At 48.3% G+C, this 125,382-nt stretch overlaps 2 protein-coding genes, 1 non-coding gene and 1 pseudogene across 3 annotated transcripts; 3 read left to right on the forward strand and 1 right to left on the reverse strand.

Annotated features, from left to right (window-relative positions):
* Positions 1–12,544: 12,544 nt before the first annotated feature.
* LOC126548142 (uncharacterized) lies at positions 12,545–71,838 on the forward strand. The gene is made up of 3 exons (XM_050196260.3): positions 12,545–14,540; positions 50,120–50,334; positions 70,554–71,838. The coding sequence occupies exons 1-3, from the start codon at positions 13,672–13,674 to the stop codon at positions 71,204–71,206; spliced, it is 1,737 nt and encodes a 578-aa protein (XP_050052217.1). The 5' UTR covers positions 12,545–13,671; the 3' UTR covers positions 71,207–71,838.
* Positions 60,297–60,368, forward strand: TRNAH-GUG (transfer RNA histidin (anticodon GUG)). Its single transcript has one exon. It is a non-coding gene; the product is annotated as a tRNA-His (tRNA).
* A 15,521-nt stretch (positions 71,839–87,359) lies between the features above and the next one.
* On the forward strand, positions 87,360–89,141 carry LOC140215318 (uncharacterized; annotated as a pseudogene).
* A 404-nt stretch (positions 89,142–89,545) lies between these two features.
* On the reverse strand, positions 89,546–91,799 carry LOC126548143 (uncharacterized). The gene is made up of 4 exons (XM_050196261.3): positions 91,451–91,799; positions 90,673–90,856; positions 89,998–90,074; positions 89,546–89,915 (listed from the first exon to the last, which is right to left on the reverse strand). The coding sequence occupies exons 1-4, from the start codon at positions 91,611–91,613 to the stop codon at positions 89,560–89,562; spliced, it is 780 nt and encodes a 259-aa protein (XP_050052218.1). The 5' UTR covers positions 91,614–91,799; the 3' UTR covers positions 89,546–89,559.
* Between the last annotated feature and the right edge of the window lie 33,583 nt (positions 91,800–125,382).

Below are 125,382 nucleotides of genomic sequence, written 5' to 3' on the forward strand. Positions count from 1 at the left end.
TCTAATACGTACTACAGTGCCCGGAAGTTCCACGTCGTACTAACCGAAGATTTTAGCTCCAATGCCGTACACAAAATTTTCGCAGAAGTTCTTGCTACACACGCGATAATGAATGGTGGGCTGCTTCCTCATTCTCAGTTTTATCAACCATGCATCCTGCTGCTGCTTGGTTTTTGGGTACGCATGAAAACTCGCACTGGGCTCCGTCGAATACGTTCGGCACAGCAGCACCGAGTAGTAAAGCATGCCGAAACAATGAACGAAATTACTGCCTTCGGGATGAAAGACAGCGACCAGCACTGGCCTGGCTGGCGGCGGCGAAAGCGAGTCACGTGATGTCGTTAACTACGTCACAGCAATAGCAGCGCCGGTCTCTGCTGTGGTGGCCCTCGAGGCCAATACTATAGCAGCGACGGTTGTGGTTATGTGTGTCACATTTAAGAACAGCGAACACAAAGTTCTCATTGTGCACAAGTACAAAGTTCTCATTGTGCTTTTATGCCTTGGTTGGCTAGACGTTGTAGACTCGTGGACAACAGTAGGTAGGCAGCACTAAATCGCAATACCATAATAAGCCACAGATGACAGTGAGATAGGAGAGATATATGTTTTTGTTGACAACAGTACTTGTTTCAACCGTGGCCACATGCATCGCGAGCCCCGAAAACGACATGTGCACTACTGCAGTTCCTGAAGTCGACAGACCTCAGTGAAGGAGGGTGTAGTCTCTATGTGTACCTCCGGACGAAGCGATACCCTCTCTATGCTTCATTTCCTCCTTTTCGTCCTTTAACCCCCTTCCCCCTGCGCCGGGCGCGCGTCTGGATGACCTTTCCTGCCCTTTTCGCTCTCTCTCCCCGACAATAAATTATCACGATTGCGCAATCACGCACAATGCACGCAAAAGTGCCGCGTGACTGGCCGCTAGAGGCAGTTTGCGTGTATTCGCGGGCTTCTTTCACGCTCGAAAAAACATTTTTCTGTACCACGTATTGCGCAATATTTATTTATTTATTTACAATACTGCTACTCTCATTTGAGAGCGTGGCAGTTGGGCGTTACAGTAGACATGTATATGAATACGCATTTAGGCAGTACAGTTAAAAAATGGAAGAAAAAAGAAAACAATTGCCCGAGGATGGTAATATAAGAAGCTGAGTTTAGAAACAAAAATGCAAGTTTTCACATGACAGTTCATTAACATGATACTGGCAGTTAAGAATACGTAATTAACTAGTTTATACATAAAATAGGAGCGAACTGAAAGATAACACTTAACGCGTGAAGAAATTTTAAAGTTGTTTGAAGGGATACGCTTTAAAGCATACACTTTGAGAGCGAGAAGACACGAATGGAAAAAGAAAGAACAATCTAGGCAAGCAATCAGCAGGAAATGGCAGTTACAACAATTATCTTAGGACTAGCAGTAGTACAGTAATGAAAATTCATTTTGGGAACACAGTGTACCATATGTCCACATAACGACAATCAAACAAAAATGGAAAAAGAAAGTGGGAAGTCGAAAGCAACACAATGCGAAATTTGTGACGATGACACGTGCGATGATAAATTGTTTTATTTACGCACTGCAGCTTCCAGTTGTGAAGTAAATTCGGACAACGATTCAATGGCGGTTATAGCAGGATCAAGTCGGTTCCATTCAGCAATTGTAAGGGGGAAGAATGAATACTTAAACGTGTCATTGTTGCATGTGTATTCTGTTAAAGTGTGCGCATGTTTGTTACGTGTTTTTCGAGTCTCAGAAAATGAAATGTACCTGGACACATCTATCTTATAGTTATTTTTTAGAAGCTGAAACAAGAACTTCAGGCGAGCGTGTTTTGCCCTGGTAGATAGCATTTGCAATCCAGACTGCGTTAGAAGATTAGTCGGTGAGTCAGTGCGTTTATATTTGTTGTGAATGAACCTTATAGCCTTTCTTTGTACTGCCTCTAATTTTGTTATGTTAGTTGTTGTATGAGGAAACCAGACTGTGTTTGCATATTCGAGAACCGGCCTAACGAACGTTGTGTAGGCCAGTAACTTCGTTGATGTTGTAGAGAGCGCAAGGCTTCTTTTGAGGAAGAATAGTTTGCGTAATGCTCCTGCCGTGATATTAGAAATGTGTTTATCCCACCTGAGGTCTGAGGTTAATGTAACTCCCAGGTATTTGTGTTGTTCAACTTTAGTTAGTGGTATGCCGTTAATCTCATATGTAAAGTTAGATGGGCTTGTTTTCCTTGTTACGGTCATGACCACAGACTTTTTTACGTTAATTGACATCTGCCAATTAGAGCACCAAGTAGCTAGAGTGTTGAGGGATGTATTAAGTGCGATGTTATCGTTATAATTAGTGATTTCCCTATAGATAACGCAGTCGTCGGCGAACAGTTTTATATTACAACCAATGTTAGCTATGATGTCATTAATATAGATTCGGAAGAGTAATGGCCCAAGAACGGAGCCTTGGGGAACTCCGGAAGTAAAGCTATATCGGGAGTTTCTCATATTGCTCTACAATTTTCTCATCGATACTTTTCACCTAATTATAACATTTGAGAAGTTGATTAATTAATTAAGACTAATTATCTAATTATCCTGAATAAAAAATAATTTTAATATCTCCAAGCGACGACAAACAACATTACCGTTGTTCTGTCCAGCTACGTGGCATCTGAATATTCTTTAATGTTTGGCTAAAGTTGGCTGGGACACCCTGTATATGTATGTATGTATGTATGTATGTATGTATGTGTGTATGTATGTGTATGTATGTATGTCCTCCATCACCGGTTGTTCAGCCGTTTCTTTATAAGCAACGAAGTTTCAGCCCTCCAGGTGAGTACTGCTAGAAGAACACATTGATATATTTTCAAAGATGTCGGCACACTGGGCTTCATAAGCTTGGAACGGCCAGTCAAACAGATTGCCCCTAGATAAACGCACTATCTCTAGATATTTCCGAGTCATGGTTCAGATACGCCGGCACTACTTTTTGAAGATAACTGTGGTTGTCATTAATTCCAGGAGCTTGTCATAAATCGTAAACTATTGCCACCCTCGCCGTACACACGCACAATACATTGATCTCTTTTTAATGCGTTAGCATTCTTAGGGTGCTTCACAAAATTTCCGGGGGCTACCTATCGATGTATGTATCTAACCGTTTTCCCGCCTACCTGGGCCACTCGGTAGTAAGTGATGCAATGGGTAGCTCATCGGGCTGCTGTGCGGAACTAACATGGCTCAAACTAACTATCGGACCAACTTGGGTCACTAAGTATGTGGCAATATACTGTATGCATACGTGCCGCTCTTCAACGAACCTCTTTGACGCCGACATGGGTCACTGTAGATACGAGTATGGGTCGGCACCGCTGTTCCCATAAACGCCGACTTAGAGAACTGGGTATTTGCCACTCGGTCTGCGCTGGTTTCCAATGAATCTCGTTGATGACAGCTTGAGTCATTGGGTGCGTGCCAGTAGGTGCGTGCCGCTCTTCAGTGAACGCCTTTGACACCAACGTGGCTAACTATAGGTATGTGCCGCTGGAAATGTGTCAGCCTACAATGAGGAAAACGATATCTTAAATTACTCCGATGCTGGGTGGAATCGAACCCACGTCACAGGGGTTCCTCAAGAACAGCAACCCGATGCATTAGAAGGCTGCACCATAAATGTCCTGTGTAAGTGCCGCTTTTCAATTAACGCCTTTCACGCCAACGCTTCAGCAAGCTTTAGCGCTATGAATGTACTAGGTATGTGCCGCTCTTCAATGAACCTCTCACGAGCCTGGGTTACTGAGTATGTGCCACTGAGTGTGCGGCAAGTGAAGGAACAATTCTTCGCGTTCGCAGGCACCAGGGCGCCACGCTCCTCGTTTTGGAGGCCACGCGCGGCCTTTTCGGCAGTGCCACTAGATGGCGCGGTGTGTCTAGAAAGAAGTGCGAGAGAGGAGCCGTTTGTCGAATGACGCATTTCTCAGCGTTCGTACGCAGCGACGCGCCATGCATTTCGGAGGCCACGCGCATGCTTCGCGGCGGCGGCGCTAGATGGAATGTGCTCATAGAAGCGCGAAAGAGGACTCCCGCTGCAATACACGCTTAATACATACCTCGTTTCGACGGTGGCAATACGTTGTGTCACTGTATAGATTCAACGCTATCCCATTACCGCCAACAGTCATGGTGAGATGGGTTCTGCCGCCATATTTTCTATTGGTCTTCAGTACCGAAACTTTCCCGAAAAATTCCAGTCAGCAGTCACAATCGTTTGACGTCGTCTGCCGAGTTAGGGCCGATTTACGCTCGAGCCGCCCATCGCCGCAAGCCGCACCGCACGCATGCGGTCGCGCGAAAGATTGCACGTATCAAACACTTGTGCACAAATTTCGGTTTACAATGTGTAAGGTATACACTGTGCACACTGTGTAAATAGTAATTTGTGCACAAGTGCTGGATACGTGCAATTTTTCGCGCGACCGCAAGCGTGCGGTGCGGCTTGCGGCGATGGGCGGCTCGAGCGTAAATCGGCCCTTACTCGTGCTTCAGATGACACTGATGCCTTCAACAACCATGTTGACGTGTTCTCCGTTAATGACATACCCAATCATCACAAACAACACTTCTTGCATGGATGCTGTGAATAACAAGTTATATATAGATTGCGTCTCCTTCTCTGACTCTCTTTTCGATTAGTATATTACACCTTTCTGAGAAAAAGCTACTATTGCTGTGTAGGGTCCACACAAGGCTGGGACTATCGTCAAAGGGCCTTCGCCCACTACCAGAGGGATAGATTTCGACAGTGCTGTGTGTCGTCTTCTGGTTGAGTGTGCGATTTACATTCTTACATTTTTTTTTCTTCCAATGCTTCTCTATTATTTCCATTTCCAGTACGCTCACTGCAGGTTAGAAAACCGCCTCCTCCTTTTCTTAACCGGGAGTAGCAAGCCAGAGGCACGCTATAACGGCCAATCTCTCCATCTTTTCTTTCATTAAACCTTTTAAAGCGAAGCTTTCTTTGCCTCTTCCTTAGACTTTCCCATTGGTGCTGCTGTGAGCTGCTGTCGCGCACACCGCCACGTGGGTGGTTCAGAGCGTGAATATACACCGTTTTTTCATGGGCGCCGCCATATTGCTACGCAGTGGCGCCATCTATGGGCAGTCGGCATGCTGGCTTGGGCGAGCGCTCCGTCTTGCATGGCAGGTATACGCTCGGCGGTAGTTTCTGGTGCTCGTTTTCGTGCTCACGCGGTCTACTTAGTGTGAAGTGGCGTCTTCTACATGGGAGACGGTTCTGTGAGACGTACTGAAGTGGTTTAAGTCTGTATGGCCGGGCTTTCTGCTGGTGTTGAGGCGGACGGAGCACTTAGCGCGATATGTGCGCGAGTGTTTGAGCCAACAATCAGCCTCGGAGATCATTGTGCATTTCTGAATATTCCATTCACAAATGTGACCTTATTGCAGTATTATCCTCTACTTCTAAGCTGCGGTTTAGGAGCAATGAAATGTATGCGACGATCGTAACAGCGTGGGCACCGTTCTGCTACGATAGGAGCTGTGCTGTTATACTTTTACAAGCGTTCAAACTGTTAGCTGCAGATTGCATTGCGTGGCTACTTGGTTCGGTGGACGAGGTTTCCACCCATGAATAAAATAGTTTTCGTTAGTAATAACAGCATACCTTACAGTGCGAATTAAGCTTGTCCAGCAAAGCGACTGTTTACGAACTGTGCCAGCGTTCTAAGCAGTGGTAGGTGCTGGATTACAGATATCTCAGTTCTACATAGCGCATGGTCCAAGCATACGGCATAAACATTTATATATCTATAAACTTTGTGCGGTGTGACTATGCGAGATCGTATTGCGGCGTTAGCCAGTTTTCTCTTTCTTTTTTGAGAAAGAGGATGATACCCGATGTTCTTTGTTTTTTGTTTTTTCGGTTGTGTTCGTTCCGTTCCGTACGATGCACTCACACGTATTACGGAAATTTTGTCCTCAAAAATAGCCATCGCATTCTTATTATGCGATTCCTCTCATGTATTATGGCTTTACAGGGCAAAAAGGCAATGCCGCAGCACATAGCTTTTATATGTATCATGCTCGTTCAGCAACCTCAGTGATCGCTGTGTTGAGCTGTGCCATCGGCCTCATGCAGGAAGGCTAGCGTAGACATATAGTGATGTCAAGCCTACTAGACTTGAAATGCGTGAGAACGATGCCGGTGTATCACAAATATTTGATAGCGCCTGCCGCTTAAATGTTCCGTGGTTGCCTTAGGTTGGCCGTACACGAGCATGCGTTCTTATGTTTTATGTTGTAGTCCCTACCCCAAGCGCTCAGATAGTGAGCATATTTACCATTTCATGCTGGTAATGCAGTGACACCGGTTCTCTTCGTTGAATTAAAACCGATATACGCGAAATAGTTCATAAGACATACACACACCGCGGCTGATAATGAGCGTCACATGTTGGCGCCCTCAAGAGATATTTCCGCGTACTGTAGTTACCGATGCACCGAAGGGCTACACATTGGTTCCCTGACGGCTTTATATGAACGGACAATGCGTAAATTTGACAAAGTACGTTCTAAAATATCTCGAAATCGTTCCGCAGCACGCGACAGCAATATTTTCAATCGCACAAGCCAGAGAGGAGGAAAGGCTCGCCGCGCGCCCTTTCTTCCTCACCAGATGAAAACGTCTATAGATGACAAGCGCGAGTAAGAGATGAAAGGCGACGGGAGAAACTCATCACCCCACCGCGTCGAATGTGCACAATCCGCCTTTTGCGATGCATTATTGCGCCATCGTGCGTTGGCCACGAGAAACAATTTGGCAGGCGCTGCTGCGCGCCGCGACAGCCGCCCCACGCGGCTGCTTGTGGGGGGGCGCTTGTTTGTGGGGCGCCTGTCTTCCTCTTAGAACGCGCCGCGGAACGAACCGCGTCTTTTTTTTTTTTTTTTTTTAACTGGTGCGTGTACACAAACAGCGTCGGTATTGTCACGTAGTAGATATGGCAAAGAACACAGTAGCAATACCATAGGCAAAGAAATACGACAAGAGCGGACACTCCCATAGAGTCCAGCGGCCGAATTGACTGCAGCGCACCAGGCGGCCGGCGTTAATGCCTGAACCACACTTCCGGTTTCGGTTTTCCGCGCGCGTGTTTTGAATACTAGCTGGAACGCGTCACGTCGAGAGGGGGGGGGGATAAACTTTTATTATGGAATCAGCACTTTATGATGGCCGGGCCGAAGCCTCCCATGAGAGAAGGCTTCGGCGGCGAGGGCTTGCCTCGCCGCCGCCTCACGGGCGAGCTGGGTCGCCCAGGTTTGGTCGTCGAGGGCGGGGCTCCGTAGATCCTGGTGCAACCTCGACGAGAGGGTCGTTGTGTTAGTGTGTGTGTACTGTGCTGGGCACTCCCACAGCATATGCAGAAGCGTAGCCAGGTGAACGCCACATCAGCGGCAGTTGGGGGTAGAGTATACGTCTGGAAATATAAGGTGGAGGCGGGCGGGTGAAGGGTATACGTGTTTGTAGCAGACGGTCCGGGTTCTAGCTTTGGTGTCCCCGCTGCCGCTTTGGTGTCATGGAGGCACCACCAATAATGCGAAATAATGACACGTTGTTTCAATTAGTAAAAAAAACACGATTGAATAAATATAATTACGCCCAGCCGCCAACTTGCGAAGCTATGTTCAGCACTACCGTGCCCCGCGACTTCTGCCGGCACGCCTAGGGACAAACGCATACAACGCGCGCTAAGAAACTCCTCCGTAATGTCTAGGCAGAGTCATATATTAAAGGAGCAAAAGTCCCTACATTTCCTCTCTCGATCGCACCCGCTCTTACCCGCGCATGCGCGCAAACGTCCGGCGTCAGCGCAAATGCAACGCCTCGCTGTACCTACTAGCAATTGTAAATACGCAACCCGGGCTGGTCCGTGGGTTGGGGCTCGCAGAGGCCTGCTCGTGCCAGGAGTGTATAAGATGGGCTGTCCGCTATCGCGGACAGCCAACTTTTTATGCGAACACCCCCTGGCACGCTTCGGCCTCCGCGGCCCCAACCCACGGGCCACCCTGCTTCCAGCTTTGGTACCCCCGCTACCCCTTGGGCGCCCCGGAGATCCTGCGCCGCCTACTTTATTATAACCTCAGGTGCTCTCCTGAGGCCCCCGCTTGCCGGTTGCATGTGCCCTCCTGGATCAGTGCTTTTAGAAAATCGAATCGATCGTCGCGACGAAAAAAAGCGACCCGCGACTTTTACAACACCAGTCAGAACCTTGCCCCTTCAGACATAGCGATCACCAATTGAGGCGTCGGTGCCCACTGCCTCACCGCGCGGGCAGCCTGCGTCGGAGCATCAACAGTCTAGACCGCACTCCGCAATGCCGGCATGTCTAGGGGACAAGCGCATGCAACACGCGCTAAGAAAACTCCTCCGTAGTGCCTAGGCAGAGTCACATATTCAAAGTGTAAAGGCCCCAAGATTTTCTCTCTCGCACCCGTACATACTCGCGCCTGAGCAGAAACGTCGAGCGCCGCGAAAAACGCCCCACCCCGCTGTACCTACTAGCAATTGTAAATATGCGGCCCGGTCACGGGCATCCCGGACAGCCAGGATTCGCTTGTCTAGAGCGGGGCTACGCAAACGCGAGTCCCACTCCTCCTTGCTGAACTTGGGGTATCTCGAACCGCACTCCGCGAGCATGTGTGCTAGAGTGGAGGTCTGCCCGCAGGAGGGGCACGCGTCGTTGCGATATACGTCGGGGTAAAGCGTGTAGAACGGCAAGTCACGGATATGTGCTGGTCTGTAACAGTAAGAGAAACGGCTGGCGCCCTATTCCACTGACATGTGCAGCGCCTGCCACGGCCGTCCTGCACTCACTCGGAGGAGGGAGTTGAGTCCGGCCGTGCGCTTGCCAAATTCCTTCTGTCCTCAGCCGCTAGAGCGCTGCGCATGCGCAGTTCGGTGTCGCAAAAGGCGGACGCCCTCTGGAGATCCCTGGCCGTCGTCATATCAGCCGCTTGACAGCTGTAATTATCCGTGACTCCCCTCAGAAGCATTGCAGAAACTGCAGCGATTCCCTTTCTACTAACCTGCGAGGCCAGAGGGGACGCAGATAAAACTGTAGAGAGGAGAAGAAGGAGAGGGAGTAGAAGAGGCAGTTCCCACATTATGGCGTTTTTCACAGGTCGATCTGGAGCGGTACCGTGAGAAGACGAGGAAACCCCACTACTATACGACAGTGGTTGCGGGGAAACAGGACAGGCTTAAGTTCAAGGTATAGTACAGTACGTTGCTGCTATTTCTGAAAGATCAACGCCATGCAAGTATCTCAAGCGGGCAACTTACGCAGGGTGTGCAGAAGTAGAGCCGCATCAATTAAAGCGCACCGCAGGGTCCAGGAGACACTACGGAAGCGGTCGACCATCAAATCAACACTTCTGTGCCTGCCGCGTGAGCTTTGCGGCTATGGCATTGGTAGAGGCCATGGGTTTGATCCCAACCGAGTCAGCCGCATTTCGACAGGGGGGAAATAGAAAACGCGCGAGTACTTAGATTTTGGGGGACGTTACAGAACAGCATGGTGTCAAAATTAATCCGGAGCCCGCCACTACGGCTTGTCTCATAATCTGAGTGTGGTTTTGGCACGTACAGCCCCATAATCCAATTCCAGTAAAAAACAGCCATCCGAACACTGCCTGCGTTTTGCCTGGCTTCAGTAACTCTTGACTAAATCTCACTGATACAAGCAGTCTACGCAAGTTCGGTGCCAAAGATGACGTGCGAACTGACGCTTGAAAATAAGAGGGCGAGATTATAGAAAGTTTCAGTACTGCGTACGTAGCGCACCAATGGCGTTGCGTACGTAAGATCGCTACGTTCTGCAATGTGCACATGTGCAGAACGCAACACGAACGGTACGTGATGCCTACGCGGCCGCTGCGTACGCACGCATCCGATTCTTGCGTGCGTACGTAGGGAGCCTTGCGTGCTGCTCTCGTGGTTCTCGTTTGTTAGGGAGACCGCAAGACAAGAGTTTCCCAATACGGAAGCGTCAAAGGCGACCAGCGGAAGGCTGTACTTTTCAATGGCCAACGGTTTAATTTTGCTGCCTGAAGTGAACGCGCAGAAGCCATTCCGGCTCCTGCACAGTCGGAATGCATAGCAAAAATAGGAACTTTCCTTTTGAGAAAGTGTTTAGTGTGTGCTGTTTGCACGAAAGGCTCAGCCTGCTTTTGGCAGAGTTCGTCGCAAATGACCGTACCAGTCTCAGAGAGCAAGTAATCGGTTTTTATTTTTCTCGATATGATTCGTGTATTTCATCCGTATTAAAGGTAATCTCTCTTAAAGGCCTAAATATTAGACAGTTTTAGTTACACGTACGTAGAGGCTTTGCGTACGTAGAGCCTCTACGTGTCAGCAGTGCGCATGCGTAAAACGTAGCGGGCGCGCGCGCGTCTCACGGACGTACGTGAGATTCAATTCTTTGCGTGCGTTTCTTGCGCACGTAGACAGCTTCGCGTGGGAGTTCCGCGAGATCACGAACAAGCGATAGCGGGCCGCGCGCGCGCAGACGGCTTGCATTGAAACACGGCGACAGGATCGAATTGGCTACCGCCGTGTTCACATTTCCCGATAGATGTGGCTACGGGGTCCCTATTGGCGTGCGTCGCGTACGTGTAGCTAAAAGCGTTTCAGATGGCGTGCACGTAAGGTACGTAGGCTTTTCACGTTTGCGTACGTGAAGCCTCTACGTACTATCGCGCTCAGTATGAGCTACACCACGCGAGCGCGTGGCCGAGCGCTCTGCAAGGTTGTACAGTGTTGCCGATTGTGCCGTGTTTTCGAGCTATCTGGAGAGGGTGTCGCTGTTCCAGCAAGCGCGCTGGAACCCCTCGTCCCCGTTTATCTGAAGGACACCTTATCTGTTTCTTGTTCACTTTGATTTCGCTAAAGCAGAAACTGCAAGATCATGCAGCACTTTTGCCACCGACCAGACGTGGCGTGCGAAGGTTATCAAAGACAGCGCTTTCTTCGTCCAAGAAGGGCTGTGCGTTTAGACATGATTTTAGCACTGATAATGCACCTCAGCGTCCAGCGTAAAGGCGGAAGTAGCCACGACGTGGGCCATGCATTGTTTTCGACAGAGTGTTAGCATAGCCCCGGTGCTAATGCGGCAATGCGTTGCCATTGCTGCCACCGCCGTTCTCCGTACTATAGCAACATTTCACATTTGGCCGGAGCAGCCTACTTTGTTCATTTGCCGCAACTCCTGGGGCCATGCGTCGTCTTCACAAACTTTCCACCGTGCGTGATGGCTCCAGAACACACCACGCCTTCTTAAGATGCATTAAACGGTTCCGAAATTTTAGAGTGCACTATCACTAAGGCCCCAAACCCCGATTTCGCCGATCATTACCGGTATTCCAGAATACACTAAATTCCAGTCAGCTCATCCAGAGGATACTTTTCCTAGATACATAAACGCAAGGTCATGTGTAGGTTCTTTTTGTTTAGGGTACTTAACTGCCATTCCGAACAGTCGTGTGGTTTGGTTTGGTTTATGGGGTTTAACCTCCCAAAGCGACTCGGGCTGAGAGATGCCGTAGTCGAGAGCTCCGGAAATTTCGACCACCTGGCGTTCTTTAACGTGCACTGACATGAAAGAGTCGTATGATCAGTCAAAGATATATTCAGCCCGAATAAAAAAAAAATGGTTCGCACTAAGACAGCTTGCGTGCTGTAAATGCTAAAACCTGAGATAAATTAAGAAGTCGATCACTGTTGGACACCCGTGACGTTTTGCGAGCTGACGAATGCATTCCTTTTTCTTAATCCGACACACCAGATAACACCCACTGTGCGGACCGACGCGGGCCCGATTACGAAGTTTGGGCGTCGACCTACGGCTACAGTTATCATTTTCGAAACAGATATCAAAACCAGTCTAAACGTGGGTGAAGGGAAAGCAAGCAAGTGGAGGTGATGCGAGCTTGCTGGAACAGCTACACCCTCTCCAGATAGCTCGAAAACACGCCACTATCGGGGGCCACTGTACAACCATACCGAGCGCACGGCCACGCGCTCGCGCGGTGTAGCTCATACTGAGCGCGATAGTACGTGTAACTAAAACTGTCTACTAAAAGCCCTAACGCGACACGCGCTCCTACGTTCCGCAAAGCACTTGCGTGCTGCGTACGTATCGTCATGGCGCAGTACTAAAACTGCCTTATCTTTATGTCGATACCGCATCCGTTACAGACTGCGCCTCTCGTGCCTGTAGACACGTGCACGTCCAGCGCTCCAAAACAGTTTACGTACTCGTTGATACTACTTCACATGATGACACGAGTGCCTGTTGGCAGAACAGATAAGCTCGCGACGACCGAATCTTGCAGACTCGACGTCACCAGCTCCAGTGTTCCGAACGTGTCCGACGTAAGACACAGCGAAGGGCAGGACGGTGCTCAAACGTGATAAGCGCGCCGCACACACGCCGCGTTCGAAAGTTTTAAATCTGGCGTGCCGCCGCTTACTGCATTGAACAGGCAAGGCCGCAAGAGAATGGGCCAGATGGACCTTTCGAACCCAACGGGTCAAACTGCACGCCTTGTTTTTATCGACAGTCGTGGAGCTGAAACAGAGGCTTCCGTTCCCTAGTAGGAGAGGTAAGTAAAACAGATATAACATTCGATAAGAGGGCGCGTTAACGCCGGCTGAAAGCTAAGCTCATAAAGAAAGGGAGACGCTCTCGGTCCCAGACGTACAGCTGTGACGACAATGTTGTTCCTTGTGGAATGGGCGGAAAACGGCAATTTACGAATGACATCTAGAAGAAAAAAAAATCAGGGGCATAAAATAAAAAAAGTAGCGAGAATACAGTGGAAAGAGAGCGTGGCGGGACGGGGAAGAAGTGGCAAGACCACACAAGACAAATAATAAGCCAAGAAAAAGTATTCCGCGTTATCAGCCACAGGCGGGCGGTGAGCAGAGGAGAGGCGATAGTGCGTCGTCGTTGCGAGCTCCTTTGCGGCTCTCCTGGATAAGGCGATTCTATATCGTTCCTTCTGAGCCCTCGATAGAAGCGGAACGATCTCAACAAGGCGGCCGCCGCACACGGGCACTGCCCGTGCGTCAGTCGAGACGGTCGAGTGCCCCGCGCCACGGGGAAGGACGCATCACTACTGCGTAACGCAAGCGTGCACGCGCCGGGGACCCGGGATAGCCCCTGCGCGCGGCCGTGTGGCTCGCCCCGGCAGGGCAGCTGGCCCACGTGACATCGAAGGAAGACCACATCAGTTAACGCTGCGGTGATTCGCCACCCGGTAGATTGCGCGCCACATGGAAGCTGCAATGATCGTTGTGATGAACATACCCGACTACCCCCTATTACCAGTGTGCGCAAGTTGATAACAGTCCGTGCTTTCCGGTGCAAGGCCAAGCTACATCATGAAAAGGACTACCAACTGGTTGCACTAATCGAAATCGAGAAAAAGGACGACGTAGCCTTGTAAGGGAGATCACCGCTTCATGTGCCAAGCAGCCGAGGCAAGTTTCCATGCACCGCAGATTTGGACGACAACGCTGCCTCGACGGCTCACAGATGACTGTGTAGCGTCGCCGACGGGCCGTCTGTGTCCGGCGGGTGCCTCGGCTACATGAGCTACGGGTCACCCTGTCGCTGCACGTGCGGCGCTCTCGGTAATGCGGGCTCACACTCCCGTCCACCCCCGCGGCAACAGCGGTACAGCAGGATCAGAATCTCGTGTGCACCAGGAGAACAGCCGACGCGAGTCGCTGCTTCAAGTCCATTAGACAGTCGTAGCCTCGCAGAAGGCGTGTCTGTCAACGACGTGGACGCTCTCATCGAACTTCTAAGCTCGCCTCCGTCCCACGACAGTGTCACGTACGGCGGGTCCGACCGCCAGCAGCAGCACCAACTGACACAGGCGACGTCCATTGGCTGCTCGCCATCAAGCAGCAACGTTATCGGCAGGAGCAGCGGCACACCGGTTCTGACACCACGATCAACATCCAACGAGCTGACCACCTCGGAGCAGCTCGTCGTGCAGCTCTTCATGGACGAAGTCGACATCAAGGAGAGGGAGATTGCCGCCGCAGCCTTGGTGGCGGCGGCCAAGGAGCAAGAGGAAGGAAACAGCGACGTCGTAGTGACCACGGCCGAGGACGACTCGCCGTGGCCCAGCTACTGCAACACAGAGGCCGGGCACCGCGGAGCCAGAAGTATTGGATGCGGGGCACTGGCAGCGCCGTCGACGCTGGCCTTGCTGCTGCTGGCGGCCGTTCTCGTGTCGAACGCGCTGCTCGCCGTAGCGTACTACGAAAAGCGGACGTGGCTGTGTGTGACCACGGTAGGCCTAATGCATTCACCGTCACTGCTGTTCTTCGTGGCCCGCGTCTACTCGGTGGCCGTCCTGGCGAGCATCAAGGAGCACTTCATGAGGGCTCTGGCGCTCATCTGGTACTCGGTCACACTGCCGCTGCTCCACGTTCTGCCACTTCTCACGTGAGTGCGCCTTTCTCCGCATCGAGGAATTGCGTGTTTCATTCACTGAAACAATGCGTGTTCGCTGATCATATCGCGTAATCTTGTCCTTGCGACGTTGCTGAGGCGTGATCACGACTCCGCAAGGTCTCAGCGGTAAGGTCGCGCCGCTGTTGGGCCGATATGTTTGACCGGTGTGCGTCTCTGATCGATAAATCGATTATCGATCACCGAATTCATTGGTGACATCTAAATGTATAGAAAAAAAGCCTTACGTAAGATTCCTGAGACACTTTTGGAGAGCGGCTTTGTAAACAAAAGGAATCTGAAGCTTTCATGTAAGGGGTGACCCTATAGTGTTGGTACCGCTAATGACAGCGTTTGTTAACTCGTTTGTTCTTGCAGCGAGTAGCGCAGCTGCATATTTTTGTCGCTAGCAGGTAAGAGTGTGGTAGGACATGTTCTGGAAATATCGCCAGAAATTTGTTCCCCACTTCCGTGATAATCTTAATTTAAATTCATGTCAACTGGAATCTTAGCAGTTGCAAAATCATTCTCATCATTGATGGGAACGGAATCTCCGAAAAATGTCCTAGGTACTGATTTGGATAAACGCGGTGTTATTCACAGGGGCAAAACGGGACGAAGCACACACCACCCAGAGCGTGAACTAGTAGCTGCTTATTTCAGATGATTTGTTGATACATATCTTTACAGATGTCTTCATAAGATGACTGCGCAAGAAAAGCACAGTACAAATGCGCATTCGCTTCTTTTTTTCATTCCCAACCGCAGTCGGAAGAATTATGAACATTTGTTTTTCTTACATTTCCTGCATGAATTAAATTTCTTGAGCGGATAAAACTATTGATGGCACGTTTACCCAAACATGTACAAAAATCTGACCCCAATTGCAGTTTTACTCAGAAATGGGTTAAAAAGAGAGCACACCCATTTTACTTGGTGTGTTTGATATTTTTTTCCACAATTCAGCCTGGTATGTATGCGGAATACTATCGAAACAATTTTTTTGCTACAATTTTGATGTATTTTAATGCTTACGCACGAGAAAATTCAAAGCAATGAATACGTTCTTGATTAACGTACTACAGCCGGGAAACTTAGTTTGCTCTGTAGTGCAAAATACAGTCCGTTATCATTTTGCCATCGATACGAAACTGCAATGTCAACTTTCCTTGCAACATTTGTCCACCCTAATTCCATATTTTTTTTTTTTACCAGCAGTACTTTTTTTTTTACAACGAATCTTTCAACACGTACTATTCAGCGTGGTTTTAACTCAGAATAAAACACCTGTTTTTTTTAGATGTATGAACATGTAAAACACCTATTGTCGCAATTTGTCTGAATAAATAGTCATGCCAAGCACGCTTCAAGAAGAGTTTACGCTTCGCAATGATTCTTTATTGTCGTGATAATAGTAACAGCTAGCAGCTCATCATTGAGGCTGCACCTGTCGTCTGTCACCACTGAACGCCTTTCTTTATCATCACTTGTGGCAGAAGCACCGGAATTGGGAAGCGAAATTAGTTGGCGGCGTTTCTGCGTTCTTTAAGGGACGTCTAGGCGCGTAAGCGTTGTGATGCTGTGACAGTACGCTGCATATACAGGGTGCCCCACGTAACTTTAGTCAAACATTGAAGTATGCAAATGGCACGTCGCTGGACAGAACCAAGATAATGTTGTTTGCTGTCGCTTCGAGATGCTCAGATTTTGTTCATCGCGCCTCATTAGATAACCAGCCTTAATTACTTAATCAACTTCTCTAATATTATAACTAGGTGAAGTGTCAATGAGAAAATTGTAGAGCGACTCGAAGGACTCCCGTTACAGCTTTCTGTTGCTCAATACGTGCTACATAAGTGTTTTTCCGAGCGTGAAAAAAGCTCGCAAATACACGCAAAATTGCTGCGCGAATGGCCGCACGAGGCACTTTACGTGTATTCGCGGGCTTCTTTCATGCACGTAAAACACTTTTATGTAGCATGTAGAGAGCAACAGAAAGCTGTAACGGGAATTTTTCATGTGGCACTACAATTTTCTCTTTTACACTTTTCATCTAATCATAATATTTGAGAAGTTAGGACTAATTAGGACTAATTATCTAATTAGACGGGAAGGAAAAAATAGTCCGAGTATCTCCAAGCGACAGCAAACAGTACATTGGTTTTGTCCGGCTACGTGGCATTTGCATATGTTTAATGTTTCGCTCAAGTTACGTGAGACACCCTGCAGACGTCGGCGGCGGCATCATAGCAATGCCGTAGTCGTGTAGCCTTATTGCGATAGCAATTTTATGGACACTCCACGCGCATATCTGACGTCGCCGTGATGTTCTGTATAGAGTCCAAGGGTGAGAACATCGTCCCTGCGCGCCGTATGCTGTATATGCGAGTGTAAGCTTGTGAGCGTGAGTCGAAGATGGCGGCTCAATCGCGCGCACAAGGGAGGAAAGTGTGGAGGAAGCGCGCCGTCTTCTGTCGCACACAAGGCACCGGGGGGAGAGTGGAGGGAGGGCGTTCTACTCCGGCAGCTGTTGTGTATATCGCGGCCGCGGAGGCTCTATCTTGAAAGCGATCTGCGATGGGGACAAGAGCCTAGGACCAACGAGGTCCGATGGCTTGGTGTGCGCTGTGTTCTCGCCGCTTAGCTCGCGTTGAAGCGAGGCAGCACGAAGGTCAATTCGCTCTCTCCTGCTACCACGCTTCATCACTCCAGCGTTTTGACAGCGAGTTTCTGCGGTCATCGAGTGAGATGTTTTTTTGCTTGTGCGCGCGTGCATGCTCGTTAATTTAGTTGGTAAGAGAATGTTTAGAAGTTTATACGGCCAATAACACTAGTGTCCCTACTTCATATAGCTGTCTACTAATTTGCTATTGCAATCAATTCTTCGCCTTTCGGGCGAAACTGCGACTTTTTTTGGTTATGTACTGCAGGCGACCACTTTCGCAGCATGACCATTTCATGTTCCTGAACACGTGGCTGGAATTTAAAAAAAAATTGTTGCACGTCTTTTAGGTCGGTGTTGTAAGTCCAGACTGTTACATTGATAAGCGTGTCTACTCGACAAAAATTAATTCTTAAAAAGTAAGTTGTGGGGTTTTAGTTGCCAAAAGCACTTCCTGATTATGAGGCACGCCGTAGTGGAGGACTCCTGAAATTTAGACCACCTGGGGTTCTTTAACGTGCACCTAAATCTAAGTACACGGGTGTTTTCGCATTTCGCCCCCATCGAAATGCGGCCGCCGCGGCCGGGATTCGATCCCGCGACCTCGTGCTCAGCAGCCCAACACCATAGCCACTGAGCAACCACGGCGGGTAATAAATTCTCGACTGGTCAAAAACAGCGTCTGCATTGGTCTGCTAAGGGCATGGTGTGCACTATTAGCCCCGATGATGAAGATGATGATTATTTATTGGCATCCCCTTCGAAACGGACCGGTGACAAATAGTCACCTAGCTTGCTTTATTTAATCAGGTATGCTATACATATTTGTCATTTTAGCAAATTTGTATAGATCTTCTTAATCTTGTTCTTGTTTCTCAAAATTTCTCTCTACCTTGTACCGCTACCTATGCCTGTAAAGGCTCCGGTCATATCCATCTCTTCCCTGCTTTTTTTTTTTTCACCAATACTCTAAACGTCTCTTGCTCAGCGTCCCCGAGATCTTTGAGTGGCGCCCTCTCGCGTGTGACGTCGCTGACGCTGTCGAGCGACCTGCCGTGCTCTTGTTTTTGAAATGCGAGTCTACAGGTTTGTAGAACATTATGTACGGAATATTCCAGAACACTAATCCCTGCGTAATCTAGCAGAGTCGCCACCGTTCCCATATTAGGATTGCTCCTCGTGTCGTCTGGTCGCCATGAGCGCGTATACGTACTACGTATACGTTCGTGTTCGGCGTTGGTTTCTCGTCACTGCTGTTCTGTTGTCGCTGTGACATTGTAGCAAAATGCCGTATTTAGTTACAATGTGGCATGCGTGCGAAATTTGGCATTACGTAGGTAAGTGATGAATCAGCAGGCTTAAATGGTCCGGCACAATGCAAGCCGAACCTGCCCGCAAAGAACGAACAAATTGTGAAAACAGAAATTGTGCCGCTGATTGTGACATCCCACACGAATCGTGCATTTTTCACTTTCAACAGAAAATTTCCGCACATTCCGCACAAAGGCTCAATAAAATGTTGACAGGTTCTCCTGCGTTTCTTTAACTATTTTTATTAAGTTGATAAAGGTGATGTTCATCGACTATTTTTCGGTAGTCTGAGAGTGCGCTGAACAGAAAGTCTAATGCTAACCTAAATAAAGAAGTTGGTCACATTGTAAAGTGATGAGATTTATTTGCAAGAAAATATTATGAAGCGCGATTGACGAATGCGAAGTATACTGGAGCGTGGTGCAACATGTTCTTGTCATTGGATTTATGTGATTTTTTTGTCCGCAATATTTTTATGCATGCATCAAAAGTGACTAGAATTATGAGGAATATGTAAAATTTGCATTCAACTACAATGCCTCTTCGTCAACGATAAATCTTGCGAATGAGCCCTCCGATGGTGCTTCGTTTACAAAGCTACGTAGATTGTCGTTTACACGCTAGGCGTTATTTTTATATTCAACGATTTATAGTCGACACATCCGTGTGCAAACATTTCTCGCGCTGCCGACTGTGCTAGCCTCAGTGAGCTGGTATTTAACCGAAGAGCCGTGTCGGTGACCGCATCTTTGTTCATCGTAATCTAACAATAAATAACGACATAATAGATGTATATAAAGCCGGCTCATAAGTATAAAGTGCGCACACCTGTTAATCTAAGACCTAGTAATATGCACTGGTTTCATTAAGAGGCGTAGCACTTACGTTGCTGCAACGCAGTAGGTGTTACAAGCTCGGAAGAACGCGCGGAGGGTGTTCGAATAACCACTTATTATAATTAGAGTTATAGCTGAGCGGGTTTACGCGCCAGCGGGTCCAGCGGACGAGCGGAGACGGCAACGGAGTGCCACACAAAAGGAATAGCTTAGCTCACCGATCCCTCGCTCTGTCGAGCGGAGTGCTTTGCTGCGCTAGCTGTCGAACAAGGTAGGAGTTACTGTGAAAAGGTCAGTACACCCGCTTCAGGTTCTCGATCGGGGTCATCTACTTCAAATCGTCGCCAAACGACCTCGTTGCTGAAACCTCTCGCATGTTACGTAGGTCCTCGTCAGAAGCTTTTTCGCCTGCAGGCGAGCCAGCGCCGCGTTTTAAGACGCCGCCGACGACGTGCCGCTGTTCGAGCGGGGGGGGGGCCGCCATGTTTGTTTCGCAAAAATGCTGGTCCGCTACTCGCGCTCCGTGGGAAGAGGATACCAGCGAGTGAGCGATCCGCTCCGTAAACCCATCGTACGCACATGCGCAGTGGTGTCTCCACTCAACCGCTGGGCCCGCTATAGCCCGTAAACCCGCTGAGCTATAACTCTAATGTGTACACTATAACTGTAGGCTCTGTAACTGTGCTCGTATTTGTCGCCAAGGTTCCAACTTTAGTGGGCACGTATCACACGAAACATTTTAACACCGGTAGGTGTGTTCGAATCGTGTTTTCCAACTTTACGCCCTTCATCACAACCGGTTAGCGCCTATTTTACACAAAACGCCGTACACTCTTAAAAAGCTTTACACACTTTGGGTCGTATCTTGTCACACAACTATAAACGTTATCTGTCTTGTCCGCATTTCCTTTCTTTAACACTGCGAGCCCAGTACTACCCAGTAACTAGCGGCATGCGCGTTATCAGCATGACATAGCATTGCCGACAGGAAAATAGCGAGCGCAGCGTTTTCAAGAAAGGAAACTCAAGCAAGACAGATGACCGTTATGGTTGTCTGGCAAATATACACCCCAAAGGGTGTACATTTGTTTAAGAGTGTATAGCAAGGTGTGTGTGCGAGAAAATTCGAACACAATAAAAAAAGAATAACACCATAAGGAAAATTAACACCTTATACGAAAGGTGTTCGTACACGTACTAGCATTTTCGCTGCCGTTGAAAACTGTCGTTGCAGCTATAAGAATATAGCTTTCAAGCGTAATGAATACACTTTCAGCGAGCAAGGTATGACTCTATGTAAGGTTTCTCATGAAATGGAAGTTTGAGTTTCTGGAGAATCGATACATATAGAAACCAGTGCTTGAAGAGCTGAAGCATTGATCTTGTGTGGCGCAGTGGATAACGTTTCTGGCTTCCACGTTAAGTTCCCCGGTTTGAATCCATCTGCATGCATTTATTTCGTAACGTATTTAAGGATGAATTGCTTCTTATTTGATTCTGTTAGCGTAGTAATGCTAATAAGCAACTCATAACTAGTGGAAAGCGTAGCAAGCTGCTGGCGACATTTTTCGTTCACTTCACTGTCTAACCTTTGTGAGAAATGAACATGAACCAACCAGGCCTCACGTCGCAAACTCGAGTGCGTCGGGAGAGCTTCCTGCTCTTACGGAGGCGACGGCCGCAATTAGCGTGAGCGGCATCTTCTGGTTGCCTCACAGATCGGGAGGCTTCGTCCGGGGAATTACTGATATCTCGGTGGTGATGTTACGGTGGTCGCGCTGAGGATAGTGCCTTTCGCTGCTTGCCGTAAGGTTGAACTTGACTTCCAGCCGCATTCAGATGCGACCGCAATTGGCAAAAGCGCTTGTACTGTACTGAAATTCAAGTGCATGTCAAATAACTGGAAGTGGTCGCAATCTATTCGACCCCATCCATCTGCACAGTGACCACCGTGACGCACATAGAGTAAGATCCGTTAATTCGACCATTTTTATGCATCACGTTTCAATATCGGATACCTGTTTCGTTACTGACGTCCTAAAGCGCAAAAATGTTTTACTTCCGAAAAATATTGCAGTGCTTTACACTATTTATCAATTGCGCTAGACAAATAATGTCACGCTGTGATAAAGTGAAGGTGTCCAATAAGCAAACTTACATTGTCGTCGTCTACGTATAAACTGATATGCGACTATAGGAAGCCTTTCCAGACGCTCCTGCATTTGGTATTTAGATACATATATAGCACATGCATAGGTAAGCTCGGATAACAGGCCACAAAGCAATCTTTATCAGCGTATGAATACAAGGAATCGCTTTATCGCGGTTAAAAGCACCGAATAGAAACGGTATCTTTCCGCATCGGCGATACCCCCCCCCCCCTTTTTTTTGTACATAGCGTTATCGCTGCCCTCCTACTACGAACTACCAACTGTGAGCAACAATAATGGGTCAGTGGCGTGGACGAATAGGCCTCTGAACATCAATGGCAATATTTAAGCGTAGCGCTTCTTTAACTGCGATAGGTATACATACAAGCAAATAGGAGGGCTATTTGGCCCGAGCGCAGCACGGAAATTTATGCCATCTAATTTCTGTCCAAGCCGCCAAGTTGGAGCGCGTGTTCTTCCGCTTCAATAAATGCGCGTCTATGCTAAAACGCTACGACAGAAGTAGCACCAATACACAATTTACAAATAAATTCTGGGCACAATGTGTTACTAGCGTCTTGCTTGAACCGCTCAGACCCGCCACGGTAGCCCAGTGGCTGTGTCGATGGACTGCTGAGCCCTAGGTCACGGGTTCGATCCCAGCTGCGGCAGCCGCATTTCGATGCGGACGAAATGCAAAAGCGCACGTGTACTTAGATTTAGGTGCACGTTAAGGAACCTTAGGATCCAGAGGCCCCCACTATGCAGCGTGCATCATAACCAGGTCATGGTTTCGTCCCGTAAAAACATAGAATTGGAACCATTTGGCCGGTTCACCACTCCCAAATAATTTTTTGCAGCCATCATTCATGCTGAATGTATAAGGCTTGCACACGCAACTACCCGCCGTGGTTGCTCAGTGGCTATGATGTTGGGCTGCTGAGCACGAGGTCGCGGGATCGAATCCCGGCCATGGCGGCCGCATTTCGATGGCGGCGAAATGCGATAACATCCGTGTACTTATATTTAGGTGCACGTTAAAGAACCCCAGGTGGTCGAAATTTCCGGAGTCCTCCACTACGGCGTGCCTCATAATTAGAAAGTGGTTTTGGCACGTAAAACCCCATAATTTAATTTAATTTTTTGCACACGTAACATTTGTCTATGGTCTGGCTGCCATTCGTGAAGCCGGGGTGCTCTACCTCAGACTATCTGGCGGGGTAGTGTATTAAGCAATCAGTGTGCAACGGCTTTAGTATCACCCTTCTTCACGTATTTAGTACGATATTCTGCTGTTTTTTGAAACGGCGCTTTAGTATTGTGAAATCATTATATGGCTCATGAAGCGGAAAGTCCGAGATGATACGAAATCAGATGATACGAAAGGTCACGTGGTGAGTGAATGAGTACAACTTTATTAGTCCAGTGCAGACCCGGAGGTTGCCCAGCGCCACAAGGCTGCTCCCACGTGGGGACCGGTAGGTCTAGCCTACCCGCCCTGTCGCGGGCGCGCTGGACAGCCAGGATTTGGTCTTGAAGGCTTGTGCTATGCAAAAGTGCATCCCACTCGGTCTTGCTGTAAGTCGCAGAGACGCGCTCGTGTCACTGCTCACGCGTTCGTATTATCCACAGCTGGCTCCGATGCCGCTAATCAGTCACGTGATCAGAGACGCACTCGAGTCACTGCACGCGCGTTCTTCGTCGTCTTCCACAGCTGGCTCCGATGCTGCTCATCATGCCGGCGTTCCCATACTGTCCCTCCCTCTGTGAAGGCGCCGACGGCACTGGCCCACTGCCAGTGGGCGCTGTGATTTCGGTGAGTTCTGTCGTGCGCTTCGACCGACGAACCTTCGACGGAAATCGTACAAAAAGTAGCGTGGTCACAGAAGCAGACCGCGCCGCTAACCGGTCTATATGTAGCGCCACGCGTCGTGGCGCTGCCAGTCGGTGCGGTGATTTCAATGAGTTCTGTCGTGCGCTCCGATGGACGAACCATCGACTTCTCAGTCAGTAGGTGCGCCCGGCTCCTTTGGACATCCACGCAAGTATGCGAACGAGGCCGAAGCACGTGATGCGATAAATTATACAAGGCAACGGGAAAACAATACCATTACGTTTCGTAAAATGAGTTATCGGGAAGACGTCGCAATGCTTTCACATTCGTCCACGTTGGGATATCTAAGGGCCCCTGACTATTTGCTGCTTCCCCTCGGTTTTGGCCTGTCTGCGTGCCTCGCATGGTTGGCTTCGTGTGGGGCCTCTTTAGTAAAATGAAATGTGTCAGGTAATTGGCTGCCAGCCTGTGTAACGCTCTACGAAAAAAAAAATTCAGTGACGATTACGAGATCCCCTAATGCGAAATCTGAGCGCAGCTCTACACGGGTTTTCATTTCGCTGTATATTGGCTCGTGGACAATCTGTCTCCTGCAAATGGAGCGAAGTTTGGGGCCACTGCCTCGCTAATCGAGATATTGCGAGAGGCAAGCGTTGGTGACGGGTAGTCGCGATTCACAGCAGCCACCGCACACACACCTCTGCTCATGCAGCATTTAGTTTCCATATATGATATCGGTGGCGTCATCGGTGAACAAACGACGTGCGCTACTCTGGCACCATCTCGTGGCCATCGTCGCCGCAGAGAGAGAGAAAGGACAGGAAAGGCAGGGAGGTCAACCAGATGAACACCCGGTTTGCTACTACCCTAAACTGGGGGTCGGGGAAAGGGGAATAGAAAGAAGAAAAGAGGGAGAGAGTGAGCACTGAGTGCGTGTGGGAAGATACCCAGTGACACTATAAACGGTCTCTTAAGCCGGTGCACTTCAAGTATTGTACTAGTGCACGAATCGCTTTTCGTGCCAGTGACGGGTGTGTGGCCACGGTCTAAGTACCTTTGACTCGGAGAATGGTCTTGAGTCCAGTTGCTTTAACGTTGTCCTCAGAGAGAGACGTTGTACGTCGTAGTGAGGGCAGGTACACAATAGGTGCTCGATGGTTTCTTCGCACCTACAGGAGTCGCACATCGGGATCTCGGCCATTCCCAAACGATAGGAGTATGCGTTCGTGCACGCCACGGCAAGCCACAAGTGACACAGCAAGGTTGTTTCGCCGCAGGAAAGGCTAGATGGCAGTTGTAGCATGGGGTCTGGTTTATGCAATCGGCAATTGAAGGCACTTGCACTCAAGAAATCTTACGACTTTTTGAGGGCAAGCAGCCGAAGTTTCCTGGCAGCGCCCAACCTCGCCAAAAGTATTGGACGCGTCTGGGTGTCTTCGTGGGCAGACCAGGCAGCCCTGCCAGCAACGTTGTTGCCGACGATGCCACAGTGAGCAGGAATCCATTGAAGTATAATGCTGTGCCCTGTTTCCAGAGCATAGTCGTGTACTTGATGTCGGATATCATCTGCTCGTAAGTTCTGTGATGTAATGCAGACTTAATGCTATGAAGACCTGCCTTCAAGTCACAAACTACAACCGAATACACAATTCTCTTTGGTGACGTACGTCATAGCGGCAAGGAGAGCTGCAAGTTCTGCCGACGTAGATGTAGTCATGTGTGACAATTCGCATTTAACTGTAACCTGCTTAGCTGGAACGGCGAATGCGGCAGTTGAGCTGGTAGGTAAGGTCGAACCGCCGGTATACATATGTAATATGTATGTATGCGGTCATGATACGTCTGGTGCAGTAATAGGAGCGTCAGTTGCTTCAGAGTCGGCAATGGATGATTGCCTTTGTAATTCCTAGAATAGAAAAATTCACGTGAGGCTGTCGCAGGCACCACATGGGAGATGAAGACTTCGCCACCGGTGTATAAGACGACGGTATGCACTCTTGATGAGCGCTAATCACTTTTGAAACGGTCGCTTGAGGTCTCTCGGCTGGTAGGGAGACTAAGTGGTGGTCGGGGATCCCTTACAGTTGGCGAATGTGCGCTCTGAGAGAGTCGACAGCTAGGTATGTCTGGATTATATCATCATCATCATCATCATCATCATCATCATCATTTATTGGACCCTTAAGGACAATTTACGGGGTATTACATAAGGGGGTGGGAGTCATCATAGACGTACACAAGTCAAAGATGTTACAACAAGAATGAATTGAAATAACGCAGGTTAAGTAATACAGTTCTCTGCGGCAACCTGCGCTACGCGTAGCGATCCCGCAGGACCGCCAGCAGCCATTAAGGTGGGTGCAGTGAAGGCTGCCTCACCCTCCCCGGCCCCTGCTGGCGCTGGCAACCGCCGGCGCAGCTCAGGCGTCTTGTTCTCCTAGGCGAGGCTCGCTCGCAAGACCGCGTGTCCGGCGCCTCGCAAGAGGCAATGGACACTACACCTATCCTGACGGCACACCAAGCGCCTACGAAGTGGTGAGGCTCCCTCGACCGCTCCAGAAAGGGTAAACCCCGCGTTAGAGGGCCTCAAAAGAGCTCTGTAATCTAAGGTAACACTTGACCCGCCGTGGTTTCTCAGTGGCTATGGCGTTTGGCTGCTGAGCACGAAGTCGCGGGATCGAATCCCGGCCACGGTGGCCGCATTTCGATGGGGGCGAAATGCGGAAACACCCGTGTACTTAGATTTAGGTGCACGTTAAAGAACCCTAGGTGGTCGAAATTTCCCGAGTCCTCCACATAAGGCATGCCTCATAATCAGAAAGTGGTTTTGGCACGTAAAACCACATAAAAAAATAAGGCACCACTTCCGTTTTTGCACACACAGCACCAATTTACTTTCAGTATGGATACACAAATTACACGATGGATCGTCAGAAACATCGATGATGTGCAAGAATATATCCATGAACGCAATCCAAAAGTGCTGTTTGTACAGGAAACGCACTTAAATTCGAAACACACAAACTTTCTCCGACAGTATGTTACGTTTTGTAAAGATCGCGATGATGCTCTCGCATCATATTCACTCCCTTTGGTAAACACACAGGGTGATAGGTTGGAAGACCAAGTGAACTTCCTGGGCGCGCATTTTGAACATGTGTCCAGCTCATCGTACTATCCTGAAACATCGTACTATCCTGAACGATACAACGCCAGACTAGGAGAGAAGCTGGAAGGAAAATGCAAAAAATACGAGGCATATAATGAGCCATTCTGTTGAGCTGAGCTGCAGGCATCACTCAACAGCTGTAATAAATCAGCCCCAGCAGCCAACCATGTAATATATGAAATGTTGAAACACCTACCCTCTGAAACACAAGAAACCTTCCGTGCTCTCTACAACGCTGTATGGTCCTCCGTCGAGATCCCGTCTGCCTGCAAAGAGGCCATCATAATTCCTATTCTGAAAGAGGGCAAGGATCCGTCGTCTGTTTCGAGTTACCGGCCTATAGCACTAACAAACTGCATGCCTTTGCAAAGTCTTCGAAAAAATGATAAACCGCCGCCTACTACATTTCCTAGAATCGAGCAAACTGCTTGACCCATACCAGTGCGGATGTCGCGAGGGTCGATCCACCACTGATCATTTGATACGCATTGAGTCATTAATTCGGGAAGCTTTTGTCCACAAACGTTTTTTTTTTTTTTTTGTCAGTATTTTTAGATATTGGAAAGGCGTACGGCACAACTTCCGTGATCTGTCTGGAATAGGAGTGTGTGGCAACTTACTTAATGTGATTCAGAGTTACCTCTTCCATCGCACATTCCGTTTTAGAGTAGGTAACGTCCTGTTTCGTCCTTTTACGCAAGAGGATGGTGATCCACAAAGTTGTGTGCTGAGCTGCGCTCTTTTTATTGTCAAAATAAATTCGCTCCCACTGTCATACCACGTACTATGTTTTATTGTGTATATGTCGATGGCATCCAGATAGGTAACAGATAATGTAATCTAAGTATCTGCGAACGACTAGTACAGCTTGGCTTAAATAAATTTTCGAAGTGGGCAGACGAGAATGCTTTTAAAATAAACCCTCAAAAAAGTACCTGCGTCCTGTTTTTCTAACAAGTGAGGTATACTGCCAGATTCCATAAGATTTCAATGGAGAACGCCTATCTGTGAGCCGTGAACATAAATTTTAGCTATCATCTTAGACGGCAAGGTAACTTTTATCCCGCACCTAAAATATCTTAAAGCAGAATGCCTTAAGACTACGAACCTATTGAAGCTCTTGTCACGCACTACCTCGGGAAGCGACAGGAGATTCCTTATAAACTTGCACAAAAGTCTAATATTATCACGCCTTGACTACGGAGCAATAGGCTATAACTCTGCTAGGCTTAGTACTCTGAAAATGCTAGATCCTATCCACCAATTAGGCGTCCGCCTTGCTACAGGCGCTTTCAGCACTAGTTCTGTGCAAAGCCTTACGTCGAATCTAATGAATGGTCTATATACTTCCAAAGGACATATTTAAGTTTTTCGTATGCCTTGAAGGTAAAATCAGCTGTAAATCATCCATGCCATTCAATTATTCACGACTTGTCCACGGCCAGGCTGTTCCGTAACCGCCCAGCCACTAGGCCTCCTCTGTCCTTGCGGTTGGAAGCACTTTCAAAAGAAACATGCGTCCCTCTTTTAGAAAATGTCCTAATGGCTCCTAATCGGCTTCCACCACCTTGGGAGTGGTAGACTATCCAGTGCAGTGTGACATCTCTCTTAGAAATGTCAAAACGAGCCCCTGAGGCACATATACATTCGCATTTTCTTGGCCTTAAGGAGACGCATTCCTCTGCTGAATTTTATACAGGTGCTTCGAAGTTTTCTCCTGGTGTTGCTTACGCAGCTATATAGGACCATCGTTTTTAATATGCGGTGTACTGCATCCATATACAAGTATTTTTTCGGCGGAAGCATACGAGATCCTCTCTTTAGTTAAACACATTAAACAAACAAATCTCACTAGGGCTATTGTGTTTACGGACTCATTGAGTGTAGTGCGATTCCTAATGAGTTTACGAAAATCTAAGAACAATGTTTTAACGAACTATATGCATTGCTATGATCTGCTTATAACGATAAACAAGTCATCATCCTTTTCTGGGTGCCTGGCCACAGTGGCATAAAAGACATCGGAGCTGACGAGAACGCTACCTCAGTAGCTTTTAGCTACACCGACACAAACATATCCATTCCAGCCACGGACTTAAACCATACTTACGTCCCAAGCTGAAGAAGCAGTGGCAGAAACAGTGGGATTCCCAGGTATCCAATAAACTGCACTTGATCAAACCCAAGTTAGGGCACTGGATATCGGAGAAAACACGATACAAGAAAGTGCTCCTTTGTCGATTAAGAATAGGTCATACCTTCGGTACCTACTCTTATCCACTGACTGGAAGTGACCTTCCCTCATGTTCAAGGTGTCGCGACAGCCTTGCAGTTCATGTCCTCATCCATGCAGGGAAATAGAAAATCGGCGTAGAAAGTACGTTCATTTTGCGTATCGTCAATGTATTCAACTTCACCCAGCATTTCCTTTCTTAGTAATTAACCGCTTTTTAACCTGGAAACAGTTTTTAGTTCTTTAGATGAAGTTGATATGTTACAAATCATTTGGCCGGGTCATGTGTAGCACAGCCTCGCCTTTGAGGCTATAGCTACACTGACATAACTCTTTACAGCACGCGCCTGTCAGCTCTTGATTTAATTCAGGAGCCCTGTGAAGGCAGAAGTGCTTGCATGCATCATATTATGTATATCACCTTTTCATAACGAAACCTTTATGTCCTTTTTATTATGAGTCATTGTCATTATTTTGATTCTTACATATCTTACGAAGTCTACAGCGACCCGTTTTTAGGCCTTCTTACAGCCACATAACATCTACATTTGTAACACAATTAGATCATTTCATTACTTACACAATTCATTACCGTATGTCATGGCGCTCTTTGGCCATAACTGGCACTTGCACCATTAAAAGCCACACATCAATCAAATCTACTTGGTATATTTGCTTGGTAGAATCTACTTTGGCCTGTGGTAAATCGGCCGCATGCAAATCTACACTTCAGCTAAGACGTACAAATAACTTCCACTGTGCTTTTTTTTGGCTTCATTATCCATTGGCTTCATATGACTGCGAGTTGTGACTAACCAAAATCGGGCCCCCTCGGTTCCCCTTCTCGTTCTAATACAAGACAGACTTGCTGGGTGACGATACCATCCGAAAAGGTGAATCGATTCGTTTGGTGAGGGTAGGAGAGCGAGATGGGGATCGGGGATGCGGGAAAGCTACTGAATGCGCACTTTGAAGCAATTGACAGAGATGTATCAGGGAGATAGGAGCACCGATTGGCGTTATAAGACGTTCCAACTCGTGTCTCGGCGAGCCAGATGCATTGTGGTGCAAATCATAGTTGGCACGGAAACATGTCTTAGCACCCAGAGCGGCGTCGCCTGCCTATGCACGGCGAGACGTGTAGCGTAGGCCAATCAGTTTTTGTCTTCATGGGTCATTCGCCTGTTGCAGAACTGTGCGCGCGTTTCCGCTGCTGCCCATGCACGCGCGTGCTGGCGAGTTTCGCCTGTCACCTCCCGAAGTTCGCGGAATATTTCGTTGCTTTTATATGCATCAAAATTTATATACAGTAAGTTCCATTGTCAAGTAAACGGCCATTAAGAAGATGACTTTGCACGTCGCTATGTTTTTTTTTTTTTACTGAAGTTATATTTGTTAGTAATAAACTGAAATGCAAAGCTGTAGACAGTTGCCTCACATTTGTGGGCACACAGTGTACGCTGAGAAAAAAAATATGCGTAGCTTTTCTTACGTGTGCGTGATTTCGTGTCTTGTCTGTGTTCGTGATCCGCGAGTTACGGCATGATTCAGCCTATGTCGCGGCATGCTTCAGCTGGCATACTGGAGCATGCACGTGAGCTACAATTAAAGCTTCAGATGTGTTTGCGCGTCTTCCGGCGACTTAATAGTTTGATAGCTGAATTGGTTCTCGAAACGTTCCATTCTCCATCTTAGCGCCACGTGGCGCGAATGTTTGGCGCCAAGAACAAGGGAAATAATGGAGGGCGAAGGAGTGCATTTTCTGGTCACGAAGAAGAGGTGGGGTGAGCGGAGGCAGAGAACATGGTGCTGTTGCAGCTAGAGTGGCGTTCCGGGCGTGGAATCCACCAAGCCCATCGACTACGACGTCAAGTTATAGAAAATGTTTATTAAGCTTAGTTACACGGCTCCAGTACGGGAGCCCACTCCATGCAGGAACAAGTTAAACGTCCAAGTTTACATCAGGACCCTCCGTCCTCACTTTCGAAAAGTCTGTCTTTTTAATTCCGTAGTCTTCCCTAGGCGAGTCGACTAGGGAATCTGAAGACTGTCCATCAGCAAGTCACCATCGTTGACTCCGTTGCGATACCACGCCCATGCTATCCATTACCCGCAGTAACTCCGCCTCGAAGAAACTGGTTTGGAATCTGTAGAAGAAAGAAATCATCCGGCGACACCTGGTTCGTTCGTCGTTGCCCACCCCATTCTGCGCTCAGTCTGCGAGGTGAAGGGCGGGATGAGGGCCTTTCGTGGAACCCTGCAACAGCGGGTTTACACGCTGTCTTGACGGCTGGATAAGTGCCGAGGGATGGGTGGTGATTTGACTCGTCTAATTAACTGCGCCTGTCCATTCGTTGTCGTGGCTCCCTCCCGTTCATCCTTTTCTCCGCTTTCCAGGTAATGGTGGGGTGAGCGCTTTTAGTCGTTGTCCACGCAGCGCTGACGTCTGGTTAGGAGGTGCGGTGGTTTGACACGTGGCAAACGTTCAATTAACACACTTGGTGGTGTTGAAACGTAGCAGTGGGATACGCGGCACCTTTTCTCACCGAGACATTAGCTGGCTGTGCCAAATGCATTGCAAGGTAGGAGAATCGGCGCTTCTATCTGTTACTACGTGGTTACTGGCACGATAGTTGCAGAAGGTAAAGGAAATTGCGGAAGTATCGAACACGTATGCAGTACTTGATCCTGTAAGCTCTCCAGTGAGCGAACATTCGACTTGCATGTATTGGGCAGAATTGGAATGATGTAGCGTCAAAAATTTAGAAATGAAGCTCAGCCGTATTACTGCGGCGTCGTGTTTTGCCACGCGTTAAACTCGGTACAGGCACACTACACGACAGTATCTTTTTCATATATGCACTACGAGGGTTTAACGAAAGATGCCGATCGTTTATTTAGCTCCGGTACGGCAATGTGACGTCACGGATATAAAGACATTTTTTTTGTTTATCTTGGCCATTGTGGTGCGGTTATCAAAACTTGCAGCAAAATATGAAGCACAAATGGCGCAGCACAATACGTTTCTGATTTGTTTTGCTGTAAGATAGCGCCGCAAGATGGCGCTGCCAGTGCTGCCGTCAATGTATCGTGTTTCGATAGCCCGTGAGAGAGAGAGAGAGAAAGGCAAATGAAAGACAGGGAACTTAACCAGAGATTATCTTCGGTTGGCTACCCTGCACTGAAGGATGGGCAAAGGGATGCGACAGGTGAAAGAGAAAAGGATTTTAAAAATGAAAAAAAAAAGAACATACACACACACGTACACACAAACTGTTTCAGTGGGCAAGCTCACGCAGTCCGCAAAGGCGTTCCTAGTGTTACGCAGTGTCACTGTGTAATGCTATGTCACAAGGTGTACAGTCACAATTTGTCAGAAAGTCCTCTGTCTTTTAAGTACCGCAGCAGCGCCATCGTGGCGGTTATGTTCGCGTAGGCCAGTTTCCAAAGGTGTTGTTTTCTTGGGCGCTTGTCCAGTTTGTGTAGGGTGGCTGAGAGGGTTGCTTTTTGCGGGTTGAAACAATGGCACTGACAAAGAAGGTGCGCGATTGTTTCATGGCACCCGCAGAAGTCGCATAGTGGGCTGTTCACCATTCCGACAAGAAAGGAGTACGCGTTTGAAAATGCAACTTCAAGCCATAGACGGACTAGAAGGGTTCAATTACGTCGTGGAAGGTCGGGCGGAATACGGAGTTGTGAATTAGGGTCCAGGGTTGAAGGCGTGCACTTTTGAAATCGGATGAATTCCAATGAGCTAATGTTAGGTCACGCGCAAGTGCGGAAAGTTGTTTCGCTGCGTCGGCTCTCGAAAGAGGAATGGCGACGCAGTTGACGCCGTCGTGGACATATCGGGCAGCTTCGTCTGCTCGATCACTGCCATGTATGCCGCAGTGACTAGGCAATCACTGATATATTATATCGGGTCCTTCGTCAACTATGCGATGGTGGACTTCTCTGATCTCTGCGACGAGCTGTTCATGTGATCCGTGGCGCAGTGCTGCGACTACACTCTGCAGGGCTGTTTTGGAATCACCGAGATTGACCATGCATGTGGTAGTTCCTCCTGAATGAAATGAAGAGCCGCTGTCGAGTTCAAAGGAGTTCAGCAGCTGTCGTTGATGATACATGTGACGTTTTTAGCTGTATTTTGACGGATCTAGTTGGTATCACCACAGCGGCAGCTGAACTTCCAGGTGTGACTGAGCCATCGATGTAAACGTGTACGCGGCCACTGTGCACCTCATGTAAAAGTCCTAATGTGGCCTGCTTCAGGGCAAACGACGGCGTGTTAGCTTTTTTCGTGATTCCTGGGATGGTGCGGCGTATTTCAGGTTTGTGCAGGCACCATACAGGTGAGGATGGTCTTGCTGCAGGCATGTAGTCCGATGGCAACGGGGTCCGATTGGCAACAATTATACGACTGAAAGTTGTGTGTGGCTTTTCGGCGGTTAAAGCGGCAAGATGGTGAAAGGTAGTCGGGCAACGTGCCGAATATGCGCCCTGAAAGCGTCCGTTGCCAATTGTCGCCAAGTCCGTTGATATTGGGTGATCTCGAGCTATGACAATCGTTGCCGCTGTAGACGCACACTTCGGAATACCGAGACACGTCCTTAGGGCTTTAGCGTGTAGTCCCTGGAGTACACGCAGGTTTGTTTTGCAAGTGTTACCAACCACAGGGAGGCTGTATCTTGCGAAACCGAGGAACAAGGCGTTATAAAGCTGCAGCATTGACCGCACCCGCAAATTGTGACGATAGCCCGTAAATTGCAATGCGCTTATGGGCAGCATGACGGAAAAGCTAAAACTCTTTAATATACAGACAGGAATGCAAGAAGTGTAACAATTATACTCTGCTGAGAAAGAAAGAGAGAAAGGCAAAGGAAAGATACTCTGCGAAGATGTATTCGCAATACCATGATATCGAAGCAGGGTTAACATCAAAATTTCATATTTCTCTGACAACTTGTCGTCTCTATTCTGGGAAGAAATCAGGTTTTTGTTGTCTGGCAGCCCAATGTTCACCATTTTCCTATAACATTTACTAACTATTAACACAAGCAATGGACTCCTTTTCGATACAAACGTTCTATTAACAAGCGAAATCACTCACAGGAACATATGGGGCTAATAGAGCTACTCGCAAACCATGTGAGGAACTGACATCTACAAACTTTCATTGTCAGGCATTATTAATAATTTATAAGTAGCCACATTAACGAAAACAACAAATATAGACGGATTTGGCGATTTCTTCTTTGCTTTGTTCCCTGCATTTCTTTAAAGGGACTGACAACCAGTTTTTACGGTACCCATTTATTTTATTTTCTATTTGTTTCGTTTGCTATTTTTTTACTGCAGGGGAAAGCTTACCGGTCACTCTGAAATCATGCAGTGGTAGCACGGAAAACTCCGTGAGAAATTTTTTTACCTGAATTTTTCTATTGTGAGGGTGTAGTCATTCACTGTAAGCATGCCGAAAATAATGATAGGTGATAGCGATAAAAAAAAAAATCATCGTACGCGTTGCCGCCGCTGGGAGGCGACTATCAGAAGTTCAGAGCTGGCATACCAGCTCTGGGCCGTCCGGCAAGCCGAAGATGCCACTCGAGTCCAAGGACTTCGGGCCGTCACCTGAGGCCACCACATCAAGAACTGCCGGACTATTCTTTACTAAAGTTTCTTCTCCTTCTTCTTCATGAGGTTTAACGTGCTAAAACCATTTTCTCATTGTGAGGCACGCCGTAGGGGAGGACTCCGGAAATTTCGACCACCTGGGGTTTTTTAACGTGCACCTAAATCTAAGTACACGGGTGTTTTCGCATCTCACCCCCATCGAAATGCAGCCGCCATGGCCGAAATTCGATCCCGCGGCCTCGTGCTCAGCAGCCGAACACCATAGCCTCTGAGCAACCACTGCGGGTGCGATAGCGATTATACGCCGGCATCGATGTGGAGGCAGACAAGTGCGTTCGTAGCTGTGCGAGAATATTTTATTTATCAAGCCGATGTTCCTGCGAATCATGCCTTTCGAAGTGTTAAATTATTTCCACCATAAGAATTACAGGTTTCGTGGTTTCTTGTCCAACAGTTTTTGTCCTTTACAAGTCAAGGGTATTTTTTAGCCAAGCCATGTTCCTTAAAGTGAAACGACGCTTTCACACGGTATACGAAGTTCAGCGTGTGCCGTCGCCACAATTGCACTTTTCATTTCCGGAGCATGTCGTCTCTCGAAGACCTGAGAGAGCTGGAACAATGATTTCAGTTCGCATACGTGCTCAGAATGTCGCGCGCGTACAACAGCAATCATTTGCCTCGCCATCATTTGCCTCGCCATTCCACGCTAAGGAGCGCCGCTCCTTAGCGTGGAATTTTCTTACTTCGTAATACGCTTAGAATAAAGCGCGAAAGCCTAATAATCCGCGAAGTGCAATTTTAAGCATTAAGTATGCGGTACTTAATAACAGCCGACTTACCTAGAGTAATCTCATGTACTACATCCGAAGTACCAAAGTGTCACCGCCAGTTCGCGCCACTTACTGGTTTTGATACTTTATTTGTCCATTTAAAATGAGAATTCCTATTTAAATCGCGAACATCGTGCTGCATTCTATCACTACGAATCATGGCCCTTTCATTTGTCTCACAACACATTCTGGTCAGTTATCAGTCGCTTTAACAAATGAAGAAAGTACATGAAGTACATGCACACGGGTATGCTTCGCAGAAGATGCGATGCTTTTCCTTATCTGACAAGCCCTTGTTGACATTCATTAACATATGTATTGTGAGAATTTGTGTCCATCCCTACCGTTCTTGCTTTCCGCCCTTTCCCGTTGTCCTGCTTTACTGGTTCCCAATACAGTATCATGTAAGAAAATTAATGGAATTACACGTCTTTGAATGTAATGTAGTTGGGTAAGCATCTTCTCGATGTCACAGCTACCGTTCGCAGTGCAAAGCAACGTCAACGCTGCTTTATTAGGCTTCCAAGTGCATTACTGCCGTTTACACATGTGTGATATGAAGGAAGTGCGATGCGCTGTTGGAATCGCACCGCTGGCCCGAGTTGTTGGGGACTCGGTGTTGACGCCCGTTATTGCCAATGGGTCGCAAGCCCCAAGGGTAGCGTTGGCCTGGCGGCCTGGGGCACTGGAAGCATCCGAAGGTCCCGGCAAAGCATGAGAAGACTGGTAACAGAACAACTTGTTTATTCTAACATAGCAAAAGAGCGGCCGGTCAGGTCGACCGAATTGGAGAGACGGGAGAGCACGTAACTCAACAGTACAAATCGGAGCCTCTCCTGGCGTCCGGGGGCAGCTGCTCTTATACCCTCGGCGTCGCGGTCCAAAAGAGAAGGTCACGGGATGAAGGTCACGGGACGGCGGAGCATGACCCCACGACGGCGCGAACTGTTGAGCCGAGAGACGTCCAGGCTCCTCATTCGGGGAACTCCGCTCCCCGGCTGCCGCGCTTTGACAAGCGAGGGCACACACACACACACGCACACACGAAGACACGTGGCACTGAAACACGCCTGGACACGCTTGGCGGGTAGGCGTTGCGGCGGCGTCGGACGGGCCAAAATGTCCGCCGCTTTGAACAAAGCCCCGGCGTCCGTTGCATCCGCGCCGGCATTACCGCGCGTTGTAGGCGAAACGTAACAGCGCCATTGTCGTATTCAATTCAACGCGGCTACCAATTAAGCAAGAAGCTTTCGTTCACACAACGTCGGTAGGCCCTGAGTATGCTATATTTTTATATATGCATAGTTACTGCTGGAGTGATAAGCGAAAACAAGCCAAATGCCATATTTACGTATTAATATTATTATGATACATATTAACCACTTGTTCGTAAAATGTAGGCAACGTTCATAAGTTTTGCAACACCTGCATTTATTATTATTGTTATTATTTAGAGAAGGTGAAACTTCGAGGAGAAATTTGGTTTAACCTAACTTTTATTTATTTTGTTTGGGCTACAAAAATCTGGCGGTTATCAGGTTCTACACGAAAACGAAGGATCTCGCATATACGTCATCACTCGGCGAGTATCGTCCTGGCGTTGTGAAACTTGTAGTCACCTTTGACTTGTGAAACTTCTCAGTGGAGGTCAGAAGTTTCACAATTAGAAGTTGTGAAACTTCTAGTCATTCTTTGAGGTCGCAAGGCTACGCAAATCGTTATCCCTATGTTACACCTGTTAACAAACAACCATCGATATATAGAGGGACAATAAAGAGCTTTAGCGTCGCCACGCTGCCGTATAAGAGATATGCCGATAATAAGGTAACCCGGTTAATTCGTTCTACAGGATGGAAAGTTTTACAGCTCGCCCAGGGGTCTTTCTGTACGACGTAGTATGTCATGACGAGGGTCCCATTGCAATATTGTACTTCGGGACCCTCGTCTGTATATTTCATGCGATGTAATCAACCTACAGTGTGAAAATACTAATAATATTATTGGTTGATTGATGACTGAAGTGTAATTCTAGAGCTATAATCGTTTTGACGGAACACAACGCCTGTACTGCAGGATTGCGCAGCTGTCCTATTTCCTTTCTACTCGTTTCTCGTTGTTGGCAAGCTCCCGCTCAGGAGAGATCAAATGTGCTGCCTCAAGATTGTGGCCTTGTTGGCCAAACACTAGAGGGCTTTGATAATCATCCATTCTCTTCTTTTTTTTTCATATAATTGTCGCAAGGTCCAATTCATCGTGTTAAGGCTTGTGGACGCAACCGCACGCACGCGGCATTTGCGAACATCACAAACACGATGAAGTCAGTGTCGGTGAACTATAGACGTCGAACGGTTTTGCTCTGCCACGTTGACCGATAACAATGCTAAGGAACGTACGAAAGGACGCGCGTTTCGGTTAGCGGTGAGGCACGCGGCCAGCTCGAGACCGTGCATAGCAGCACCAAGGTCGCACGTGGGTCGTGCTGTCGCGGTCGGTGTTTTGCCTCTCCAATTCTGATAAGAGTGCTTCCCTCCTTCTCCTTCGAGTGATTCCCGCTGGAAGGCGTAAGAAGGTCACTGGTACGTTCCGTCGGCTCTGTTGGTGGTGTAAGTGAGGGGATTAACTAATTAATTAATGCGCGAGCCGTAGGAATGTATAAGGGGGAAAAAATGCTCAAGTGCGACTACGTAGATGTCTGTGCTGTGACGTTGCGCATAGTGGCACGTGACTTCGAGAATTATTCAAGCCAACATCTGTTATTTCTGTAATCAGTTGCTTCAATAGATGAATTAAAGTTTAGAGAAATAATAAAACCCACAAACCGAATGTGTGCGTTTTTTGTTGTACGTCGCACCGCAGCAAGGGAGATGTACTTCCGTTTCGTCTGCTTGTTCTCACTTCGTGCAGTCGCACGCGCAGACACCGAAAATATGTCATTTTCTACCCTGTTTTAGCGCACGATCATGCTCTTAGATCAGCTTGTGCATACCTCAGTGTTTGTGTAGCACTGACTTATACCTCTAGCCAGGTGTTCTCGGGCACAGCGCGCAAAATCTTGTGCTGCGCGAAACGAGACAAACGCAACAGCTTGCGTGCGACACCGTCAGAAGTCCGCCGCGCAGGAAGAAAGCGAGAAAAAAGCTGGCGGGGCCCGTGGCGTATGCGTCACGCGATCCTCGAGCTCTGGAATGTGAGAACTCAGGGAAGGAATTTCACTTGAGGATGCTAGACGGATTAAGTGGAGAGAGTGTCTATGTTGGCGGTCAAGCCAGCCTCCTAAAATCATGGGTTTGCGTCACTGAAATGTTTCTATCTCGGCTATTAATGAACCAATTTGAAAAAAAATTGCTGTATAACGCTCCCTACAGGGTACATATTAACTTCCAGCGTATAAATGAATTTTTTTGTGCGGCCTGTTGAGGGGCCCTCTAAAGAAATTGTGCTTTTGTCGACGTGTATTTGTTGTAATGGGGATATTTGAGTATTCTTCGTTTTATTAAGGAATAATTGTGTAGGCAAAATGGCAGGCACCCTTGGCTCATCAGCGTTGGAAGAGGAGGAGGACGAATAAACATCTCTATAACCCAGCAATTACACGTAGTGAGCGGTGTCCTCAGTCCAGGACCAATATAGGGGTAGTAAAGATGGTAGTGCTTGCAAGTGTCTTGCGGTTTAACTCAGTCGGCGTCTGCGGGTGACGGCGTTCATGGCGCTTTTTCGAAGTTAATCTTCGACAACTGCCTGCACTCGGTTGCGCTGCGGCGGCTCACCTTTGGATATGGGTATGGGTGCTTGCGCGCATGCTGCCGGAGCTTTAACAACGCAGTTTCGTCACGTGCGCACTCACTGTCGCGTCCGATATACCTATGACACCTGGTAGCCTCCGGGGTGCTGTTTACGCTGCGCACCAGCACAGGTCTCGCATGCTTCCTATCGCTGCCGTTGCCTCGCCCTGCGAGCGAAAGTGTAAATAACAGAAGACTTTGCACATTTATAAACTTATATTTGTGAATGTGCAACGAAGCTGCACTGCTTATTGGAATACGTTTCACTTTCATGTTATGACCAATTCCTCTGAAAGAAGGATCAACCAAATTTTTTCATAGTCCTTGTACGTATGCTCTTCCGTGGCAAACAACACTATGCGTCTGACTTTTTTTAGGCTTGCGGAGGTCTGAAGAGCATGCAGCGGGTTCATTCAACGTGAAAACTCGTTTGCCGATGTCATTGCTCTTTCAGCGTGCTTTTTGACGCACTTTGTAGCACACGGGAGTTACGCATCATTGATGTGTCCCTCCGAATACTTTTTGCACCGAGCGAGATAGAATGTGTGTGCAGGACGCATCGCGCTTTCTTGCGGTCTGATGGCCGAGCTTTGTAAATGAAGCATAACAATCAGTCTGGTCTCGATAGATAAGTTACCGGATTGCGCGCAGAGTGAGCTTATGTTTCAAAATTCCAAGCAGTCAACTGGCCACAAGGTATAGTCACCATACACTCTAAAACAAAATTACACCCTTTGGTTTGTATCTTGCCACACAACAATAAACGTCATCTGTCTTGTCCGCATTTCCTTTCTTTAATGCTGCCAGCCGGGTACTTCCCAGTAACGAACGGCATGCGCGTTATCAGCATGACATTGCATTTCCGACAGGAAAGTAGCGGGCGCGGCGTTTTCAAGTAAGGAAACGCAAGCAAGGCAAATGACGATTATTGTTGTGTGGCAGATATATACCCCAAAGGGTGTATGCCTGTTTATACAACCCCAAAGGGTGTATGTACGCCTTTGTCTAAGAGTGTTGAGCTAATTTCACGTAAACGTATTCTTTTTTTTTCTATGCTTCCGTGTCATGACATTTTAACATATTAACAGTAATTAGAGGTCAATAAGCAGTTTGCAGCTGTTATAGTACCTGAAAATGCCTCTCTATACTTTCCTTCGAATTCTTTAGCATGCCGCTTTGCTTTCAACTCACTGCAAACCTGGTGGAATTGCCGGTGTTTTGCACTGTGGTGATCATTACTATTACATTTGAGGGATTCGCGTGCATAATCAACGGTGCTGGTTCCTTGATTGGTCATCTGCATGGTGGTACGGTAGTTGCTTCATTGTATCCACACTCTCTTTATTTCCTGGTAGACTACATTGAACACAGTCTTTCCGCAACAACTGTGGGTTGGGGGGGACGCCTAGGTCGCATGCCGCTGTGCATTTGTGTTCTGCCGGTTCTCAGGTCGGAGGAACAGGCTGTTATGACTGCCGGTCTTTTACCATTCCTGGTATCGTTTCAAAGCAGGCACCTATTTCAATGCTATGACTCGCCTTCCAAATATGCGTGCGTCTGACAGACGCCGGTCCAGTTGGGATTGTTTCGCCGAACTCTGCACCTCCCTGCGAGAAACAACAAGCGCAACGTTGGCGTCTTCACTGGCGCTCCTTACCTCGGATCCCAGCGGCAGCGTACACACCGCTCCGAACGAGCGGCTCGTGTTCAGCTCACCTGTGGCTCCGTGACGGTGGCGGTCCAGCTCCGGCGCGTGGTTGGATCCTTGTGAGTAGCTCTGGCCAATGACCCTTCCCCTTCTAGGGATCTAGGGACTTGCTTAGCCGTGCAAATAATTTGTAACCTAGTGTGTCGTTTAACTCGTGGCTCTTTTTTCTATTACTTTCATCACGTAAAAAAGGGTTTGTTTTCCCACTCGGCTCGTAGCTGCTCGGACCACCGTCGCAAGGTTTCTTTAGATGCCTGGCTCGAAAGTGAAGCCGAAAACTTGCCATTACATGAATGCGTATGATGTCGTTTGTGTCATGCTCATGGATACAGCAGCAACATAACTTCGCGGCTTTCATAACTTACGAATATATAATTCCTCCATTGAGTACATTATTTTCATCTCTTTCGCCAGTGATGCAGTTGTTTATTTACTTCTGTTAAACGTGACCTTCACAGCTCCGATAAGCATTTTAAAGCTCTTCGAGCATTTCAGGAGCGTTTGTATGGTTGCTGCACTTAGTATAAACATAAGCCAGCAGATGTGGTTATTTAACGAAGATTGCCTGCTCATATTCCACGCATCGCTTCGTCACCGCAGTATTTCATGCTCTAAGCCATGCATGTATGACGTGGGGCTTATAAATAAAGGGCGACTGCGTTTCTCTTAAAACTCGGCAAATGTTTTTTTTTCTTTCTGAGGGTATTTGTCGCGCACGTTTATGTTCTCGCATTTTTTTGCATTCAAAGGACCTATTTTTGTTTCAGTGCTTAAAATGCAGTTATAAGCGTCCATTTTTGACACCTAGAGCACGCTTTTTCGTGTCTAATATCCCTTCAACTGTTTAGGGCTGTACAGTAGTGCCCGTTTACCTGTATAACAGCCTTAACTGCACTAGCAGTTTCCCTTGCTGCAGTGGTTTATTTCGTTAGAAAATTACGATATGATGCTCCACTGACTTTTCCACTGGGCCCGTTTTGTGTTGCCTGTGACCCATTAGTACAGCTGCGAAGAACACAGGGATAGCATATACGATGACCTGAGGCACAATTTCGATCACATAGCAGTTAGACTGCGTCTGCGGAGAATTTAATGTTTCCACTTCTGTTTAATTTTTCTTCTACTTCCTGCCCTACCACTCGCTTCGGTATAACGCCAGGAAAAGCATTGTGCTTTGTAATCGAACGAAATGTACCCAACAACCGCCGCGGTGGCTTAGCGGCTATCGTGTTGCGCTGCTAAACACCAGGTTGCGGGATCAAATACCGGCCACGGAAGCCGCACATCGACGGGGGCGAAGTGCAAGAACGTCCGTGTCCCGTGCATTGGGGGCGCGTCAAAGAGCACCATGGTGGTCAAAATTAATCCCAAGTCTCCCACTACGGCGTGCCTCATAAGGTAATTGTGATTTGGGCATGTTAAACCCTAGAATCTAAATCCAAATGTACGAAAGTCGCGGGATATATCACTTTGATCGTCTCGTACACTGTTTTCTTTTTTCTGACGAACAAAACACTTCATAACACTTCATTAATGTTAATTTCACGAAATGTTCCGTGTTTATTCCCCAGAAAGGCATCTGCGGCAGGTAGGCAAAGCTACCTTCCATGATCAGGCGGCGCAGCGATCGGCTCAGCCGTCAGCGCCACCATGTCAGTTCCGCGAAACACCGAGGCGGCCACGTCTACGGAGGCATGCGTTTGCGGCTCTCGTTCGAAGCGTGTCTGTCGTTCTAAATTGTGGTTTTAAGGCAATCGAAAACATCGTGGCCCATTTTCGGCCACCGACGCTTGAGAAAGGACGCCACCCTTACGACTATAACCATGAACATCGTGTCAAAGAAGTAAACAGCACGGGCATCGCAACGAAGTGCTCAAATTAAATTAAATAAATGATGGGGCTTCATGTGCCAGAACCACGATCTGATTGAGACACGCCGTAGTGGGGGTATCCGGAATAATTTGCATCACCTGAGTTCTTTAACGTGCACCTAAATCTAAGTACACGGGTGTTTTGGCATTCCGTCACCATAGAAATGTGGCCGCCGCGGCCAATATTTGATGCCGCGACCTCCTCGTGCTTAAACCAACACTATAGCCACTAAGCAACCACCGCAGGTCGTGAAGTGTTTGCCACAACAAATCAAGCACGCTTACGACGTCAAACTCAAAGTAAGTTATTAACAAATAGTTCATTCCACTTAAGTGAGCAAATACGGTCGTAGACGTTTTTCAACTGTCATTTGTAGCTTCATTACTTGGAGCGTGCCTTGCACCTCACAAATGTAGAGATTTTGGCGAGTTGGCAGGGAAGTGCTTTTTTTCTGCGTTGACAAAGTGTGCCTCGAGCGTATTCTCGTATTGTCGTTCGGGCTCCAATGCGAGAAGTCATCACCGCTGAAACATAATAGAGAGCAATCAGCCTAGACTGAACAACATGAACACTGAACAAATGTGTGCTAGCGTGCGCAAGAAAAATGCTAATTTGCGAATACTCTACGCGGTACACTCCACCCTTAGTTCTGCTGTTCTAAGCGCGAGAAAACATCGGCATGAATCAGCCCGATTCCAGCAGTCGCGTCTTGATCCTGGCGCAAAAAGGAGCTGCACGTTGGTTTGTTAGTGCACAATAAAAAGCACAGTACGTACAAAGCTCCAGCGCGGAGCACTTACAAAACTACATTTGACACGTGACAACCACCACGCGTTTTGGAGCGAGACGAGCTAAATAACTATCTAAACCAATTTACAACAGCGAGAATTAGTTGACGAGTTTTTATGCAATTGTCGCTTTATCTTGCGTTTTTAGGGATGCTGCCTGTTGGTTCTTTCTCCTTTTATTGGGTTTACGTCTTCGTTTGTTTAACAGAAATTCGCAAGAGCGACACTTGACGCGCTGGACCGCAACGACCCATTTCAACCGCCAGGTCGCTTCTCGCTGTTTTGAAGCGAAGCGGCACAATTTGATGTCGGCATGCAGTATCTGCGCTTGTTCTTCTCGTTCACACTTCTTACGGATGAACTGCCAAGAGGCCGCAGTTAATCTGTCGAAAATTGCGAAAGGAGGCTTTCCGGCGGGCCTGAGCGCAGTAGGGGGCAATGGTGAAATGGCGGCGAGGGCCTACTCGCGGGTGCTCACCGCCGCTGCTAGGTGGCGCGACATGTACAGCAAAACTAAAGTCCCTCAATCATTTAAAAGTACCGCCAGGCTTTGATCCAGCCGACAACGCCTGCGATAGGCTGATCGGTGACATGTGACCTTGCTCCGCCCCTTTGCCGCCATGAAAGTTCCTGCGCGCCGGGCGAAGAGCGCGCGTTTCGCCTGTTGTGCTTTGCACATCGCTGCGATAATTTCGTTCCGGGAGGTCGGAAATGCCTTGTTGCTGTGCGGTTGGGTGCCGAAACCGGACGAAGGATGGCAAGAAGTTATTTTGCATCGCGCGCGGCAACCAGAACCTAACCGGACGAAAAGTATGGTTACACAGAATTGCACGGACGGACTTTGAACCGTCGGTAACAGCACGACTATGCGAGGCAAGTAACATACAACGATACAAAGGTGCCATAGAAAGTATACACGTGCGTGTGTCGATCGGTGATAGTATTTCACTCGCGTGCATGAATGTTGAGGGCCGAAGTTTGTGGAGATTATTTATTTTAGTTCGCTGTGAGCCCGCTGAATAGATCGGCATGACCTAGGATGCGAAGGACCGAAATGCCTTGTTGCTGTGCGGATGGGTGCCGAGATCAGACGGAGGACGACAAGAAGTTATTTTGCATCCCGCGCAGCAAACAAAACCTAACCAGAAGGTAATTCTGGTTGCATAGAAATGGACGGAAAGACTGAACCGTCGATAACTGCACGACTATGCGAGGAAAGTAACGTAGAGCGATACGAAGGTGCGATAGAAAGTATACACCTGTGTGTGCAGAGCTGCAGTATTATTTCATTCGCGCGCATGAATGTTGACGGCCGAAGTTTGTGGAGATTACTGATTTTAGTGCATTACGAGCCCGTTGACTTAGCAAGTGCAGTATGACCTAGCATGCAAGTAAATAGTGGGGCAGAAACGCATTAACTCGCTGACAAATATCCGCATTGCGTTACGTGCGATAAAAAATAAAATTCAGCAGCGAATTCTACTTTTACACTTTCCTGTGTTTGTGCGCGCGTTGTTAAATGCGCTTTACAACATGTCCAAAATGTAATTTCCAATATCCTAATCGTATTTTGTGCATTGCATATGTGAATAAATATATTGCTAAGTGCCTGCATTACTCTGTTTTTAAAAAACGAATACTGCATAGCCACAGCTACTGGCCGTCAAATAATAAAGCGTAATACAGTATATCAAAGTACATTACATACAGCTGCGAGCTCGTTCCTTCCAAGTTTCCCTTACACTCGAAGATGTTTCAGTAATCGGCAATGCCATTTTACTGATGAAAAACACACAACTGCAAATGAACATAAGAAAAACGCCACAAGCGATGCGCGGATTGCCAGCAAAACACAGTGCAGTAATAGCTGGGTCAATCCGCGTGCGTTTCGTATAAGGGCCCTCTAATTCTTACGGGGATTTAGCGGTGCACGGAGGCGAAAAGGCATAAACACAACTATGCGCGTCATGATTCGAGTTTACGCGGCGACGGCGCACGGTTCACGAGAACAGTCAACCACATTCACACACGCGCACACACTACGCTCGATGTTGGTGTGCCGCGAGATCAGATCGCGCTGGCAGCCCGAACACGATCGAGGAGACACGCTGACACGATCCATACCACCTCTTCATCATGTCACGACAGTTGCACTGGCTCGTAGCATTGAACCACAAGACACAGCAGTCGTCGTGTAATCGCTACACGACAGACACACTCAGCGACAAGAAGACTGTTGGCGCACTCGTTTCCACAAACACACAGGATGTTGTTTAGTTGCCGTGAGGGTCGCGCGCTTTGAGAATCGCACGTTTGAGCGACGGTATGTCGAAAGTTTTCCGGTCCAAGCGACTGTCAGCCTTCATTTTTACACGACTTCTTCGTTCAGTGCAACCGCTATGTGTACGCAGCACACTTACATGCAAAAGATTTCACAGAGCATACGGGATTAAGCGTAAGCAATCACCAAGGCTCGCGCGGCGATTCAGCGCAAACGAACGAAATGTAAACACGCGGAATCGAGGCGATCAAGCCCTCATTACGCTCTCTTGAGCTATTTTCTTGGAGCACTTATTTGAAATTAAAGGACTAAATTTAGCAGTTCGGGTCCTTCTTTCGTTTTTCGCCACAGTCAGGCACCAGAAGGTTTTATTTCCGCGCGTATGCAGATATTTTTTCACCTCACGAATGCCGCGGCGCCGCGGTTTAGCGTGGGCGCCGTCTGCTACAGGAACTTCCTAGGTGGCGCGCGCGGCAGATGGCGCTACCTTGGAAATTATAGAGGGACCTTAAGCAAAACTGGTTCCAGGACTTACTTTTGGAAATGCGGTTGTTTGCTTTAAATCAGGGGTACAATCAGGACTCGGCCGGAACCAAAGGTCAGTGGGTCGCCTCGCATTGGGTGCTCACAGGAAGACTACAAATAAAGCTGTGCAGGGTGATATGGGCTCGACTAGTTTTGAAGTGAGGGAAGCTCGCAGTAAAATTGAGTATGAAGAACGGCTGAGGAATGTGGAAGAAAGTAAATGGGCTGGGAGAGTGTTCAGGTATCTGTACAGGAAAAACATTGATTCACAGTGGAGGAAAAGAACTGTAGTCGGATACAAATTTAGAAAAAAGGGGAGGCCTCGCCCAGATGACCGAAGCGCGACAGCCGATTGCCTCCGCGACTAAAATAATCCCACTCAAGAAATCGTGCTTCTGAAACACGCAATTCTCGGTATAAATAAAGACGTTTGTATTTTGATGACTGGTTTAGTAGAGCTCTCATGTGCTACAGCGCATGCCGGATAGCGACAGAAATATAATCCCGTGCCTTCCACAACGCTGCCCGTCGTCTGCTCTTTAGCTCATTGCGCAACTGACAAAAGTATAAAGAGCAGCTCTGCATCGCTTTTGCGCTTGTTTACATGTACACGGCATATCTACTACTCCTTTTCCGAGCTTAAAATTAATCAGTTGCTATTGAACAAGTACTTATATAGAACAATGCATTAATCGGAAGCATTACAAACCTGGGGCGTAAATACTCAAGGCAGGAAACTTACAAAAATGCTTCATTCGTCGTTTTATATAAATACTCTTGGTGTTAAATAGCATAAAATTTATATTTCTTGGTTTTGTGTTTTCACAAATTTTTTTTCCTTCTCACTTTCTTTAGCGTGAGCGATCGTTCACGCTGAGCTGAAGGCGACAAATCTTTGCGTTGGAGGCTTCTTTTGCAAATATTTTCTGTTGAGACGCTCGTAGGTTTGTTTCATGCACGCACGCTTTTGTCATTTCTCCTGAGAATGGTTTTGCTCCATCACTTCACCCCGTCCGACGAGAAACACAGCGGCACAGTACACGAACACGTCCGCCGCTGACAGTAGGCACCAGACTTTGGTAAACTTTTCTCGTTTAACAAAGAAGGTCAAGCGGAAAGTCAGAGAGGCTGAAATAATATCATGGGTGGCGGCAATGGAAAAGAAACCTGCCATGAGTAACTGCTTAAGAGGAAAAGACGAAATCAGGAAAGAAACCATTTATGATAACTCAAAGGGAAGCTTATTACTTTTCGAAGCGAGATCGGGATGCCTTAGAACAGGCACCTATAAAGCGAGACATAAGAAGAAAGAAGAAGCATGTGCTTGCTACGGTAAAGCTAGGGAAACTATGGAGCATGTTTTATTAGAATGTGAAAACGTCTAACCAGCGGTCGATTTAGGCACCACTGGCCTCCTTGAGGCCCTTGGGTTCAGCGGGAGCAGCGGTAAAGCAAACATGTCCGCAATAGGCATTAGTTAGAGGCGAGTGGAGGATTGGTGGAAGAAAAGTAGGGAAACGACAAAAGACGGAGACGTACAAAAGCACAGTTCGCAATAGGGGATCAGAAAATTTGGGTGTGGTAGTTCATAGTGTTTTTTTTTTCTTTTTTTATTGTTTAACCTAGGTAGGACATTAGGCAGTATAATAGCAAGAGCTTGGTGGCGCAACCCACCGCCCCGTTCCAAAGGGGACGCTCATAACATCCCTCCCTCCATCCATCCAACTTCATTGCAGAGTGCCCTACCACATGGTGAGTTGCGACGCCATGAACCTGAACACGTGTGAGTTCGACCCACTGGTGCATATAGCCGTGCGTACGTCTTAGCAGTGTCCGGGAGATGTAGCATCCTGGTAGGTGGGTCGACGCCGAGTGTTCTAGAATGAATAATTTATTTGGATGTGCTCGGAAAGTTGGCAAACAATTGGGCTGCTAAGTACCCTCTATTTACCAACACACTACTTTGACCCTGACATCATGTACAGACGGTCCTTTCCCTTTCCCAGGATAGCGCAACGAAGCTGCACACTGGGCCATGAGGAGCGGCGTAGTGAAAGGCTCCTGAATTATTCTGGCCACCTGTGTTTCTTTGACTGTACGCCAAAAGTACGGTACACTAGCGTTTTTTACATGCGGGCGTTGTGACCTCCTGCTCAGCAGCAGACGAAGCACCGCAACCACTGAGCCACCGCAACAGATTAAAGGACACCTAAGCGGGAATAATGTAGCTATTCCTTTCGCTCGATTATTTTCCTTGTTATCCATCCCTCACGACCAGCGTATCTTCGTTGACGTAGGCAGAGAACCTCGTGAACCGTGACGAAGGGCGGGAAAGAAAATAATTCGAACAGAATCATTGCATTATCCCACTCCTGCTTATCACATTGGTTCACCAACGTCGACCCACACGAACGCTTCTTTGTCACATCACCCACCTCTGTTGCTAAGTGACTACACTTTCTTTTTCCAAGTTCTGTATATATATAAGTATTTTGCATGACAGCGAGCTCCAACTACGCCGGCGATGAATGCAGCCGTAGTTGAAAACTTTTTTTTATTCGTGACCATCAGGTGTACACCGAAATTCCTGACACGAGATTTTGACAGCGAGAGCTGTGAAAGTTTATCTAATGCAGTTTTCGTGTCGCCTGTCGCAGCTATCACACTTAATTGCCACAAAAAGTCCTCAACAAATAATTCGTCTCCCAGCAACAATTCAACCTTACCCCTCTTAATTAAAGATGGTGTTAGCTATGGGACAAACCATGGCACCTATTATACCCCACGAGGTTGTTGGAATGTATAGCGTGTAGGACGTTCTGCTGCTGAACAAAAGGTCACGGGTTGGATTCGCGACCGTATTTCGATGGGGCGGAATGCAAGTACACTCGTGTGCCGAGCCCTGGATGCATATTTATGGACCCGAGGTAGTGAAAACTAATCCGCAGCCATCCACTGTGCGGTGTCTCTCGTAACCCTTTGTTGTTTTGTGAAAGCCCATAACAGAACGCACAGAACGTATTTCTGACGTATTTTTGGCGCGTGACCTCGCCCGGCATTAGCGTTTTCATTTTACACGGGAATGATGTCTGCGCTGACATCCGGGCCGAAAGGTGTTCCCTGCAGTTACCAATTAAAGTGCGCACGCTATGGTAGGCTCTTCGACTGTATTAGCGACGTAAATGTAGGTAGTGTCCACATTTCATCCTGGGAAAGGCAGCCACTCTAATATTGGAAACCGATAGGACGTAACAGTAAAAGGAGATTAAAAGAAATGTAGGTGCGACTCTACTTGCATGCATGGTGGCAAAGCAGGACAGGTAGCGGTATGACAGCATTCCGTTTTTGTTAAGTCTGGTACGCCGTAATGTAATCTCGGAGGTCTTACCTTTGGGCATACTTCAATGTCTCTGCTTGTCCTTAGACGATCGGAACGCTTTGTGCACATGCTCAAATACACAGAAACAGCAAAGTTCGTTTTACTGTGTTGAATTTCGAGCTTTAAAGGCGTCGGTGGTCAAGAACAAGTTTCAAAACATCGGTCGCAATCAGGGGCCCAAATTTCGGTCGATCATTTTGACCGAAATGTATTTCGGCACGCGTTCATTGAAATAGCCAGCGTACAAATGAATCGTCGCTGTAGTGACGCATCGGGTTCACGAAAAATTGAAAACATTCCCTAAGGCTGTCGAGACAGAATACCCATTTAGCTTTCGATAAGTCAATGACATGAGATAAGGGGTGCAGCGGAAACAGTCGGTAACGGAATGAATGCCTGGAGAGTTTGGGAGACCACCTATACGCGCTGTAGAGTTTTCAGCGTAAAATGGATGCACCGACGCCGTGCCGAAAATTCGTCGGAAACGCGTTCCATGTGGGTTGCTGTATCCACGCGCTCCGTTGTACGACAGGAGCTTACAAACGCAGCCAGAAACTGCCCCGTTGTGTGCACGCGCAGGCTGTCGTCCGTGCTGTTCGACAAGGTGATGATGGCGACGGGCGACCGGTCGGACATGCGACTGTTCATCGGCCGCCAGGAAGACGCTGCCTTCAGCGACCTGATCTGGGTGGCCGTGCTGCATGCCTTCCCGCAGGCGGTGCTGCAGCTGCACCTGCTGCTCTTCGCCGGTGGCGCGGCCCGGCTGCTGCGAGGCGACTTGCCCGACTACACCGGTGAGCGCGCGGCATCGCACGCCGCCGTCGGTTGCCAGCGTGCGCTCGGCAACAGAAGCCTGCGAACCACGCGTGCCTCGAGAAATAGAAACGATAACAGAGAGGATTTTGCATTTTCTTGTGTCCTGAGCGCGTAATAACTAAGCGCATTTGGTATAAGCTTAAGCGCGTAAGTGTGCTTGAAAAGTCCAGCCATGAAATAAGGCATCAGGAGATCAGAACATCACACACCCGTTGTCGGTGGGCCGTACCTATATTATACAGCTGGGTCTTCCATTACATTCTCGATGTCTGCAATGGTCCCCGACATTTTGGCCCCGGGGTGTGTCTTGGGGACCGCACACTGCAAGGCAGGCTCACACCGGCCAGACATCCACATGGCGCTGTAAATGTCGGATATTTAAGGAGTAAAGATGTTTTTACATGCTCTTAATACGGCATTTAGACACCGAATGAGTAATAGTGGTCACTGTTGATTTGGTCACATGCGCAACTAAATTCGAGCAGAAATGTACACGAGATATGCGTCAGGAGAAGTGCAGTACTGATTTTCTGTGTAGAATTGGCGCTAGCCGCGTAAGATATAGGTGAGCTTGGGCGGTTCCACCGGCGTGCCTGGAAATTCCAGAGAGAACGCAGCAACGTTCGATTGAAGTTTGTCAACCAAGTTGTTTTATTCTTCAGAGAACTCGCAGTAAAACAAAAGCAGGTAATCTGTTGAATAATCAATCTTGCCATTTTAGAACGTTATGCGCTGTGCAACAAAAACGAAAATATAAAATACTTCATAGTGGGATACTTTTAATTGGAGAATATGAATTTGAGTGCAGAGGAAAGAAATTTACTCACTTAGAAAAAAGAGCGTGCCATGAGATGGCAAGGTATGCTTGCTTGCTTGAATTTTTTTATGTTCGTGTGTTTGCTTGTTTCAGATAGTCCCACAGCGAACTTGTAACAGCAAATCCTCACATACCACGAACAATTCGAAGGCATAACCAAAAATGAATGCCCCATTTCATTGAATTAAGCAAGAACTTGTTTACAACTATAATATCATAATTTGCAAAGGCTATAAAATCGTAACATATAAAGTCAAACTCCACATAATGTAAGCTAGCTCTCCCTGCATCATAACTTTGCTATTCCCCTATTGAAACAATGGCAAATGGAGAGTATTAGTTCAAATCTACAACTTGTTACACCATACGTGTAACTACTGATTCTAATACTTTTGCTTTCCACATTTCTTACATTGGTTATCTTTGCCTGTGTCTTTCATTTTCTTCGCTTACATGATTCTGTGTATGTTTCAAGATTTCACTGATCGCTCGCATTGGGCAATTTACAGTTTTTGTTCTAGAAATCCGGAAATCAGTTATTTTCCTTAATTCGATTCACGTGATGCTTTCATGCGACACTGAAACTTCAATTTTCTTGTATGTATTACTTGCCAGGCTTTGTAGGAATTGGTACGATGGTTGACAGAAGAGATCAGGGTGGTAGCTTTAAAGAGTCATCATCAGTACGGTGCGATTTAACGAGGGGTGCTAGACGAGAAAGAACCGCAGTGGGCAGTGGAAATGGCGACACGGACAACAAAACTATATGCAGACAAGCGCTTGTCTTTGCTTCTCTACAATTCTTCTGCTGCACGTTTTCCTTTTTCGCTACCCAAAACTGTGGATTCATGCCAACGAACCCGATCCCGATCCCAGTGCTTCTCGAGATGAGACCATATGTGCGTTTTGGCAAGTTAGGCTGAGATGAGAGGACTAGTAGCTTTCCTCCTCATTGTAAGAACATCTTTATCACCGGCACCTCACACAGAGTTATTTGAATCGCCTCTCTCCCCCCGAAAGTAGAAAACCTAACAGACGAATTCGACTTTGCAGACTCATCGATTAAAAATGAGAGAAGCTCTCACACTTCCCCGCCAAAGAGGCACATGCCACTATGACACGCCACGCCCTCCGGGCACTGTTCCATTCCCACGACACATACTGCTCACGTGATCAATCCTCTGGCGCATCCCGTTCTGATCATTACATACTTACATAGATAACTTCATTACATATTTCCAGTTTAGAATCATGCCCGCATAGACTTGGAGGAGAATTTGACTACAATTGTGCAAAGTTTAAATTCGAAATCTTTATTGCTCTGCTTACAGCAACTTATTTTTTAATCCATTGCAAGGCGTTTTGGTGACCCCCAGAGCACTTTGCTAATTTCTTTGGTTCCATAAATGCCCCAGATATGAGTGTTTCACCACCTATATAGATGCCTTCGTGCATCCTCCATACTTTTGCATAGCTTCTTTTGGATCCGATTTTATTTTTTGTGCAGTTATTGTCTCTCTCTGTGACTTCTGCTGCGCGCTCCAACTACTGCGAATTTTATAACTACTTGTGACTCGATCCTCAAATTGCCCGTCATATTTGTAACGTTTTCCTATATATTCTAGAAGGTACTCCCTCTCTTCGAAGTTAAATTCGGATCCCCTTTTTAGTTTTCATTGTTTTTTCCATAAATACCTAATGTCTGAGTGGTTAATTGTGATACGCTAATAGTGATATTTTGGCAGCTTCTTTCGGCACACACAATGGACGCAGATCTTTACATTTTGGCCTTACAAACATGCACAATGTCCTCCGTAATCGTGCAAAGCTTTACCACGATCCAACTATATGTACAGCACTCAGTAAGGACGCTTCTCGTGCTGCGCTTTTTCGTGGGGCACTTTTGAGTCAATCACCTCACGAAAGCATCCGGTCAGAAGGCTTTAATATGGTAGTGTTTAACGTCCCAAAGATGGCACACTGGACTATGATGGGTGCTGTAGTAGCGTTCTTTAACTGGCCTTCTTTAAAGTTAACCTAATTTTAACTTTAACACCTAAAAACCTTAGTTTAACACCTTACTTCTTTTCTTTTTTCATCCTGCCCTCATCGGAATTAGGCTGTCGCTGCCGAAAATCGAACCCGCGACCGCGTGCTCCAGAGCAGAACGCCGTAGCCATTCGAAAGGTTACACTGCACATATATAGTCGCACTACCAGTTCCGCACTAAATATCTGCGGCTTTGTCTACCTTGCGAGCGCCTTAGTCATTGTCGCATGCTAGCTCGGCCCCAAATATGTCAGTGGTGTTCCCAAAGCGCTGTCATGCTCAGCTATCTTAAGAAAAGGCACATAATAAACGTCAAAAAACTAAGCTAACTTACACGCGCTCTCTCGTAGTGAATCGGACAGAAGAGGGAAATGCAAGGAATGGCAGGAGGGTTAACTAGACTTCGTCCAGTTTCCTACTGTACATGTGTGAGATGGGAAAGTACAAGTGAAAGACAAAGGCAAGTGTCCTTATCAATCACGTGCATCAGACAAGGCGTGTCTACACAGCTGAGAACTCAAGTCTATTACCTTTATGTGCTTTATGTGCTATAGAAGAACTCGTACGACTTTCAGGGCAGATCTTTCTGGGCTGATGAGCTGTGATGACAAGCTTCCAGGACTTCTGCTTCGGTAAAAGGCCGATTGTCCAATCAGTTCAGAGCGCGCTGAAAAATGAAGTATCCCTTCGGCGAAAGCCGATGAAATCATGATTTTCATAAATTATTAGGCATTCAATATCGTGATTCATGTGCTATAAGACTACTACTTCCCATGTGCAGTCAAACGCCTATATAACGAAGTGCTGCGGACCTCTGAAATCTAACGTTACACAATTCACTGCATTGTAAATATCGCGAACCATGCATACATGAAGCATAAAACGTCACCTACCGGCTGTTTCCTGGGCGCCACACTCTTTGCCTCTGGTCTCACCGGGTCGTGAATGAACTCTCGTCGGTGAATATAACATTTTCCCAGTCGGAGGTAGTCCAATCTGCGTGGTCCTTCGCAAACTGCAAGCGTTTGGCTTTGATGGTGTCTCGAATCAGCGGTTACCTGAAAGCAACCCTCTTTTTGAGACCAGCTGCAGCGAGGCGGCGCTTCACAGTCGGCTCGCACGCCTTAATGCCAAGTTCGTTCAGTACTTCAGGGACTGTTGTCTGTGGCCTCATTGCTACTGCAGCCACAATCGCACGGTCTTCGTCTTCAGTTGTTGCCCGAGGTCTGCGCCTGTGCGGAGCGTCCTTCACACGGCGTTCCTTCTTGAAGGCCTAAACCACGGAGCAAGTGGCCTGAACGAACCTGTTTGCTGTTTTTAGTGGTCTCCTTGTAGTTGATGCAATATACCGCTCGGTGTAGCCAACAATATTAAGCTAAATAATTTTTTCGCGTTCCTCGAGTGGAACACGAGCCATTTTGATGGCCTTCTGCCTCGTGGTCCACAAAAAAAGTAATTAAAACACACATGCCCTTATCACTTCTTATCAAGCCAGTACGCAAGGCGTTCAGCAACCTACCTTTCCTTCTCGTAGTATTTTCGAGCCCATATGTTACGCGTATGAACTAGCGCATTATCACTACTATCTTTACCGCAGTATTCTTAAATGATCCTAGACTCGAACTTGGTCCACCGACCCAATTGATCCCAGCGCTGCCACTCGGCTGAAAACCATGCAGCGGTTTTGAAGGACTGCTGCCGATTATCGCACACACACATAGTGACCCTTTAGCCGAGGGGAATCGTAATCGTCGTCTTTTTGAAGTCCAGGCAGATCTTCGCGCGGCCGGACACGCTCGAATTCGGGGATTAGTGCCATGCAAGTCTTGGTTTGAAATTTATCTTCGAGCGAGTCTAAACTTGCATTTCTACTTTCAATCGCGACGCAGGGACAATGCAGCTGAAGCTAAGCATGTTTCCATGAACATTCACATCTTTATTCGCTGGAGAACTATAATGCTGCATATTGTGTTCTTGGAAATGTATTCAATGGTGGCTTAAGCAAATGCGAGTTCCACGACGAAGCCATGGAGTTCGCATGATACAGAGTATCACTGAATGATACAGAATATAATTCAGTTATAAAGAGTGAGAGCAACCAAACCTTCGCCTGAGTGCATTGCTCTCACCTATATAGCTCTAGCTTAGGCGAAGCGCAACTGGCGTAAGCCGAGAGACAAGGGCTTCTACGTTTCGATCGCGTTTGTGCACCACGCTCGATTTGTTAGCAGCAGACGACGCGCTGCAGGCATCGCTCGTTGCGCGAGCGGAGGGGCAGCGTAATCTAGCAGTGCTTGTCCACCGGCCATGACTCGTTATTTTGTTTGCCAATGGATGACGCCAAAAGCGGACGTGCTTTCTGTGGCTGTCGGTTGGTGGCGCTGTAGGCAGCCGCCGCAGAGCGCAGGCCACGCGCTCGCGTGTTCCCTTTCATGAAGGACGACAGTGTACAAGTAGTTTAGAAATATTACGCCTCCTTGTAACATTCAATTCGTACTCGTGCATTAGAAATGTACGACTCCACCACCAAAAAGAAAGAAAGAAAGGTGCTTACCAAAAGTACTTTGTATCAGTCCTGTATAAAATGAATGCATCGGACAATTGCTCCCTTAAGCTCGGCGCTTTCGTCTTGGAGGCATAGCTGGCGCAGGCAAGACAGAACCAGAGACGACCGGCTCGTATGTTGCGGTGCAGATGCGATTATCTGACAGCCGCAGGTGAGCCACACAAAGTGCCTCTCTGTTGCACTATGCAGTCAATGACCGTAGTCGCCACATGTCTGAGGGCCGCATTCCGAATGGCTCAAGAAGTTCCGTCGTGAGAACAGGCTGTATGCTCAAAATGAGCCTCTTGTTTGTTGCCGCCTGCGCGTTCTTCCCTGTGCCGTTTCTTTATTCTACTCCCTACTCTAAATTTTGCCTCCTAGATGACATGCGTCACCATGTTCAGGGCTCACATGCTGCGCTCGGAAACCGAGAGCTAATAGGTAGCTATAATTAAGATAAATCACGTGCTTGCACGTATGAAAATCCCACACGGGCCGTGAAAGACTATCTGGGGTTACTTAAGGTGTGCGCGTGAAGGCACTGACACGAGCCTATTTTATGAGTGCTTATTGGAATGCGGACGCCGCATTCGGGAATCGACGTCGCGATCAGCAGTAGAGCGCCACAGCCACTAGGCCACCACGGCGGTTCGAGTTACACTGCGATGTAGGTCACGTAGCGGTAGAAAAACATATACGACGCCCATGGCATGCGCTTAATTCTGGTCTTTTCCGGTTTCTTTTTTCATAGTACAATACGTTGTCAAAAATACGGACTGTTCGGCGCAACATTGAGATAGCTGTAATCCATTGGCCTGCGCCAAGAGGGAGCACTATCGTTCAACTTCATTCATCTCGTTTACGGTTTCTAGCGCGCCGTGCGGCGAGGGCTATGCTGCACTTCCTGTTTACCTTCAGTAAACAAGGCGAGGACCCCGCGTCTCGCCGCCCTCCCACCTCGTTTCTTCGGCGTGGCGAGGAGGTTCCGAGGCACGGAATGAAAGCCGACAGAAACTGCCGAGCGCGGCGCAGTCACCTGCTCGCTGAAGTACTCATATTGGACCCTTGTGCAACCTAGGCTTAAACATGAACGACACATTTACATAGGTAATGCCTTACATGAATGTCAGGGTACACAGGTGTTTTCTTTGAGTCACGTGAGTGTCGCCGATCGACACAACGTTCAATATTGCTACCGACATCTGTCCTTCGTTGACGCTGAATTATTTATTAGCACGCGCTGTAGCGTGCGTGCCAGATATATGGTGCATGAGAGTCGGTGTACAAAGCGCGCAAACGCTTGCTCTTGTAGAATGTGCCGTCATACGTGCATCACTATGCGAAATGGGGACGCCACATTTCCGCTTAGAGCGGCTGATTATGCTTGTTCCTGCTCTGAAAAAAAGCTTCATGGGTGCGATTTTTCAACACGATATCTACGTCAAATAGAAGTGAGGGAGGACTTGCACATTAGCAGGAATGATTGTTAGAAAGCAGATCTAGTGTTCCTTGTTATATTGGTGCAATGTCTACGGCTATATACGAAGTGTTCTTTCTTTTTTTAATTGCATCGAGCGTGCAGGACAATTTGGCCTGTCCATGCGGACGTAAATGCGCAAAAAATCGCCACCGGCCGCGCTGACTTAGAGTGGCTATAGCGTTGCGCTGCTAAGCACGAAATCGCCGGTTCGACTGCTGACCAGAGCGGCCGCATTTAGATGAGAGCGAAATGGAAAAAAAAAAAAGAACGCTAATGTACTGAATGATCTGCTCTAGTTGCTCCCAGAACGCTCTAGAGGCGCACAATCCGCTCCCTTCGACTGCGGATATCTACCGACGCACATAGCCAGTGCCGCTGGGCATGTGTACCGAGTGAGTTCATAGATGTGTCGCAAAAGCAGTAACCATTCGCTGCAGGGCGCTTATATGATTCATAACAACCACTCGCTATCAAAACAAGCATGTTTCACATTATGCAGTTGCGTCGAACTGCTTAAATGTTATGGCGATAGCAATTATAGGGACACTCCAACCGAATTTTTGCCGTCGGCGTCGCGATGAGGTTCCGTATATATATTTAGGTGTATGTATGCTATATGCTATGTAATACTACATGACCTGCAGTATATGCGGGGCCTATTGCCACACCGTTCTATCACTAAGGTTGCTTATACCAGGTCTTGCATTCCTGACAAAATTATTCCTCAGAATGTTGAAAGTGGCAGCCCACAAACAAATGCCATGAAACAAAATCCCGACAGCGCATGCCTTTTATCTTAAATCTTCTCAGACTTCAAAAAATTAGAAGTGCGAAAGAATAACAGAGCTCAAACCTTAAAATAATGTAATTTTATTGGCGCCGCTGTGCACTACCTCCGGGATCGACACCCAGGATAAAGGTTCGAAACACCCGATATAGAAACGTGATGGTAAAGTCCCCAAGAAAGACGCTGGCTTTAATTAATAAACATAATTAAAAATGCACCTGGAGTGTGTATATAATTGCTATAGATATAAAATTATCCGATTGCAGGATTCAAACGGAGGACTGCTAGCATAACAGCTCTTGTTTACAAGTCAGCTTGCGTTTACTTCAATTCATACTGCCACTACAGCTACGAGTCTTACACTACGCGTAATATTCTAACATGTCGCAACCGCATTCATCGCTTCGCCCCTATGGACGTCAGACTCTGGAGTTTTGCAAGACGCGTAGCGCCACCTGCCGTTGCGAAGAGGCAGTAATTGAGTAGTGCGAAGCCCGAATCGCTTGCTAAGTTGCATATGCAGCTAGCGACTGCGAAACAACGATTTAACTAGATTTTGGTCCATATTGCGAGTGTTTTGCGCATTTAACACCCAGACAGAGAGCTATGAATTTCTACGCTAGTCGGACGCGCCGCTGAACTGCCATAAAGCGCTTGCTGGCTCACTCTTCAGACTGATAGCGGAAACGACGGCAACCGCGATAGCTCCGCGCGCTACGAAGAAACGCCGCAATCGACGCTACTGTTGTGTTGTAAATTGCCATGAACGTGAAGGACGGAATAACAACGTTCAGTTTTACCGATTTCCATCGCGATCTTATGAAGGGGAAAGGCGAGAGCGCTGGATACGGGCCGTTCAACCTGTTGGGTAATCGGATTACTTGCATGCCCCACAACACAGCCGCTCGCATGAGAAAGTGCGACAATTTTGTTCTTCTGTAATTGTGTTGCGTAGCCCTGACGGAGGACCGTGGTAACCAAGCGAAAACTCAAGAATCTGCAGCCGCCACTTCGTTGGTAATAGAAAAAAAAAAAAACGTTGCGAACCATCCTGCTTATGTGCCATCGATATCTCCACCTTCTTACAGACGTCTGCCTCCGCTTGACTCAACAAGTGGAACGGAGAGATTTGGCAGGTCAGCTTAACCAAACATTTTGGTTCGTTTATGAATTCAAAATCCTGTTCTAGAGCATCGTTGTATCGCGAGCTCGTTTCTACTTTCGGTATTTTGTATCTCCTGCGCCGATACAACAAGCACGCTTCGCAATGTGCTGAGCCAGCTCGACTGCGTTTTTCAAATGTGAGCAATAAAGTTGCTGTAGGAGCACTGGATAAGTAATTGCGAAGTAACGCACGTGTGTAAAGAAAAAAAATGTCGCGTTTATTTACATTTATTTGTGCGCGCTTACTGAGCACAAGTACTGAGCGATGCTGTAGCTCCTGCGAGAAAGAAAGATGCAGCGCGTAGGCACTGTAGGAAGCTTACTTTGGTTATGATCGCACGCTGTTTGCTGCCTTGGAAAACGTTTTCTGTTAGCTGCTCTGGAAAAGGCTATGAAAGTATTTACTCTTTATAAATAATTGCGAGACAAAACATTACGATAAAATACATAAACATATAGGATATACTTAAGTCTTGTGTTATAAACCAATTTGAAATGCTTAGATTTTTATGCTGATATGACTATAGACAAACCTGATGCTCTCTGTACTTGCGAGTCGCAGCCCGCCGGAATAACACTTGAGACTTTATTTTATATTGTACACGTACTTCGCCCTGCTGAGCTTCTTTTCCGAAGCGTGGATGGGCGGAAGAAGCTTTCCAGGTCCTTGATCTTTAGGAAACCGTGCCTCAACACAAACGAAAGAGAAGAGTCCATTGTGGCCTATGCACCCTTGCTTGCGGACAGCTCTCCTTGCACTACTCAGTTAGCGCCAAGACTGCGATGGGGGCGCTGGTGACGGGTTTTTCCGCAGCGCCGCCTGGGCAGAGTCTGAGGTCTATGGCGAAACTGTGATATTTTTTGAAAAATATTCGAGAACTGAGTTATCCTGCACAGTTTACGACGTGCATCGCGTTTGTGGAGAGTAAAGCTTCGGTACACAATATCCCTTGGCTACCTATTCAAATGTCATTGCTAGCGAAGTAGCAATGGCGAAAGTGAAAAAAGCGAACAGAAAGAAAGAGAAAAAAAAAGAGAAAAACACTTATCGAGGAGTTTTCATCTTCCAGTACAACATGACCACCCGTCCTGTGGGTGGCCGTGATCGTATAGTGGTTAGTACCTTGCGTTGTGGCCGCAATAACCCAGGTTCGAATCCTGGTCACGGCAACTTTTTTTTCTTGGTCTTTTTTTTTTCTTGCTCGTCGGACAAGAGTGCCAATTTCTGCGAATATGGGCTTGTTGGTTTCGCTGGGTCGCTTGTAAAATTCTCAGGACCCTTATCGCTGGTTCCTTGAATTTCGCTAACTTTCTTTTCTCTTTCTTCTTTTTAATATCTCAATGCGCAGCATGGGTGCGTATTCTCCCTTTCATTAGTTTTTTCTCACGATCAAATATTCAGGAAGTCTGTATTAAAGCTTTTATTTAGATACGAATCTCTCGCTGGAAGCTAGTAGAACAATACATGCTAATATCAGGGTTTTGTGGGCCTAGAAACACTGCATTCAGTGACAACAACCGGTTTTTGATATATCAATGAGCAGTTCAAGCCTATTTAATACGTATGTAAAGCACACAGGTAATTACCTCATTAAATAATTGGAAAATTTGCTGTGTGCGAGGTGTCATGTGAATTCAAGTGTGCTTGGAAAGACAGCCAGCGACATCTAACGGCAGCTGCTGGGCACATTTGGGCTGGTTGGCTCCTGAGCGCCCCGGCAGCCGCCCTTCTCGCACTCTACACACGGGTGACGCCAACTGTTCATTTCTGTCGGATGCACGTTTCAGTCGGATGATTATGCACCTGGAAGATACAGACGACCGCCAAAATTACTATCAACCAGACTAGTATCCACTTTCGGTCAGTTGTTAACCTTTTCCCTCCTTTCTAGCTTTCAGTGAAATCAATTGTTCATCGCTGCCTCGCAGTTTTCGGCAAGGGCGAACAGTATCTGCATAGTGTATATTTTTTTCCCCATCCATTGCTTCGATTTCCTCTTCTGGGACATGTTTACCATAAGGCGGCAGTCCTGCATCGGATTCCTACACAGACATGATAATTGCTATCTGTAATAAATATTGCGAAATTGCGAAATATTGCGGCCATGGGTCAGTGGTCAATGCGTCCGACTTCAACTTGGCACTGGTAACTCTGGCTTCGGTTCGATCCTCAACGGCACCTGCACCTGGCTCTCTCTATTCCGGTGGCGCTGGATGTTGACTTACGTGGGTCTGCTCATTTGTGTTCATTCGAGATAGTATAGTTGGACTGACTTTCATATAGGCTACATTAGAGTAAGGGACTGTAGTACGAGACGGAGAAATGAACTCGAGGAGAGTGTGGTTGGGAGGCTAGTTGGTTGGATGGATGGATGCAAAACTTTAATAAGGTCCTGAGGCTAGTTGGTATATTTTTTTGTGAACTAAACTGCGCTAGGGACGAGACACCGAGGTAGATGTAGACAGGACGAACGCAGAAATGAATGGCGGGATCTTCTGTCGTATCTTTGCGGTATGTCTAACTCAAGTCTGTTTACCCTTAGGTTGTCGCAATTGTCCCCGTGTTACAACATTCTTATCGAAGCGTTTTAGAATGCACGATAAGGAAACCCGTCATTACTGCTCCCCTTTACTCGAGTACACCCCATATACGTTGCCTCCGGTAGAAAACCCGCCGCTGACTAGAAGAGGTGGTATTATCGTTCGGGCACTACTTGAAGTTCACTCGGTTCGTTGAACGTTTTGCATCAAACAGAGGGGGGAAAATGAATGTTTACGTCTCGGTTTTTGAACTGCTAAGTTGTAAAGTTTCACCTCGCAAAAATAAGTTCATCTGCAAGTGCGAAAGTATTAGCACAATGATCTTGATGGGACTCGCTTACTTGTCTCCTTTAACAAGGTAATTCAGATCAATTTCGTTCCTTATTTGCCATCCGTATCCGTTGTATACCAAGGGTACGAAACACGCTGCCCGCTGAGGCCTTGTACATGGCTGTGCACCCATCCTGAGTGTATGGATATATGCTTCTCTCCTTTTTGCACTGCTAAGCACGAGGTCGGGCGGTCAAATCCCGATGAGGGTAGCTATAGGGGCTTGTTGGTGCGGCATCTTGAAGTTGCTGTAGCGCAAGCTGAACGACAGGGACAGCAGAAAGGCACATTTGACACACATGCAGTGCTGTGTGTGTGTGTCAAATGTGTCTTTCTGTTGTCCCTGTCGTTCAGCTTGCGCTTACAACAAAATATTAAATCCCCACCGCGGCGGCCGCATTTCGATAAGGATCGAATTGCAAAAACGCCCGCCTACCTTGCATTGGGTGAACGTTAAGGAAACCCAGGTGGTCGAAATTAATCAGCAGTCCCCCACTACGGCGTTCTTCATAATCAGATCGTGGTTTTGGCACGCGAAACCCCGTAATTCAATTCTTCAATATTTTTTTTTTAAATGTCAGTGCAGCCAGACTGTGGGGCTGTGCCATCGGTGATGTTCGATGGTAGTTTAAAACCGCTATCCTAGATGGCGTTTTCAACAGACGGCCACTGATTTCTTAATGTGCCATGTAAGTTAAAGTTGCCCATATTTTTGGTAGCAGCAACTGCTAACTTGCAACAGCGCATTGATTGCAGCAAGAAATGGTGCATTATAGTCTGGACAGGCCTGCTTCTGCCACTTTGCTCATTCTATATGCAGGTTAAAACAGCAACAGCAAAAATGAATGTCTGAACAGAACACGCAGCTCTGCCAGGCAATGCCACTTGGGCTTCTTTCGGCACTGGCAGCGTTACCCTACAGCCCAATGGTGGCCGTCCTCTTAAGTGGGACCCCTAATTGACAACGAGATAGCCAACTAGCCTCAGCTGCGCAGGGACATCCCTTATCTCACTATAATAAGTGTCAGCGACATTAGCTAGTCGCAAGCATATAAAGTGACACCGCTATCGCCTTTTAACAACCAGCATGTTCATATAGTGATGGCTTGCAATATGCGGCTTCGCTTTCTAACGCAAGATGAGGCGTTACAAAGGTCGGTGCATTTTTTTGCTCTGATGTTAAGTGTCATATTGGCGTTCAAGAACTAAAGTCCTGCCTCAGAAAACTGGAAAACAATAGGAAAGAGCCAGGAATGATAAGCGGGTCATACAGTTTGCGTGCTGGGAGGCCGCAAACACTCGGATGAGAAACGCAAGAGACAGCTAGAAGACCCACCGTTAGGGGTGACGCCTTTTTGAACAGAAGCTACAAAGGTCAGACTACACGTACGCTTGCCGACGTGCGCAAGCTCGCGCCCGCGTGCCCAAGCAAGCGCAGATGGTGCGAGGCAGATCTGCGCGCTGCGACTTTTTTCAGTCAGTAAAATTAATGTAAATCATGCCTACACTCGGCCCACGTCAGGACATGTAAGTGTTCGAAAGGCTCTTGCTTTTATGGTCAGGGTTGTGTTGATCTCAAAAGAACTCGTTATCAGTCTGCATGCTGCCAAGAATACGCATCTTTATTGCTTGCATTAAGTGATTTGGCAGTTAAGATCCCAATAACGTCTTTTCGCGCTCGCGCACCTCGTCATCTGTGCGGGAAGTGCTGCAACAGCTGGTGAAAGCGGCATTAGGTAGTTAAGTACGGGCATAAAGGTGCGCTCAGTGTTATCGCGTCACGCAGACACTTCGCGCTTATCATTCAGTGGAAACGTTGAGCAGAGAAATCCGGGGGAAAAGCGGTTAGATGCTTAGATGTGCAATGCCAGAGAGCCTACTTTTTTTCTACCGGATGAGATTTCACGATATGTGAATGCGCTGGGACGCTGCTGTCGAGAGAAAGAATGTTTCCGCGTGACAGCTGGGCATGCGCTAGCTCTGCAACAGTAATGTCGGTGTAATTTACATGACGTGAAGGCACGGTATTTCTGAAAACAGCAGCCGCATTGTGTCACTGACTAAATTATCAGCTCTTCCGGGGCTACCTTACGGTAGCGCTGGTAGCACGGCTTTAGGTTCAAATCTTTACTTTATAACTGATAAGTGATTATTTATTCTGCGCCAATGAACAAGCAAACTTCCAGTTAGCGCACCTTGCAATCGTCTTGCTGTTTCATTTGCTTCTTCGGGCTCTCTGGCGCCATTTGCAAACCATGGCAAACTAGCTAGGCCAACAACACCTACAGGCTGCGCCAGGTGGCCAACGTTTTAATTACGTATACATGCGCCATAGTTTGTTTTTTTCATTGCACTCCCCACCGCAGTGCGACTTAGAATAAAACCCGCCACCTCGTGCTCAGCAGCAGAACGCCACTGAGCCCAGTGCACGGACTAAGTAAGATAGGAGCGACGACTCCGCCGCCGCGCAATGCATTCGCTCGGGACCACGGTGTAGGAACATGCTATACACTGTGCTCGAGACAAATCGTGAAACGCGGACGCCGAGCGCCTAGTTCACTTCTATGCTCTCTCCCTCCGCTCCGCATCCTAGCGATCGTACATGCCTTCTCCACCCCTTCCGAGACCGGCCGATTACTCTCCCTCGATGCGCGCGCCGGAGGGGGGCACGCGCATCAAGACACCCCAAGTTCCTAAGTGGATGGATGGATGTTATGAGCGTCCCCTTTGGGATGGGGCGGCGGGTTGTGCCACCAAGCTCTTGCTATTATACTGCCTAATGTCCTACCTAGGTTAAAATAAAACCACGATGAATTCCCATAATCAAATTTTCTGACCCCCAATTGTGAACTTTGTTTTTGTACGTCTCTGTTTTTTGTCGTTTCCCTAATTTTCTTCCACCCATCTTCCAATCGCCTCTTACTAATCTTTATTGCAGGCGTATTTGCTTTCCTACTGCTCTTGCTGAACCCAGCGGCTTCAAGGAGGCCAGTGGTGCCTAAATCGACCGCTGGGCAGATATCTTCACATTCTAATAAAACATGATCCATCGTTTCCCTAGCTTTACCGCAGCAAGCATATTCTTCTTCTTCTTTGTTATATCTCGACTTATAGGTGCGTGTTCCAAAGCATCCTGATCTCGCTTCTAAAAGTAATGAGCTTCCCTTTGAGTTATCATATATTGTTTCTTTCGAGATTTCGTTTTCTCATCTTGAGTAGCTTACTGATGACAGGTTTCTTTTCCATTGCCGCCACCCACGAGGTTATTTCAGCCTCTCTGACTTTCCGCTTGACGTTCTTTGTTGCTGCGTTGCTCACCCTACAGGCCGCATACTTGCTGGTAAGCTTCCTAGTTCTTTTCCTTCACTGGGAATCGATGTTCTTCCTGTACAAATACATCTACAGTACCTCTACAGTACCTCTCCTTGCGTAGCGCTACCTGCTGAGGAGCGTGGAAACTTCCACAGGATGCTTTCATGTGCGCATGCGCTATATTGGCGGAAAACGGCGGCGGCCGCAGCAGCGCGGAGCTGGCGGGGCGGCGGTTGTCGAGCTTGTCTGTTAGAAATACGGGCCCTCGGCCGTCTCAATTTGACAGCGATCAAACACAAAATTAGGTGCGCACAAATAAAAAAAAAAAACGCAAGTGAACACACGCCCCCTGCTGTTCCTGCACGTATGTAAAGCATTTGTATATATGTCTTTAAAGAAAGCAGACAAGAAATAAAGTTGTGCAAAGAGGCACAAGCAGAAGTACACGTTTTTTTTTACGTCCGAACGTCTGCGCGGAAGTGATGGTTATGTGCTATGTACTTTACGCGTTCGGCGCGTTGTTTACTAGGAGTGCAGTGCGTTTAATTATGCCCTACGGAACAAGGTGTGTTGATACTCGCGCGTGACTAGGGGGAACAACAGAACAGTAACTGATCTAGTTTTTTGTGCCCCGCTTATAATAAGTTCAGGTATGGCAAAGACCGGGTGACGTTTTCTCTTTTCGCAGCACCACCTGAGCAGCAGCAGCAGCAGCAGCTGCAGCAGTAGCGACAGAAAATTCCAGGATGTAAGCGACTGCTTAAAGCAAAAGTCAAATGTGTGCGCGGCATTTCGAGTAGCACATTATTTTGTATGAGCAATCCAGCGAACACAAGGGAATGTCCTACTAGGCGAATAGAAATTCTTTTGATCAACTTCGAGAGGGAGCCGTTTTTACGATTTTCTAGGGAAGCCGGCGCAACTCACTGATGCTGAATGCCACGAGCAGCCACAAGAGGCCGATGAGGAAAGGCAGAAATACAACTGCACACTCTGTAGATGCGTTCCCTTACTCAGGCACGTGACGTATTTGTAATTCTCAGCCTTGCCTTCAACAAAATGATTCCCACTATTTGCAGCCTGGAGGCTACAGGGATCCGTTCAGCGAAAAGAATAGTTTGAATATACCTTGCAACGACGATTTTGCTGAAGAGGCGCAAGCGGCTCCACAAAAACTCTTGTAGCGCATGTTGAAATTCACTTTTGCCGGAGCAGTTTCTGCATCCAGAAAGATCCAGAAAGTTTCCGCCTTCATGGAACCGCCACAAGGTACGGAGAGAACCGGGCGACACGAAAAATGTTGCGAGAAAAGAAGCAAGCGAAGTATTTGTCCACTTGAACGACGCTCAGATAAAAACAGTAATAAAAGGCACACTTTCCCTATGCCCTCATTTTCACTGTCGTCTAAAACAGCTCGAAACCGCACAGACTGCCGTTGCTGCTGTTGTATATATGGCGCCCTAACCCAATTTTCAAGCTTTTTCTTTCTTTTTGCATAGTCTTCGTATTTCTTTTTTCTTTGTTTTTTGTTCGTGTGTCTGGCACAATTCTACATAATCTCCTTTAATAAGTTCCCGTTATGGAGTCTGTAAGGTATAATACAAGTAAATGAATAAAAATTAAATTATGTGTTTCGTCTGCTAACATCTCTCCGCGAACCGCACTAACTATTCCTGTTATATTGGCGTCAGGGCATGCGTCAAACAGACGACACAACGAATGTTAGAGGTGCGGGATCGTGGCCAAGCACAGCTGTGCTCTGTATGACCTTTTCATCGGGCGAGGAGGATAGGGCGCGCGGCGAGCCTTTCCTTCTCTCTGGCTTGGGCGATCCGGCGCGGCGCTGCTTGAAAGTATTACTGTCGCGTGCTGCGGAACGATTTCGAGATGTTTTAGATCTTACTTTGTGAAATTTACGCCATGTCATAAGGTCGCCAGGGAAGCTTTTCGGTGCATCGGTGACTACAGTAGGCGGAAATATCTCTTGGGGGCGCAAATATGTGACGCGCTTTATCAGCCGCGGTGTAGGCACATTATCAGTCGCGGTGTTTGTATGTGTTGTGAACTATTTTGCTTATATCGGTTTTAATTCAACAAAGAAAACCAGTGTCTCTGTATTAGCAGCATGAAATGGCAAATCTGCTCACTATCTGATTGCTTGGCGTAGGGAGTAAAACATGAAGCATAAGAGCGCGTGCTCGTGCACGGCCAACCTAAGGCAACCACGAAACATCTAAGCGGCACGCGCTATCAAATATTTGTGATGCACCGGCATCGTTCTCGCGCATTTCAAGTCTAGTAGGCTTCAAATTACCATATGTCTACGCTAGCCTTCCTACATGAGTCCGATGGCGCTGCTCAACACAGCGATCACTGCGGTTGGTGAACCAGCACGATACATATGTAAGCTGTGCGTTTCGGCATTGCCTTTTTAGCCAGTATACATCCATAATATATGAGAGGGATCGCATAAAAAGAATTCGATGCCTATTTTTGAGGACAAAACTTTCGTAATACGTGTGAGTGCGTTGTAGAGAACGGAACGAACACAACCGAAAGAAAAATTCGGTTATCCTCTTTCTCGAAAAAGCAAGAGAAAACGGGCTACCGCCGCAATACGACCTCGCATAGTCACGCCCCACAACGTTTATAAATATATAACCACTGATGTATTCTTGGACCATGCGGTATATAGAACAAAGATATTTGTAATCCAGCGCCTACCACTGCTTAGGACGCTCGCGCAGTTCGTAAAGAGTCCCTTTGCTGGACAAGCTTAATTCAGACTGTAAGGTATGCGGCTATTACTTGCCAAAACTATTTTATTCAGGGGCGGAAACTTCATCCATCGAACCAAGTAGTCACGCAATGTAACCTGCAGCGAACAGTTTGAACTCTTGTCAAAGTATAACATCACAGCTCCTATCGTAGCAGAACGGTACCCACGCTGTTAAGATCGTCGCGTATGTTTCATGGCTCCTAAACCGCAGCTTAGAAATAGAGGATAATACTGCAATAAGGTCACATTAGTGATTGGAACATTTAGAAATACACAATTGATCTCCGAGGCTGATTGTAGGCTCAAATATGCGCGCACACATCGGACTGCGTGTTCCATCCACCTCAACGCCAGCATAAATTCTGGCCATGACGCATTAAACCACTTCAGCACGTCTCACAGCACCGTTTACCACGTTGAAGACGCACGTCATACTAAACAGACCGCACGACCACGAAAACAAACGCAAGAAACTACCGCCGAGCGTATACCTGTCATGCAAAAGACCGCTTTCACCCAAGCCAGTATGGCGCTGCTCATAGGCGGCGCCACTGCGTTCACAATATGGCGGCGCCTACGAAAAAACGGTCTGCAACGGCGGAGAAACCCGAGTTTGGCGGTCACGCGCATCCTCCATCTGTTGATTGTAGGAGCTTCCCCTCCCCTCCTCCACCACATTTGATGATGATAATGATGATTTATTGGCATTCCCTTTGAAACGCGGCAGTGAGTCACCTACCCTGCTTAATTTAATCACGTGTACTGTACATATTTTGTTGTGATGGCCATTATATTGACACTCCAGACGCATTCTGCCGTCGTCGTGATGTTTCGTATAAAGTGCAGGGGCGATAACACTATCGCCGCAAGTCGCGTGTTGTATGTGGGAGTGAAAGTATGCGAGGGAAACCGGCGATCGCGGCTCAATCTGGCGCTCGCGAAGGAAGTGGAGAGCAAAGGCACCGCCTACGGTCGCTCCAAAGGCCGTGTAGTGTGCGTTGTGCTCCGGCAGCAATTAGCAACTGCCTATTTCGCAACCGGTCGCATGTGGAACTGACGATGGCGGCTCAATCTCGCGCGCGATAAGGAGGAAAGCGGGGAGGCAGAGGGAGGAAGGGAAGGGGCGCGGCTTCGACTCCGCCAACAAGTGCGTACGTTGCACGGCCGCCCGTGGTCGCGCGCGCCGTATCTTGGTGAAGCAGGCGTTAAGCACTCCCCATACGTCGGCCGATCCCGATGATAGCACAATACCGGGCCGACCCGCGGCGGAGGTGAAGCAGCAGTTAAGTACTCTCCATACGTGGCCCGATGCCGAAGATAGCGCAATACTGAGCTGACCCACGGTGTCTCTCTCTATATTTACTGATATTTCTACGTTTCTTCACCAAACTAGATTTTTCGTTCTCGTGGACGTCCCTGCCGTTCTCCTTTCGTCTTTCGCTATGGCATCACCAATTCGGTAATGGCACCATCTGGCAGTGCAGAACAGTATCGGCGCAGAACAATATCACTGCGCCGATACAGTAGCCTCCGAGATGGGCATCAAGTCGCACATTTTTGAGGCCATTCCGATAGAAAAGCTCGAAGCGATAATGTTGCAGGCGCTGTAATTATGGATAGGGCGTGGTGGGCATTGTTCTGCGTGGGCGCGGCATGCAGCTTTGAATGCAAGAGGAACGACGCAAAGTAGGGGAAGGCAGCGAGGAATGGCACGTAGCGGTAACATTTTATTGCCGATAACTCCATTAATAGCAGGGACGTTTGAAAGTTTCTTCAAAAATATTCGTGATGAGGTGCCTTTTAAAAACCGTACACATTTGACACCCTTCATAAAATGTGTTGCCGAGCCCCTTTAGTCATGCCTCTCACTCCCTTTGTACATATCTTGCTCAGTACCTTTTTTTTTTTTTTTTTTTTTTGCCTGGTGCAGTGCTTTACGAGGATATCGTCACGTCATCTTCGGTTTGGTTTGGTGCCTATTGGTATTGCTCAACCTCCTACGGGGGTCGGTCATGAATCGGGCGGCAGTGGGCAAAAAGGGGAAATAATTTACATGGAATTTTGTAAATTAATGATGAGATCTTAAATTAATACTAATCGTTAATACGTATTTTCAGGCTATAATATTTAAAAATTTGGAGCTAATGTTGTTTTCATGTTGAGGAAAATAAAACGATTAAGTTAGCATGACAGCCTCTTTGTTTCTCTTACAAAATTAAATGTGGCATCACATACGTTCCTATTGCAGTATCCTAGTGCCAATTCCCCAAGAGATAGTATCACAGGAAGCGCAGCTGTTCCATTCTAAGTTGGCGAAGGCAAACTTCTAGAAGTCGTTTTCTGCGCATGCCGAGACGCTGGTGTTTATCCTCTGTCTTCTCTTCTACCGACAGCCGTTTTGCAGATGGTATCCGTGCTATCCTGCGCGCTACTGATCGCTTGTGTGGCCACCTTCTACAGCAAGTACGTGGTGCGCGGCCGAGGCGGCGACGAAGAGACCATGGATGGGTCCGCCACCTACGAGACCGCCACCACCACCACTACCGCGCTGCAGGAGTGCGACGAAGACACCGGCACCGGCTACCTGCTCAAGTTCGCCGCCTGGCTGCTCATCACGGTGGCGCGCATCGTCGCCGGCAGCTCGCTGCTGGCTGTTTACTTCGGGCCGGCCGTGCTGGCCTTGGCGCTGGCTCATGTGCCCGTGGTCCTGCTCTGGTCACTGGTGTGTCGCACGCGCTACAGCGCAGCCAAGTTCTTTGGCGACCTGGCGCTGGGCCTCATCACGCTTGTGTTTGTGCTCGACTACCGCGCCCTGAACCGCGAAGGGCTAGCCAGCACCATGTCCGCTGTGGTCTTCCTGTGCGCCACGTTCTTCGAGAACACTGTGTGCTTGGCTCTCGCGTACATGATGGTTGGTGGTGGGCCGCCGCACTACACCGTGCTTCTGGTGCTTGTCGGCACCCACTACGCGGCCATGACGTGCGGCGTGTTCTTGCTATTGTGCCACATCCGCATGCGCCAGCGCAAGGCCGAGTACGCTTTCTGACCAGAAGAGCGCGACACTGGCAGGGCAGGAGGGACACGCGCTGGTGTGTGCAGGCTCGGGGCGAGATGACGCACACTGCTGGCTCTATTACCTCTTTTCTTTTTAATATCGCGCGCGAACATTGGTGCCCTTATTTATTTCCATACGTTTCGTGGCCATCTCACACAAGCGCACGCCTGGACAGCACGTCACGGTATAGTGTTGTTCTTTGTCCACTGTTAGTTGTTTCAGGGCCCATATAACAAAATATAAATATAGCTTTCTTTCGACGCTTTCAACACACGACAATGCAATTTTATCGCTGTTTGTACAGTTATTGTTGATGCTTGGAACTGTATTGAGATGTGTATATAACTGTTTCCCGTGCGTTTCACACATTGTTCCGTCTTTGTCTCCAACGGTGAACGAAATACTTCGGGTTTGAATTTGTTGGATTGCAAGCCGAGAACATTCAAAGTCTGGATACGTCACCCATGGCGTCAGAGAACAGGAATGCGATAAGACTTGTGAATAGGATGCCCATGACAGTGAGAAGCGTGTAAATAACTACGAAGGTGATGTGGACAGATAGCACTGTACATAGCAGATCATTTTTGTGATATAGAAGTGATAAAATGCTGTGACAAATGATACCCTAAAAGCCTTTCTTGCGCTGAGAAAGCCAAGGAAATCCAGGAAGTTTAACCACGACTGGTGCTCCATTGGCTCCCCTGTCGCGAGAAAGTCGAAAGATGCAATCAGTGAACGTGGCCACGTAAACTTGTGTTCCCCACACAGCCAGAGGCGCCGGCCCCCGGCAACCGAAATCAACTGTCAACAAGCGCAGTAGCGCTATAGTAACTTCCTGCTTGGATGGAGGTAAGGCCATGCTCTGAACATCTTCCTTTCAGTGAACGATCTGTCTGTCGTCTCACGGACTAAGAAGAACGCGGTGTTTGGTCGTCAGTGGAAATGACTATCAGCCATTCCGAATGCACGCGCATTCGTCGAGGTGGTATCCATAGCTGAAGAAAATAGTATCTTCGCAGTAGTAGTAGTTCTTGTGCAGTGAACATATCGCTCACACCCACTATGGGGGATGCTTCAAGAAATACGTGGATTATTACAATTTATAATCGGAAATAAATTTTCAGCACTGCTATAGAGTAAATGCTGTTGAAAGGCGAAATTACACAATAATTTCGCATATCGGCGTTTTGCGCAACCCATGAATGGTTCCAGGCAAAAAAGTTATCGCAGTTTCGCCATAAGGGCGAAGCAACGAATGCGATAGCAACATTTTCGAATATTGCACGAAGTAAGACTCGTAGCTGCAGTGGCGGTATAAAGTGAAGTAAACGGTAAGCTAAGTAAAAACGAGCCGTTGTGCTAGGTGTCCTCTGTTTGAATCCTGGCAGCGGACAACTTCATTTACGTTTAATAATTAAACCCAAGGTCTTTCTTATCGACATTACTACCACTTTTCGGTATCGGGTATGTTTCAAGGTTCTTTTCTGGGCCAATCCCGGATGTAGTGGACATCTGTGCCTGTAAGGAAGAAGTGCGCCGTGCCGAGCTCCGCAGCCGGATCGCCAGCGCTACTGAAGTGGGGCTCGGGCTAGACGCTGTTCCTGGTGTGTGACTGGCTAAGCCTACGCTGCTGCGTCTTCTTGTCCGCGTCCTTCGTGTCGTCCACAGCCGTGTCGGACTTCTTTGCCATAATTGGTGGAGGTTTGCTGGGTCTCCTGCAATCCTGGAATTGCGCAGCCGGACTCTCCCTGCCATCATGACCACCGAAAGCGCCACGAGCTTACCACCACCTGCTCCCCAGTCTACCGTATGCCCCGGCACGTTCCGCCAGCGGGACCCTCCTATCTTCAGCGGCACTGACGACCATGACGTTGATGACTGGCTCTCATCATACGAACGCGTCAGTCGGAACAACAAATGGGATGACATTACTAAATTGACCACCGTCCCTTTCTACCTCACCGGAATTGCCCACTTGTGGTTTCGGAACCACGAAAGTGAAGTCCCAAGCTGGACGATGTTCAAGACAAAGTTCAGCGAGGTCTTCGGCCGCCCTGCTGTTCAAAAGCTTCGTGCCGAACAGCGTCTGCAGTCGCGCTCTCAGCAGCCTGGTGAGAACTTCACCAGCTACATCGAAGATGTCATCGATCTCTGTAAACGCGTCGATGCATCCATGACTGAGTGCAATAAAATCAAGCATATTATGAAGGGTATCGACGAGGACGCGTTTCAGATGCTCATCTCAAAGAGCCCCTCTACTGTTGCCCAAGTTATTGAACTGTGCCAAAGCTATGACGAGCTCCGCCGTCAACGCCTCCTCACCCGCCGTCCTGTTCCCCATCAGGAATCGTTGTCCGGCTTGACCTCTCCTTTTCCAGATGCCACCCTCCTCTCGCAAATCAAGGCTTTCGTCCGGGAAGAAGTTGCTCGCCAGCTCTCCCTCATCTCCAATCCACCGGAGTCAAGTTCGTCCCTTAGTCCGACCCTACGACACGTTATAGAAGAACAAGTGTCCGAGGCCCTTCCTCTGGAACGGGCGCCTCAACTCACCGCCCCATTGACTTACGCCGACGCCGTCGCACGACCACGACCACCGACCTTCCGGGCTCCGCCTCCAATGCCTAGCCCTGTTTTTACCCCCACGCCGCCACGACCTCCAGTCCATCGAGTAATGAATCCCTGGCGTACAGCGGACAATCGGCCCATCTGCTATTCGTGCGGTATTCCCGGTCACGTTGCACGCCTGTGCCGCCGCCGTCCACTTCATCCACGTGACGACCCACGCACAGCCGCGTACGACCATCCGTTGCCTTACGCTCCTGACCGCGATTTACCCCTTCCCCGCCAAAGCCTTCGTCAAGTTTCTGACCGCCGTTCTCCTTCTCCTCGTCGTCGCTCGCCCTCCCCGATGCGTCGACGTCCCTCTCCTGCTGACACGGAAAACTAAGTGGCGCAGTTCCTGAGGCAAGAACTGCGTCATCGCCGCAACGCTTAAGCCCTCTTCTTTCGCCGCCTAACGTTATTGATGTCGCTGTTGAAGGTGTCTCTGTGCTTGCCCTCATTGACACAGGTGCCGCCATATCTGTAATTGCCGAAAAACTTTGCCGCTCAATACGAAAAGTCACGACGCCTTTCTTCGGTCCTTTACTCCGCACGGCCACAGCACAGCACGTCCAGCCGGTGGCTGCGTGTACCGCCAGACTTGAAATTCAAGGTGTGCTCTACACAGTCGAGTTCGTCGTTCTTCCCCACTGTTCCCACGATATTATTTTAGGTTGGGACTTTCTCTCCCGTCACCAAGCTGTTATTGATTGCTCCCGTGCAGAAGTCGCCTTCTCTTCGCTTGGCAATGCCATATTTGATGACGTTTCGCTTTCCTGCACCAAGTTGTCCCTCACTGACGACATCCTAATACCTCCACACGCATCCGTTCTGGCATCTGTATCCTGTTCCGTTGCCTCCGACGCCACCGTACTCTTTATACCTTCAACTGCTTTCGTTCATCGCCACCTCTCACCACTCCCAACTGCGCTGCTTGGCCTTCAAGCTGGCGCGACTCACCTTCCTGTATACAATTACTTCCCGTTCCCGATTACGTTGCTTCGCGGTGAATCTCTCGGCACTGTGGAGCCTTACGACACGATTACCACGTTGCAACTTCCTATTGGATCGTCAGAAGTCAGCACCCTCTACTGTAGTCCCGTGACTGCCACATCGCCTGAGGACGTTTTCAACCATGTCATCGACAATGCCTTAAACCCCAAGCAACGCCATGACCTTCTTCGTCTCCTCGAGAAATTTCGTCCTGCTTTTGACAGCCATACCACTTCTCTGGGCCGAACGACGACTGTATGTCACCGGATTGACACCGGTTCTCACTCACCGCTACGGCAGCGACCATACCGCGTATCGTCGTCCGAACGGCGCGTCATTGACGAGCAAGTAGGTGACATGCTAAAGCGTGGCGTCATTGAACCATCCGACAGCCCATGGGCATCGCCAGTAGTTTTAGTTAAAAAGAAAGATGGCTCGATCCGCTTTTGTGTAGATTACCGTCGCCTAAACAAAATAACCCGAAAGGATGTTTATCCATTGCCGCGGATCGACGACGCCCTAGACTGCTTACAAGGCGCAGAGTTCTTTTCCTCCCTCGATCTGCGCTCTGGTTATTGGCAGGTGCCTATGGCTGCAGACGATAAGCCTAAAACTGCTTTCATCACACCAGATGGCCTATACGAATTTCGTGTGATGCCATTCGGACTTTGCAACGCGCCCGCGACTTTTGAGCGGATGATGGACACTATTCTCCGAGGCCTCAAATGGAACACGTGCCTGTGTTATTTGGATGATGTAGTAGTGTTTGCACCCGATTTTCCTACTCACCTTCATCGCTTGGAGCAGGTTTTACGCTGTCTCAGTGACGCTGGCCTCCAACTAAACCTGAAGAAATGCCACTTTGGCGCACGCAAGCTGACAATTCTCGGACATGTCGTGTCGAAGGACGGCGTTCTCCCTGATGCCGCTAAGCTCCGTGCTGTTACAGAATTCCCGAGGCCAACGTCACTAAAAGACTTGCGCAGTTTCATTGGCCTCTGCTCGTATTTCCGCCGCTTTATTCGAAATTTCGCTTCGATTATGGCACCACTGACAGAGCTTCTTCGAGGAGACCCCAATCTTTCCTCATGGTCCCCGGCTTGCGATCATGCCTTTGCGACGCTACGTCGCCTCCTCACAACACCACCGATACTACGCCATTTCGACCCAACTGCTCCCACAGAACTCCATACGGATGCTAGCGGTGTTGGTCTTGGCGCTGTGCTCGCCCAGCGAAAGCCCGGCTGCCAAGAATATGTTGTTGCTTACGCGAGCCGCACTCTGACGAAAGCTGAAGCCAACTATTCCGTCACGGAAAAAGAATGTCTCGCGATCATCTGGGCCATCACAAAATTTCGCCCATACCTGTACGGCCGGCCCTTCGATGTCGTTACCGATCACCACGCACTTTGCTGGTTGTCGTCTCTCAAGGATCCCTGCGGCCGCCTAGCCCGGTGGGCACTGAGGCTCCAAGAGTACGATATCCGGGTTGTCTACCGCTCCGGCAAGAAGCACGCCGATGCCGATGCTCTTTCGCGCTCGCCTGTCCACGCCGACATTGTCAGTGTGTCCGTCCTAGACGACCCCCTTCTCCCATTCGCTTCTGTCGACATGGCTTTGGAGCAGCGCAAGGACTCCTGGATTTCATCTTTGATTGATTACATCTCTAATTCACCTACACGCCCACCATCCCGAGCGTTACGCCGACAAGCTTCGCACTTCGCCATCCGCGACGGAATTGTCTATCGCCGTAACTACAGTTCCGACGGCCGCAAATGGCTGCTTGTAATACCTCGGCAGCTCCGCACTGATGTATGCGCCGCTTTCCACGCCGACCCTCAGTGCGCGCACGCTGGTCTCTTCAAGACCTACACCAGACTACGTCATAGGTTTTATTGGCGTGGTATGTACACATTTGTGCAAAAGTACATTCGCTCTTGCACAGAATGTCAACGCCGGAAGCCTGATCCTTGCCGCCCTTCTGGACCAATGCAACCTTTGCCGTGCCCTTCGCGACCCTTTGACCGGGTTGGGATAGACCTCTACGGGCCTCTGCCATACACAGCTGCTGGCAATCGCTGGGTCATTGTAGCTGTAGACCATCTCACGAGGTATGCAGAAACGGCCGCTCTGCCAGCCGCGACGGCTCGTGACGTTGCCTCCTTTCTCCTTCAACGCTTCGTTCTACGTCACGGCGCTCCCCGCGAACTCCTGAGCGACCGTGGCCGCGTCTTTCTCGCCGATGTCATTCAAGAACTTCTCGCTGAATGCCGCATTATTCATCGCTGTACCACCGCATATCACCCGCAAACAAACGGATTGACAGAGCGCTTTAACCGAACTCTTGGCCACATGCTTTCGATGTATGTCGCCTCCAACCACACCAACTGGGACCTCATCCTTCCCTATGTCACGTACGCCTACAACACGGCACCCCAGTCAACGACGGGCTTTTCTCCCTTCTTTCTTCTATATGGCCGCGAACCATCATTTCCCATTGACACTATTCTCCCTTACCGTCCCGACTTATCAGAAGGTACACCGGTTTCCGAAGCCGCCCGGTATGCAGAAGAATGTCGGCAACTAGCTCGCTCCCTTACAACACAAGAACAAGCGCTACAGAAATTTCGTCATGACGACGGGCGCCCCCACCACCAGTTTTCGCCTGACGCTCTTGTTTGGTTGTGGGTGCCTCCTACTTCGACACAAGGTGTCTCTTCCAAGTTTGTATCCCGATACCATGGACCTTACCGGGTTCTACGCCAAACTTCTCCGGTGAACTACGTTATCGAACCTCTGACGCCCCCTACGGACCTGCGTCGCCGAGGCCGTGAAATTGTGCACGCAGATCGGCTCAAGCCGTATCACGAGCCCTTCGTCCTCACGACGCCTTAGGCCTCCTGTGCAGCTCCGTCTTCAGCGAGGGGGGAAGTTGTAAGGAAGAAGAAGTGCGCCGTGCCGAGCTCCGCAGCCGGATCGCCAGCGCTACTGAAGTGGGGCTCGGGCTAGACGCTGTTCCTGGTGTGTGACTGGCTAAGCCTACGCTGCTGCGTCTTCTTGTCCGCGTCCTTCGTGTCGTCCACAGCCGTGTCGGACTTCTTTGCCATACAATGATTTTTTTTTTCATTTTTCAGCTCTTTGTTTCGCACTTTTAATATTTAAGTCAGCGAAGATTTCAGATAAAAGGAATGTTCTGTCGGTGCTTCGTTTCATGACATTTGTCTGTGGGCTGCCATTGTCAAAATTCTGAGTAATAATTTTCTCACGATCGTAATACCTGGTACGAACACCTTTCGTGGTGTAGCAATATAACTTGCATATACAGCATGGCATATAACATGGCATGGCATATATAATACATATACGAATTATTTGCCGAACTCACGGCGACGACGACGGTAAGAATTCGCTTGGAGTGTCCATATGCAATAAAAAGTACAAAAAAGTGCAGAAGAGAAAGCGCCAGTGCTCGCCGGCTCACCTTCGCGCGCTCTTTCTCGCACATGCCAGCATACGGGGCGCGGCGACGATTTTATCGTCCTTCGACTTTATTTTGAGGAAGCGCCGCAGCAGTAGCGAGCGAATTGACCTCCGTGCTGCCTCTCGCATAAAGACGAGCTAAGCCGCGAAAACTCAACGCGCGCCGGAATCTGTCAACACCACCTACTACGGCCGCCACACGGCGGCGTGACGTCACGGAGGTAAGATCGTCCTGGAAGTTGGCTTCATCTCGCCCGTTCACCCCATATAAGCGGCGCGTTGTCGCAAAATAAAATTAAATTCGCTCGCTTGTGTTACGCGTAGAAATTGACTAAAACGCCGCGTCTACAGCTATGTACGAAGCTTGGCTGTGAAAAAGCGTCGCAGTTTGTAACCTTGCGCCTTAAGGAGGCGCTTTGTTTATACATGTAAGAAACCGTTTTCTGAATGATTGGAAGGGATCGATCTAAAGTTTTGTCATCACTGGTGGGTATCCACTCTATATCACGTATGTATGAGGTAATCACTTTTCAACCCCGACGTGATTATTACGTACTTAATTCTTCCAGATGTTCTTTTCTAATGCTTCAAAAGCTCTAACAGGTATGTTTAAAAAATGGCAAAATTTGACATTTTATGAAGATGTCTGCAGTTTAAAGTGGAAGAAACATGAACACTCGTAAAATCATTCTCATTTCTGCTCAGCAGGAATATCAGATCGTTTATTACATACAGCTGGACAGTCTGTTCTGTGTAGAACACATTATTAGTAAAAGTGCGCATGTAACTCACTGTCAGGAAAAGATTGGTGCAGTAACATTTGTGTGAATGCACTTACTGCTTTGGCACAAATTATTGCTTCAAGCATGCAGGACCCAGACGTGCACGATTTTCGAGAAGTAGAACAGAAAGGTAGAGATTAGAAGCCTTCTGGAAAATGGAAGGACGTGGGGTATTTGACATTGATGAGAGAAAAAAGTGATTTATTTCCAAACCAATTTGTGGATACAAAACTACGTAAAAGACGCCTCAACTTTTAACAGTTTCAAGTTCTCCCTTTGCCTTTTCGGCAGACAACTTGTCGTTTGCTGTTTTGCACAAGTTGTTTAGAATGGTGTTTGCTGCTGCACTCAAAATGTAATGCATGACTTGTTGAGGAGCACGCCAATTAACACAAACAGCCAGATCATGAATATCATTGAGGATGCGATACACAAGAGCCACTAATGCTTTTTTTTTTTTTTAGGAAGTGCGAAGAACTGAGTGGCAAAGCGTGGACTTCTAAGCTCGTCGAGTAGTATTTCTGTGGTAGGTAAGCACCGCATTTATAACAAGTTCACGCGGGAACTTCTGCCCACCCCTGGTAATGCTCGTATAAGGATATTTCTCGCAATGTCTACCTCTGCGTCATCAATTACCAGATTTTCGTTGCATGATTGGCACAACAGTTCCCCCTTTCACTTCCCCCAGTGTAGGGTAGTAAACCGGGCGCTCGTCTGGTTGACCTCCCTGCCTTTCCTCTCTTTGCTATCTCTCTCTTAGAGCTGCATGAGCGCAGTAACCCGCAACATATGTGACAGCTGGAAGCCTTGCCACTTTCTTCTCACTGACGCTGTCACTAACTGTGAAATCAAACTGGCTTAACAGCGATTTGGCACTCATAATAGGAACATCGCAGAGCATGCCGATGTCTGCCAACTCGAGCACTTTCTGTAACCGCGGCTTCGTTTCGGACTTGTAAATCTGTCTAATTGACACATGATAGTTGGGACCCGACAACTGACGGTACGAACCAAAGCGATCCTCGAGAGAATCTGTCTTAAACTTGCATGGCAAAAGATATTGCATTCCAAGTTCAAGGCAGTAGATAGTGATCTCGTGGAGCTCATGAGTTATGTGACATAAAGCTGAGTGCGTTTCCTTTGTCAAATGTCCTGCGTCATGCTTCAAATTTTCCCAGTGGTCTAGCCACTGCATCATTTTCTCCAAAAACTAACTGGGGACATGATGTCTAGGTTATAGGCTCTTGCAGCTCGTCTGAAAGCCGCTGGCCCTTTCGTAGAGTCTTAACGTTGACAATATTCCACCGTGTTAGCAGCGTTTTGATGTACTGAGCCGTGCTATCTGCATGCTGAAGGTTACTATTATGAAGTGCTGCCACACTTGATGAATTGAAGATTCTTAATGCCAACTTTACATTTTGTCTCTCCATGTTGGAAGGATTTAAGGCCTTCAATGAAATGTCGGAGCAATCTTCAAACGCTCATTTTGTTCAAACTTACGCAGCTCACATAAAGTGTTGAATGATGCTGTTAAAATTTTGTTTGGGGTCTGTACTTTCTGGATCTGGGTAGTACATGCACTTCCCTGCATTGCGTTGATTTACCCAGTTATTTCTGACACATTTCAACAAGTGGACAGGGTCGACAACAAGAAACAAAGATCGTGATTGGTCAGCTGGATGTTGATAAACTGTCTTTAGTCTGGAAACAGGGGGCTTGAAAACGGGGGCTCTAAAACAACGACATTGTCTTTCTGTTGATTGAATTGTTGTCACAGATGATAGCAATCAATTTAAACCCTATATGCTCAAGCTGGACAACTAGCATTCGCAAAAAATCATGCACGAACTTTGCACCAATTGTAGCCACTGGCAAAATATGCACAACATCCTTGTGATTAGAACGGAGACTCGGAGTCATAAAGACATATACTGTTTTTGCTGGGCTTGCAGTGTTGACTGCTGCACCTGTTATTGATCCAGCTTTGAAATCAAAGTATGACTGAATTTGGATTTCATCCATCATTAAAGTTGCTATCTTTTCATGTTCTTTCACTGTGGTAGCAACCTTCTTAGCATATGACAAGAAACAGGAGTTTTGCTGTTCTGTGGCTGGGCTAACTTGTTGAGTGGAGCAAACACGTCTTATTGTTTCAGGATGAGGCAACTTTACCTTCAATGAACCTCTCAAGAATCGGCATGCGTGCGGCGAAATGGCGTAGAGGAGACTTGCAAATACCAGCAGGGCTGGCGAGTAGCGTGCTGCGTTGTTAAGGATGAGCCCACTTGAGATTTTACAAACTTCACGATTTCCAGGTGCCATCCGTGTAACTGATGTTGCTGATCATTGCATATCAACTCATCCAACAGTACCACCACAGTTGCAAGCACTTGATGAGCCCACTGAACATTGTTGGAAGAATGAGGAGTGTGCAGAAACTCAACATGATGACGAATGTCCCTCAGTTGCCGTAACTCCTGCTACTGTGCAGGTACACTGACACCACCAAGTTCTATAATACGTGTTTCCCCAAAATACACTTCCACATACATGCTGTCTCGAACTATCACTGACGAACGCACAGATCTACAGTCAAATCTAGAAATAGAACCTTCGAGTCCATGTTGATCACGATGAGAACGATGAGGCCTCGACGGTGGCGCCGCCTGTGCTGGCCTTGCCGTAGCAGACGACGGCTAACACGCTATCGGTGGAAATCCGCGCAAAAGTTCGTTCGAGCCCTGCGGAGCAGTTTTCTCAATCGAGATCTTGCTCCATCAGTCGGTAACTGGCCTTAAGAATTTCGTGTTGGAATTGCGGAAAAAATAGAGAAAAGGACAATTATTTAAGGCGTAAAGCATGCACACGTTGTGATTTCGTGTTGCTGAAACACGACGCATGCACGCGGTGTGCTCAAATACGCGCATAATTACCAGAGTTCCAGGTTTTGACAGCGTGAAAGTATGTGTGCGTGGTTTCGTAGGTTCACATACAGTGCATAAAAACGCATGTGATACCCATTTACTTAATCGGACGCATAAAAATGTTCATCCTTATCAGCGGGCCTGCGGTCCTTTGCGGCCTTTCTCGGCCATTATATTCCTGCACACAAAACGTGCGAGTAGCCGCTGCTCATGCCTCTAATATTGAGGACGCGTCCAGCAGCAGCCAGGATTGAGGCGAAATGCAAGAGGCCCGTGAAGAGATTCCTCGTTGGTGTTCCGTAATTCTCGCATGGGCGCGGTATGTTGCACCAGTGGCTGCGCGTTTTTTTTTTTTTTTTTTTTCGTTGCGGTGTGCTTTGGTAAACGCGACCATAGACCGTTTTTTTTTTTTTTTTTTACGAGTATTGCTCCAGTAAGGATGGATAGTTGGGCGTGTTGGTTAAGCATGATCTGAAGTGAAGGCGCGACAACGACGGTGGAGGAAGAGGGAACACACAGACACACAGGGCGCCACTTCCAACAATGTTTAATCAGGAAAAAACGCCACTATATTATACAGGGAGCGCAATCACAGTTTCTGAGTGCGCATTCGCGTTCGTGTCCTTGCGTGATAGTGATATTGATGCAACACTTGTGTTACATCAATATCGCTGTTACGCAAAGAACTGCTTAACCTGAACGCGAATGCGCACTGAGAAACTGTGATTGCGCTCCCTGTATAAAATAGTGGCGTTTTGTCCTGATTAAACATTGTTGGAAGTGGCGCCCTGTGTGTGTGTGTGTGTGTGTGTGTGTGTGTGTGTGTGTGTGTGTGTGTGTGTGTGTGTGTGTGTGTGTTGTTGTAATCGCACCGCTGGCACGAGTTGATGGGGTCTCGGTGCTGACGCCCGTTATTGCCAATGGGTCGCAAGCCCCAAGGGTAGCGTTGGCCTGGCGGCCTGGGGCACTGGAAGCATCCGAAGGTCCCGGCAAAGCATGAGAAGACTGGTAACAGAACAACTTGTTTATTCTAACATAGCAAAAGAGCGGCCGGTCAGGTCGACCGAAGTGGAGAGACGGGAGAGCACGTAACTCAACAGTACAAATCGGAGCCTTTCCTCTGGCGTCCGGGGGCAGCTGCTCTTATACTCCCGGCGTCGCGGTCCAAAAGGGAAGGAGGGAAGGTCACGGGATGAAGGTCACGGGACGGCGCAGCAGGAGCCCACGACGGCGCGAACTGTCGGGCCGAGAGACCTGCTGAACCGAGTGTAGTGACGCATTGCCAACCCTCACCCACACGACGGCGCGAACAGTTGAGCCGAGAGACCTCCAGGCTCCTCATTCGGGGAACTCCGCTCCCCGGCTGCCGCGCTTTGACAAGCGAGGGCACACACACACACACGCACACACGAAGACACGTGGCACTGAAACACGCCTGGGCACGCTTGGCGGGTAGGCGTTGCGGCGGCGTCGGACGGGCCAAAATGTCCGCCGCTTTGAACAAAGCCCCGGCGTCCGTTGCATCCGCGCCGGCATTACCGCGCGTTGTAGGCGAAACGTAACAGTGTGTGTGTGTGTGTGCGTGTGTGTGTGTGTGCGTGTGCGTGTGTGTGCGTGTGTGTGCGTGTGCGTGTGTTCCCTCTTCACCCACTATCGCTGCCGCGCTTTCACTTCAGAGCATGCTTCAATAGGGCACATGTAACGGCTAACAGAGGCCTCTGGAGAGCACGTGACATTACAAGTATTACCGTTGCCGCTTTGGTGCCCTGGAGGCGCCGTCAGTAATACGAAATAACGATACGTTGTTACAACCAGTAAATAATATCTAATAAAGAAATACACTCACGACGAGGCGCCAACTCCTGGCGCAGCGCTACCGCGCCCGCGCGAGAATTACGAAACGCCAACGACGAATTTTCCGGCCCACGTACAACTACGATCAAAGTACACGTTAAACATCCCCAGGCGACCTAAATAAAGTTATCCGGAGCCATCCGCTACGACCTCCCTCATAGCTTTAGTCGCTTCGGGACGTTAAAAACGTTAATCACCACAAACCGAATCAATACATGCGGGCGTACATTCGAAGCCAGCGACTGCATCCGTAAGTCATAGTAAGCCTTGAAAAAGCGTCGAGAATGTGGTAACTTCTGGTGGAGCTCAAAACATAGCATGAATGAAGTCGATTTTATGTCACAGGCCAGCTGCAGATGCGTACACTTGCGCCGCAAGGCAAAACTACATGAAACAAAGAGAGCACATTCGAAAAAAAGTCAACTTAAACGCGCTAAAGGACGCACACCATCAACACATGCACTTTTTCGAAGCGGCAGGCGTGAACTAGGCTCAAAAGAAGAGCTTGTGAGTAACCGTGGCACTTCACAAAGCCGTGTGTCTTTTGCCACTTCGTCGAAGTCAGCCCGCCCGATCCTATGTATCCAAACTTTTCTTCTTTGTACGTTACGCTTGCCGGATGGTAAAGAAAAAAAGCCTTTTGCCGTCGCTGTGTCGGTTGCGTCAACCGAAGACGCAGCAGCAAGGCATCACAATTAAGGTCTCGTCCCCCAACACCTCGATTTGTTCCGCCAACGCAATCGATCAGTCCGTTTGCGCGTACTTTCGTCGCGCAGGGCCAGTAATGGCGGTCGGAGCTCGCTGGAAAGAAAAACATATACAAAAGCGCTGCGCCTGCTTCCATGTGACAGATTGGCCAATGGGGGAGCGGAGGAGGAAACGTCAGGGAGAGCGGGCTGGCGGAAAGATCTAAGAATGGCGCTACTTTTGGCAAATTGAGGGGTTTTACCGCATCGCGGCCCACGCAAGAGGCCGCGTTTTTACCAGAAAGCCCGCCTTCGTGCATAGTGTTCGCGGCCAGCGTTGCCCGGTAAATATTACGGGTAGATTACGGTAAACTACGGTTACGGTTGCCGGGAAGCGTGAGAAGCAGTCGGGGATATTTGAATGCTAACGCGTTCCGCTTTTAAAGGCAACGCTTAAGCGTCCTCCATATTTATTACGATAGTAATTATATGGACAATTCAAGCACATTTCTGTCTTCGTCGTCGTAATGTTCTGTATAAAGTCCAAACGCGATAAAGCCCCAACCAGACGTACGCGTTAGAACGTGTCCGCACGTGCCGCGCTCGCTCGACGTTGCATCGCGCCCGACGGAGGATGAGGGCGCGCACCCAAACGATGCACGAGTTGCCGCGCTTCGTCGCGTGTTTAGTCGCGGCGGCGCAGTGTTGCTAGGTTCCTGTGTTTAAGGCAGCCCAGCCTTCTCTTAACGGTCACATTAAGCAATGTGCTAAAGATGGCAATAAAACAGAATACGCTTTAACTTAAAATTTGTTTTCATATTTTAAAAAAGATAGTGCGGGACTCCTAGTGGTTCAGTCAGCTCAACTGCGACTTAATACGAGTGTTGTGAACTTGGTGAAACCTGCGGCAGCATCGGCATAGCATCACTCGCGTGCTATGTGCCTTACGCGTGCTGCACGCTGTGTCAGGTCTCGAACTTCGGCGATGAGCATTTCATTATTAATGCAGCCCTTGGGGCTGAAGACTTCAGCGGCTGCCATCATAAAATACCGAAACCCGCGCGTGACTCCGGTCACAACGCTGTTAGATACGGACCCTTTTGCTGGCATCACTCGAGTTCACCAGACCCCATCCAATCGCCGTCGCATTCCAATTAAGGTGCGCAGCAGCGTGTCTAACACGTTCCCGGACCTGTCAGACTAGTTGGCGACCCCCACCCGAGGCGCCGCACGTCGAGCTATTGTTTCCACCCCCTGCTTGACTTTTCCCGAAAGTGCAACGGGAGCCTGGCACGGTTCCAGGTAATCTTGGTTCCGAGCGAAGCTGTTTTGCAGCTCTGAAAAGCCGACAGAAGCATTCCTACATTCATTCATTTTTTCGTTCTTCTTGCCACGGGCCGCAGCGTACGATTTGCTGCCGGTCATCAATGACTTTACGACTGTTAATTACTGTGTGTTATTAGTGTAAATGATGTAAACAAACCTTGTCTCATCTCAAAATTCTCCTCAACGTCGGCCAACTCCCGCACTCAACGGCAAGATCCAACAACGCACACAGCATGCCCGGGCTTGCCTGCACGCCACGCGAAAAATCTTTCCTGAGATCACGTTGGTTCGCAGTGGTCACGTTAGGCGCGTCGGGCAGGCGCAAAAAACTTAGCAATGCAAGGTCTCCACGCCACCGTGCGTCGATACGCGATGCAGCCTCCGCGCCTGGCGCCATACGCGCTCAGACGCGGTGCGGCGCGTGCGAGCGCGTACGTCTGGTTGGGGCTTAAAGGCCAGAATACATGGAGCGAACTTTCACGACGAAGTTCGGGCGGCAGAAAATCTGCCGCGGCGCGACGCCGTATGTTCGTCGGGCTGCGCTACATGGAGCGAAGTCACGGCGGCCGCCGCAGGCGAGTCGCTGCGTTGTTATCAGTGTGGCTAGACGACGCAAATGCGTTGTCGTGAAACACATGACAAAACAAAAAAACTTTAACGACAATTATTATCGCTATTGAATTACGGAACACTCTAAAAACGCGTAAAATTTTGTTTAGAAATGATTTCTAGTCTTCTTTATGTGTTTCAGACATTCATGTGCCGATGTAGTTTAAAGAAAGCGGCGATGCTATGCGTTGTGGCAACACTGGGCGGGTAAACAACTTTCGGCTCCTCCAACTCCGCGGCTCTGTTCTGTGGCTCAACGCGCGCGCTGCCGAAACAAGCAGACCCGAAAGTAGCGCACGTGAACTTGCCTAACCATGGCTCTTATTCGAAGCCTCCTCCTTCAGAAGAAGAAATTATTGTTAATGAAGTTAATAGAACTTCAAAGAAAAAAGAAAAGGCAGCGTAAACACTGGGTGCACCAGGTATGGCAGCAGAGAAAAAAAGAAGGAGAGTACCACACCGCGGTAAGTACCGGTTTGTGTTTCCTACAATTTGCGAAATTGCCGCTGACATGTAAGTGTAAACAACACAGATTGTACTGGTCTGATGCATCACCCTTGTATAAGGCGTTTCATTCTGCAGTTTGTGGCTAAAAACTTCTTGCCGCGCTGGCGGTCTGAGCAATATCAAATGGGTCATCTCCATCCGCCTAGAATCAAGAGTTAGTCGACATAGTGCGTCATTCTCCTACGTCTCATTTCCGATTCTGCGCTAGTGATTACACCAGCCGTCGGGATAAATTTTTGTCTTTGGGTGCTGACGGCAGGTGACGTAACCTTTGTAATACGGTGAGGGCCGCGTCGTTGATGTATGTATTTATAGATTTTGGCAGCTGAGCAAGACTTCGTGAATTGCTCCCCTAGAATAAAAAAGAGTAAAGGAAGGTACATACACCAGTCATAAAGTGCTTTGTAAAAGACTATACATTTAAACAGTTCAATAATGTTCTTGTTTTACTCCAATCGTTCCAGTTCCAAGTCATGAAAAAGGACGCAGACCCCACCATGTTTTTTAGATACTATAGAATGACACCACCGAAGTTCAACGAACTGCACAAACTGGTGAAAAGGGACTTGGTGAAGTCGTTCTTGTGTCGCGAACCTTTGTGTTCTGAAGAGAGGCTGGCCATCACCCTCAGGTACAGCATCGATTGCAATATAACCAATGCTTTCACATACTAGGGCTCTTCGATTTACAATCTCGGACTCGCCGCGGAATGTTTGCGGGTAGTCCTAGGATTTCCCACGCCACAGGAACATATGTTAAAAACGAATGCTAGACTGCTTCTCGGGGAGTCGACGGTGAGTCCGAGTCTGTAAATCGAAGAGCCCCACTGTTTCACCTCATTGATTGAGCGTTTTTCTATGTGCGCAGGTACCTCTCCTCAGGGAGTGCAATCAAGCAGATTGCAATGAATTTCAGAGTTGCGCCGTCAACATGTCGTGTCATCATTCACCACACCTGCAAAGTTCTCTGGCGGCACTTACAGCCGCTGTACCTACCTGTGAGTATGGCTGGCCTTATTTTTGTTTATAATCTTTTTTGTGAAGCGAATCACAGGTGTAACAGGTATTAAGGGCGTTAAATACTCAGAAGTAAAGTTATTTCAGTTTAAGCGATGTCATGCATTGCAACCTGTTCAAAATGCACTGCTTTCTTGTTTGTGTAACCTAGGAGCCAGGACTTGCCCAATGGCAAAACATCGCGGAGAAATTCAGCAGGCGCTGGAATTTCCCCAATTGCATCGGGGCAGTCGATGGCAAGCACATCCAAATTAAGGCGCCACCAAACTCTGGCAGCAAATATTTTAACTACAAGGTATAGTATTCACAGTTTTTCTTTTTTTTTTTTTGCAGCGAATTGGTCTGTGCTGTTTCTAATAACGTGAATGACTTTTTACATATTCCAGGGCACATTCTCTATCGTGTTGATGGCGATTGTTGACGCCAGCTACCGCTTCACCATGGTCGACGTTGGGGCTGCAGGCCGGCACAGTGACGGGGGAGTGTTCAAGGCAAGTTCATTCGGAAGGCAGCTTGAAAATGAAGACCTGAACCTCCCAGTACCAGCACGTCTCCCAAACAGCAACAACGTTGCACCTCATGTGTTTGTTGGGGACGAGGCATTCCAGCTTCGACCTGATTTCCTGCGTCCGTACCCAGGAAAACACGTGACGCCGACCCAGAGGGTCTTCAACTACAGGCTGAGCAGAGCAAGGTATGGGGAGGGGGTTTCCGGCAAGCCTCCATTCAGCATAGGAAGACAACTTGTGCTTCGCTAAGCACGGATTACACAAGCATACTGAAGTTTGCCTGTGTTCCTTACTTTCTCTGTATTATTATACTCTGTATTATTCGCACTTTGGTGAACTACACGCCCCAGTGGGGTTATGGAAAGAGGAAAAGGTACTAGTCGGAGAAAACAGAGCAACGCAGATATGACATTTACTTGCATTTTAGACACCCATTTAGGTCTGCGGCGAGTCAAACCAGATGTCTAGAGCAACTTTTTGCTGTGCAAAGAAGTTATTCCAACTGAATTTAAAAGATGGTTGCTTGTCAGCAGATTGTTCCTAGCTTTATTTTTAGGAACACTAGAGTTCTTTTTTTTAACATATGCCTTAAAGGCTTTGGCAGCATTTGAACAATCTTTTATTAATGCGCGAAGTGTATTTTTTCCAGGCGCATCGTCGAAAATGCTTTTGGCATTCTGGCTGCACGATGGCGAGTTCTACTTGGCCGCATCAACCTACTGCCCGACAATGCAACTTATGTTGTCCTGGCGTGCTGTGTGCTCCACAACTTTCTGTGTGCGGCAAGTGAGGCAACGTACTGTCCGCCAGGCTATGCAGACGTGGAGGACGACTATGGCAACATTGTTCCAGCTCAATGGAGGACTGAAATCCAGAGGAGCGACTTGCTTGACTTGGAAGCAACACCGTCAAGGAACTATAGTGCGAGTGCTGCGGCAACAAGAAACATGTTCGCGCAGTACTTCATGAATGAAGGTGCTGTGACGTGGCAGTGGGCGCATACTGGCCTCCCGCCACCTCAAAAAACTTAGGCACAACACCTGTATGCATGAGGTTTTTATTGAGGTTCTTCGAAGGTGTATTTCTTTAAAAAATCTAAGAGTTCAAGTTCCATTTGTGACTTTAACCTTTTAGGGCAAGAGCGAAACTTTTCTGCCAACAGCTGTCCATACAAGGCTCCTTTGTCGCTGTTAGCGACTATTTGGGCGTCAACTCTGTCCAGTTCTTGTTCCCACGTACCTCTGTTTGCCTTCTGGGCTCGCCTCCTCCTCGCAGTTTCTGATACATGTTTTATGGAGCTGGAGTGTAATGCTGCTGTGTCGTCACTATTCGACGTCCTTGCCTCAACACTACTTTCTTCTACAAAGCTTGTAGGGGCACTGCAAATCTCGTCCTCCTGTTCTTCCTGAGCTCCTGGACAAAAGAAAAAGCCAAAGCAGCGTAAAAATCCTCAGCACTGACTCTAATGATTAATAACTCCAGCCGTAACTTTTACCTCCAGTGTTGTACAATCTCTCGAACACTTCCTCAGCGGTTTCAGTCGCAGCAGGCTGAATAATGTTGGATATGGTACTGAAAAAATACAACCAGTTTTATAAGAAGCGTGTCGACTGTAGATCGGTGTTTCATGGCATAGAAGAGAGGGCACCGTGTGCGTGCGTGCGTGTGTGTGTGTGTGCGTGCGTGCGTGCGTGCGCGCGCGCGCGCGAGTACAGACTGTCCTTATTTTAATTTTTCCCATGTTACTACTATTAATGTGGATTGTTTGAGGTGAAAAGGGATCCATTGGGAGCACCTTCATTGTAATTTTGTAATCTTGTATTTTCCCCGTCTAATATTTGTGTATTCGTTTTTTTTCGTATTTCAGTTCAGTGATGGCCCAGTACCTCTAGGAGGCTTACATATATATAAATAAAATAAGTGATGGCACATATGGAAATGTGAGCAATCTGTTTTCATTTGCATTAGCTTGCATACTACCGGTTTGACACAAGCAACTAGCTCGCACGTGCATGATGAAGTACCAGTTGCTTTCGTGTATTGTAGAATTCTAACTTTAAATGAGCCAGGTTACTTCACCTGTGCAATAACTTTTACACTTAAACAAAACAATTCATTTGCTTGCATGCAAACCTGAAACGACCAAGTCAAACAACTAGAAGGCACTCACCTGGCAACTTCCGCCTGATCTTTTAAGAACTTCAGCAAGGTGAAATAAGGCCAGCTCACGCTTGCATCATTGATTTCCTTCGCGTCACTTGCACCTGAGCCACTCGGGGCGCCGTGTTTGTGCACCCGGTACTTTTTCGTGAATGTATCCCGCAGGCTCTTCCACCTAGCCTGTAGATTTTTTTCTGGAAGTACAGCAAAATTATTAGCTCACAGCTACCTTCGCGTGCCAGCAACAAGCAAGGGAGCAGCATCAATTTCAATGCTATCACCTGACTACTATCACCTGAATACTACTTCAAGGCTATCACACTCTTTTGTCCTTGGCTTGCCACGGCGAACCATATAGGTGTGCACAAAAAGTATTAACGTAGTAAAGGGTCACGTGCCCAATAGTGGGCCGAAACTGCTGCGCCCGAACACATCCGCGCGCCCAACATCGCCGCACATACAGCTCAGCCTCTTGTAGCGGTTGCAATCTTTCCTGTAGGTAATCGTTGCATCGTCGCGCGATTGCATGGGGTCGCTGTTCATTCACTGATTACGAGAGGTAACAACCTTTGTTCGCTCGAGAGAACACACAACTGGCGTACGGGCACCACCACCGTAACATGCAGGGCGCGCGGCGGTTGGAGTTGAATGTATTTTGACCACGGCGAGCTATGATGAAAAGTGGGTACTTTGAACGGGTGACACTGCCTTCTTAGTGAGAGCGACATAGTTGCAGGAAGCCCACCCTGCATGCGGAAACATAGAGGCACTAATATTTGTAAACATACCTTGCAGGTCGCATCCTATTTCGGCGGCAACTTCTTCCCACGCCTGAGCCTTCTTTCTTTGATCTTTGTAGTCATAGCGACTGCAGTCCCACAGGATGGCACGCTTCTGAACAGCCGAAATTAACTTGTCGTTAAATTCCAGCCGCGCCGCTTTGGATGCCATGAATGCGAAAAGCGGGAGACCGGCGTGAACGATAGAGCGGGATCGGCATGCACGGACAAGCGGGGAAGCCTAGACGGAAGTCGAGGCGGATAGTGAGACCTGATTGGCTCGCTTTGGGGCGCCGCTCGTTTGCCGCTTCCGGTATCGTCGCCGCCCGACGAACTTTTCTGCGCGAGCTGGATCGGCGGCGAACGACGTTTTCGCCGCCGCCGCGCGTCGCGCGTACGCCGCCGGGCGTCGAACGCCGACTATTCGTCGCATATTCGCTCCATGTATTCTGGCCTTTAAGGCCAAGATGTAGTCCGACGTGCTCGGCGCGCCAGGCCGCGGCAGGCGAAGTCGGATACGCTGCGCTAGCGACGCCAGGGGTGCAAGAAATTTGCTTCCTCTACAGTTCGGCGTGCGCGCGCAGCGCGAGGCTGGCGCCATCTCTGCGTCCGGGAGCGCAACTTCACGGCTGCGGCGAATAGCGCGCCGTTCGGGTAGCGCGCGCGCTTTTTCTCCTTCCGTGCGCATAAAACAAAAATTTTTGCGGCATGGCGTTAACTTGTCCTGACAGCCACAACACCGCACTCATATTGCTAGTACGTCGGCTACGTCAAAAACGGAAGCGGACCATGTACATACGAAAGGTATTCGACAAGCGCCCTCAACTCTGCGACTACCACCAGCTAGTACAGGAGCTGCGAAATACAGCTTACCTGTGGCGAGACCACACTTCTTTCGTATAGCTTCCCACGCGTTGTTCTTCCGCTCTGTGTCGCGGTAGTTCATGCGTTTCACATCGTATACACATGGATGATTGCGAATCGCTTCAAGCAGGCGTCCTCACTCGCGCTGTCATCACACACGGATGTTGAAAAAACCACAGCCACACTGCCAGTACGCGCACCGCAGGCCGCCATTCTGCCTCCTGCTCGCTGCCGCTACAGCGCGCAGTGCATTCTGGTCTAGCGTCAGCCGCGTGAAATAGAACATGCTCTATCTCCACGCCGGCGGCGTTGAGTTCGCCAAGCGTGCCTGGGCACGCCGGCTACGCCGTGACGCCGGACTGTAGACTGCGCGTTTTTCACCGACGTCGCTTAACCGCGACGCGCGTGGCCGCGCGCGCGCGTTACGCCGGTGTATATCTTGCGCTTAGTATGTGCGAGTGAAAGCGTGCGAGGGTCAGCCGACGATCGTGGCTCAGTCGCGCGCGATAGGAGAAAGGAGGAGCGCAAGCGCACCGCCTTCTTTAGCGCGCGAGGCACACGGGAGGAGGCGAGGAAGGGGAAGCGTTCTACTCCGGCGGCTGTATACGCGGCTGCTGCTTGCGGCGCGGCCACGCGGGCGCCGTATCTTGCAAGCGATCTGCGACGTGGAGAAAGTGTGCGCCCGCGCGGGCCTCATCTTCAAAGCGTTCCGCGATGTGGACAAAGTATGCGAATTGCCGATAGCATCGTATGCGCTGCGCTTTCAACATTTAGTTCGCGCTGCAACGAGAGACATTGCAGCGAGAGCTTACTCACTCCAGCGTTTCGACAATGAGTTTCCGCGGTCATCGAGCAAGATGTGTTCATGCTTACCTGTGCGCGCGTGACACTGTGTTTGTTAAAATTGTTAGTAAGCGAACGTTTGCACGTTTATACGGCCGATAAAACTATGCTTACTTCGTATAGCTGTCTGCTAATTTGCTATCGCAATCGATGCTTCGCCTTTCGGGCGAAACTGCGACTTTTTTTTTAATCGACGCTTTTCTTTTGCCTATTAAGTTGTTGCAAGTGTGTTATTCGTAATAAACGGGTATGGCCTGCCCTCTTTATGGTGACGCTCTGGGGAGAAAGGGGAGAGAGAAGGGGAACTAGCATAGGAAAGTTAAAATTGCGGACAAAGACGTCTCGCAGAAAGAGTCTACGACAGACCAGGATCCCTTTATGCATGGGCTGTGGCTCTCCTTTTGAAATCTTCCATTGCTGAAAATTTGCGGGACGGAGGGCTGCGGGTAGACTGCTTATGATTGTGCGGCGGTGCTGGCTAAAAGTTGTGCCTTTACGAGTTGGAAGACGTCGGCTTGCTTTCAGAAGTTGCAGCTCAAACAGTGATCTGTAGATGTGTTTATTCCGCTATGACAAGATGTTTTGCCTTTGAGAGAGAGTGCCAGCCTTGCAGGTGTGCAGAGCTGTGGGCCGCTCGTTCCGTGTGCCTGCGGAATAGGATCTGGGGGCCGAATTCACAAAGCGTTTCGTTCGTAAGGGCTCTTTTCCATTGGCTGGCCGCCTTCGCTAATTATATGTCCACCATCAGGATTGGCTGACATTTTCTTTTACGAACAATTGTAGTGCAAGAGCTTTTTGTGAAAACTGGCCTAGGGCCCGTATTCACAAAGCCTTTTCGTTAGCGCCAATCGAACAACATGAATTTGAAAAAGAAATTCACGGGACCCTTGTCCAGACATATCGGCGAACCGAGCCATCAAGGCTTTCTCAAAGTTTTTCGTTGACGCCAGCTTAGATTCAAGGCTGTGAATGGGCCGTTCGGACATCATCACCCCTAGCTCTTTTTTTTTCCCTCTTACCCTTCCCTCTGCAGAGAAGAGTAGCGCGCTAGAAGACTGCGTTGTCTCAATAAATTCTCCTCACTGTCGCTCTAAAGGTTTATCAAAAGTGAAAAATCGGCAAGTTGGCATAGAAGCATGGCTAAATTCAGAGCGCGAACTACTGGGACACGAGCTAAGGCACAAGAAGTACCTTAGCTCATGCATGTCCCAGTAGTTCGCGCTCTGAATTGAGCCATGATCTAAAGGTTTGCTTCACATATATTCCCGCATTGGTGCTGGATCCGGTTAATTCTGTTTTAAATATGAACTACGTGCGTCCTGAAGAACAACACCCGTAATCTTTCCGTGCAGCTTAGCAGCAGCGTCTAGCATTGTTACAAAATAAAGTTTTTCTGTTCTCGTGTAATTATTATTCGGTTTTGCATATGAATTTGAACCGGTCTGAAGCGTTATTTTTCCGCTCTGGAACTGAACCGTAACTGAACCGTTTTCACTCAACCTAAACAAAAACCGGAAATACAAAGAGTTTCGGTTCGACTAGAATGTTAATTGATAAGTACCGAAACATCTAAAAGGGAGATACAAGTTCATTAAGGCAATTGGTTGGACTCAGTAATGAATTCCTCGACTTCCTGGACGGCGGAGCAAGCATCCCTGTGGCTGAATTCCAGAATAGAGTCCCCAAAAGAAAGACCAACTGGTTCTTTTTTTTAATTCAGGCCAAGTCTGTAGCACCGTTATATTTAAGATGACAAACAATGCGGATAAATTATATTCGAATGTAAAATATTTGGCGGTGCCAACTTATACTTAGGAGACAAGTTAAGTACTCTCGATATAACGTTTAACGAATAAGCATAATTGTCATTTTTGTTTGGAATATCTCGGTGATGTTCTTTCTTAGGTCGCGGGCTGGCTCCTCGTTAAAGAACCCTACATGGTCAAAATCAATCCGGTGTCATCCGCTACGGCGTGTCTCATTCAGGCCGGGGTCCTGTCATGTAAGACGCCCGAATGCATTTTTTCTTAAGTCAACGGTGACTATTTCAAGAAGGCGCGAGCACTCGTGACATGCGTATTCTTAGTAGCTTTCAGGTGCGCTTGCGGTTAACTTTGATGGGTATCGCACGTTGTCTTGGGACAAAGGAACGACAACACAGCGTTGCAAACAATCGCAATGGAATTTAGTGCACCTTTCATGCCTGCAAGCCCAATCACAACCCATAAAACATGCCGATGGGCGCGCCGCGAATCGAGGTAGTACGACTCAACGCGAACGGATAGTGAGCGAATGTGCCCTCCCCCATGCTGGACACCAACACCTAATCGTTCGCCTGTACGGTCACGCGAATGGTGGCACGTTTGAACGATCGTGTTCATCCATTCCGGTTCCTAAGCCTTTCGCAGGACGGTCCCGCGAACATTGGGCGAGCGCGCGAAACGTCCATGCTGCTTGACCACCCCAAGCCAATGAGGGAGGACCCACTCCCTTTCGCGCCCCTGTAACCCCTGCGTTAGGTGGCGTTAGCAGCATAACACTCGCGCCATCTCTGATAATATGATGCAACCACACCGACCACCGCCGGCGCTTAGCTATGCGGAGAAGCCAGATTACAGGAAACGCGAGAACTATGTGGGGAAAACAACATCAGGGGACGCATGAGGGTTGAGCGTCCCCACAACCTTATTACAGTTAAACTTATTTCTTGAGTGGAGCAGAACCTATAGCGCAAGTATCTGTGTGTGAACTTACAACGAACGGTTTTGGGGTCCCGGGCGTCGTCGTATTGCCTCAACTTCGTCTTCCTAGCTTCGAATGAAGTCCTCCAAGGCAATTCATGATTGGAAGCTTGTATCACCCCAAGGTTGAGCTCCATTTACTCACCAGTTTCTGCCATTACTGTTTTCAGGGTATTAAAAACAAAAATCGTTCTTGCGAATGCGATAAATGATTATTCATGGTGAGTATTACAGTCCAACTATTATCTGCACCAAGAAAATGTCCGGCTTTACTATAGTGCCGAAAATTACGCGTTAAAATGATTCAAGACCAGAAGAGCGTCCAAAAAGGACCGTAATGCGACTTATAAACGAAGCCATGCCAAGTCGTAAAAAATTCACGAGGCACCCATCAATTCCATGCACAATGATTAAGCGACTGTAGTGCCAGATCTTTCTCTAGTATGCTTAGTATGAAGTCATGGCGTCTAGTAAGCATCTAATAAGTCCAAGGGTTAGACAGCTTACCGTTAGTATGTCTCAGTACTGCGGGGTTTGATTCCAATAACTAGAGAGACTTTCATGAGAAGAGCGAGAGAGCGTGCGTGCGTGTGTGCATCTGCACGGTCACCATTTTACGAGAAAAAGAAAAGTCTATATTACGCCGATATGACGTAGATATCAAATAAATATTGAACCTGCAGGCCTTTGACTGAAGGATAAAGCTGCTGCTATTCCTTAAATGTTAATGTGTTTTCCTTTAAATTGGAACACCTTGGAGCTGCACCATTGGCTTCTCCAGCACAGTAGTTACGCTGCCTTGCAAGTGCTTCGAATTTCTGCAGCCAGCGTTCTGCCACGTCTTCCGCGTTTCGACTATGTGTGTAAACGCCGGGAAATATGGCTCGCACATCTACTGACGTAGAGTGCCTCGATGTAGCGCTACATCGAGGCACCCTATACTGACGCAGAAGGAGGTGCCCCCGTTAGGCAAAAGGTATACATATATATGAACGCTGAGCACGGTCGTGCAGCCTCCTCTTAGACGGCTGGCCTCACAAGCATTGCGCGCTTGGTGTACGGGAACCAGCCCTACCATATCAATCCATTGTGAAAAACTCACTTGGTAAAAATGCACTGGCTACAAAACATCAATCAAAAGAAAATTTGCGTGCACCACGTGTGTACATACATGCCTCCGTAGACGTTGCTGGTGCCTCTACGAGGTAGGTTTTCCCAAGAGCGCAACACCCTGGGCCTCCGTCTGAGCGGAAGATTGTGTTTGTATCCTGTTTCAACGGCGTGGTGTCAAGTAAAATAAAATAAAATAAAATAATTATGCGTGGCTCTGCTATCGCAAACACCAGAGACCAGTGGAGCTGGAGGAAGGCCAGTAAAGTAGTGCCAAACCGCACACTTAGACTAGTCGAACTTTTGCTGGGCTTCAGCTGGGGAAGGCCAGTAAAGTTCAAGTTCAAGTTTTATTCTTCTTCTAGTACAGACTAGAAACGTCCTCCCGGGCTAAAAACTGCCGTCAGCAGCTTGACTGGACCCAGGAGGCGTTATACATGGCAGCGCGATAACAGTAAATTTTCTGGTACAAAAAAACTTAAGCAGAAGTTTACTAAACATAAAATTGAAAACTCAGATACATGCTTATGAAAGGATATGTAAGAAACAACAAGACATTTTTGTACAAATAAAACAAAAAGGCAAAAAAGAAAAACATGGTCATTTATATGCATCGTTATACATGAATATATATGTTATAGGTTAACGAAATACATCTTCAACTCTTTACGAGAGAATTTATTAGCGTAAACATGACTATTTAGAATTTTCGGCAAATTGTGTTTAATAGATTGTAACTTATACTCGGTGCGAAAGCGCGGTACAAGCCAAGGTTCAGGATTTCTGAAATGCACAGTTATGTCATGCTGCTTTAAGGTCGCTAGTGATGTAAGAAAATCTCTCCATTCTTTCCTTGCAAAATAAAATATTTGTAAAAGACGATATTCGTAGTACCGATCTACCCATATGATTTGGTATGTTTGTGATAATGTTTTTGTTGTTGATCGGGCTTCAATATTAGCAATGTGTCGGAAAAGTGTCTTTTGTAATGTAACTATTTTATTTATGTTAGTTCGTGTTGTCGTTGCCCATACTAAACTGCAATAATTAAATTGCGAGGTGAACAATGCATGATAAATTTGTAGCTTGGCTTTTGTCGGCATGTAAGCTCTACAGCTAGATAGTACACCGGCGACTGCAGAAAACTTGTTTCGAAGGTTATTAAAATGAGCATCCCAACTCAAATGACATGAAAATATTACTCCAAGTATTTTGTGTTTATTAACTAGTTCTATGTGTTTGCCTAAATAAGTGATTGAATGTTCCAACTGAAAAGGTTTGTTTCTGGCTCTGAAAAGAATAGCTTTCGTTTTAGTGGGATTAATTCTGATCACATTTGAATGTGACCAATCAGATAGTTTCATTAGCAATGCATTACACCTGATAATTAGTTCGTTTGCGTCTTTTCCACAGAAGAGTATAGTGCTATCATCCGCATATATAAAGAAATCAACTGTAGGATCTATATTTACTAAGTCATTAATATATAAGTTAAATAATAGAGGGCCCAAAACACTCCCTTGCGGCACTCCATATTTAAGTGTCAAGAAAGAAGATAGGACGTTGTTAATACATACACACTGAGTTCTATTTCTGAGATATGATTCCATTAAAGTGAGTGGATGTCCGCGTACTCCATATATTGATAGTTTATATTTAAGAATGTCATGACTGATGGAATCAAATGCCTTGCTAAAATCGATGAAGAGCCCGAGGGCGAATTCTCCGTTGTCTATGCTTTGCACAATACTTTCTTTCAAGGATAAAAGAGCGGCTTCCGTAGATCTACCTTTTCTAAAACCAAACTGTGAGTTTGTTACTACATCATATCTGTCTAGAAACTTTGTTAGGCGTGTAGCAATAATTTTTTCTAGCACTTTGGAAAAAATGGGTAGGACAGATATTGGTCTATAATTAGAAACATTATTTATATCGCCATGTTTGTATAGCACAGATACTTTAGCTCGTTTCATGCCGTCTGGGAAAGTCACCGATTCTATGGCTAGATTGAATATATGGACCAACGTGCGGATAAATGGCAAGTGATGTAAGACATATTTTATTGGCTTAATTTGTAAATTGTCAATATCCAATGCATTGCTGTTATTAAGATTTTTTATTGTTGTAAACACCTCATGTTCATCAGTTGGCTCCATAAATATAGTTTCTGAACCACATTTATCTAGTGAATGCATGACTTGGGAGTCATGGGTGTGCGTAACGCTTGCATTCACAAAATGAGTATTGAAATGGTCTGCCAGTGCTTTACCGATCAATTCGCAATTTGCGTAGCTTATCGACTTGGGTGCACTACTTTTAGTTTGACGACCTAAAACGTTATTTATTATTTTCCAAAGCGCATCCGGACGTTTCTTGTCGATTTCAAAAAACAGACGTTGATAGTAATCTATTTTTGCCTGCCTTAGTATTTTATTCAGTTTATTTCTTTCGGTTTTGAATTCCTTAAGTTTAATTTCTGATCTGGAGTGCAAGAACGCATGATAAAGGTGGTTCTTCTTTTTTATCATTTTGATGTGCTCACTCATAATCCACGGTTTTCGTATCGTTTTTGATTTCCTAACTTGCTTGAAGGGGAAATGCGCAGTGTAGATGCGCACAAATAGTTCAAGAAACTTGTTGTACGCTTCGTTAACATTTCTTTCTCTTAACACGGAATCCCAGTTTTGCGTACCTACAGCTAGACTGAATGAATCCAGTGCTTCGTTAGAAATGTGTTGGTAGGTAAGTAATTCAATGTTTTGTTTGATACTGTTATCTAATGCGTACACTATAAAGACTGGGCAGTGATCACTAATATCATTAGAAAGTGTACCCGCGGTGCAGACTGAGGTTTCTATATTTGTAATAAGAAGGTCGAGGGCAGATGAGGTAGATTGAGTAACCCTCGTTGGTGTAGTGATCGGATTGGTAAAGCCAAATGATAGTAGTAGATTGTTTAAATCCTGCACATGCTTATTTTTATCTAAAATATTTATGTTGAAGTCGCCTCCACAGACAAAATGAACATTATTAAATGAACAGAACTCCAGTAACTTACCAAAACAATCAATGAAATTCTCAATACTTCCGCTCGGACGGCGGTATATTACTGATAAGACCCTTTTCTTGTCCTTGACAGTTAACATCTCGCAGTCAAGACTTATGAATGTGAACTCTGGCATCAGTTCGTAATGGTAATTATTTTTAGTATAAAGGGCAACGCCACCCCCTCGCCTATTCTGACGGTTTAAGTAAAAAGGAGTATATCCATCCAGGCCGACGACATCGTAGCTATTTTGAAACCAAGTTTCAGAAATCATGATGACGTCGAACTGGAAAGAAAATTGGTTGAGAAGACAAGAGATACTGTCACTTTTGTGAATAGCGGAACGGGAATTGAAATGCAAAACAGAGATAAGCTTGGTATCTTGTAGATGAACGTTTTGTGGTAGCGCAAATTCAAAATATTCCATTTTGAACAGAAAGTACAAGATTTCAAACAACATTTAGCATATCTTCGAAAGGTCTTCGTGATGCTGTATTCTTACAATGGGTGCGTCGTCCGACTGCCTCGCGAATATCCTGCCATTATACGACCAGACGGACTTCCATCCATGGTCACGTTTTCTACCGATAGCGATTCCAAGTAGTTGCTTTAGGGTAGGGCATAGGCGCTCATTCACGTAAATTTTGCGAGTGTTATCATTTCCAATATCCTTGTTAGAAAGACGTGCCCTCTTAAATTGCCTTGTTAAGCACAGCATCTCGCTTGGTCCTGGATTTAAACTGCACAATGATATTCGAGTTTTCTGGGTCTCGGGTGGGTACACGGTGACATATTTCAATGTCAGTCTCGACAATTTCTTCTTTGATAACTTTCCCGATCATCTGAACGGTGTCCAGCACATTCTCATTATCTTTTTTGAAGACGCCTTGTATTTCGAGATTTTTGTTTCTCGAGTACTGCTCCGAGTGCACAAAGCGTTTTTCAAGTAGTGCCGAACCACACACTTAGACTAGTCCAACTTTTGCTGGGCTTCCCCCAGTTCCACTGGTGCCTGGTGTTTGCGATAGCAGAGCCACGCATAATTTTTTTCCACTGCGAGAAAGAGAACCACCGAAGCAAGCACGCGCGTTTTTATCGGAAGGCAATGACGTCACACCACCTGTGTCCCCGCCGTGCCACTCCTCTCCCGCTGGGCTCCACCCACCCTCGCCGCGTTGATATGCTGGGCGATGCTATTTTTATACTCTGCTTTCACACCCTCTCAGCTCTCTCCCCCAGCTGTGCAAATTCTTGTTTTTGTTTTTTTCCACTGCGGGAAAGAGGACTGCCGAAGCCAGCGCGCAGGTTTTTATCGGAGAGCAATGACGTAACACCACCCGTCAGAGAGGAAAGGCGACGCTAGAAACTCGTTTTCACACCCGCGTCGAATGGGCACAATGCCCTCTGGAGCTCCCTGGCCATGAAGTTGTCATGACACCAGTGAAGTTGTCGTGTAATATGCGTTATGCAACAGTGCTAACATTTTGTTGAACTTTTGGGGTCGCATGAACGGTAAACTCTTTGACGTCGACGATAAATCAAGGCAAAGAAGCTACTCTGAAGAAGAGGGCAGCACTGTGACTTTTCAATATAAGCCATGCTCCCTGTCATCATGTACCCGAAATTCATTCTTAGTCCTAAGGTTGAACCATTTCATTTTTTATGGACGGGCTTTTTAATAACGCAGCACGTAAACAGTTTTGCCGGGCCATCTGTTCAACTATGCCTAAAGAAACAATAACTGCGCTCCGGTTAACGTTAAGGCTGTTTCACATGGCGCGATTTTCAGTCAGCGACACAGCGATCGAATTCCGTCGCTCAGCGACAGCCGCGACGTCGTGGGCTCTCCGCGACTGGATTCCAACAAGTTGGTCTCGCCGTCGCCGAGTCGCAGCAATCGGCGCGATGTGGGAGGGGCAATGTGTGTGACGAAACCAAGCGCCGTCAAAATAGGTGCTTTCCTGTTTTACCACGCGTTGGTAGCTCTGTGGAGCAATGTCGGCCGCCAGTTTTAGCGATGTTTTAGTGGGGCGTACCCACCAGTGTTTGCGGCTTAGGAGCTTCATAAACATTTTTCTTTTCTTCCGCGTGCACAATTCGTTTACAAGGAGAAGCTGCGCGCTATCCAGGTCGGGAGAAGGACGCCGCTTCAACATAAGGCACGTATACCCACTTGATCGCCACCGTCGTCAACCTCTTCATCGCTACAAATTGCGCCAGCTCCTTATACATGCACCCTCAATAGTAGCTTGTTCTTCTGCGAAAGCAAATACTCATCCAGGAAAAAAAGTTGTGGCTTCCATAGTAACAACGAAACTAGAGTGTACTAAACGGAATCACCCCACCGACGCCGCACAAGCCGCACGCTCATACTTGCGGTGTTGTGTAGCGCCTCACTCACCGGCCGTATACAAGCTGTCGTAAAGTCTCAACGCTTTTAAACATTAAAATATCGTGTACCTATTCTATTATCGAATAATAATAGGAAAATTCGAATATTTTACTTGTTTCTATGTGGTTTTTATTTAACGATGCAGGCATGGATACTTCGTGAGCAGGGGGCAACCTCGCGCGTTGCTGCGACGGAAATCACGGTGCCGCAAACGCATGTGAAAGCTGTCAGCGAAAATCGCTCTGCGACGTGCGCGGCAGAACAATTTTTTTCGCCCCAATCACGCCATGTGAAAGAGCCTTTACAAGTGCGCGATCCCTTCATTCAACCCGTATCCCGGAGCACGCCGCCAGCCTCCTCTCCGTAACGTCACTCGCCGAGCGCTTAGGCCTTCTCTTGTCTATGTGGTTTTGGTCCACAGGGGATGTAGCTAGATAAAACTGTGGGAAGGAGGATGCAGAAGAGGCACTTCCCATGCAAGGAAGGAGGGGGGGGGAGGTGACGTGAGAAGGGAGGTTGCGGGGAAACTGAATAAACATAAGTTCAAGGTACGGTACAGTATACGTTGCTGCTATCTCTTAAAAATAGCCACCATGCAAATATGTCAGGAGGACAAACTACGCAGGGCGTGAAGAAGCAGAGCCGCATTACTTAAACTGCACCGCAGGGTCCAGGCAAAACTGCAAAAGCGGTCGACCGTCAAATCAACACTTCTGTGCCTGCAGCGGTAGCTTTGCGGCTATGGCATTGCTAGAGTCCGTGGATTTGATTCCAACCGCGGTAGCCGCATTTTGATGGGGGCGAAATAGAAAATGCACATGCAATTAGATTTTGGGACACGTTAAAGAACAACAAAGAACATCACGGTGTCAAAATTAATCCGGAGTCCGCCACTACGGCGTGCCTCATAATCCGATTGTGGTTTTGGCACGTACAGCCCTAAAATCCAATTCAAGTTTAATACTTCTGCCACAATACGGTGTGTCATGTGAAGCAATGACTATGCTCAACCCTCCCGGAGGTTATGAAATATGGCGCACAACAACGCCTCAAGAAAACACGCCTCCCTGTGTGCGCTGTGTACTACGCAGACAAACAGCAGTGGTGCATGCAAGGTAACGTTTAACATCAACTCACCACTCTCGTGTTAGGCTAAACGTTGAAGAAATTAAGCTTTAGCTCTCAACATCACCGCTAATTATCGTCAATCAAAGCATACTGCGCGGAAAGCTTCGCTTACATCGATTCCCACCGTGCGTGGGATCTGAATCATTTTTTATACTCTGCTTTCACTCTCTGTCAGCTCTCTCTCCCCCAGCTCGGTGAAGATGCGAACATCAAGAGAAACCCAGTGAGGTTCTAACAGCTCCACTGTAGTAACACTGAGACATCTTTGCAGCGTAGTAGAGGAACTTTCGCGCTCTCCAACTTACAGGTGAGCGTTTTTCCGGGCCGTACATCTTTAATGATACACTAAGGAGGAATAAGCATGGATTGGGCACATTAAAAAGGTCAGTCTTGCCGCGAACGGAGCCATGGCAATCAAGAAAACACGAGAAAAGAAAATATGGGTGGCAACTTACCGCACCAGGACAGAAAAGCTCTTACGCTATAATTGTTCATAAGGGCAAATTCCAACCAACAGTGATGCTGGGCATACCAGGGAAGGCGGCGGACCATTGGCAAATATTCCTTACAAACGGCCCCAGCTGCCCACAACTTCATGGTCACAAAGAAATAGTTTGCTCGGTAATAGTTTTAAAGGGGTACTGACTTAATATTTCGAACCATTCATTTTTCTTTGCATCATTTGAAGGTCCTAGAATTCTGAACCCTAGAAAAAAAGTGACAAGCCTCCGAGCGAGGTAAGTTATTCAGTATAACAGCTTTTCTACAGCCTGTTTCAGTTTAGTTTCTCAGGAGGATACTGTGTCGTGATGTCACAATACAGTATGTGGTCACGTGGGTCACGTGGGTCACGTTTCGGACATTGCGACATTTTGACTCACTCTGGCTCGCTCGGCTGCCTCCCGTGCTGCTACTCAGTGTGAGGTCTAATGTAGCAGCATTCCGTATTCTTTCTACGGTTTAGAGGCCTAAGACCTTCATTGAATAGTGAATAAACTAATACTGAATGATGAATAATGAACACTGAACAAATGAACAGCCGAAAATGTCATGTTGGTACTCTTTTGAAATGCCCATAACTAACGAGGAACACTGTGGTAATGTGTTCTCTCAATATCCCATTCAAATTGGGAGAGGGTGGGAATGTTCTTTATTACTAGAGAAATTGAAGGCCAAATCTCCCTTTTTTGAATTTCGCGACGAAACCTCGGCGCCAATATATATGTCGGTGTGACACCACGGATTTCAAGATATCCTTTCGCATTTTGCCAGTTGTGGCGCGGTAGATGTTCTTAAGCGTTGCTATTTAGAGTCTTTTTGTTCATTTAGAATGCAACGTACTCCTTTGCAGATACGCAAAATTTAGACCCAAGTTCTCACTCTCAAAACGTATGACGTCATGGCGAGCTAGAGCAGGCGGCGTTGGCACTCGTCTGTCGTTTGCCGGCTTACCAAGCCTCCTCTCGTGGTACGAGCATCTTTTTGATTATTATACAAGTTCAATTTACTGATACAGCTTAATAATTGTATATATTGTACCTATTAATAGGGGAAAAGGTAACTTGGAATGAGCTCTAGTCTCCGATCGAGTTCAGCACTTTTGCGCATACCGTATAATCTCTAGTAAGGGCTGCAGCCCTGTATGAGCTTCGCCCCCAACTTGGCAGCCCGAAACGTTGAGAAAAACAAAATTCCAACCAAGAAGCAATCGCGCTCGGTGCGCTGATGCCGCGCGCGCGCATCAACGAAATTTCACGCACAGTGTACTTTCGCGCGCCGCTACTAAATGGTCAAGGCTGCGCTTTTACCTCTGACGTCCAAGGCGCGGCCACGATTGGCTCCTCTGTGTTCCTCCATGGCAGCGCGCAAGTCACGGGCGCCATCATTTCTTTTTTTTTTCTTGTGCGGTTAGTCCGCAGCCAGAACTATTGCAATCTGTTTTTATTCCAGATAGGCCATTAGCCCTCCGTGATAGCTCTAGGCGCTTCATTTCGAGTGCGTCTCGTGCAACATGGTCACGCTCTTCTTTGACTTCACGTGCTGCCCGCTCGCGCTCATCTTTTTCCTCTAGGCGCTTACGCTCTTCCTCTTTCTCTGCTGCCACAATCGCTTCGATCGCCTCTATGATCTCCGGCTTTCTCATTGATTCGGCAATTTGGAGGCCCAACTCTCTGGCCAAGCTAAACAATTCCGGCTTCTTTAGTGCCTTCAAGTTCATGGCTGCCTTTAGTGCTGCTAACTTTTCACTCTATAACAACCTTGACGTACTCAAAACTTCCGTCAACGGTTAAAGAAAAATCACTACACTGTACTTTCCAAAATATACGTAAAGCCAAGTGATATCTTGGTGAAGAAAAGCCGTGCACTCACCATATGCAGTCATGAATCCACGCACCTTCTTTCCGAACGTTGTCACCAGGACGAAGAGGCTACGATCTCGTAGATTTCGTCCAAGTTGCGGTCTCCAGGCTTGCGTATCCCAATCGCTGCCAGCCAGTTTGTTGCGTACTCCAGGGTAGCGTATCGTACTGCTGCCGAGTTGTAGCGACGCCTGTTTATCGAAGCTCGATCGACGTTACTATTGGGTAGCGTGGCGTTGTCGGCGGGCTGCAGGCATCCGGTATACCATGGCGACCAGGCAAGGACGAGACGATTTCTAGTGCGAAACTTCCACGGTTTATTCAAAGGTTGGTGAAAGTTGATAAGAAGAGAATGAAGTGATGAAAAGTACATTTCGGAGCCCCTTAAATATTCTCTGCAATCGTGGGAGGGATCTTGCTCCCGTCAATGTCACGTGACAGGCACATAGTCTAGTTTGTGGATAGGCGTCCCGCCTCCGTATATACCAAGCCGCAAGTCCATATACGTTTTTCCTTTCTTCTAGGCGACGTTGGTTCGCGATAGGACGTCCCGCCACCGTAGATACCAAGCCTGCAGCAAGGAATGAGCGTCCCGCCTCCGGATATACCAAGCCGCAGGTCTGGGTATGTAGACGCTTTTTCCTTTCTTCTAGGCGACGTTGGTTCGCGGAAATGGCGTCTAGTTGCGGAAGGGCGACTGATCCATTCTCCCAGTTGATGTATTCGCGAGCGCACTTCTGCAGGCGGCAGTCCGCGGTCCTGGGAATAGTAGACAACTGAACCCTTCTCTTTCGCGCGTTGCTGGTTCGCGGAAGTTCTCCTGCAGAACTTGATTGACAGTTCGAGAAAAGGGTCCCTCTGAAGTCGCACACACACCAAAGGGGCCTGTAAACACTGCGGGGCTACCGCCAGACCGGCATACACTCGAGACAACCATGGCGAATTAGGAAGTCACACTTCGTTTCGATGAGGCATGGCGGGCGAGTCCTTTTTGCAAGGGGTGCTAGACGCCAACCGTAACAGTAGGTGTAACGCGCGCTCTGTGGCCGTCGATTCTTTAATAATTTCATCAACGCTTGTAGGCGGTTTCCGCACAAGACTGGCAAACAGCTGCTCCTTTACGCCACGCATGAGGTGGCTGAGTTTTTTTGCCTCGGGCATATCGGAGTCTGCACGACGACAAAGACGAGCCATGTCCTCAGCGAACACGGCAACAGTTTCATTCGGCTTTTGAATCCGTGATTCGAGAAGACGCTGCGCGTGGTCTCGCCTTTCGGTGCTCCCGAACGTACGGACGAACTGGCGGCGGAACTCATCCCATCTTGGCCAGATTCCCTCGCGATTTACGAACCATGTGCGGGCTCCGTCTTCAAGAGAGAAATACACATGGGATAGCTTCTGTCCAGCATGCCACTCATTATGCTTCGCTATGCGCTCGTACTCCTCGAGCCAGTCTCTGCATCCTCGTAGGCGTTGCCGTGTAAGCTCACGGGAGATCGAGGAATCAAGAGTCACCTGTGCAGGACCTGAGTCTGCCATGGCTTGGGCACTCGTTGTAACAGGCAGAATTCCTGGTAGGGGACCAAATTCTGGGCTTAGGCCTAGTAGGCGACGGCCGGCGAGGTGAACGGGTGTTTCGACACGCGGAAAACGTCCTGGGATTGATGTGGGGCTGCTTACAGGCGTCCCAAACATTTACCTAGCGCCTCCACCAGTGCCACGATTCACAAGCAGCAGGAACTGATAAAACAGGGCAGGACACTTCAATTGCAGGAAAACTTAAAAACGATCGCGCAGGGCCCTCGTCTTCTCTTCCGCAATACGCGAGGCCTTCATCGTTCTCTACGTGTCGCATATTGGATGTGGCCATATTATAGGTCCACGCTTAAGTGCCGCGTTATGAGGTGATATCCCATATGGTGTAGTTCTGTGTGTAGTTCAAGGTGGTGTTTTGAGCCCAACACTCTTCAACCTTGTGCTCATTGGTTTCATAGAATGTCTATCAAATACGGTGAAGGTGTCACTCTATGCCGATGACATCTGCGTCTGGGCATCTGGTGTGACGCGTCCTCAAGTGCGTGCGAAGCTGCAGAAATCTGCGACGTTGATGTCGACGTACCTTAGAAAACAAGGCCTCAGGATTTCCCGAGAAAAATGTGCATTTGTGGCATTTAGCCGGAAGCCAATGACTTCGTACGCCACATCCATTGATGGACAAATTATCGCTTATGTAAGGACGTACAGGTTTCTAGTGGTAATCATCGACCGTGACCTCTGTTGGAGTCCCCATGTGGCCTACCTAAAGAAGCGCCTGACAGCCATCTCTCATCTTTTCAAGTTTCTTGGAGGAAAAGCCTGGGGTACTTCAGCACACGTGATGGTGCAACTGTACCGGACGTTGTTAATATCTGCAGAACTAACATCCATACACTAGAAAGTGTTCAGGCTCAGGCGCTTAGGGTTTGCCTAGGGCTGCCATGATGTACATCAACATTCAAAACAATTGCGCATTACTGCCCAGCCAAGATTCACATTGTTATGGAAGCGCTCAGAGCACATGTCAGGCACCTTGCTCGCGCCCCTCTCCACTATCTCGTTTCACTGCCAGAAGACCACCCACGTGCATCTTTTTGTCAGACGATATACTGCCTTATCGTGTATACCTGCCATCAGATTAAACAGCTGCATCGAGAGCTTTGCTTCCCCCTTGGTGCTTGGCTCAGCCACATGTTCGACTGACAACACCAGGGATTCGAACGAAGGCACAACTCTCACCACCAGCGCTCAAGCAACTTTCGTTGCTCTTGCTGTACGAACAATACAATGATCATACCCATATACAGCGTGTTTCAGCTAACTTTAGCCAAAGCTTAAAAATATGCCGATGCACTCTAAGACGACGCGACCAAATCCATGTTGCTTACTTTTGTGTGTAGCGTGTCATGCTATATTTTTAATTTACTTAATTAGATAATTAGTCCAATTTAATTAACCAACTTCTGAAGCAACGAAGATAGGAAAGAAATTCCAATTAGACAGTTGCAGAGCGGTTTGCAAAATTTCCGAATAAGCAGTTTCTGTGTTTCTGTCTGTTAAAGGAAGCTGAAGAGTCTGTCGAATTCAATAAGACGCTCATATACGGATGCGGGAACCTTATAAACCATGTAGGTAAAATTTGGGGTTTTTTTTTTCAATTAGGAGCGACGTAATCGTCGGTTGAAATTGCGCTGTAGCTCCGCCCCCCGTCGAATGCCGCGCGCTGCTGCTGACGCTGACGATGCGAGCGGAGACCGGAAACCGCGGTGTTGTGACGTCAACTCTAGTGTTTCGTTCCTTCGCAGCGTCCGTGACCGTGCCTGATCGCGCTTGTTTCTGCATGCGTGCCATCGTAATCTGCTTCGATCGACCCTGCATTCCTTTGTTGGTGCGTCTGCGTGTATGTAGAGTGGTAGTCAACGTGCGTGGTAGTCAACGTGAGTGGTAATTAACGTGAGTGGTAGTCAACGTGGTAGTCAACAGATGAAGGTCACTACACGTACTGCATGAACCGGGAAGCTTTTCACGCGTTTAAACCGTCTTTGTAGATTGCCGACAGCTTTGGACAGCGCACAAATGCCGACGATCGCATCCCCGCTTACGTTCCACGAGGAGGCATGCAGGAACACAACACTACAGTTGTTTGACCGGAAACGAGCTCACTAGATCGGCGAAAGATCGGCGAGATCACTAGATCGCTTTGCAAAAAACATGCTCACCAAAGAGCATTTCCAACACGAGGAGATCCCAAGATTTTGCTTTCGTTCGCGTCGAAAGCACTGCTCGCACCAGCATCGTTTGCTTCTTCGAGAGGCCGGCTCTTCGCAATCGGCTCGTACATGTAGGGAGTAACGCCGAACTCCTCAGAAAAACGCAGTCTCTCTAAATTTTCCTTTACCGTCTCAGAAAAACAGCACCAAACTACCTGGCACCGCGCTTCATGTGTAGCGGCAGCGGTCGGTTACTAGTGTTGACGTCATGAGGCGCCCGACCAATCACAGGCGGAAACGAGACGCGCGAGCTGGGCGTGTCCGCTGCTGCACTTTTCGTCGAAATAAAATATATTTGCGCTTTCTTTCGCTCAATTTCGATACGATATTCGAATTCGGAGGGTTGAAAACAATTATTACAGATGTTCACTCATTTTTTCTGGAAAACCTTTCAGCTTCCCTTTAAGTATCAGTGTTTTTCAGCTTACTGCGGATGCCCGCGAAATACAAAAAACACCACGTGACATGCCCGCTTGGGCGTCGTGATTGCACTGCTCCCAAGCGTTCCGCGCACAACCGAACATAACATTTAGCCGGGTGTGCTGCCGCTGCGTCTGCTTATCGCTATCATAAACCGCCGTGAGGGAAGCACATCGCTGACGTAAATTGCACAGCCAAACGCCTTCCTCACTGCGCTGTCGCCTTTTAAGCGGCAGCGCGCGCCCTGCTAGATGCTATGTTCGTTTGTACGCGGACAGTTCGGGAGCGCTGCAATCACGGCGCACAAGCGGGTATGTCATGTGGCATTTTTTTTTATTTCGCGGGCATCCGCATAAGCTGAGAAACACAAATTATAGAGAGAAAATTAGAAACTGTTTAATCGGACGCTTTGCATAGTGATCTACAACGTTATAATTGGAATTTGTTTGCCTAACTTCGTTGCTTCAGAAGTTGGTTAATTAATCTTGACTAATTATCTAATTAGGCAAAATACAAAAAATAGCATGGCACACTATATCGAAAAGTGATCAACATGTATTTAGTCGCGTCGTCTTAAAGTGCATCGGCACATTTTTAAACTCTGTCTCAAGTTAGCTGAAACACCCTGTATGCACTGATGGTTCAACCACCGTGCACGGTCCTGCAAAATCAGTAATTTTCTTCCAGTGAAAGTCACCGCCTTGAAGTTCAAGACATTGCATCAGACTACATCGACAGCGGCGGAGCTTGCTACCCTCCGTAGAGCACAACGCATAATTCTAGAGGAGCGACCTCAAAAGTGGAGCATTTTCAGTGACTCTAAGGCAGTTCTACATTGATTGCTTTCCACCTTACGCCATGGTCCTTACGGACAACTAGTGCTACAAATACAAGAGCTCCTTCACCACCTCATCGAGCATGGACACGACGTCACATTTCAGTAGCTCCCTAGCCACAGTGGCATAATGGGTAATGAACAGGCCGATGAAGCTGCCCGATCTGATCATGAAGACGGCGTACAGGAGCCAATCCCACTGTCAAGAACAGATGCAGCAGCGCAACTTCGAGTTCTTGCATATGAGGCCTTACTATCATTGTGGAACACACCTAGTTTCCAGCACACACGTTTACATCGACTGGACCCCTGTTTGAAACTTCATCCTCCACCTGGACTATCCCGACCCGAGACAACGGTAGTTTACCGACTGGGGTTGCGCGTTGCATTTACGAAGTCATTTGCTTTCCGCATAGGATGGGAGGATAGTGCTGTGTGTGACCACTGCGGCGACGAGGAAACTATCGAACACGTTCTTTTTCATTGTCCCCGATGCAGCCACACAGGCAGTCACTCGCGACCGCGCTGGCGCGTCTTGACGGCTGCCCACTTTCGAAGCACACAGTCCTGGAACGCGGACCTATACAGTCGTCACACCACAAGACAGTAAAGGCACTCTTGAAATTTTTACGTACGAGTGGCCTATTGGAGAAGCTGTAATTCTCATGGACGTTTACGACCTTCCATACCTTTTTTTTCGTTTCTTTGCTTTTTTTCTCTCCGCTGTTCTTTCTGTCTTTCATTTCCCCTTCCCTTTCCCCCAGCGCAGGGTAGAAAGCCAGAATCTTATCCGGTTAACCTCCCTGCCTTTCCCATCCAGTTTATGTCTCTCTCTCTCTCTCTCTCTCTCTCTCTATTTACATCGAACGCACGTTAGCCATTTAAAGCAATGAAAGGTTGGCTTCATGTAACATTCTATACATTGCCAAGGGCGGCGATCCTGTGATCGTTGCTCGGACGATGACGACGACGACGCTGCGGCTATCTAGTGAGCCCGCGCTAGCCCTACCATAGACAAGAACGGCACTGAGAGCGGCGCTGCTGCGCCGGCGTTGATAAAGCCCCTCAATTTTTCAAAAGTAGCGCCATTCTTAGATCTTTCCGCCACCCCGCTCACCCTGGCGCGTCCTCCTCCACGCCTGCTGGCGCCCCAGCCTCCTCCGCTCCCCCATTGGCCAACCTGTGTCACGTGGAAGCTGGCGCCGCGCTTTTGTATATTTTTTTCATTCCAGCGCGGAGCAGGCACCGCGCTTTTGTATATTTTTTCTTTCCAGCGCGCGCCGACCTCCATTCTTGGGCCTGGGCGACGAAAGTACGGCAGGCGGACTGACGGAGTGCGTTAGCGTAATAGAATGCGCAGGGCCGAGAACTTAATTGCGATGCCATGCTGCTGCGCCTTCGGTTGGCGCAACAGACACAGCGAGGGCAAAAAGCTTTTTGCTTTGCCGTCCGGCGGGCGCAACGCAAAAAGAATTGTGGATTTGCAGGATCGGGCGGTCTGACTTCGAGGAAGTGGCAAAGAACGCACGGCTTAGTGAAGGGCCACGGCTACTCACAACTTCTTATTTTGAGCCTAGTTCACGCCTTCCGCTTCGAAAAAGTGTGTGTTCATGCTCTGCGTGGTTTTTAGCGCGTTGTTTGACTCTTTTTTTTTTTTTTCGAATGTGCTCTCTTTGTTTCATGTAGTTTCGTCTTGCGGTGAAATGCACGCATCTGCAGCTGGCCTGTGACATAAAAGCGACTTTATTCAGGGTGTGTTTTGAGCTCCACCAGAAGTTAGGACATTCTCGACGCTTTTGCAAGGCTCACTATGACTTACGATGCAGTCTTTTAGCTTCGAATGTACGCCCGCATGTATTGATTTGGTTTGCGGTGATTAACGTTTTTAACGTTCCGAAGCGACTAAAGCTAGGATGGAGGTCGTAGTGGATGGCTCCGCATAACTTTATCTAGCTCGCCTGGCGACGTTTAACGTGCACTTTGATTGTAGAGTCGTACGTGGGCCGGTAAATTCCTCGTTGGCGTTTCATAATACTCGCGCGCTAGCGCTGCTTCAGAAGTTGGCGCCTCGGCGCGATTGTATTTCAATAAATTTTATTTACTAGTTGTAACAACTTGTCATTATTTCGTATTATTGACGGCGCATCCAGGGCACCAAAGCGGCAACGGGAACACCAAAGCTAGAACCAGGGCTGGATGGGGCTCGCCGAAGCCTGTGCATGCCAAGGGGGTATAAGATCGCGGACAGCCAATTTTGTATGCGAACGCTCCCTGCGACGCCTGCATTAGTGTAATGTTACGTGCTCTTCAGAGGCCTCCGTTAGCCATTACATGTGCCCTCCTGGAGCAGTACTTGTAAAATAAAAAAAAGACAATATATCGTCACGATTACCAAAGCACCCCGCAATGAAAAAAACGGCCCTGTTGCCAGGCATCGCTGACCGCACACAGCCGGAATGGCTGTGTGCGGTCAGCAATCTCTCACGCGCCGGCCGAACAAAAGTATCCTGCAGGTACGTGAATGAATCTACGAAACCGCGTACACATACTTTCACGCTGTCAACACCTGAAACTTTGGTAATTACGCGCGTGTTTGAGTACACCGCGTGCTTGCGTCGTGTTTCAGCAACACGAACTCTCAACGTCACGCGCTTTACGCCTTAAATACGCCTTCAATAATGGTCATTTTCTCTATTTCTTCCGCAATTCCAACACGAAATTCTAAAGGCCAGTTACCGACTGACGAAGAAAGATCTCGATTGAAAAAACTGCTCCGCAGGGCTCGAACGAACTTTTCTGCGGATTTCCTCCCGTAGCGTGTTAGCCGTCGTCTGCTACGGCAGGCCCACCACCGGCGGCGCCACCGTCGAGGCCGCGCCGAGCGGAGGAGGAGGGAAGCGAATGGCGCTACTTTGGGAGATTGAGGGGCTTTAGGCGTTGAAAGCGCCGCATGCGAAGCAAAATTCTATTAGCGGGTGGTACCCCTCTCCCATCTCTCGTTCGCGCCGCCTTGATTGCCTTCTGCACTGCGCGTGTTTGGGCACGTTTCGCGCCGCGCGCGGAGTGTCCCTACGTGTGTGCGCGTGAAGGGCGGTGTACAGTCTGTTTCACATTTAGGGGAAAACTCGGAGCGCATTGCATCGCGATGCGGCGAGCGCTTGAGTCAGGCGGCGGCAGCAGCTCGCGCAGGTGCTCATGGGGCGGGATCTTGAACGGCGTCGTTTGCAACGGCGGCGCGCGCTGGCCGCATTGTCGCTAAACGTTCTACTATCAGTTGCAGGGCGCCGATCTCATCGTTACGGCGTGAAATGAGCCGGTATTCTTTACTATGCGTTGTGCGACGCCAACTTATATGCCTCAAAGGTAAGTTCATCGCTGCAGGGCAGTTATAGACGACGTACTGATTCCATGCATTCTTGACGGCCCGTTTCTGGAAGGCGACTATATATTCTAACGCGATAGGTCGCCTATCCACACTGCTCGTGTGGTGCAAAAACTGCTAGAAGAGCGCACAGTCACTCTCTTGGAGTGGCCGCCTCAATCCCCGGGCGACAACATCATTTAAAATGTCTGGGGCTCGTTGAAAGTATCGCTGGCGCACCATCCCCTCTATCAGTCGCCCGAGGATAGGCTTCGATCCACCATCGTCAGCGACTGAGACGTGCTGCGAATGAACACATCCCTGATCAAGTCATTCTGCACTTCACTGCCTTCCAGGATGAGCGCTGTCATCGCTGCCGCTGGGGACATGACGAGATACTAACTGAAGTTCCGTGCGTGACGTGTCCAATTCCCCGCCGGTGGGCAGAGTCTGTCTGGTGTAGCGAATGATTGTCGAGAAAAATCATTTCCAGCTCATTGTCTGAACCTAAAACATTCATTTAATCGTATCCGTTTGTTTCATCGTGTTCGACTCCCATAGTTATCATTGTTGAGTGCTTTGTTTTCCTTTCGAGTCAAACAAAGACTGAACACGTTGCGCGCACATCTTAGTGCGTCTTGTCGCTGCTTATTACGGTAGCACACACAGTGAAGAAATATACGTGCACTGCCCCTGACAGTAGCACGCTTCCCGACAATGCGGCCAGCGCGCGCCGCCGTAGCAGACGACGCAGATCACGACTCCGCCCCTCGAGCGTCTGCGCCTGCTCGAGCTGCTGCCACCGCACGACTCCATTGCTTGCCGCATCGCGATGCAATACGTTCCGAGTTTTCCCCTAAGTGTGAAACAGACTGTACACGCTTCTATTTGCCTTTAAGAAGATCGGTACACTTGACGATTATTTTTATGGCTGCAATGCGGCGAAAGGGCAGCGTCTGCTTAACCATGTAAGTGACGCTGAGCAGGTGATTGGAAACGACATCGTATGTACCGCCGGAAAAATCGTCAGCACATACGATGCGGCACATACATACGGCACATACGAGCTAAAGTCATTTTTAAAGTTTCTCACAATATGTTTGCTACAAATCCGTGTTGTCTCTGATGGGGACAACGGTCTTCCATCGACACTGTGCGGAAATAAACAAAATATATCGATGACTTAAATGATATTGCGCGACAAAAAACGACACGGACGTGAGAGACGACACACCAAGCGCATGTCGTCGACACACCAAGCGCTTGGTGTGTCGTCTCTCACGTCCGTGTCGTTTTTTGTCGCGCAATATCATTTAAGTAATGGATTACCAACTTGCCCGGAATGCTGCTCTCAAAAATATATCGCTGCATAGCACAAGTACGACATGCGAACACAACTTCAACTAGGGCGTCCCCTACAATATGGAATAGAAGCAGCAGTGTAGACAGCTTGGCCATTTTTTAACAGTGCTCAAGAGACGGAAGTTGAAAGTATTAGTAATCATTGCTGCTTCAGCAATGCCGGCGCGACCAAGATGCGGGCGTGTATCGTCCAGCAACTCGATCGATCGGTGCATTGGTGAAGCGGGAATGAACTCTGGTCATGCTCAATGCATCGTGCACATATTCAATTTCTCGGCACGCGTGAACTTCGGCCACTGCTAGCGCATACAACAGAAGTGGTTTCCATTCTTGGGCAGCGCACACATAAACGAAACACGAGAAAGAAGACAGGACAAGCGCTCGTCGAACAACTTAAAGTTTTTATACGAATAAAAGGATTATGTACCGATTAATTATTAAATTCATGTGGGTTACATATAAAAACCGTCATACACTTAGGAGTGATCAATGAACGAGCTCGCTTCGTTTGTCAGTTGTTTACTTCGCTCGGCGCACCGCAGTAATCCATGTCTGTCGTCTGCTTTTTTCGTACCATTTTCTTGTGAATCGGCAGAATTTCACTGGTGGCATCAACCCTTTCATGTTTACATTGCTGTCGTGACAGTTAACAACACAATAATAATTTCCGGTCATCCGAAGAGGCGCCGTCGCAAACAAGAGACGTTTCGCCCGCAGCGCGAACTGAACGCGGGCGCGATCATGAAGAGAAGCGGCGGCGGAAACCTACCCCTGTTGGAGGTGAAATCTTTCCGCCAGGGGAGAAACGAGCGCTGGCGTCTAGGATGAAACTTGGCGTGCGGTCGTCTATTGCTGCAGAGTTGTGCGTCTTGCCTTCTAAATATATCCGTGTATATAGATTCTCCTTGTAACAATATTGTATCGCAGACCACTTTACGACGATACCCTGCTCATAGATTACACGACGCTTCCTCGCGTCGTGGATCTTTGTAGTCCATTAGAATTGAGAGGTGAAGATCAACCTGGCAGGTGTTGTTGGCGCAAAAGTTGTGACACGTACAGAAGAGTATTCGTACGCTTTCCTTTCCTTTAACACAATTGGATACAAGAGAACTCATGCGACGATTATTGGCTGCGTTCATGAGGTGTATGTTATTTCAAGAAACACGCCTGTTGGTGCAGTGTACACATGATTTTCGTATCAGTGATGGTACGTGATAATACTCGACATTTCTTTTTTTTAACATATCATGGTATTGACCTCCCGCTACATATCATAGACAGGATTGCCGTCTGCCGCAGGCATATAGGTTCGCTCACATCGTAGGCCACAGGATGAGCAAAACCGTGGCCACAGACACTACGTCGCTTCGGCTTAGTGTTGAAATGAAACTATGAGCAATATAATAGAAGGATGAGGCTCGGAAGACCTGAGTGAATTGTCCAAAAGCAACTAGTTTTTGTAATTATAAACATTTAGGCATTCTTACTTTGTTTCATCTCGCATGGAGAATTATAGCCTCAAAAGTGTCAGGAAAAATAATATCTGCAGTCCTATGAGAGAGAGAAAGCTAGAAAAAAAAAACGATAGAAGTGCTCAAAACACAGCAATGACAAACTTTACGGCTGTCCGGAATGGACACCACACTTCTATTTGCTACCACCCAATAGAGCGTCATAACAAGTATGAAAGGAAGGAAACACAGCCTATCAGACATTAAGCAGAATTTTGCAGCCCAGAATCAATAATTGCCGACCTTAAACGCGAAAATGCGCTCCTTAGAGAGGAAAATATCAAATTGAAAGGCGAGGCTCCACAACCGCAGCAACCATCGCAACGTCAAACGACGATGCCGCCGTCCTCGGCGCCTCGATCACCGACTCCATCGCGGCCTGAGCCGGCCGGGATGGACACGGACAACGAGGGCAGCTCGGGGGAGAAGGCGGATGAACGCGATGATCGTCCAGTTACCGCGAAAAGGATCGCACTAGATCCCGCAAGACCCGACAGCAAACAGGGATGCGGCCGTTATGAGAAACTACAGAAACGAGTAGACAGCATCGAGAAGAGCCTCGAGGAACGTTTTACAAAACAGACGGATCATATGAAGGAAATATTGAATAACGCGCTAGCTAAGCTCTCTGAACAAATAACACAAATGTTCGCCGCGCACTTGGCGCGCATAGACGACATAGAAGCGAGGCTGTCGCCAGCTGCAGGCAGACCAATCAGAACAATGAGCAAGCCGTACGTTAGACAGCAACAACACAATCAGCAGCAGCAAAACACGCTCACAGACGTAGAGACGCAACCGCAGCTGCAACCGCAGCAGCAACCAAGTCGCCTCGATGGTGACGGGTTAAATTAAACGCAGGCATCACCATGGCTACACACGCAACGAAGCACACTAACACTGGGAAACAACAATACACAATCTGGCAGTGGAACTGCCGGGGCTACAGGAGGAAGCGGGGTAATCTCCAGCAATTCATACGCAGCCGCGAGACGAAACCGGACGTGATCCTTTTACAGGAGACAAACCATCCGGTTAAACTAGCTGGCTACAAAGCCATAGACGCGACCGCGACGGAGAACAGGCAAAGAAGGAAACGGGCTACACTCCGCGTGGCAGGTGGCGCGGGGCCGGGGGCGATGGTGCCGCGCCGGCCGTCTCCCCCGCCACGCCCGTCGCTGCTCGCCGCCGTGCTCGTTCGACGTAACGTCACTGTGGCGCAGCGAGACATTGCCTGCGTAAATATACCTCACGTGTTCGTAGAATTAATTCCTAAGAGCGGCCGAGGACTCTTCGTCCTTAAAGGGACACTTAAGGTTACCAGAAAGTCAAGTTAAAGTGATAAAGCAATGCTCTAGAACGTCTAAGGCGTCAATATAATCGCGAACAGAGCTTTAGTAACCGAGAAATTGAGGTAAATGCATCGCACGATTTGAGACCCCCCAGCGACATTCCGGTACTAGCCCGATGACGAAAGCACTCCTCATCATAATTTATGTCACTAATACTCAACTACTCGTATTAAAAAGATCATTTCATTAGATTATAACACGGAAGAAAATGCTACTTGTCTACTTCTATTCGATTCTAAGAAAAAATAACATTTTGACGTTACCCTTGAGTAGTATGGGTGATCGAAAGGTTTCGTTTTCGCTCGACTCTGCGCGCTCGACTTAGCGCCGCGCGCGCTTTGAAGTTTCAGTTGTTTCTTTGTCGCGTCGTGCTGCGGTTGTCCTGCTGGCTCGCGAAACTTGCATTTGGAACAAGCAGCGAGAATGCCACGTCCATGTGATGTCGCGGGATGCGCGAACGGTCCGCGGAACTTGGCCAAGGGCAGTTGCAGCGGCGAATCCAACGTTACTTATCACTGTGTGCCAACGAGTGAACCTCACCGTTCGACGCGGTTAAGTGCCGTACCTCTGCCACAGCGCGCTGGCAAAGAGCCGAAAAATCACGTAGTGTGCTCGCTGCACTTTCGTCCAGAGGATTACGAGTTCAACGCCGACTTACTGAAGTCGCGTGAAGTGCTTTTCAAAGCAGGCCGTCGTCGTGTAGTACGCAACGACGCCGGCAGCGCGAGCCCTCAACAGCAGGTCACGTTCATCAGTGCTTAAATCGCTGAACTCGAGCCCAGCATCCCGAGCTAATGTGTCGTTGTCAGGGTCATCCATTGCAACGAGCGTCGAAGTTGGCGTCATAAAATAAAGAACCAGCTTATCGTCGTGCGCTTTCCCTTCCGCTAGCCACCATAGTTCCGCTTTCGCGCTGCTGTCGGCTCTGTCTTGGCTCTTTCTGGCCGAGCGTTTGCGTTTTGTGCAGAAAAGCCGTAGCGCCATCGGCGGGAGCCGTTTTACTCACCGACGGCGCAACGTCACTATGAGACCATGACGTCAATACTCCTCGATCGGAGGGCGGGTGATTTAAACGGCGCTAGAGGTACGCGGACGCTTCAGAACGCATTTTCTCTTAAAATAAGTTTCTTCTTCGCACGAAACAAGCGTTTCGAGGTTTCTGGGATGGTATTTCAACAGTCCACGTTGACTTAATATTAACCTTTAGTGTCCCTTTAACGTGTATAGTAAACCCACGCTGCAGCACAGATTCGGGGACCTGCTGCGGGGCGCGCGCGCGGCTTCCGGCGGCGAGCCTCTACTTGTTGCGGGTGACTTTAACGCGCCTCACGGAGCCTGGGGCTACACCCCGAGAAACACCCAAGGGCAAACACCTTTGGGAAGACTCGCAAGACCAAAGGCTTGCACTGATCGCGAATCCCGCCGATCCTACACGCAGAGGGGACAGCGTGAGTGCCGATACGTTAACAGACATTGCGTTCCTTTCGAATGTAACAACAGCGCACTGGCAAAATACGCAGGAAAATTTGGGGAGCGACCACGCGCTGATCGAGATCACGATAGGCACGAGCCCGAGCGGTCGTAGTACTAACCCTGAAGGCAAAAGTCGTAAGCTCAAACTCGTGAAGTGGGACACGTTCCTCAAGAAGCGAGAAGAAGCGGGGTGATGCGACGAGCCGATACGGACATAGACGAGTGGACCGAGACGCTCAGAAGGGACGTAGGCGCAGCAACGAGCGACGTTCCGCCCGAGGCGAACCTGGAAATAATTGACGGCAGGCTCCTACACATGTGGGAAGCAAAGCGAACCATCCTAAAGAGGTGGAAATGCCAAAGACATAATAAGGCGTTGCGCAAACGCGTAGCACAGTTAGACAGAGGCATCGAAGAACACGCACTCCAGGTATGCAGGGCACAATGGGAAGACACGTGCAACGGCCTCGAGAGGCAGATGACCGGGGCGAGCGCTTGGCGCCTTTTTTAGACACCTATTAGATCCGGAGGAGGCTCGGGCCGCTCAAGGCCACAAGACTCGTAGACTAGTAAGAGATTATAAAGGCGATAACTTCCTCGACGCAATACGTGACCGTTACTTTAAGAAGGCCGAAAGCATCCAGTACGCCGAGTACGACGGCGTCGCAAACGAGAAACTGGACGCGGAATTTAGCGAATCGGAAATTCCGATAGTCCTGTTCGAACTAAACACTCGATCGGCGCCCGGCCCGTACCGGGTTACCAACAAGACTCTCCGCAACCTAGACGACGAGTCAATCTCCCGACTCGCGGCCTACGTCAATGAGTGCTGGCGAGGGGGTGCCCTTCCCGAAGCGTGGAAACGGGCCCGCGTGATCATGATTCCTAAACCTGGCAAGCAAGTTACGCTCGATAATCTAAGACCGATTTCGCTTACATCTTGCGTCGGCAAAGTCATGGAACATGCAGTTCTCACCCGCGTGACCGACTTTCTCGAAGATCATGACGCGTTCCCGCACACTATGCTAGGATTCCGCCGCAACCTCTCCGCACAGGACGTATTGCTTCAGCTTAGATCGTAGACGACACTGTCAGCTCCACTAAGGCAATTCTAGGCTTAGATATTAAAAAGGCCTTTGACAACGTTAAGCACGAAGCGATCTTAAAAACAATTAGAACATTAGGACTAGGCCAAAGAGTGTATAATTACGTTAGAGATTTCCTCGCGGGCATGCAGGCGCGCATGCGTCGTCGTCGGCGACGAGGAATCGCCGGAATTTGAGACGGGTCCGTGCGGCACGCCACAAGGATCCGTCATATCACCATTACTGTTTAATTTAGTTCTACTTGGCCTACCCGAGAAATTAACAGAAATAGAAGGATTACATCACAGTCTCTACGCGGATGACATCACCTTCTGGGTTCCCGGGAGAGGATGTGACGATCACGTTGAGCGAACGCTACAGGCAGGAGTAGATGCGGTTCAGAATTACTTGCGTGGAACGGGCCTCGAGTGCTCGGCTACCAACACCGAACTCTTACTCTACAAACCCACAAGGAGAGGTGGTAAAACCTTGCGCGAAGAGGAACGGGAATATTCCAAAATACGCATTACATTGGCAGATGGTACTCCCGTACCGCACGTAGAGAAAATTAGAATCCTGGGATTACACCTGCAGGCAAACGGCCATAACGGAGAGAGGGTGCGAGTACTTCGTCGTTCAGTAGATGACACGATCCGACTCTTGCGTCGCATCACGAATAGACGCAATGGTATGCGTGAAGAGTGCGCAATCCGTTTCGTGGAGGCGTACGCGATAAGCCGCATAACGTATGTTGCCCCCTACTTGAAGTGGATCGGGTCCGAAAAATACAAAGTCGAATGCATGATCCGAAAGGCTTTCAAGAGGGCGGTCGGCGTTCCACTCAACGCGAGCACCGACAAGTTTCTAGAGCTCGGAGTTCACAACTCACTTGACGAGTTAATCAAGGCGCACGACGTTGCGCAATACGAACGATTATCGAGGTCAAAGGCAGGTCGATGCATCCTCGAGTCGCTCAGTATCGCGTACCACACTCAGCATGGAGAAAAGACGGCGGTTCCCGCCTCTGTTCGCGACCGCCTGATCATCCCGCCGCTTCCCAAGAACATGCACCCGACGCACCACGCCGGGAGACGCAATAAACGAGCAAGCGACATTCAGAAGAAGTTTGGTAACAGCAACGAGGCGGTGTACGTACGTAGACGCGGCGCGATATGGAGGGAGAAGCGCACACGCGATAGCGGTTGTAGACCGCTCGGGTAAGTGCCTCGCGAGCGCCACGGTGACCACGGGACACACGGAGGCCGCCGAACAAGCCGCGATAGCCCTAGAACTCGTCGCGGTGCCGAATGCTGCGATCGTGATCAGCGACTCGCAGGCGGCAATCCGCGGCGTCGCGCGCGGTCGTGTCTCGCGGGAAGCGGCCCGCATACTCCAAATTTCTGACGACGGCGACTCGTCATCGCCCTCGCAACCCCAAAATTCTACGGTCTTCCTCCTCTGGTCTGGACCCCGGCACACACCGATGTTCCGCTCGCGGGCAACGAGGCGGCCCACGCCACGGCTCAAGGTCTCACACGCCGAGCCGCCGCTGATTATGTGGCCGCCTCCTCCCCCGAGAGCGGGGCATCGGATCTGCCGGATCGGGACACAACAGAAACACAGCAACAAGAAACACACTGGGCGTGGGGCGATCGCCTAACCACGTTCAGAGACCTCACCCAACACTACAGACTCGAAAGACGCACATTCCCGCCACCGCACGATAAATTGAACAGGAACGAGGCCGCAACTTTACGCTTGCTCCAGACACACACCTAGCCCCGCTATCTTACACCACTGCTATCCGCGTTTATATCCAACAGACGCGCGTAAAACATGCGGACAGAGAGCAACGCTGCGACACATGCTCTGCGAATGTGCCGGCAACAACGGTAATCAAACCAGCTCCGTTCGCGACACGTCCATAATCGTGGCCGTTGCCAGAGTAGGAGACGGCTCGAGCTCGCTTCTTCCCGACGCCGCCCCGGATGCGGGAGCCGCCGGGGACCTCCGTAGGCGTCGCCGCCGCTGGGAGGCGGCTATCAAAAGTTCAGAGCTGGCAGACCAGCTGGGCCGTCCGGCAAGCCGAAGATGCCCTCGAGTCCAAGGACTTCGAGCCGTCACCCGAGGCCACCACGGCAAGAACGGCCGGACTATTCTTTAATAAAGTTTCTTCTTCTTCTTCTACAGCAGTGCACACCCAATACAATTATGTACTAAAACTGCTCAATGCAATTCGAGATCACAAATCAGAGCGCACCAGAAATTTATGGACACGCGTCATCTTTGGCTATCACTTGTTGCCTCTGACCAATCGGTAATGACAGCGCATTCCAACGCTTACCCGCGTCAGCTCGAGTGGCGCAGATAGGCATAATTATGTTCGTAAGATTGCTACGCCCCTATCGCAGAAATTTCACACTGGCTAACCTCCTTGTCCTTCCTTCCCTTTTTTTGCTCACTTTCTCTCCTCTTAATTAAGTTGGCAGCTGCGAGGGCTGTTTAAGTATTGTGAGTCGACTTACGCTTACTATTGGAGCAAGTATACTGAAGTTCGCACCTGTGCTACCATTACATGCACACCTTCTTTCGACTACAGCGCTCGCCTTTCCAACGGCGGGCATCGCAAGCTTGCTAATCTTTACGAACACTTTTAGCTTTGTGAATATGCTTTTTTCATAAGATATTTCTTACGCGAAAATGTGCTCATTAGTTCGCTTAGTGAATTCTGTCTCTTATTCGTACGCTTAATACGTCATCAGAGGGCACTGGTTGCGGAAACATGATCAGCACCACGATGAGCTTGTGGACCAAAATGCTCGCCACCCAAAAATCCCTCCCATTTACTTTCCCTCTGACCCCTGCTCAGTCCTCATCTCCCAAAAGTTACTCCTGTGGAGCGACAAAAATTCCCTAATTCTTTTCCCCTCATTCTTCTCCAAGTCGAAGAAGTCTCTGCACGAAATCTTTGGACCGGAACTGTCCTTACACCTGCCATCACTTGATCCTGTGGTCCAACCATTCTAAGACCTCCAATGTCCCAAATGTTCCGCATCTGCAGAAGATGCGCATCCTCCACTCTGGACACGCCCTCGGACAAAGACTCTATGGCAAAAAGGCACTCAAGGCTGTTAAGAATTGACCAACCTTGCGACTTAGAGTGATAACTAAGGGACAACGCCACAGTATCTGCATGAAACTGAACCCCTTATACACTTTCATTAAATTTCATTCCCACATTATGCTGCGTGGCAACCCACACAAACGTACAAAAAATAAGGCGTTGCTGTTGACGTATGCCTACTAAGACATTAAATAAGTATGTTTTATTATTTCTTTTTCGACTTACGTGAACTCGCCCCCGTGGCTCATCAGCTATGACGTTCTGCCGCTGAGACCGAGCTCGGTCACTGGCTCCATTCTATGCCGCATTCTGAAGGGATTAATATGCAGAAAAAAATAACAAGACGAATGCTTGGGCAAGTAGGCTCGAGACAAATTCCGGCGAAGCGGCAGGCAAGCAATCGACATAAATGGTGGATTAAGGACACAAAGGCGCTGACAGACAACTTCAATTTAATTGCACACACACGGACGAATGTCGCATCACATCGTTTCTACCGATCTTTGTAGCTCTGAATATGATATGAGGCGGTATCCCTTCTGAGCACGTCTCCCTTTCTGCCTGCTTTTTGTATCTCGCCCGTCTTCATGCAGAAGAACCGCACTAAGGTTTCGGCGCACGTTAAAGAAGCCCAGGTGGTCAAAATTACTCCAAAGCCTTCCCACGGCACTCTTCACAGACCAAATGCCACTTTTCAGGCCATGAGCCACAAATTAACCTGTTTATGTGTCCGTTATATGCAATGTGAAGGTCTAGCAACAATAAAAGGTGTCTGTTCCAAGTATAACGCTGTAGCGTACGTTCCCGTACACAGTGCGGTTGTCGGATGTGAAGGCCATGAAGCAAAATTCGGTGAGTGCATAAATCGTTATAACCCGCCGCGGTAGCTCAGTGACTGTGGCGACGCGCTGCTCAGCTCGAGGTCGCGGTGGCGATCGCGTTCCGATGGGGGCGAAATGCTTAGATTTAGGTGCACGTTAAAGAACACCGGATGTTCAAAATTTATCGAGAGCCCCCTCTACGGTGTACCTCGTTATCAAATATCGTACCATTGCATGGCGCGTAAAACTGTAATATTTTTGTCTTTTAGTCGTATAATGGTTCCACTTAGATAACGGGCAAAGA

This window comes from Dermacentor andersoni, chromosome 1 (assembly GCF_023375885.2).
Source record: "Dermacentor andersoni chromosome 1, qqDerAnde1_hic_scaffold, whole genome shotgun sequence".
NCBI lineage: Eukaryota > Metazoa > Arthropoda > Arachnida > Ixodida > Ixodidae > Dermacentor > Dermacentor andersoni.

Bases quoted from the DNA above. Each gene is read 5' to 3' on its own strand.
- LOC126548142 (XM_050196260.3), top strand. From the start codon at position 13,672: ATGAGCTACGGGTCACCCTGTCGCTGCACGTGCGGCGCTCTCGGTAAT. The intron at 14,541-50,119 runs GTGAGTGCGCCT...GTGCACGCGCAG, and splicing joins CACGTTCTGCCACTTCTCAC to GCTGTCGTCCGTGCTGTTCG. The intron at 50,335-70,553 runs GTGAGCGCGCGG...TTCTACCGACAG, and splicing joins CGACTTGCCCGACTACACCG to CCGTTTTGCAGATGGTATCC.
- LOC126548143 (XM_050196261.3), bottom strand. From the start codon at position 91,613: ATGGCATCCAAAGCGGCGCGGCTGGAATTTAACGACAAGTTAATTTCG. The intron at 90,857-91,450 runs GTATGTTTACAA...CTGTACTTCCAG, and splicing joins AATAGGATGCGACCTGCAAG to AAAAAAATCTACAGGCTAGG. The intron at 90,075-90,672 runs GTGAGTGCCTTC...GTATTTTTTCAG, and splicing joins GATCAGGCGGAAGTTGCCAG to TACCATATCCAACATTATTC.